The 119,734-nt window shown below is 38.6% G+C and overlaps 2 protein-coding genes and 2 pseudogenes across 3 annotated transcripts in view; 2 read left to right on the plus strand and 2 right to left on the minus strand.

Moving 5' to 3' along the window:
• The window catches only part of STON1 (stonin 1), a 64,169-nt gene extending 35,490 nt beyond the window's left edge, over nt 1-28,679 (plus strand). Inside the window, exons 3-5 of the mRNA XM_025354274.1 lie at nt 10,633-12,609; nt 21,788-21,990; nt 25,411-28,679. Of these exons, the coding sequence (XP_025210059.1) occupies nt 10,680-12,609; nt 21,788-21,990; nt 25,411-25,485 (2,208 nt within the window). The 5' untranslated portion in view covers nt 10,633-10,679 and the 3' untranslated portion in view covers nt 25,486-28,679. The remainder of the gene's footprint in view (nt 1-10,632; nt 12,610-21,787; nt 21,991-25,410) is intronic.
• A 17,622-nt stretch (nt 28,680-46,301) lies between these two features.
• On the plus strand, nt 46,302-119,064 carry GTF2A1L (general transcription factor IIA subunit 1 like). Of its 2 annotated transcripts, XM_025354276.1 has the most exons (9): nt 46,302-46,417; nt 49,364-49,465; nt 49,690-49,813; nt 75,113-75,168; nt 77,744-77,828; nt 79,163-79,752; nt 102,954-103,214; nt 104,846-104,935; nt 118,789-119,064. In XM_025354276.1, the coding sequence occupies exons 1-9, from the start codon at nt 46,397-46,399 to the stop codon at nt 118,894-118,896; spliced, it is 1,437 nt and encodes a 478-aa protein (XP_025210061.1). In that variant the 5' UTR covers nt 46,302-46,396; the 3' UTR covers nt 118,897-119,064. The 2 variants fall into 2 exon arrangements, with proteins under 2 accessions (XP_025210061.1, XP_025210062.1); XM_025354277.1 differs by lacking the exon at nt 49,364-49,465.
• Nucleotides 65,348-75,002, minus strand: LOC112605275 (annotated as a pseudogene).
• On the minus strand, nt 89,629-90,194 carry LOC112604821 (annotated as a pseudogene).
• Nucleotides 119,065-119,734: the final 670 nt, after the last annotated feature.

The following is a 119,734-nucleotide window of genomic DNA, read 5'->3' on the forward strand; positions in this document are numbered from 1 at the left end:
GTGGTTTATGAAGAAGAGTAGAGGAAAACTGCAAAGAATGGCAGAAGTAGACCCTTGAGGATGGAGGAGAGTAGGGGATGATGGTGTGGGAGGGATGGACTTTGCAGGGAGTTACACAAAGTTTGGAAAATTACACAGAATACCAGAATCGCCACTAAAAGAGAGGCGGGGCACCTAAATATATTTATTAGACAACAATTCTGAGAAATTGGTCATCACTAAGGGTAGGACAGCCAATTGATGCAGTCAAGAAGGGGCAGGAAATAGGGCGAGCTGAGTTATGAAAGCCATTCTCAGAAATGACCCAAATTTATACTGAGCTGTTGTTCTTGAGCAACCTTGGGGAAAATTATCACAGAGTCTGCTTTTCCCACAGCCTGATGTCCAAGGGGCAGATACGTGTGGTGGGCTTGCTGGAGAAATAGGCTCTTCTCAGGTGAGAACAGCATCCTTCCAATCTAGAGCTCCTGGCTCCAGGAAGTGGTGGTGGCTCTGCCCTGGTGCTGTTTCATTAGTAAAGGGTGGGGTGGTGGAAAGTGCAGAAAAGCCAGGACCCCTGACACCAGCAAGGCATTGGATCTCTCTGGATCTCCAGGGTGATGGACTTTGGGATTGGACAGACCTGGTCACAGTCTAGGTTCTACGTCTTACTGGTCGGGCAACTTTAGGCAAGTAACTTAACTTCTTTGAACTTATTTTCCTCTTCTACAAAATAATGATAATATTGCTTCATGAGATTGTGAGTATTAAATGAGATCATGCATATATAGCCTACAGCCCTGAGCACACCATGAACACATAGTTATTTGATAAATGTTTGTTAGTGTGGTTAATTGAACAGAATGCCTTCAATGTCTTCCTAACCCTAAAATCCAGTGATTCTTTGAACTGGGGAGAGCAGTAGAGAGATTTAATTTGTGGAAAAACGAAAAAACCATTTAAAATTATTCAATCAGAAATGTATTAAGCTTTGTGTATTTGTGTCAGGCATTTGTAGACAGTGTGGAAAATGTCTTATCCAGTGATTCTTTGAACTGGGTAGGGAAGTAGACAGATTTAATTTGTGGGAAAGTGCAAACACCATTTAAACTTATTCAATCAGAAATGTATTAAGCTTTTTGTATTTGTGTCAGACATTTGTAGACAGTGCGGAAAATGTCTTAATAAATGAGACATGCTCTTTCCTTGAAAAAGCTTCAGTCTGATTCTCAAAGAATATATTAATTTTTTCCTATGATAGCTTGAAAGATTTTATCTTTAAATTCCTTTTTGTGAGATTGTTTTTCCATACCAGTGCTTCTTATTTGTAGGGCTTGTTGCAAGTAATTTGCAATATTATTACAGGTTGAGTACAAATGCTTAGACCAGAAGTGTTTTAAATTTTTTTGGATTTTGGAATATTTGCATCCCCAAATCTAAAATGCTGCAGTCAGCTTTTCCTTTGAGTGTCATGTTGGCATTCAAAACATTTTGAATTTTGGAGCATTTCAGATTTTGGGTTTTTGAATTAGGGATAATCAATTTGTAATAATATTTAAGGTATTGCTGTTTCTGAAAGATGTGTTTTTAAACGATTTACAGTCAATTCATGATAATCTCCATAATACTCTTACAAGAATTCCAGGCTGGGCATGGTGGCTCATGCCTGTAATCCCAGCACTTTGAGAGGCAGAGGCAGGCAGATCACTTGAGGTCAGGAGTTTGAGGCCAGCCTGGCCAATGTGGCTAAACCCCGTCTCTACTAAAAATACAAAAATTAGCAGGGCGTGGTGGTGTGCATCTGTAATCTCAGCTACTTGGGAGGCTGAGGCAGGAGAATCACTTGAACCCGGGAGGTAGAAGTTGCAGTGAACTGAGATTGCACCACTGCACTCCAGCCTGGGTGACAGAGTGAGGCTCAGTCTCAAATTAAAAAAAAATAATAATAATAATTCCAATATGATTTCTTAAGTGGGAGAAAGGGGTGGAGTGTACGAACTATATGCGAATGCAGCCTTTGTTCATGCTTCGTGTGAACCCTCCTATCACCACTTAAAATGGTAGGGACAATGAATTAGTTCAGGGCTTCCCTAAATATGGGGAATGCTAAATTCCAGGTACATCCAAGAGCACGTGCTAGGCTTTTGAATGACATTTGTCTCACATGTTGAGGTCTAAGGTTGCAAACCATTGTTTCCTAGATCCTTGGTATTCCTGGTGTGAATAGGCATGTGTGTCTTCTTTTAATTTCTTCTTGAGTTCAGTACTTTGAAAACAGGCAGCTGAAGAAAATGTCTAATAGTCTAAAGAGGAAGCAAACACTTCCCTAGAAACCTTTGAACCTCCAAAATGGTTTTCTAGAAATTCTCGCCATAATACATTCTCCTTTTCTTTCTTGGCTTCATTCAGAGTCTTGATGTCTTGGGCTGTCTCTAAGTTTTTTTTTTTTCCTTTACCCAGACAGAGTATTGCTCTGTCCCCTAGGCTGGAGTGCAGTGGAGCGATCTTGGCTCACTGCAACCTCCACCTCATGGGCTTGAGCGATTCTCCTGCCTCAGCCTCCTGAGTAGCTGCGAGGAGCAACACCACACCCAGCTCATTTTTGTATTTTTGGTAGAGACAGGGTTTTGCCATGTTGGCCAGGCTGGTCTTGAACTCCTGGCCTCAAGTGATCTGCCTGCCTCGGCCTTCCAAAGTGCTGGGATTACAGGCATGAGCCACCGTGACTGGCCTTGTCTCTGAATTTTGTGTGCAATTGTCCTCTAGGAATTTGCAGGGTATTCCAGATTGAAAACAGACCTTTGAAAAGTATGGGGCATGCAGGCTGGGATGGAGTCCACAGCTGAGGGAAAAGCCAGGGACTCAGAAGAGAGGAATCTTTGCTTCAGAGGAAGGCAGCTGGGGACTTGGTGCCAGGAATCCTTGGTTCCCAGCTCTGCACTAACTGGATTTGAGAGTTTGGGGAAAGTGCCCAGATGCTGTGGTCTGCTCTGGATTGTCATGCAGTTTAAATGAGATGTTGCCTGTGAAGGGCTTTCTGGGAGGAACAGTTACATATCTAGACCAACCCTACTTGTAATGCAGGAACAGAACAAAACAAAACAAAACTGAAGTTACATAGATGCTGCCACTTGAATACTCTTGGATTACAATGTCTCAAAGTGCATAGGCTAAAGTAGCAGATGACTGAGGAAAATGCATCTAAACTTCTCTGAGCCTTCTTATCTCTCAGAGACCCAATAGGCTTCTAACAGACCAAGGCCCTGGACAGGGTGTGGCCCCCTTTCCTACGAGAGGATTAGGAGGGAAGGAAAGGGAAGGAAGGTGATGCATGGAATTGATCTTAGTTGTTGACTTTGTGCCAACTGGCTGGTGAGTTTTGAGACCAGAAGAGAAAGATGAAGTCATAGAGAAGGAGGAGGTGAAAGAGGTGAGAGAAATGGAAGCAAGTGTAAAAAGGATTGATAGGCTAGGTGCAATGGCTCATGCCTGTAATCCCAGTACTTGGGAGACTGAGGTGGGTGGATCACTTGAGGTCAGGAGTTTGAGACCAGCCTGGCCAACATGGCGAAACCCTGTCTCTACTAAAAGTACAAAAATTAGCCTGGCGCGGTGGCAGGTACCTGTAATCCCAGCTACTTAGGGGGCTGAGACAGGAGAATCACTTGAACCCGGGAGGTGGATGTTGCGGTGAGCCAAGATCGTGCTACTACACTCCAGTCTGGGTGACAGAGGAAGATTCTGTCTTGGGGAAAAACAAAAAGGATTGATAAAGGAAGATAGCAAGAGATTGAAGAGGGGAGGAAGAGGAGCACAGTGGGAAATAGGCCTCCCCTCCACAATGGGGAATCAGAGCTGCTGACTCCAGAGTAGTATCAAACTTCTAGGATAAAGGTTTGGGTTCCTATTGGGCGTCATATGAAGTTTCATTTGGTTGAATAAAACTCACATCACATTTGCTCACTGCTTCCTTTGGAAGAATCCTGGACAGGGGTGAAATGTGGACAGTGAGGGGGTAGGAGTGCACTTTGCATAGATCTGGGGTTCAAGTTAGGAGATTTTTGTGTAAGGTTTGCTTTAAAAAAATTCAGGACTGCTTACAAAGTAATGGGCTTGATTTCTTTTGTCTTGCTTATGGAAATCAGTTTATTTGTCTCATAATAAGCAAAAACTGAAGAAACCAACACCACTGTTGCTAATTTTGAAGCTACAAGGAAAACTGATGAGGTGAAATTTTTGGCATACATCAGAATCTTATTTGGTCTGAAATGGAATTATTTCCTCTTTTTCTTTTCTTTTTAATAAACCCAACTAAAGTAAATATTTTCCTGAACTGTCATCCCATAGGAGGAGTTATTTTGGCTGGATGCCTTCTGAAGAGGGTGAGAAATAGTGCTGCTGATTTCCCACCTCTGAGCCTCCTGGTGCGTCCCAACGAAACCCTGCTCTCCCTGCTCTGAGGGAAGGTGCTTCACAGCAACTTCAGCCTGAGGGCAGTGACAGTGAAATGGCCTCCAGAGAGCCAGCAGCCTGGGCTGCCCTCCGCTGTGTGTTTTTGTGCCCTCAGGAATGTGTGGATGCAGCAAATGGCAACAGTGAGTGCTCTGTCCCTAGTGGAGCCCCAGGCCCTCTCACTCTTTATGTTGGCTGTTTTCCAAGGTTGAATGATTGCTTTGGTGGAAGCTTCATTATCCACAAGGGGAGGCAAGACAGTGGGCTGGAGAGAGAAAAATAGGCCTTTCCCAAGGGCATGATTCCAGCAGGGTTTGCATTTTTACATCAGTAGATCTCAGGGAGTTTCATTTTCTGTCAGTTTGGACGTTAGCGCTATCCTAGCTACTTGGGAGGCTGAGGCAGGAGAATCACTTGAGCCCAGGTATTTGAGACCAGCCTGGGAAACATAGCAAGGTCCCACCTCTGAAAAATAAATAAATAAATATCCCAGCACTAAAGCCCATGTATTTAGTGGTAATACAATTTCTGCTTTTGACAAAATTTTCCACTGGATGTCAACTACCATAGCATCACTTTGCAGTTGGAAAGGACCACAGAGCTCATTCTAGTGTAATCACTGAATGTGTGGAGAGGCTGTGCACACAGCTAGTGAGTGACAGAGCAATGCCTAGAATTTGGGTTATCCAAGCCCCACATCAGTGTTGTGGTCCTTACACTTCATTCCCTCTGGTGTCATTAGATTAATTTCAGTAATTTGTTGTATCAGGTTGAGCTGAAGTGACCTGTATTCAAATCCTGTTTTTTCACACCTAGGTGCATACTCAAGAGAAATGATCACACGAAACTTATACACAAATATTCAGAGCAGCATTATTCAAAATAGCTAAAAAGTGGAAACAAACCAAATGTCTATCAACTGATAAATGGATAAACAAAGTGTGATATTTCCATGCAATGAACTACTATTCAGCCTTAAAAAGGAAGGAAGCAGTGACATATGCTACAACATGGATGACCTTGGAAACATGCTAGGTTAAAGAAGCCAGACACAAAAGCCATGTGCTGTATGATTCAATTTATATGAAATGTCTTGAATAGGCAAATTCACAGAGACAGAAAGTAGTTTAGTGGTTTCCAGGGCCTGTGGGAAGGGGAGTATGTGGAGTGACTACTAATAAGTATACAAGGTTTATTATTGGGATGAAAAGAAGGTTGTGGAATTTGGCCAGGCATAGTGGCGCACGCCTGTAATCCCAGCACTTTGGGAGGCTGAGGCAGGTGGATCAATTGAGGTCAGGAGTTCAAGATCAGCCTGGCAAACATGGCGAAACCCCATTTCTACTAAAAATACAAAAATTAGCCAGGTGTGGTGCTGTGTGCTTGTAATCCCAGCTACTTGGGAGACTGAGGCAGGAGAATCAATTGAACTCGGGAGGCAGAGGTTGCAGTGAGTTGAGATCGTGCCACTGCACTCCAGCCTGAGCGACAGAGCGAGACTCCATCTCAAAAAAAAAAAAAAAAGAATGTTGTGGAATTTGATAGTTGTGATGGTTGCACAATTCTGTTAACATACTAAAAGCCACTGAATTGACACTTTTTTTTAAAAGGGTGAATTCATGGTATAGGAATTATATCTCAATAAAACTGTTATTTAAAAAATTCTGGCTCTACCTCTTACTGGCTGGGCGACTTTAGGCAATGAACCTGAAGCCAAGGCATCTCAGCTATGAAACAGGAATAATAATACACTTTACAGGGTGTTTTTGATAAATGGGATTGTGAATTTGGAAATGCTTCTAAACTGTAAACCTCACATATTTTTGTACTGCCAGTGGGTTATAAGTTCATTATAAATTGGATTTTTAATCTTCTCCTCCTGTGTTTTTCACAATACTAACAAGGTCTGGGTACATAGTGATCACTCAGATAAAGATTTATTGAGTTGATTCAAATGTATTCCAGTTTTATTCAATTGTGGCAAATGAAACTACGTAACAGGAGATCTACTCTCTTAAAAGTTTTTAAGTGTACAAAACAGTATTATGAACGATATGCACATTGTTGTACAGCAAATCTCTAGAACTTTTTAATCTTACATAACTGAAACTATATCCACTGAACAACAACTTCCTATTTTTACTTTCTCCCAGTTCCTGGCAACTACCATTTTACTTTCTGCTGTATGAGTTTGACTACTTTACATACTTTGTATAAGAGGAGTCATGTAGGATTTGTCCTTCTGTGATGGGCTTACTGCACTTAGCATAATGTGCTGAAGGTTCATCTATGTTGCAGCCTGCGTCAGACTTTTCTTCCTTTTAATACTGAATCATATTCTCTTGTATGAATATACTGCATTTTCTTTATGCATCCTTCCATCGATGAACATTTAGGTGGTTTCTATCTGTTGACTATTGTAAATAATGATGCAGTGAATATGAGAGTGCAAATATTTTTTCAAGACCTTGTTTTCAATTTTTTGAATAAATACCCAGAAGTGGGATTGCTGGATCATACGGTAGTTCTATTTTTAATTTTTTTTTTTTTTTTCCGAGATGGAGTTTTGCTCTTGTTGCCCAGGCTGGAGTACAATGGCATGATATTCCATTCACTGCAACCTCTGCCTCCTAGGTTCAAGTGATTCTCATGCCTCAGCCTCCCAAGTAGCTGAGATTACAGGTGCCTGCCACCATGCCTGGCTAATTTTGTATTTTTAGTAGAGACAGGATTTCACCATGTTGGCCAGGCTGGTCTCGAACTCCTAGTCTTAGGTGATCAACCTGTCTTAGCCTCCCAAAGTGCTGGGATTAGAGGTGTGAGCCTCCAAAGCTGGCCCTATTTTTAATTTTTTGAGGGCCTTCCATATTATTCCTCATAGTGGCTGCACCACTTTACATTCGCAGCAACAATGAACAAGGGTTCCAATTTCTTACATCCTTGCCAAGATTCGTTGTTTTCCTTTTTTTTTTTTTTTTGAGACAGAGTCACACTGTGTCTCCTAGGCTGGAGTGCAGTGGGATCTCGGCTCACTGCAACCTCTGCCTCCTGGGTTCAAGTGATTCTAATGCCTCAGCCTCCTGAGTAGCTGGGATTTCGGGCACCCACCACCACACCCAGCTAATTTTTGTATTTTTAGTGGAGATGAGTTTTCACCATGTTGACCAACTGGTCTTGAACTCCTGACCTCAAGTGATCCTCCTGCCTCAGCTTCCCAAAGTGCTGGGATTACAGGCGTGAGCCACTGTGGTTGGCCATGTTATCATTTAAAAAAAAAAAGAAAAAAGAAAATAATGGCCTTTCTAGAAGGTATGAGGTGATACCTCATTGTAGTTTTGATCTGCATTTTCCTGATGATTAGTAATGTTGAGCATCTTTTCATATACTTTCTGGCCATTTGTATGTCTTTTTTGGGGACATGTCTATTCAAGTACTTTTGCCAATTACTAAATTGCATTATTTATTTTCTTGCTGTTGAGTTTATTGAGTTCCTTATATGTTTTGGATATTAATTCCTTATAAGAAATGCCGTTTGCAAATATTTTCTCCATTCTTTATGTTACCTTTTTTACTCTGTTGATTGTTTCCTTTGCTGTGCAGAAAGTTTTAAGTTTAATGGTGTCTCACTTCTCTGTTTTTGCTTTTGTTGCCTGTGCTTTGCTGTCATATCCAAGGAATCATTGCCAAGACCAATGTTATGAAGATTTTCCTCTGCGTTTTGTTCTAAGAGTTTTATAGTTTTCACTGGACGCGGTGGCTCATCCCTGTAATCCCAGCACTTTGGGAGGCCAAGGCGGGCAGATCACGAGGTCAGGAGTTTGAGACCAGCCTGACCAACATGAGGAAACCCCGTCTCTACTAAAAATACAAAAATTAGCTGGGCGTGGTGGTGCATGCCTGTAATCCCAGCTACTCAGGAGGCTGAGGCAGGAGAATCAATTGAACCAGGGAAGCGGAGGTTGCAGTGAGTTGAGATCCAACCACTGCATTCCAGCCTGAGTGACAGAGCAAGACTCCCGTCTCAAAACAAAAACAACAACAACAACAACAACAAACAAGAAACAAACAAAAAAACCCCAGAGTTTTATAGTTTCAAGTCTTATGTTTAAATCTTTTATCTTTTTTTTTGAAACGGAGTTTCATTGTGTTGCCCAGGCTGAAGTGCAGTGACACAATCTTGGCTCACTGCAACCTCTGCCTCCCAGGTTCAAGCAATTCCCCTGCCTTAGCCTCCTGAGTAGCTGGGATTACAGTTGCATGCCACCAGGCCTGGCTAATTTTTTTGTATTTTTAGTAGAGAGGGGGTTTCACCATGTTGGCCAGGCTGGTCTTGGACTCCTGACCTCAGGTGATCCACCCACCGTGGTCTCCCAAAGTGCTGGGATTATAGTCGTGAACCACTGTGCCTGGCCTTAATTCTTCTTCTTCCAATGTGGCTGAGGGAAGCCAAAAGATTGGACATCTCTGGTGTAAGATTACAGTTTAGTTTCACTCTTTTGCATGTGGATATCAAGTTTTTTCAACACCACTTTTTTTTTGTTTTGAGAGAAAGTTTCTCTCTTGTTGCCCAGACTGGAGAGGAATGATGCAGTCTCTGTTCACGGAAATCTCTGCCTCCCAGGCTCAAGCAATTCTCCTGCCTCAGCCTCCTGAGTAGCTGGGATTACAAGCATGTGCCACCATGCCCAGCTAATTTTTTGTATTTTCGGTAGAGACAGGGTTTCTCCATGTTGGCCAGGCTGGTCTCGATCTCCTGACCTCAGGTGATCTGCTCTCTTCAGCCTCCCAAAGTGCTGGGATTATAGATGTGAGCCACTGTACCCAGCTCTCTTTCTTCTTCTTCTTTTTTTTTTTTTCTCTGAGATGGAGTCTCGCTCTGTTGCCCAGGCTGGAGTGCAGTGGCACATTTTGGCTATAAAATTCCCTCTGAGTACTGCTTTTGCTGCATCCCACAAATTTTGGTGTGCCATGTTTTCATTTTAATTTGTCTCAAGATATTTTCTAATTTCCTTTTTTATTTCTTCTTTGATCCATTGGTTGTTCAAGAGTATGTTAATTTTCAAATATTTGTGAATTTTTTAGTTTTCCTTCTATTATTAACTTCTGGTTTTATTCCATTGTGGTTAGAAAAAATGTTTGTGTGATTTCAGTCTTCTCACATTTGTTAAGATTTGTTTTGTAACCAAACATGTGATCTGCTTTGGAGAATATTCTGTGTGTGCTTGAGAAGAATATGTATTCTGCCGCTGTTAGGTGGAATGTTCTGTATTGGTCTGCCAGTTTAGTTTAGTTTATAGTGTTCAAGTCTATTGTTTCTTTAGTGGTCTTCTGTCTGGATGTTCTGTGTATTGTTTAAAGTATGATGTTGAAATCTCCAATTATTAATGAGTGGCTATCTGTTTCTCCCTTCAATTCTGTTAATGCTTGCTTCATATATTTGGATGCTCTGATGTTGGATATATAAATATACATATATTTTGAGATGGAGTTTCACTCCGTCACCCAGGCTGGAGTGCAGTGGCACTTTCTCAGCTCACTGCGACGTCTGCCTCCCAGGTTCAAGTGATTCTCCTGCCTCAGCCTCCCGAGTAGCTGGGAATACAGGTGACCACCACCATGCTTGGCTAATTTTTGTATTTTTTTATAGAGACAGGGTTTTGCTATATTGGCCAGACTCGTCTCGAACTGCTGACCTCAGGTGACCCGCTTGCTTCGGCCTCCCGAAGTGCTGGAATTACAGTTATGAGCCATTATTCCCAGCTGGGTTAATATATATTTATAATTGTTATGTCTTCCTAGTGAATTGACTCTTTTATCATTATATAATGTCCTTCTTTGTCTCCTATGATAGTTTTTGACTTAAAGTTTATTTTGCTTAAGTATGGCTACTCCTGCTCTCTCTTAGATAACATTTGCGTGGAATATCTTTTTTTATCCTTTCGCTTTCAGCATATGTGTGTCCTTAAATCTAAAGTGAGTCCCTTATAGACAGCATATAGTTGGATCATGGTTTTTTTTTTTTTTTTTAAATCCACTTAGCCACCAACAGAATTATAATTTTTAAGCATTTCTTTGAACTTGGTTAATCTGTAAATCTGGATGCTTTTACATCCAAATATTTATCAGAACTAAAGACCTTTAGTAATGATTCCCCCCTTCATTTTGTATGCCTATTTTCTCTTTATTTTATTTTTTTAACAGAGACAACCCATTTGATTTCTTGACAAGACCACAATCTGATCCCAAAGATGTGCTCCACAAACCCAGGCAACTGGGTCACCTTTGATGATGATCCTGCTTTCCAATCTTCTCAAAAGTCAAAGAATTTTCCTCTGGAGAATCAAGGTGTCTGTAGACCAAATGGACTGAAGCTGAACCTTCCTGGCCTCAAGGAATTTCCCAGTGGACCTTCCTCCACCAGCAGCACCCCTCTCTCCTCCCCCATTGTAGACTTTTATTTCAGTCCAGGACCTCCAAGTAACTCTCCTCTTTCTACACCTACCAAAGACTTCCCAGGTTTTCCTGGCATCCCCAAAGCAGGGACTCATGTGCTTTATCCTATTCCAGAATCATCTTCAGACAGCCCACTCACAATATCAGGAGGAGAATCTTCCTTACTGACTACCGGACCAACATGTTCATCCCATGCCTTGTTGCCCAGTGACCACTCATGTACACATCCAGCTCCCAAAGTAGGTCTTCCAGATGAAGTTAACCCTCACCAGGCTGAAAGCCTAGGATTCCAAAGTGATGATCTCCCCCAGTTTCAGTATTTTCGAGAGGACTGTGCTTTTTCAAGTCCATTTTGGAAAGATGAAGGCAGTGATTCCCAGTTCACCCTTGACCCACCAGGAAGCAAAAAGATGTTCTCATCAAGAGACAAGGAGATGCCTAATGATCAAAAAAGCCTAAATAAGTGTTCACTCAACTATATCTGTGAGAAGCTTGAGCATCTCCAGTCAGCTGAGAACCAAGACTCACTTAGAAGTTTGTCTATGCACTGTCTATGTGCTGAAGAAAATGCCTCTTCCTTTGTCCCTCATGCACTCTTCAGGAGTCAGCCAAAAGCTGGATGGTCTTTCATGCTGAGAATTCCTGAGAAGAAGAATATGATGTCTTCCCGGCAATGGGGACCAATTTTTCTGAACGTTTTGCCTGGAGGAATTTTGCAGATGTATTATGAACAGGGATTAGAAAAACCTTTTAAAGAGATACAGCTTGATCCATATTGTAGGCTTTCTGAACCCAAGGTTGAGAACTTCAGTGTAGCAGGAAAAATCCATACTGTGAAGATTGAACATGTGTCTTACACAGAAAAAAGGAAATACCATTCTAAGACAGAAGTAGTTCATGAACCAGACATAGAGCAGATGCTGAAGTTGGGGTCCACATCGTACCATGACTTCCTTGACTTTCTGACTACTGTGGAGGAGGAGCTGATGAAGTTGCCAGCTATTTCAAAACCAAAAAAGAACTATGAGGAGCAAGAAATTTCCTTAGAAATTGTGGACAACTTTTGGGGTAAAGTCACAAAAGAAGGGAAATTAGTTGAAAGTGCTGTGATAACTCAAATTTATTGCCTCTGCTTTGTAAATGGGAACCTGGAATGCTTTTTAACCTTGAATGACCTTGAGCTGCCGAAGCGAGATGAATCCTATTTTGAGAAGGACTCAGAAAAAAAAGGGATTAATATTCTTGACTACCATTTTCATAAGTGTGTGAAAGTACAAGAATTTGAGCAATCAAGAATCATTAAGTTTGTGCCTCTGGATGCCTGCCGGTGTGAGCTGATGCGTTTCAAGACTTTGTATAATGGGGATGATCTTCCGTTTTCCTTGAAGTCTGTAGTGGTTGTCCAGGGAGCATATGTGGAACTTCAGGCTTTTGTCAACATGGCCCCATTGGCGCAGAGGTCATCCCATGCTGGTTCCTTAAGGTCCTGTGACAATATAATGATACACTTTCCTGTCCCATCGCAGTGGATCAAGGCCCTTTGGACCATGAATCTCCAGAGGCAGAAGTCTCTGAAAGCCAAAATGAACCGCCGGGCCTGTCTGGGGAGTTTACATGAACTTGAATCTGAACCTGTCATTCAAGTCACTGTGGGGTCAGCAAAATATGAGAGTGCCTACCAGGCAGTGGTATGGAAGATAGATCGGCTTCCAGACAAAAATTCAAGTAAATATTCAATACCCCAAGTTTATTTTCATGGGAAATAGCTTAAATATTCTCACCTTCCTCTTTGGGTTGAAACCAGATAGAGACAGATGGCAATTTGTCAGCTGAGGCCACGCTTTGGGGTGGGAGATGGAACATTTAGCTCAAGAGCTGGTTTATTTGTTTCCTTTTGCACCTATTCCTACCAGATAAGTTTAACTGTTTAACATTTTTTTAATGTCATATGAAATACCATGCTAGGCTAGGAATTTGTTGTGGATGGTGGCACTAAGAGAAAATTCGTTAATATCCATGGTTGAGATTAACTCATCAACTTCAAATGTTAAAAATGTTTCTAATATAGCTGAGATTCCCTAATTAATCTTTAAAGATCTATCATCCATGAATATACCTGAACTTTTTTGCATTCTCAGCCAATACCACTTCTTCCTTAGGTTTGCTCCCTGCTCTTTGAAATAAGACTGCTTTCCTTTTTACCCAAATTGATTTTTGTTGACTGAATTCACCCATTTGGCCATCTCAACTGGTATGGTTTTTGTTTTTGACATGGGATCTCACTCTGTTATCCAGGCTGGAGTGTAGTGGCACGATCATGGCTCACTGCAGCCTCCACTCCCCAGGCTCGAGTGATCTTCCTGCCTCAGCCTCCTCAGTACCTGGGACTACAGATGCATACCATCATGCCTGGCTAATATTTTGTTTTTTAGTAGAGGCAGGGTCTCCCAATGTTGCCCAGGCTGGTCTTGAATTCCTGGGCTCAAGGGATCCTCCCACGTTCGCCTCCCAAAATGCTAGGATTACAGGTGTGAGCCACCTCATCTGGCCTCAACTGGTTGTTTTAAAAGAATGAGGTGGACATATTTGAGTGTTAAAAATTCAGTTAATTTTTAAAATTTTGTAAAGAAAAAATTATCTAGAAGTCAGAACTTGAAAAGACAGTTATAGTACCACATTTATTTTGGAGTAGTAAGTTAGTAGTGGGCATAATATAATAAAGTCAAAAACCAAATTTTAAAACTAGAGCTCTTCCCTATTTAGTTGAGGTTTTTTTGTTTGTTTGTTTTGTTTTTTCTTTTCCCCTAGCAGAGTACTGGTTACTGGTCTCTAGAGTTAAACTGGGGGCAGAGTTGGGGGACCTGAGTTGTTGCATTCATCCATCCATTCATTCATCCATCCATCCATCCATTGATCCAAATCATTTTTTCTTTTTCTTTTCTTTTCTTTTTTCTTTTTTTTTTTTTTTGAGACGGAGTCTCACTTTCTCACCCAGGCAGAGTACAGTGTCACAATCTCGGCTCACTGCAACCTCCACCTGTTGGGTTCAAGCGATTCTCCTGCCTCAGCCTCCCGAGTAGCTGGGACTACAGGCAGCCACCACCATGCCTGGATAATTTTTGTATTTTAGTAGAGACAGGGTTTCACCATATTGGCCAGGGTCGTCTCAAACTGACCTTGTGTTCCTCCCGCCTTGACCTCCCAAAGTGCTGGGATTATAGGCGTGAGCCACTGCACCTGGCCCATCCATCCAAATCTTTACTGAGCACTTACTGTGTACCAAGTGCCACATCAAGTGCTGGGGGTAAAGATAAATAAAAATCTGATCCCTGTTTCCAGATGGCTCATAGCTGCTGTAGTCCTTCAGAGAAATTTAAGCTCATCTAGCTCATCTAGGACCCTCCAGGCTGTGGACTTCAGAGGAAGCATTTTTCTTTGGGGTGGCCTTATGGCAGTATTTCTCAAACCTGGCTATATTATTATTATTATTATTGTTATTATTATTATTATTTTGAGATGGAGTACTCTGTTGCCCAGGCTGGAGTGCAGTGTGATCTCAGCTCACTGCAACCTCCGCCTCCCAGGTTCAAGTGATTCTTTCGGCTTCAGCCTCCTGAGTAGCTGGGACGACAGGCATGAGCCACCATGCCTGGCTAATTTTTGTATTTTTAGTAGAGACATGGTTTTCCCATGTTGGCCAGACTGGTCTTGAACTCCTGACCTCAAGTGATCCACCCGCCTTGGCCTCCCAAAATGTTGAGATTACAGGTGTGAGCCACCATGCCTGGCCAAACCTGACTATATTAGAATAACTTGAAAGCTTTTAAATAATCTCAATGTTCAGGCTTCACTGCATGCTAATTAAACCAGAATCTCTGGCAGGGGTTGGGGGAGGGAGCCAGGTATTTGTTTGAAGATCTCTCCAGATATAAGGTGTAGCCAGAGGGAAGAACACTGCTCTCCAGGTGTTGTAAAGTTGTAGAACCAGAAGAGCAAGCCCCAGACTACAATTGACTTGAGGGGCAGCACTGCCCGCACCCTGGAGGCCATGGGACCTTGTCCATGACTCTCTGTTTGTTGGTTTAACATCTGTTGACTGATGAGAGCTTGAGCTATGGGCAGGATCCTTCAGGTGAGAGACACAGGCGTGGTGAGCTGAGGAGCTCCAAGACCCTGTGCGGAAGGGAAGTTCCTACATTGTCTTTCTTCCTGACACCCCACACCCTTCTTCATTAATGCCAAATTTCACCCCACAGCATTCTCAAGAATCACGTTAATTATGTTCAGTTCCCCCAAACTAGCAAGGATAGCTCAGCCTTAGGGCAGAGTGAGGTGGTGATGGTGCAGCGTGGTCACAGTGAATGGCTTCAAACAGCACATTCTGATCAACTCTGCTGTGATGGGAGGGAAGGTCGGTATCTTCCATGATACCATGATATAATCCACTGAGATAATGTTTCCTGCTTTCTGTTTTTTTTTTTTGAAATGGAGTGTTGCTCTGTTGCCCAGGCTGGAGTGCAGTGGTGCTCACTGCAACCGCTGCCTTCTGGGTTCAAGCAATTCTAGTGGTTCAGTCTCCCAAGTAGCTAGGATTACAGGCCCACACCACCACACCTGGCTAATTTCTTATATTTTTCATAGAGATGGGGTTTCACCATGTTGGCCAGGCTGGTCTCGAACTCCCGACCTCAGGTGATCCACCCGCCTCGGCCTCCCAGAATGCTGTGATTACGGGTGTGAGCCACCGTGCCTGGCCCCTGCTTTCTTTTATAACTTAGCTAGAGAGGCAAATTGAACCATTTGCATCTTCATGCCAGAGAAACCAGTTTGGAGGTCTTCATACAAGGTTCCAAATGGTCTATTCTAAAAGTTATTTGTGCTAGTTTTAGGTTAGAGGGTTTAAACGAAATCAGAGTATTAGCTTTTGTTTTGCTAAACAAAAAGGGAAAGAGAGGCAGGCAGAAAGTCAGGCAGGCTGGAATGCCTGTTGGAACCTCCTGGATCTGCAGGTTTCCCCTGAAATCTGGGTGATAAACTAACTCCTGTTGTTTTCTGTTGATCCTATAGAGATGGTCACAGGGACTGGAACAAAAGGTCCAAAGCAGTTTTTGCATAGACTTGAAGTGGTAATTATGCTTTTGAGAGAGAAGCACAATAGGCTCAGGCTGTGGGCTTGTGCACGTGGTGTCAGAGGGACAAGAGCACAAGCCCCCTTTGTAGTCCATTCCTATTGCTCTACTTAGAGCAGGTGCTCCGGGAGGCCCTGAAGGAACTAAGCACTTGGCTAAAGCCTGGCCAGGGTAACCACATTTAATTTTCAAACTGAGAAACCATACCAATCACCTTTTCTAACTTTGGGAGTGTAGACATGTATGAAGCTTTTTGTGAAAATGATCCTGTTTATAATACTGCATTTTTTTTCAGAGTTAATGGGGTAGTTAACTGATTCAATCAACAAGAATTTATTGAGAAGGAGGCTCACTCATTTACTCCACAAACATCTGCGAAATTTCTTCTAGGTATAGGCTCTGTGCTGAGTGTTTAGGAGATACAGACACAGACATGATTCCTACTCTATCAGAAGCTTAACAGTCTAGAAGGTGAGACAGATGCTGAAGCAGCCACCCAAATGCACTGTGGAAAAGTGCACAGCTCCAGGCTTAGACAAACAGACGCACTTAGGGATCCCAGAGGAAAGGGTGATAAACTGCCTGGGGACTAGGGAGGGCTTCGCTTAAGAGCTGATGGCTAGGAGAGTCAATAGAGTTTCCATCAAAGAAAGAAACAGCAGAACCACAGGTGTGTAGGTGGGGGCTCTTACCTAAGTTTTGGGGCTGAGGGAGTGGTGAGTGAGGAGACCAGTGTATGAAAACCTTGTGGGCCGTGCTGTGGGGTGTGAAGTTTATCTGTCAACAGGGCCTCAGGGTTGTTTTCAGGCGTGACTGCTACAGAATCATATCTTGTTTCAGAAATGCCGGCGTGCAGTGCAGAGGAAAGATTTAGGAGTAGATTATAGACACAGGGAAGTTGGGAGGAGGTGAGGGATGCTGAGCAAAGGCAGTGGCAGTGAGAGAGGCAAGAGATGGGTGAGCGAATTCAGAGGAGGTGCCCCTCAGTGATGATAGATTCTCTATGGGCATGAGGGAAAGCGAGGGGATGGGACAAGGTCAGGGGCTCTGGCTTTGGTGGATAGGTGGGAAATGGTGCCATTAGCTGAGATCACCTGGGATCTTCTCATCACCTATCCTTTTACAATCTGTTTCCCAGCCCTGGCCACATGTTAGCATCATTAAAGCTTCAAACACATACCCATATTTGGGCCCCATCCCCTACTAATCAGGCTCTGTGAAGATGAGGCCCAGGTATTGATATTTCTAAAGGCTCATGCAGCCAGGGTTGAGAACTACTGACCTGATCCCCTCGGCAGGGATCATTCCTCCCTGCTCTGCATATACCTGTGTCTTCTAGAGCTCTATTATTGCTCTCCTATGAGCATTTATTTATTTATTTATTTGTTTATTTATTTATAAGACAGAGTCTCGCTCTGCCACCCAGCCTGGAGTACAGTGGCATGATCTTGGCTCACTGCAACCTCCATCTCCTGGGTTCAAGAGATTCTTCTGCCTCAGCCTCCCGAGTAGCTGGGACTACAGGTGTGCACCACCATGCCCGGCTAATTTTTATATTTTTAGTAGAGACGGGGTTTCACCATATTGGCCAGGCTGGTCTCAAACTCTTGACCTCGTGACCTGCCCGGTTTGGCCTCCCAAAATGCTGGGATTATAGACATGAGCCACTGCGCCCGGCCTCCCATGAGTATTTATTAGCAGTGGAGCTCACCAAGAACAATGACAAGAATGGGCATTTCCAGGGAAACTGACTGAACCTGATCTTGGCCTTCAGGAATTCTTTTGTAAAACTGTCATATCACCAGGCCCACACAGGACAACATTTTACAGGCATTTCAGTCAATTACACAGTGATAATTCACTGAACAAATCCTTTGGGATCACAGCTGCTTTATTGAGATCAGGTCTGTGCACAAAGAGGAGGCCCAGGGAAAACACAATGGGGCTGTGTCAGGTGGCGTCCAGAGGGCATGGTGCAGCTGTGGGCCTGGCTTGGGGCAGGACATAACTGGGATTACAGGGCCCTGCACCAAGCTTCTCCACTGAGGGGATGGGGAGGGCAATGCAGAGAGTAAGAGGGTGCCAGGGCAGGCTATAACCTAATTTGCCTCTTGAGAAGTATGGTAATAATAAGATTGGAGCAGAAAGGAAATCTGTCCTGAGGCAGTGCTTCTCAAACTTGTGTGTGCCGAGGTATCACCTTGTTCAAATGTGGATTCTGACTGAGCAGGTGGGATCTGAAATACTGTGTTTCTAACAAGTGCTGATGTGATGCCAATGCATCTGGCCCAAGGAACACACTTAGAACAGCAGGATCCCAGAGTGCATCTCTATTTTTCTATATGACTTTTAGATCAGTTGTGTATTTAGAGAACAAAAAGTTTTTAAAAAGTTCTTTAAAATTTTACCATTTTCAAGATAGTTTCTGAAAAACATGCATTATTTGAAAAGATACTTCGAAAATGGAAACAGAATGAATAGCACTGGAGTGCAGTGGGGAGATCTCAGCTCACTGCAACCTCTATCTCCCAGGCTCAAGCCATCCTCCTACCTCAGCCTCCCAAGTAGCTGGGACCACAGCATGTGCCACCATGCCTGGCTAATTTTTTGTATTTTTGGTAGAGATGGGGTTTTGCCATGTTGCTCAGGCTGGTCTCAAGTTCCTCAGCTCAGGCAATCCACCCACCTTGGCTTTCCGAGTGCTGGGATTACAGGTGTAAACTACTGCACCTGGCAAGAACATATAAACTAGTCTACTATGCTCTAATTATAAAACTGTTTTTTTTTTTTTTTTTTTTTTTTTTTTGCCTTCCTGAGAATTCGAGGGATTAGGATTGACATTTTTTATTGAGGAAATCACCTGTGATTTCTGGAAAAGTGGGAAGGGGTACTGGTCCCTTAATGTCCCTTCTAACCAGCTTGTCAATGTTTAGTATTCCTTCAACAGTGGGCAGGTCTCTCATTTTACAACAAAGGTTTGCCTGAGGCACTAGCTCACAGGCTTCATTCATACTAAGGTGTGAATGACAGCAGAGGAGCTTAGGCTTTGTTGGGGTGGTAGAGAGAGAGACAGAAAGAGAAAGGAAGAAAAAGAAATACAGCTGAAGACAAATGAGGATGCTGGTTAGCCAGAGGAGGTGTATATGGTGGCACAGAATTATTAAGAGGAATGAGAGTGGTGGAGGATCAATTAAATATATCTACCTCTAATTTCCAAATTTTTCTACTTTTCTCTTTTTTTCTCTGCCCTGTCATCAGCATATTGGTTGCTCTCTCCTCCTCCACTTCTGTTATCCTCTTGCTATTCATTCCCTTCGGCCCTCTAACAGTTCAGTTTCAGATGTAAAATATTTTGGTTCAAGAGGGACTGGATAGCAACTAGACCTAAGATTTTGTGATTTACTGATCCCCAGTCCTAAGAAAAGGAATGATGTTAAGAGAACAATGACCAAAGCTGGACAGTTCCCCCTGGTGGTCAGCACTGAGATAACATGATTTTCCTTTATCTTTTATTCATTAATTGGTGAATTTGACAAATAATCCGTGAAGCCCCAAACATGACAGACATTGTGCTAAGGACAGACATGACACCTGTCCCTATGGAGCACAAAGTCTGAAGAGGGAGTGTGTTACTAAACATTGTAGAGCATTTAGCATTTTCAAAAGCCATAAAAAATAAGCTGGAAAATTTGAAAGGAAAAAGGCTTTCTTTTACCATTTTTAAAGAAAAGCAGGTAGAAAGGTTTTGTTTCTGACACTTGTAGCACTGAGTCTTCAACTTGGGTTAGTTCTTTTCTTCAGTTTTCGTCGTAAAATTTCCCCAAATAAGTTTTTCTTATAAAGTGTGAGTATCAAATCAGATCATGTCTAGTATAATTTTTGACTCTGAATGTGTAGCATTCACAGTCCCTTTATTAGCAAAATTATAGTAATTAAATAATTCTGGCTTTATAATTGAATAGCACTTCACAAAATAATATATCTAGCTCATCTATATTGCTATAGAATACTACTGCCCCAGTGCTGTATGTGTATGAACTGGTTAATCCTCACAACAGCCCTTATAAGGTTCAGGTTATCCTCATTATCCACATTTTCAGATGGAGAAACTGAGGCTCAGAGAGATTAAGCAATTTGTAACCCTAGCCTTAATCACTTTGCCATAACAAGACTGAGGAGTGCCTGCAGTAAGTGTAAATGAACTTACTGTATCCTCACTGCAGGCAGAGGACTAGAAAGAGTAATGGAGTGGAATCTCTCTGGGTGTGTGTGTATGAGAATGAAGTTATCACTTGCCTGCAGTGATCCGGGTTGTTAAGAGCACCTCAGAGGCCACTGTTGTCCTACCCTTTCTGTAAGTGGTAGAGATGGCTAATGAGCATCTGTTAGTTAATTGATTGATGACTTCTCAAGGCTTTTTACAGCCTTAGAATTCTATTAGTCACTCTACAAGAAACAGGTTGTATGGAAGGAAAGGTAATTTATCTTTTAAGAATTAAGTGAAATCCTTTAAACTCTTGTTTTTGTGCCTAAAGCTATATTCTGATGGGAATGCTGTTTCTCCAACTATGTCAGTGGTACAGTAATTTAATTTGGTTCTTGAAATTACTCTTATGTCATACATTTATTTAAGTAAAGATAGCCACATTGGATATGGAGATGCCATGAACAATGCAACAGGATCACAGAATGTTTGTAAAGCTGCTACAGTGATTACAATGAAAATATTTTTCATTTCTTTATAACACACACACACACACACACACACACACATACTCTATGACCCCCATCTAAAATCTTTGAATATATCCAATATCTCTGGGTCTGGCACTGAACCTGGCCTGGCATAGCATAGATGCTCAATAAGTGACAAATTGAGTGAAAACCAATATTAGATTAAAATATTCAAGGCCAATATGTCCATTTCCACTCTCTATAGCTGTTTCAGTCAAAGTATTTTGGAAAGATGAGTGAGAATTAGAGTAGGGAAAAATAATTTGTTCCACTGAAAAAAGAATTCTTGGCCTGGAACATTTTCTGAAAAGTTAAATTTAGCTTTTAAAAATCAGAATTTAAAAATATGACTTAATTTGGGATGTTTATTTTTGAGTTATCTATAAATAGATTGTAAGAAAATGAATAAATTAATAATTATAAGATGTGAGTCTAAGAGAAAGAGGCTTGTACAGGTCTTGAGCACATTGTGGCCAAATGATTATGTTTAATATAAATATTACTCATATCTTTTAATTAAGGAAAACAATTAAGTTTAGCAATATTACTATATTGTTTAATATAAATTAAACATTAATATTAAACAATATTGCTTAATATAAATGTTTAGCAGATTATATTAGTATTATAATATAGTAATAATATGATTATATTATATATTATATACTAATATAATCTGCTAAATATAGTAATATTTCTAATTAATATTAGTAATATTTCTAATTGAAAACGTTTTTAGGAGTTCATCTGTGCCTGCGTATAGTAATACATTTTTTATTTTTTCTATTTTTAAATTTTTACCACTCATTCAAAACAGTAATAAAGTCATACTTTTAAAGCTAGCACTTAAAAATCGCAGACAGCTTTCCCCTAGTTAGTGCAAAATCATAGATTTTCATGGTATGTTGTTTAAATGGAATTTGCACTGCTGCAGTGCTAATGAAATTCCTTAGTAAGAGAGATGAATGCCTTTTATGTTGAAGAGAAATGTTCAATGGCCATTAAAATACTTTGACTATTTGATTTTTTCTTTCCTCAAGGTCTTGATCATCCTCATTGTCTGTCATACAAATTAGAGCTTGGATCAGACCAAGAAATTCCCTCTGATTGGTATCCATTTGCTACTGTTGAGTTTTCCGTGCCTGACACCTGTGCCTCAAAGACAGAGGTCAGGTCTCTGGGGGTGGAGAGTGATGTCCAGCCACAGAAACATGTTCAGCAGCGAGCTTGCTACAACATCCAGGTACATCCCACAGCTTCCAGAACTGTGACCTGATTTGGCTTTAAATATTTGTTTTGCTGTCTTTTGTGATCATGTGTGTGTTGTGTGTGTGTATATGTGTGGTGGGATTTGCCCTAGAGAGGATCTCAGCTTTGGAAACTTGATCGCCACCATTGAGCTTAGCACTTCCTCTCCCTTCTGGAGAATGTTGGGAACACTTAATAATTTAGCTCTCAATGAAAAACAGTATGTTAAAAATGAATCTACATTTTAGAAGTATATTTATAAGAAAAATTATGATGTTAGGGCACAATTTCTCAAAATATGTGCTGCAGAACACATGTCCCAAATAATTATCCAAGAAAAAAATAAGTTAGGGAATGCCATATACTAAATTAATGTTAAATAAAGGCCCCCAAGAAGTCCTGCAGTAAGGAAACTTGTTAAACTTAGTTAACCCAGTTTTTCCAATTCATTGGCTATTGTGTCTTGTCTATGTGGGTGTGTGTATATAAAACACTTATCCCTATCTTGTGGAATAGTATTCTGTGCAGCATGCTTTAGGAAATGCTGAGTTTCTCTATTATGGTAGTTTTCAGTTTTTTTTTTTTTTAAGATGGCATCTCACTGTGTCACCCAGGCTGGAGTGCAGTGGCATGATCTTGGCTCACTGCAACCTCTGCCTCCTGGGTCCAAGCGATTCTCCTGCCTCAGCCTCTCAAGTAACTGGGATTACAGGCGCCACCATGCCCAGCTATTATTATTATTATTATTTATTATTATTATTATTATTATTATTATTGTATTTTTAGTAGAGATGGAGTTTCGCCACTTTGGCCAGGCTGGTCTCAAACTCCTGACCTTAGGTGATCTGACCATCTCGGCCTCCCAAAGTACTGGATTACAGGCATGAGCCACCATGCCTAGCCTATTGGTAGCTTAAAGTTTTATTTAAAATTTTTAAATAGAGATGGGATCTCACTATGTTGGTCAGGCTGGTCTCAAATTCCTGGTCTCAAGTGATCCTCCTGCCTCAGCCTCCCAAAGTGCTGGGATTACAAGTGTGAGCCACCATGTCCAGCCTGGTATTATGGTGGTTTTAAATGTTTGCCATCAGTTCTTCTGATGAACTTAGGACAGACATTCTTAGGCAGATGAACTAAAGGAGGACATACACTTACATCTGTTTCTAAACTTGTTTTCCCTCCTTATCCTCAAGTTTCGTACATATATGGATGTCCTCTGCCACATATTTCCCACAGTATCTTGAAATGGTGATGTATCTTGCTGGTCTTGTTTAAAAGTTTTTTTTTGTTTGTTTTTGTTTTTTTTTTTTGAGACGGAGTCTTGCTCTGTTGCCCAGGTTGGAGTGCAGTGGCACGATTTCGGCTCACTGCAACCTCCCCCTCCTGGGTTCAAACAATTCTCCTGCCTCAGCTTCCCGAGTGGTTAGGATTACAGGCTCCTGCCACCACGCCTGGCTAATTTTTTGTGTTTTTAGTAGAGATGGGGTTTCACCATGCTGGCCAGGCTGGTCTCAAACTCCTGACCTCATGATCTGCCTGCCTCGGCTTCCCAAAGTGCTGGGATTATAGGTGTGAGCCACCACACGTGACCTAAACGTATTTTTTAACTAGAAAATATTTCAAAAATCACAAAAATTAGACATTGCATTACAGACAGGTGGTTCAGTTTAGAATTTATGTTTCCCTTCTGACTTTCACATGAGCAACATTTTATAATTTCTAGTATCATTTATTTTATTTTTTTAAAATTTAAATTTTGCCTGTGACACAGCCCTCAGGAGGTCCTGAGAACATGTGCCCCTCGAATAGCATTTTAAAATCTATGTGTTGCTTGACTTGCAGCAATGATTAATGCCATTCTGATTTCCTGCTCATTTATTTCTATTAAAAATAGTGGTATTATAGATGACATCGTTAATATCAACTGGGTTTCCTATACTATAGTAATGTGAGTCAGGATTTTTCTTTATTTTTGGACTATCTGTTTAGAAGTCTATGTTTGGGTCCAGTTACCTTTTTCTGCTGATAAAGGTAGTGATAGGTAGTGCTGTGACCTGAAGGATGTATTTCCCCAGCGGGTGGGAATTGCCTCGGCTGAAGATAGCTGCCTTCCCCGAGGTCATGTCTCCTTCCTGGAATCTAGGCAGGGGTGGACAGACACCTTTGCATCAACTTGGGCTAACTCTGTAGGTCAGCCCAGCTTCAGCTCTCCAGGGCATGGGCAGAAGCCTTCATTCTGACTACATGGCAGCCCAGCTTCTCTCTCTGCCCATTTAGCTTCATTTCCTGCAATGTTTCCGTGAATGTTGAACTCAACAGCACTCTCCAGTAAACTTTCTGCACACGGATCTCCATCTCAGAGTCTATTTCTTGGGGAACCTGACCTGTAACACTAGGTATATAACTATTATGTGTGACTGAAATGTAGGTTAAGTTCGCATGGAGACTACATTTATACTTATTTTCCTATTCACAGGACGTGCCAGCTTCATGCAGTTTTAGTGGACAATTAAAAATTACAAAGTATCTCTAGCTTTAATGGCATTTACTAGTTGATCTGCACCTGGCGGCAGTTTCAAAATGTTTTCTTCCATTCAGTAATTCTCTGTTACAGTTTCAAAGTGCCAGATACCGCTCCACATGCAGGGACACAGCGGTGTGAACAGAGAGACAAAGTCCCTGTCCTCATGGAGCATAGTTTCTAGTGGGGGGAAATGAAAAACAGTTAGTAGGTAAATAAATAAATAATATGATTTCAACTAATGACAAATTATAAGAAGATAATAAAATAGGGTAACAGGTTAGAGAACGACTGGAGGACTTTATCTGGGGTAGTCCTGGAGGACCTCCGGGAGGATGTGACGTTTGAGCTGAGACAAAAATGATGAAGAGCAGATGGTTTGGCCCAGCTGGCTTACTATTAGTTTGCTGCAAAAGTAATCACGGTTTTTGCCATTAGTTTTGCACCAACCTAACAGTTTGTAAGCTGGTTTGTTTCAGTTAGATAATTTGGGTGCATTATAAATCTCAGGGGAGCCAATGGCTAGATATAAGATACAGCCATATATTCAGGGGGAGGGATAATTGGTCATATGTCTAGTCAGATCTGTAAATGTTTTTCTCAATATATGTATTCTGTACACATTTTATAAAAACTACGTTTGACTTAGAAGACAGTTTTGGTGCTCTTGAAGATTTGACCCTGGTGGGGAGGATTTGTGGGGGGGGGCTCTGTTGTTCAAAAGGAGAGCAGAGTGCCTCACTTGGAAGCTGCTGTAGGAGGGTAGAGGGCTGCGTCTGTGTCCAAAGGGTGAGGTTTGTGCAGTCTGTGCCGCATGTATAAAATAGGACTGAAGAGGTGTGAGTGCTGCGTTGCATCTGTTAATGCTGCCTGTGTTTTGCTTTTGCATAACAGGTTGAAATAGAAAAGAAGTGGATTAAAATCGATGGAGAAGACCCAGATAAAATTGGTGACTGCATAACTCAGTAGGAGTAGCGAGAGTTTATGATGACAGCCCACTTGTCAAATACGTAATTCACCGACACCACACCAAGTCCTGCTACTGTAGAGTGGAAATGACTTCTGAACAGTGGTTTTAAGACAGGTCTGATGACTGTGTTTAGAGAAGTTTAGACCTAAAACTGAACAATCTGTGTTTTATGCTTTTCATATGTTTTTGTCCTAGGGGTTCGATCTAAAATGTTTCTATAATTTGTGTGATGTTTTGCTTCCTATTGAAACTCAAAGGCACAGTTACTCATTGTGTGACCCTGCAGCCAGTTTGATTTTTGATTACTCAGTGGCTGATTGTTTTGCTCCCTGGATTACTGAGGTGCCGTCTTTATTTTTTCCCATCTCTTCTTGCTGGTTAGTGCCTGTACTAGAGGGTGAGGGAATCAAAGGAGACATACACCAAAATACTTAATTTTCCCTCTTGCTTGCCTCTGAAATGTGGCTAGGTATAGAATGATGTTGAAACTACAGGCTAAAATGTAGATTTGGAAGTATCTGTGCTTTTGAATTACTTATTTTCCTGTCCTCTTACCACATTGGTAAGTAATAATTGGCTATATTTGGTACCTGTCTCTCTCCTACTGTATTGTCATTTTCAAAATGTATTTGTATTCTAGTGTGTGCTGCAAAGAAGCTATTTCTGTTGTCCTACATATTTTAGTATAAATCACTAAGACGTATTTCCTTTCACTTGGCAGGATTCCTTTCAAAATGGAATCTGAGTATTAGACACTAGTTAAAATATTTATAGATATTAAAGATGAATTTTTAAAATTTATAAATACTATTTTCCAAAAGTACAGACTCTAAGGATATATTTTGATAAAGTATTATTTGTAATGAACACAAGCCTCTCTTGAGTAGAAGTCTAAATCACATGATGATTATTTTATACTAGTTCTGCTATCATGCTATTTTATGCTAATTCTGCTTATTTTGGAGTATTTTTCATTAAGGTGAGCAAAGTGAAAGATACTTGGTACTTTACCCAGATTTCTAAGAGGCAACATTTTTATTCTTCAGAGTCAGGTAAATGACTATAAAGGTTTGGTTTTTAATGAAAAGTCAATAGCATTAGTAGCTATAATTCCATTTATAATTTCCTTTTAGCATTTACAGTGAAAAGTGAGAATTTTAAAATGTATGGAATCTATTTTCCAGATTTATTTTTAGTCTGAAAAACAAACTCCCCCATGTGGTATTAATATGCCTTCAATTTATGTTGAATCTTAAACATAATTAGGAGATTTTTTTTCTATTTGCTAGATTTGTTTTGAGTCAAAACTGATTTAATGTTCTTCCAAACAACATTTATGTGTTGGCCTACAGAGTTTATTTCATGTGTTTTATTTAATATTATGTTACATCCATTGCAATCTATTCAAAAACAGATTAAGACAAACATTTATGATGGTCTGTATCAATCAGCAGATTTTATTGCTTTTCATTATTTTACTCTAAAGGCAAAGGATGCAAAAGGTGATGGTTGGTTGAAAGGAATTGCTATTACTGTTTTTATTTTTTACTTTTTTTGAAACAGAGTCTCATTCTGTTGCCCAGGCTGGAGTGCAGTGGCATGATCTTGGCTCACTGCAACCTCCATCTCCTGGGTTCAAGCGATTCTCCTGCCTCAGCCTCCCAAGTAGCTGGGATTACAGGTGCAAGCCACCATGCCCAGCTAAAATTATTTTGTATTTTTAGTAGAGATGGAGTTTCCCCATGTTGGCCAGGCTGGTCTCGATCTCCTGACCTCAGGTAATCCGCCAGCCTTGACCTCCCAAAGTTCTGGGATTACATGCATGAGCAACCATGCCTGGCTGCTATTTCTCTTTTAAACTACATTTGATGCCTTGCTTATAATATCATATGCTTGAGGCTCACTGTTGATATAGAGTAGGGCAAATCTGTGTATTTCATTTAAAAAAATTCCACCATCTTTTCTTATCATCTGATGTGGGCGCACTCTAGAGTGACTTCAGTCTGCTCAGAACAAATACGGAGGCAGGCCGAAACTGATGCTACCCACGGTCCCAGTGAAGTTAGCTGGGTTAATTACTGCCATTCTTTTCTGAGTGTGTTTTATGGCATCCTGCGACAAAGAACTCACAGTCTGATTAGGATGAACTTAATGACTATTTACACCTCAAAATATATTCAGCAGAGGGTTCACTTAATTGCCCCCCATGCTTCACAGGTCGACTAGTATCCCTCCCTGCCAGGGTTATTCACTCACAAGCCACCGGGCCTACAGGACATCTCAAGATTCAGTGTTGACAATATAAAAAAGCTGGACGAAAGCCCAAATGGAGTGTCTGTGGCAATGCAGAGGCTGAAAGCATTAACAGTGGGGTGTTACGGCATAATTGTTAATTCGCACATCTATTAGGATCCTTAAATATTCATTACTTAGTGTTAAATTAACATTCTGTATAGAGAGGGGAGGCTTATTCAATTCTTCTGACCTCAGAACTGGCAAGAGGTCAGATGTGACTACAGAACTGTAGGTGAAAAATCAGGTAGGATTCAAATTAAGTAGAACTGCCCTTGCCGGGATAGTGATCTTCAAAAAACCCTTGCTTTTAAGGAAGGGAAGCAGGGAAGGAAAGGAATGAGGGAGGAAAGATTCCTTTCTAGCATTCATTTTGCTTTAGATCATTCCATTGTGAGTTTGGCCATTTTGGAGTCAAATGAGCAGACTTCCAAGGAGCTGACCAGTTTGTGACTCGTCTGCTCACTTTTCCAGTTACAGGATCACATTAACAGTGTAAACGAATTCATGGGTAGATCATTTGTGCAGATCTAAATTTAAGGACATTTCCTTTTTCTGTGGGAATCACAAGAGTTCATCCATTAAAAAAAGATATGTAAAAAAGATACTTTCCAGCACATAAATAAAGGCTGGAATTTTACAACCTGATGTATATATTAGACAGTTCTAGGATGTTAATTCCCTTCATTCCAGAGCTATGCTTGTGATACAGCCCCTTTTCTTATAAATTCAGTTAGAAGGCCTTTCTTAACAATGACTGTTATAATGTTTTACTTAAAGTATGGTTTTATATTCTGTCAATGCAAATACAAAACAGGTTGAGCCTTAATAATCATGTAACAAAATATTTTGTAGATTAAATATTGATTTTTCAAAAATTAAAAATGTATTTCAAATGATTCTTACTGTGCTGCGAATGTATATCTTCTTCTGCAAGACCTGGGGTTCTTTTTTTTTCTTAAGGTATGAAATCAATTTCAATAACCTTAAACAATTGACTCTCTGTCAGGCATATGTCAGACTCCAATCTTAAGGAGTCAGTGACCATGGCCTCTTGGCATGTCCTGGAAAAATGACATCATCAAAGTATAGTTGATAATGTTATAAAAGATGATTTTAAAAATAGGGTATAATCATGACTCATAAAGATAAGAGGCCGGGCACGGTGGCTCACGCCTGTAATCCCAGCACTTTGGGAGGCTGAGGTGGGCGAATCACGAGGTCAGGAGATCGAGACCATCCTAGCTAACATGGTGAAACCCTGTCTCTACTAAAAATACAAACAAAAAAAAAATTAGCCAGACATGGTGGCCGGCACCTGTGGTCCCAGCTACTCAGGAGGCTGAGGCAGGAGAACAGTGTGAAGCCGGGAGGCAGAGCTTGCAGTGAGCTGAGATTGCACCACTGCACTCAAACCTGGGCGACAGAGCGAGACTCTGTCTCAAAAATAAAATAAAATTAAATTAAAAAAAATGAAATGAATACATGCATAAGATTACTACTACTCAAAGCCTTTCACAAATTTTCCTTGAAAATAGGAAAAACTTTGTCCACAGTATTCCATGGAATTTTCAAACTTTGGCAACTTGTAGAGTAGTCCTGTAGAATTAATGTGCACCTAAAAGCCATGTTTTTAAAGTTTAGAAAACCAGTTTTACATAATCGTACAGAATATATTTCAGGTAAGGTATACGTGTGGGTGGTAGGGAGTTGCGGGGATGGAGGGAAGTTGTGGGGGAGTGGAGGGAGACCATAGGAGATATGAAGGTAAATCAGTGCTTATAAAGGACCGACCTAACAACCTCTCCACCCTCCTTTTTACAAGAAATCTGCCTTGTGTTGAAATTAAATTTTTATTTAGCTACTAAAGTTAATATTTCAAAATGGCATCAGTACTTCATAGAAGACAGAAATGAAGCACCATTTTAGCCACTGCTAGGACTCACAAGGCTTGGTCCTAGTTCTTCAGGAACGACAAAAGGATTGAGTGGCAAAAACTGACTGTATTTGTAACAACAGTCCTCAAAATCCCATCCATCAATTCTTTCCTGTTTTGTCTCAACTCTGGCTAGACTGTCCCACCACCTTTGTGCAGACACAGGGTAGATTTTGATGTTGTCTCTCCTAGACCCTACCCATCCTCTGCAGCTACTGTATTCCAAGGAACTTATACCCTTAGCCAGGGCCCTAAAACATAGGGCTATATGTATTCTGTTGAATCATATGTAATCGCCAATATTTACCTTTCTTGATGGGAATTTCACGGGCTCAATCTAATTATCCCTATATTTCCCTGGGTCATATGATACAAGCATTTTTCGTTATCCTGCTTAGAAATGGTATTGAAATATGAATTTGACTCTAATTTTTAAAGGAAGACAGAGTTGCTAGTCAAGAAGCAAATAGTTGAATTACAAAAAACCATAGATACAAGCTACAAGTAATATTGTGCCTTTAAAATCATGTTTCATCTGTAAGGAAAAGGAAAACTGATTAGATTAATTGCCCCATGTTTTAAAATATTTCAGTTCATTTCCATGAGACTTCCTGGGGAAGAAAGGCACAGCATCATTAGACTCTGGGTTTTGCTGCTTCCCCTTCATGTATCTGCACTCGCACAGCCTTCCAAACTTCAGAGGGAAGAGTGGCTTCTTTAAATAATATGACTGCGTGTGTTGCCATTTTGCTGAGAAGCCCCTTTTGTAGAGCCCAGCATTGTGAACTCCATGAAATGTAATTTGCGGTACATTCTTGAAACAGAAGAGGGTGCTCTCAGGCAAGCTGATGCTACCCGGTGCTAGAAATTTAAATTTGGCGTGGCTTGTATTATGATTAGTACAAGATCTTGGGGGCATTCAATAAAGCATTTCAAAGCATGTGAGTCCAGTGGAGTATAATTAAAATTAATGCAATAGACAAACACATTAAAGTATTCTTAATGCCTAGTCTAAAAATGCTGTCAAATACAATTTTACATATCCCAAAGATTTAAATACTATGCTCATCTCTAAACATTTCTAACTATTATAAAGAAAGAAAAACAGCGTCTTCCTTCTCCGCAGGTTTCAAACAAAATTTTTCTAATGAGAGTTAATAAACTCAAAATCTTCTTTCTTTAAAATATTTGTAAGATATTATAATTAATTCATCCTGTTTTGGCATGTGTCAAGGTCAATGTGGTCTCTAAAAATCTCCAGTCCAGGATTGTACTTTCACCTTCTTAGGTAAGAACAAGCAAAGATAATATGCTTTCAGGAGAATATTTCGTGCTGCCTTGACTCAGGGACAAGCCTTGGTACTCTTTCAGTCCTCAGAAAGCGGTAATGAACAATGTCCTTTTCAAGATGGGCTCTGTGTTTCTCTCCAAAATCTTCCTGGGTGGATGTTGTCATTCTTTCATAAAGCCAGTTAGGACACTCTCTTTCCAAAAGCCTTATATCATGAGTAAGTCTATGAGTGTAGCTGAACGCATGCAGCATTCCCAAAGCATTCTGAACTACAGAAGGCTTCCTTAACACATTGGCTGCCAGTTTGCCTCTCTGAATCACCTCAAAATGCAGTGTGACCTTTGTTCCAAATAATCATCTTGCTGGTCATTCTAATTTTTTTAAGTGCTTACTATACGTCTGCAGTTTTCTAGGTACTGGGGATCAGCAACTCCAAAGACAGTTAATTCCTGCTCTTATAGGGAGTATATAATAGTGGGGGAAGTCAGATGATAAATATCAAGTTGTGATTATTGCTATGCAGAAAAATAAAGCAGGGTAAAACAATAAAGAGGTGTAGAAGAGTGCCATTTTAGATAGGTTGGTAAGGAATGTTCTCTTTGATGAGATGACATTCTAGCAGCGAGACCTGAAAGAAATGAGGTAGAGTGCCTCCCAGATCTCCAGGGAAGAGTGTGTCCAGCAGAGGGCTCTGCTAGTGCACAGGTGGGGGACTCGGGGTGCTAACCCATCAGAGGAACATCACAGAGGACAGATGGCCGCTGGGTGGCTATATCGGAGTGAGCAAGGGGGTGGGATAGAGGTGGAAAGAGATCAGAGAGATCGTGGGGAGGTGGGGGAGGCAGACCACCTAGGGTTTTGTGGGCCATGGATTTTATTCTGAGTGAGATGGGAGCCCCTGGAAGGCTTTGTGCAGAGGAGGGATAGAACTTTGTTACATGTTAAGATGATTCTGTGGACATAAAAAGGAGGTAAAGGCAGCAGCAGAGAAAGTAGTTAAGAGTCTATTGCAGTATCTCAGGTGTCTTAGTCCTTTCTTGCTGCTATACCTGAGACTGAGGGATAGCAAAAATTTCTCACAGCAGAAATTTCTCACAATCTGGAGGCTGGGAAGTCCAAGATCAAGTGCCAATAGATTCAGTGTCTGGTGAGTGCCTGTCTGTTCCTCATAGTAGGCACGTTCTTGCTGTGTCCTCACATGGCAGGAGGGGCAACAGGGCTCTCTGAACCCTCTTTTATGAGGGCACTAATCCCATTCATAAGGACAGAGCCTTCACACCTAATTACCTCCCAAAGGCCCCACCTTTCACTACCATCATCTTGGGGGTTAGGTTTCAACATATGAATTTTGCGTGGGACACAAACATTCAGATAGCATCAGGTGAGAGGTGATAGAGATTGAGAGTGGTGACAGGAGATGAAAAATGGTTGAATTCGGAACATATGTGAAACATGGAGCCAATAGTATATGCCGATGGATTAGATGTGGGGCGTGAGGGAAAGAAGGGAACCAAGACCACTGCCAGATTTTTGGCCTGAGCAGCGAAAGAATGGAGTTGATTTTATGGATGAGGGGAAGAGTGTTGTAGGAGCAGGTTTTGGGGAGAAAGATCAGGAATTCATGTTTGGATATGCTAACTTTGAGATGCCTATTAGATATACAATGGAGAGAGCAAGTAGCAATTGAATGTACAAGGCGGGAAAGAGGGCTGTGATAGAGATGTCCCTCTTGGAGATATCAGCACTTTCAGCCATGGGACTAACTGGGATCACCTGGGGTGAATATAGACTAGAAGTGGGCTGAGAATTGAGCCCTTGGGCTCCCTGGAGTTTAGAGGTCAGGAAAATGAAGGCAATGCCATAAAGGACACTGAGGAAGAGTAGCTGGAGTAGAAGAAAAAAGAGAATGGTATTTATTTCAGGGGTCAAGTGAAAAAGGATGTAATGAGTTTCCTCAAATGCTGCTGCTAGAGTAAGATGAGAACTGAGAGTTGACTACTGGATCTAGCAACATGGAAATCGGTGACCTTGACAGAAACAGTGTCATCGAAGTGACAGCAATGGAAGCAAACTCAAGCAGGTTTGGACCCAGTGAGTAAATGGCTTTGTAGGGGAAGCAAAATTTTCTCCTACCCTCTTCAGTTCTGTGGTTGGTCCAAGAGTTAAACTGACATAAGACAGATTAACAGGAGAAAAGCATATCGATTTTATTAATATTTTTACATGTACATGGCAATCTTCAAAAGGGAAGTAAAGACGCTAGGATGTCATTAGGCCATGAAGCTTATATACCTTTTCACGCAAAGAACAATTAATTATGGGGATGTGACAAGACAAAGGCGCTTGGGCTCGGGGCATTAAATTGTAGGACAGTGCCTAGAAAATACATGGGGGAAACTAATGAAAGAGGGTCGTTTTAGGAGTTTGATGTGGAGGTCCATTTCGGCATCAACTCCTAGTATTTGGTGATAAGAATGTTCTTCTCTTCCTAGTACAGGAAAGTCACCTTTTTTATGGAGAATTTTATGATATGTTTTTAGGTAGAAATGAGGAGGTCAGAGAGCCTGCGCTAGTTTGTTTTGCATCGCTACAAAGGAATACCTGAGACTCAGTAATTTATAAAGAAAAGAGGTTTAATTGGCTCACAGTTTGGCAAGCTGCTCAGGCATGGAACCAGCATTTGCTTGGCTTCTGGTGAGGCCTCAGGATGTTTTTGCTCATGGCAGAAGGCGAAGCGGGAGCACGCGTGTCACATCGTGAGAAAGAAGCAGGAGCGAGAGGAGGCGCTTCCAGGCTCAACTCTGCATGAACGAACGGAGTGAGAACTCACTCATTATCGCAGGGGCAGCATGAAGACATTCACGAGGCATCTGCCCCCATGACCCAAATTCCTCCAACTAGGCTCATCTGTAACATTGGAGGTCACATAACAACATAAAATTTGGAGGGGAAACACATCCAAACCATATCAGAGCCCTTCTGCGTGTTCTGTTTCTCAAGCACCTTCAGCTTAAAATAATCAATATAGCAAAACAGCATATTTTGGGATGGCATGAATCCCTTCAGACCCCTTTTTTCTGGAGATAGAGTTTTGCTCTTGTCCAGGCTGGAGTGCAGTGGTACCATCTCAGTTCTCTGCAACCTCTACCTCCCAGGTTCAAGTGATTCTTGTGCCTCAGCTTCTCAAGTAGCTGGGATTACAGGCATGCGCCACCACTCCTGGCTAATTTTTGTATTTTTGGTAGAGATAGGAGTTTACCATGTTGGCCAGGCTGGTCTCAAACTCCTGACCTCAGGTGATCCACCCACCTCTGCCTCCCAAAGTGCTGGGATTACAGGTGTGAGCCACCATGCCTGGCCACCTTCAGCTGTTTTGAGGAGTTTTGCTGTCAATATGAACACTGGGACAGTAGCTGGGGAGGATGAGATCTTAATACTTCCCTGACATCCCTTAAGACCCAAGTCTTGATACTTTGTCTGCTCTTTGGCTCCTTCTTCGTCATTACTATTATTTTTATCTTCTTGATGTTGACTCTTGCTAAAAGTTTTTCTCTTCCTTATTGTTAATGCGTATGGAAAATGATTCCTTGTTACCTTTTAGCCCATGTCATCTGAATCATTTGCTGTTTCCAGCATAGGTGCTTTGACTATGCCAGCTTGTATTTCTTCAGAATTTTCATTAACTGTATGTGTGGTGTTGTAGGCATTACATATTTTAAAATAAATTTAGCCATTGCTTTAATCACATCCTGCTTTGTTTTAAAATTTTTCTTGGTTGAATTTCACCAGGTCAATGTCATTTCATATTAGGATGGTAATCCCATTTTGAATTTTGTTATCAAATTCAGAATAATTATAAACCAGTTGCTGGTTTCACAATCTTAAGAATGCCTACAAAGTTCCTGCAGGATGAAAAAGCACACCTATTTATTCATAGCTTTTGTATCTACCTAATAATTTGAACTTTCATTCTTTATTATAGTTGATATAGTAATATTCTATGTAAATAATTGTCCAGTAATTAAGTGAATCTTAATAAAATTAAAGTATCTGTGAAAGGTACAATTTAGGCAACTGTGAAATCATACTATTAGTGGAATATTTTATTGTTTTATTATTTTAAAACTGTTTTGTATGGTTAAAATAAGGAGGTGATCAAAATATGATTTCATGACTCACATGGCTTATTGTCATACAAAAGAATTTTTTTCCCACAATGCTTAAAGAGGGAGAATCACAAGAACAAATCTCACAGGGAATACACTCGATAGATGAAGTATATTAACCATGTAATGAGTGAGTTCCAAAATTACTAAAGTCTAGTTCACCAATTAGGATGAATGCAGGCTCTGTGGAAAGTAAAAGCTAGTGCAAGTGTGAGGTATGAGTGTAAGAGAGGATTTTGGGAGACATGGCTTGACCAACACAACAGAGATCCATGCAGACACAGGAGGTCCCTCCACGCAAGAGTGCGGGTGTTGCTGCTGAGGCTTCGGAGATGACCCCAAAGGCTAACAGAATGTAGCCCTGCCACACCTGGTGCTCACGATCTTTGGAGAAGCAACTCAACAGAGTGCAGTCATGCCATGACCTAAGCTCTCAAAGTGTCTGTCAAACTATTAGGTTTGTAGGTAAGTCATGCATTACTTACCAATGGGAAAATGTACAAAATGAGAAACGTGTTGTTAGGAGACTTCATTGTGCAAGCATCATAGAATTTACTGACACAAACCTAGATAGTATAGCCCACTACACACCTAGGCTATACGGTATGGTCTATTGCTCCTAGGCTACAAACCTGTTTTCAGTAACAGCATGTTACTATACTGAATACTGTGGGCAGTAATAATACAATGGTTTTGTGTGTTTAAACATATCTAAACAAATAAAAGATACAGTAAAACTACGGTATTATAATTTCATGGGACTACTGTTTTCTAAGGGGTCCCTCATTGACAGAAACATGGTTATGCAGCACACCACTATATTTTGGAGTCCAGTAGTTGAAGTCAATAGCTCAAATATGGGGTCTGATAAGGTGTGATGTAACATTCTCGAAGGAAGTGGGAGTACATTGCAAGTTCTTATCACAGTAAAACATATGTCACTCATAGCAAACTATATATGTGTTTGGAATCATTTCAAAGCTATGTAACAAAACAGTTCACAATTAAAATAGAAGAATAAACTTCAATTAAAAAATATTATTACTCAAAAATGGTAAATATTTAATATATAAAGTAACGAAACAAAACTTACTAAACAAAAATATTACATCTTACAATTCACACTCCATTTTAGTCTTTTAAATTTAAAGATACAGATAAAAACTCCAAATGGTCACACAGAATGACAGAATTGAAGTAACCTAAGTTTGGCTGGGCATGGTGGCTCATGCCTGTAATCCCAACACTTTGGGAGGCTGAGGCAGACGGATCACCTGAGGTTGGGAGTTCAAGACCAGCTTGGACAAGATGGTGAAACCCTGTCTGTACTAAAAATACAAAAATTAGCCATGCATGGTGGTGGGCATCTGTAATCCCAGCTACTTGGGAAGTTGAGGCAGGAGAATCCCTGAACCCAGGAGGCAGAGGTTGCAGTAAGCAGAGATTGTGCCACTGCACTCCAGCCTGGGAAACAGAGTGAGACTCTGTCTCAGACAAACCAACAAACAAAAAAATTGGCCAGGCGTGGTGGCTCACGCCTGTAATCCCAGCACTTTGGGAAGCCAAGGCAGGCGGATCACTTGAGGCCAGGAGTTTGAGACCAGCCTGGTCAACGTGGTGAAACCCCATCTCTAATAGGAAAAAAACAAAAAACAAAACAAAAAACTAGCCAGACATGGTGGCAGGGTCCTGTAATCCCAGCTACTCAGGAGGCTGAGGCAGGAGAACTGCTTGAACCAGGGAGGTGGAGGTTGCGGTGAGCCAAGATCGCACCACTGCATTCCAGCCTGGGCGACAGAGCAAAACTCCGTCTAAAACAAAACCAAAACAAAACAAAAAGAAGAAGTAACCTAAATTATATTTCTTCATCTTTACTGTTACAGTTTATTTTAAATCTATCATTTAAATCCAAGAATACATGATACCAAAGGAATGGAGAGACACATTGCACCTAGACCATTATGAATCCCCAGATGACTGTGGGTATCAGTCCACCTGTGTCAGAGGTCCAAGTGTATAACTGGGAGGCCTCCAAATTAACCTCTATGTGGGATACAATGCTTATTATATGCTAAGAATCTAAAAAAAAAAGCTGATTTGAATCTTTCATTTGCAATATTAAAACTCAACAATAATTGCATTGATTTGTTTAGAATGTATGCCAATATTTAATAAAAAATTGGTGGGGAGGGGAGATAGAGTATATAACTGTGGACATTCCTTTGCCAGAATTGCCAGAACATGGTGATAATCAAAAGCAAAATGATTTTCCGTTGTTTTATCATTGTGTTTAAATTATCAAAAAACAATGCTTCTCATTATTGCCTATGCCCAGGACTGGCCACTTCCCCATACTTGGTACACCACTGGATGATGAATACTTCCACAAATTGGCAGTGATCCAGTGGTGAAAGAAAAATTAATGATACAGCAGGTCACGGTGGCTGACGCCTGTAGCCCCAGCACTTTGGAAGGCTGAGGCAGGTGGATTATCTGAGGTCAAGAGTTCGAGACTAGCCTGGCCAACATGTCAAACCCGGTCTATACTAAAAGTACAAAAATTAGCCAGGTGTGGCGATGCACACCTGTAGTCTCAGATACTCTGGAGGCTGAGGCAGGAGAATCGCTTGAACCCGGGAGGCGGAGGTTGCAGTGAGCTGGAATCGAGCCACTGTATCTCAGCCTGAGTGACAGAGTGGCGGGGTGGGGGGGCGGGGAAGAAAAAGAAAATTAATGATGCAAAGAAGAGAGGGAGACAATTGCTAGTGCCATATCTCTGAGCAGATGAGAGGAGAAGGGACCCAAAGCACCAGCAGAGGGACTGACAGACAAAAGCACAAACAGTTCATACACGGCAATGAGGCAAGACAGAGTCTATGGGTACAGATGAATGCAGGCCTATTATCTAAGGTGCTCTTTCTTAGTTTTCTTCCCAGAAGTGGAATGGGGGATTCAGAGACTTTTCACCGTCCCAGAGATGGAGAATCCTGTTTAAGGATACTTTATTACCAACTTTAATTTTCTTTTCTTTCCCTTGGGATTTTTTTGTTTGTTTGTTTTTCTTTTTGTCTTTTTTGAGAGGGAGTCTCACTCTGCCACCTAGGCTGGAGTGCAGTGGTGCGATTTCAGCTCACTGCAACCTCTGCCTCCTGGGTTCAAGTGATTCTCCTGCCTCAGCCTCCCAATTAGCTGGGACTACAGGTGCCTGCCACTATGTCTGACCTATTTTTATCTTTTCAGTAGAGACAGGGTTTCACCATGTTGGCCAGGCTGGTCTCAAACTCTTGACCTCAAGCGATCTGCCCACCTCGGTCTCCCAAAGTGCTGGGATTACAGGTGTGAGCCACTGCACCCAGCCTAATTTTATTTTCTTGAAAAGTTTGATCACTTCTTTTAATATGTGTTCTTTGCTGGCGGTTTTTTTTTTCTTTTTTCATGACAGAGGTTGCTGTGGATGTCACTGGTATTAATGCTTCAATATTAACTATACTGACTCAAAAAGGACATTATTGTGATTTTGGAATTGAGATGATCAATTCCCTCTAACAGGGAATAAATGGTTAAGGCAGCTCTGATTTGGGAAATCCATTTGTGAGCACTCTAGAATTCAGTTTCTTTTTCTGCTTTTCATCTCTGAGAGAGACACTATAGAGCTGTGAGTGGCCGGGCGGGGGTGGGAGATGCCACCTCAGAGCAGTGCTTGTCCTTTTCCATAGAGTTTTATTTTGATATTTTCACACTGCTCAGAGAGAATTCCACCCAAAGGTCCTCAAGTGCCATGAAAAGGACAAGGAAAGAGCATCTTTGAACAGTGGCATTGTTAAATGCCAAGAGCCTGCCTCTCTAGTGGATAATTTTGAGATATTCTGAAACACTTTTCAAAGGCTTTGCTAAGTACTCATCGTGGAAAAGGACACATTCTATATTAAACTCACACTGGGATCAGAGATGGCCTTGGGTAAGATTGTGAACTAGACGATGTTTGTAGCCCTCTTTTTATTGCCTCTTCCTCCGTCAGTGATGCTCCAGCCCCTTCCCCCATACCTCCTCAAGGCTTTTAGGGTCTCTCCCCCTCCCTCGTTTTGCCTTATGTGATTGAGTGCCATGGAAGGGTAGATATCAGTAACTTAGATCTTGGTGTTCTTCTGCTGCAGGCTTTTCCAATGGAGCTACTTATTCCTCCAAACCCCACAGACCTTTAACTGCTTCTCTGCCTTCAGTGTGGCTGTCCTCCATCCTCCAGTCCACCCTTTGTGCTGCAGTCAGGAAAGGACACATTATCTTGCATTTGCTTACCAGTGAGCCTCAGCTTTCACCACAGCTTGCCTTATTCTTTCTCCTTTAGCCAAACCAAACAAACTGCTCTCATTTCCTCAAACCTATCATGTTCTCAAACCCGCCGTGTTCTCAAGCCCCAAGCTTTGGCTGATACAGTTCCCTCTCCCTGGAATATTCTTTCTTGCCCCCTTCCTCTGTCCCCTACTCATTCCACAGACCTCAGTTTAGGGGGCCAATTCTAAGAAGCCTTCCCTGGCCCTCCCCATTCAGGTTAGCTGAACCTCACAGGTATACACACACACACACACACACACACACACACACACTGTATTGTACCTCACAGGTGTAAACACACACACACACACACATATTGTAATTACTTGCATTTTTTTCTTTTTGCCCACCCTCTTTGGGGTTTTGACTGGGGTGGCTCTGCCCACAGTTATTTCTCTTTTTCTGGGAAGAGAACCTTCTGCAAGGGTAGTGGTGGGTGATGGTAGGAGCAATGCCAGTGGTATGGGGCTAATCCCCTGGCCAGAGATTATGACCTATGTGTTCAATAAGAAACACTACATGAATGAATGATCAGATAAATTTAGATAAATGCACTACTTTTCTCCCTATGATAGTTGCATTTTAATCCCTAATTTTCCCCCACCTATAGGCTAGAAATTCCATTTTATAACAGCTTAAGAATAAATTTATATCAATAACTTTTAACGAATGTTTTTCATATTTGAGGTACTATGCTAGGAGCTCAAGGGGCATATAAGAATGAATAATACACAGCCTAAGTCCTCAAGAAATTTAAAATCTATTACACTTATGGTTGCCAATGCCCTTTAAAAAGTAAACACACACACACATATCTGAGGGGTTGGAAAATATTAAAATGTTTGTTTTAAAATTTGATTTAATCTTGGTTTTGAAAGCTGATAAAAGTGAAGAGGATGCACCCTTAGCTTTTTGGCACCTATTGCTTGTCTGGGACTGTGTTTTCTCATTGAACACCCAGCAACTTATCAAGGAATTGTTATTTCTCTCTCTCTCTCTTTTTTACTTTTTCTTTTTTTGAGACAGAGTCTTGCTGTGTCTCCCAGGCTGGAGTGCAGTGGCCTGATCTTGGCTTTCCGAAATCTCCCCCTCCCGGGTTCAAGTGATTCTTGTGTCTCAGCCTCCCAAGTAGCTGGGATTACAGGTATGCACCACCATGGCTGGCTAATTTTTTGTATTTTTAGTAGAGAAAGAGTTTGACTCTACTGGTCAGGCTCGAACTCCCGGACTCAAGCAATTCACCCGCCTCGGCCTCCCAAAGTGCTGGGATTACAGGCGTGAGCCACCGTGCATGGCCAAGGAGTGTTATTTCTCATCGTGAAATGAAAACATCTGTCTCTTGTTCAAGGTATCTTGGAAACCTTGTGTGGCTGTAGATGGCTTTTTTTCTTGTACTTGAAACAATATCCCATGCTTAATTTCCTTGACCTGTCCACATAACAATAACATGTAACTTCAAATGGAAAACATTCACATAAAGAATCGTTCACTAGCTCATCCCATGTAAACACATATAAGCAAACACAAGTATTCGTTAGGAATCTTTTATGTGGCCAGTACAATCCTAGGTACTATAATTTAGGGAATAAATGGAACTCTACAAATTACAGTGTACTTAAATTTATGGGACCATGACATTGCCACTTTCAAAGCCGAAAGAAAATGCAATCACAAGTAGGGATGACAGTGGTAGGAAAGGGGCCACAGTGGTTTTCTGTGGTGTTTGGACAGAACAGAGTGGTTATTGCCTAAAAGTTTTCTGCCTTGATGACCCTTTCTTGGTCCTTTGGCTAGAAAAAGCAAGCTTTTTTATGTTTCCTTTCTGTGACCATTGGTATTTCTGGGTTGCCAGCTTCCCCAGCACCCAATCTAGGATACGGGAGGCAAAAAGAAAATCGGAGAACTCACTGCTATGTGGCTCTTGGGATTGCGAGGTCCATAATTGATCCGCCATATTCTCCCCACTTTTCAGAGTCTTCTTATGTTTACATATATAATATTTCAGCTGTTCGTAGCAGGATGAATAGGAAGAAGTGTGTTTATTTTATGTTGCCCCTGCCTCTCCCAATATTTGAGGCATCTAAGACAATAGAATAGAACAGTCAAGATGCTGCCACTTACCTCTTATAAAATGAGATAAATTAGGAAAGAAGAAAAGCACAGTTCTTGAGGGAAGAAAGCTGGTTGGTTTTCTGCAGGTTATAGCCTTAGGTTCAGATTATTTGTCTTTATCTCCACCTTGTCTAGGTTGGAGAATTAACTGGAGACAATAAACATTATTCTTGCTAATACTTTATGTTCATGTATGATTATACGCATTATGATTAAAGAAATGAAAGTATAACCATTTGTTAGCTAGGAAATTACTGAATCCTTATCAAGACCTTGATGAGACTGTTGAAAAAGTAGTGATGAGGAAAATTGTGTTTGAAGACATCCTACATAGTTTTTACGGGTTAATTATAATTAGTAATACATGCACAATATATATGTCTCTCGAATATTAAAATATTTTGAAGTAGGCAGTCACATACTCATTAACAGTGTTCCATTGCATTGTGTCATACAGGTCACTTTAACTGAAATCTTGTTGGAGTGGGAGGAGGAATTCATCATGGTGGAATAGAATCTGATGTTCAAATAAAGCAAGTTGATTTTGGAGCTGTATTAGAAAATGGAAAATGTTACAAAAGTTCAGAGTATAAAATAAATCAGAACTGCCAACACTGTAACCATTTCAAAGTTACAGGGTGAGGCAGAGATTATCTGGATTTTCATTTCCTGTAAGATGTAAAGGATGAAACAGAGTCAGAGAAACACAATACTGCTGGGTTTAGTGCACTGGTTGCAAAGTGTTCAGAAGTTAATTATGAATATTTGCTGCCTTAAGTCATACGCTCAAATACTAACTTGCATTTTAATCACTAATAAATAATTATTTAGAGTCTATACAATTATTGAAATACTTTGTAATTGACTGTAAAGTTTAATATGTAAAAAATAATGGGCTGTCTCTAAAATATTTTTCTTTACTGTTTTTCGTTTATGAGACCGAGTCTCACTTTGTCACCCAGACTACAGTGCAGTGGTATGATCTTGGCTCATTGCACCTCTGCCTCCCAGGTTCACGCCATTCTCCTACCTCAGCCTCCTGAGTAGCTGGGATTACAGGTGTGCACCACCACCCCAGCTAATTTTTGTATTTTTAGTAGAGGCGGTTTCACTATATTGGCAGGTGATCTGGCCACCTCGGCCTCCCAAAGTGCTGGGATTACAGGGGTGAGCCACCACTCCTGACCTTTCTTTACATTTTTATCCAACAAAAGGACTTCATAAATATGGCTTTTGCTCACAATAAGCAAAGCGAAATTATTTCTTTACTTTCAGAAGAATATCACTAACACCTCCAGGCAAAAGTAATAAGAACATATGGGGAGGAAAATTAATCTGATTATTAAGATTTGCTTAAATGTTGCAAAAACTGGTATTACCAGTAATAAATATATATTATATATTATGGTCTCTAAACAAAGTAGGAGAAAAATGAAAATCTGATGCTCCAAATTGTGTTGGCCAGTTAAGGAGGAGCTTTATGCTTTGGCAGAGGTGTAATTTCAAAGGAATAAGTACTTAAAAAAGAACTAAGTTTCGGGATTTCTTTTTTATTCTTTATTTACTAACAAAAAATAGTCACTGTAAAATTGCCTCATTGAGGCTGTAGGATCTTGAAATTTCAATTTTAGTGTCAAAAGTACCTTGTGGGCTGGATGCAGCAACTCATGCCCAGCACTTTGGGAGGCTGAGGTGTGAGGATTGCTTGAGGCCAGGAGTTCGAGGCTGCAGTGAGCTATGACCATACCACTGCACTCCAGCCTGGGTGACAGACCTAGACCCTGTCTCTCTCTCTAAATAAAGTGGTTTGTGTATGCAACGTACTTCCTCTCTGAGTTTAAAAAATTGACAAAAGAAATGTAACCATTATGACTATAATATTCTGCATGTTTCATGATAATCTGATAAGCTATCAAACATAAGTGTTAAAAGATTCTTTTACATACTTTTCAAATGCTCTTGTGACTGGTGAGGGCATGCAAGACACTTGAGATTACAATGAGGGACAGTCCGATCAGAGAATGGGCACTGGTTTAGTTATTTCACACTGTGTAACAAATTACCCAAAATGTAACTGCAAATAAAATTACAAATATTCATGATCTCATACAGTTTCTGAGGATTAGGAATCTAGGAGATGCTTAGAGGGTAGATTTTGTTCAAGATAACTCAAAGATATGTAGTCAAGCTTATCAGGGCTTCAATCATCTGATAGCTCAACTGGAGAAGGATTTATTTCCAAGCTTACTTATATGACTGTTTGCAGGTTTCTCATACTTGCTGACTGTGGGTTGGAGTCTCAGTTCCTTGCCACACAGACCCTTCCATAAGCTATCTGAGTATCCTCATGACATGACAGCTGACTTCCTCCAAAATGAGAGAGTGAGCCCAAGAAAGAATCCACAGCTATGAATAACCTTATCTCAAAAGTGATATGGTACTACTACTTCTTTATTTTGCTGGTAAACCAGACAAACCATGGTACAAGGTAGGAGGGGACAACATCAAGTGGTCAATACCAGGAGGCAGGGATCACTGGGGGCCATCTTGAAAACTGACTACCACAGGTCCATGTGGCAGATTTGCAACTTGGATTCACCTAGAACTTGTGTTAAAGCATACCTCCTCTAGTAGTCATTGCCTGTTACTGGGAAGAAATGACTAGTGACCATTCAGACAGACCGCAAGGGGCAAATGGAAATTTGCTGACATTTCTCAGCTAACATTACATAGCCTTTCCATAACTTGAGTATACTGAGTGCACTAAGAAATAACAATTCAACTTTTAGTTACACTTTTTATGGGTACCAAGATCCAAGAATAATTTAAAAAATATACATGATCTACAGTATAGTTCTGAGAAGGGTAGAATGCATAATAAAGTAAAACAGTATGCTGTCACAGAAAGTTAGGTGATTACCAATCCTAAGCATATAGAAATAAAGCTTTAAAACCTTGCTATGAAAAAGATGGAAAACAAGAGACCCTTTTAGCTTTCTTATTTCCCAGCTTGAATAATTTAATTGGATTTTATAATATCAGTAGGAATCAATGACTGCTTTTAGGTTTCCTACTTTGGGTGAAAGATAAGTCACTTTGAACACTCCTGGTAGTAAACTGCCAGGTAGAGAGATATAACCATTAAAAATTACCATATATACTTCTTGGCTTTTTGTAAAAGATATTTCTAATAGTTTTCAATGTAGGAAACTTTTCTAAAGATTGTCATATAAATCAGCTACTTGAAACTCACAAACCATAAGGTACCTGACCCAGGCAAATCACATACAGAGTGGTAAGGGATAAGCAGCTCTACTGCACTTACTTGCACAAATAAATACATACACAGCCAATTTTAAATCTAATAGGGTTTTTAATCATCAAATAACTTATCCATCTGGTTAGGTCAAGACCTATTTGCAAGCTAGAAGGGTTCTTTAGAAGAGTTGTGGCCAAGTGCGGTGAGTCATGCCTATAATTCCAGCACTTTGGGAGGCTGGGGCTGGTGGATCACTTGAGACCAAGAGTCTGAGACCAGCCTGGGCAACATGGTGAAACCCTGTCTCTACAAAATACACACACACACACACACACACACACACACACAAAATAGCTGGGCGTGGTGGCACACACACCTGTAGCCCCAGCTCCTTGGGAGGCTGAAGTGGGTGGGTTGCTTGAGCCCAGGAGGTAGAGGCTGCGGCGAGCTGTGGGCATGCCTCGGGCAACAGCGTGAGACCCTGCCAAAAAAAAAAAAAAAAAAAAAAAGGCAGAGTTGTGGCAACAGATGGTGACTTCTTCCCTTTTTGAATCCTCCAGGTTATCTGTGCTTACATCTTCCCTCAGCTTAGCTAGGTAAGGTACTCCCCAAGATGCTCTGCCCTTCAGGAGAGAGAATCATTGTAGGTAGACAGCTGGTGATTTCTGCCTAAGGAGGAAAAGGAGATAGGAAGGTATTAGCTGATGACTTTATTTTAGCAGTGGTTTTCCACCTTGGCTGCATATTAGAATCAGATTCTGCCGAGTGGGATTCAGGCACTAAGCTTTTTTTTTTTTTTTCCCAGCTCTCCGGGTGATTTTAATGTGCACCCAAAATTGAGACCCTTTGTCTTACGTCAGTGGGTCTCATTTCAGCGCCCATCAGAATCACCTGGAGAGCATGTTAAATTTACAGAATGCTAGGCTCCATCCTCCAGTCTGATTCAGGAGGGCTGGGGTGGGACCCGTCATTTGCATATTTAACAAGTTCCCAGATGCTGCTGATGCCGCTGTACCACGCCGACAAGTCTTAGAAAAATTTGGCTCTTGTTATATTTTTATACAACAAAAAATGGAGTTCAGCTGTGAGTGGGGTGTAGGGGCAAGAATGAAAATTGGGAAATGCAGAGGACAGATACCACTAGTCTCCCCTCTTTGCTTTCCCCATCTTCTTCAAAGTTGAAGTTAGACTGAGATCTACCCCTGCATTGCCCCTCCTCGATTTCCTTCATCTTTCGCAGATTGAGGAAACAACCTGTGAACGGCCCAAAACCGGCTAGACCCAACCTAACCATCCGTTTTAGCGGGTCTCTTTTCCCACACAGGCCGACCGCCTCTCCGCCCTGGCCCCGCCTCCAGTTAAGCCGGCTCTATCTATTAACGTTCTCTTCTGCCCAGCCACACCCCCGGCGTTCTCCGCGGTTGCGCACCTGGCGTACATCGTTCAAAACGTGCCCAGTGTTTCCCTCCGCGTGCACTGAGTGCCGCGCAGGCGCAAAGGGCCAGGTGCTGGAGGTGCTGTCATGGCCTGCTTCAACCCGGTGGTAAGGAGGACCTCAAGCTCTGTGTAGAGGGAGCGCCCTGGGACTCCTGGTTCACAGCAGCCGAACCCTGCACACCCTTTTGTTTCCCCCTGACACTTTACAGATTGTCATAAACCCTCTTCTTTAGCGGCTGGGGCTCTTTCTCACCTCTGTGTTGGAGGAAGCTGATGAGGGCCAGTAGTTCAGCAGGAAGTTGGGCCAGCTCCGCCGAAACAACAAGTGTCCTTTTTCTCTTTTCACCAAAACTGAGGCTATCTAGTTGGGGTGTTTAGAGGTGGAACTCCCCCTCAACCCTCCTGGTTTCCTAGATGTTACAAAACCCCCAAGTTCGGTTGTGTTAATTTTACCGTGGACATTGTTAATTCCAAGCTGTATTATTTACTGCTTGAAATAACAATGTTCTCATGTTACCTCCCCACATGTTTTTAGTATCTTTCCCTACCCGCCCATTTCTTTGTCCTTTAACAACTTAATGCTTAAGTGTACAACCTACATTACCCTCCTACCCCTAACGGACACTTAATTTGCACAGTGAGAATTTCTAGTCTCAGTGGCACTTAGGAAACCATCAATCTTAAAAACCTGAATCCAAGAACAAAAATGAAGGATTCATCTTTATTACCAATTCATCTCAACAGACTTCACATTTCGTGAAAGGCAATATGCTTGTCCAGATCTGTGTAATTTTATGGGTTCCAGTTATCATATATGCAGTATAAAAGCTCTGTTTAATTTAGAGACATGCTACTGTAATTATATCTGTTTTATGATAGTGTGTTTTAAGATACCTAAAATACCTATACTCTGCCTGAATATAAGCTTACTAGGTTTGCCAATTTACCTGATGGTGAATTCTATGAAGTAGTATCTGTTCTAAAGAGAGGAGTTGAGATGGACTAGACATAGTTTTAATAAAGATAACAGGGAAAGCAATACAAAATCTGTGGTCCTAGAAGAGAAAATAAGTTCAATACGTGTTTTGATTTTTGAAAAATTGTGTTCTAATGGTACTTTTTGACTACTGCTGTGTTAAGATGTTTTTAGCCCTAAGAGTTTTTTCCTTCAGTGTTAAGCTTGATCACACTAGCTGGGACTACCACTGAAGTATCAATTTAGTATGCCTTTATCAGGATAAACTGTTTTAGAAGACGCAACGAATTTAGGGGCATTTAGTCTTAATGCATGTGCTTGTGAATAACATTATTTAAATGTTACTGATTGGCCTATTCATATAGGCTTACCCTGGGTCTTTAGAAGGATTAGTTTAAAGCATAGCTTTAAATACTAAATACTCTTGGGGGCTGGGCATGGTGGCTTAGACCTGTAATCCCAGCACTTTGGAAGGTCGAGGTGGGCAGATCACTTGAGCCTAGGAGTTTGAGACCAGCCTGGCCAACATGGTGACACCCCATCTCTACTAAAAATACAAAAAATTAGCCAGGTGAGGTAGTGCACGCCTCTAGTCCCAGCTACTCTGGATGCTGAGACAGGAGAATCACTTGAACCCAGGAGGCAGATGTTGCAGGGAGCCCAGATTGTGCCACTGCACTCCAGCCTGGGTGACAAAGCAAGACTCTGTCTCAAAACAAACAAACAAACAAAAAAACAACAAAAAAACCGTATAGCTACTCTTGGCATGAACAGGAGTATTTAAGAGTATTTATTTAGTGGGTAGTATGAAAAGGCAATCCTAGAGTGCCACAATTTTCATTTTCATTTTGGCCTCATTAAGCAATTTGAAATAAGAGCAACTCAACTAAATTCCTGCTTGCTGTTTCTTGCCCGTGGACCTTCCACTAGGTCAGTATTGTCAGCACATAGCATTGCCGTTTTGGCCTGGGGGCATAGTTTATGTAGATTTGAAGGGCTGAGTTTTTTCACATACCCTCTTTTGTTTTGCTATAACTAGTGTTTAATCTCGGAAGAAATCTGCTTAACTTTGTTGTCATGGCACGTTTGACTAGGAGGTATTTTAGAATGTTATTTGGTCTCTTCAGTATGCACACTGGACGGGTAAGGTCGTTCGTGCCCTTCTTTGGTTCTAGTAGGAAATCCATTTTGGAGCAGTTGTATTTGACAATGGTGCAGAATATATATTTTTTGGACTTTGTGTATTTTGGAAGTGAGATGGGCTTTGATTGCTCTATTTTAAGTGCTTACCCCAGTCTTCTGGCTTGGAGTTTATTTATATTTGTGGAAATAATATAGTGAACCCTAAAAAATTCTCCGTTGGCCACTTTGATAAAAAGGTAAATTGAAAACAGAAGATCTATTTCCAGCTGACTTACATTAATTTCCCTTTTAAAAGGAGTTGGGGAGGTTAAATATTGACACAAAAGGCAAGTAACATGACAATAACCATACATCTTTGAGATTATTAGCTCATATGTTATTGTAGTCCTGTAATTCAGTCTTGTAGATAGGCTGAAACTACGGGTTTGAAGCTAATACAGTTTATGGAAAGCTAAGACTATATTGGGAATACGAATGTACTTAGTAAAAGTTTTTATGGTAACTTTACAAGACTAGAAGGTATACACTGCATATCTTTTAAGGCTAAATATGTTCAAACTTGAGAAGTCAAAACTTGTAACAGGCTGGGTGCGGTGGCTCATGCCTGTAATCCCAGCACTTTGGGAGGCTGAGGCGGGTGGATCATGAGGTCAGTAGTTCGAGACCAGCCTGACCAACATGGTGAAACCCCGTCTCTCTAAAAATACAAAAATTAGCCGGGAGTGGTGGCGTGCACCTGTAATCGCACCTACTCAGGAGGCTGAGGCAGGAGAATTGCTTGAACCCAGGAGGTGGAAGTTGCAGTGAACTGAGATCGTGCCACTGCACCCCAGCCTGGGCTACAGAGCATGACTCCGTCTCAATAAATAAATTAAATAAATAAATAAATAAATAATAAAATAAAATAAAACTTTGACAATTGCTTTTATATAGCCTAAACTCTACAGATCTGTAATTGAAGATGTAATTGAAGGAGTTCGGAATCTATTTGCTGAAGAAGGTATAGAGGAACAAGTTTTAAAAGACTTGAAGCAGGTTTGTAGCCGATACAACTTTTTCTTCCTGTCTTTTGTTGTTTTTTTGGCATACAAAACTGATGCAGTTCTGATCTCTCAAATTATAGTTTAGTACTTACCCATTCATTGTGCCATCAGGATGACAAGTTAGTTTTTAAGAAACTGAAAAAAAAAGAAGTATCATTATATATGTATATATTATTTTACAGCAAACTTTTTTTTTTTTTTTTTTTTCCTCTGCAGCTCTGGGAAACCAAGGTTTTGCAGTCTAAAGCAACAGAAGACTTCTTCAGAAATAGCATCCAATCACCTCTGTTTACTCTTCAGTTGCCACACAGCTTGCACCAAACATTGCAATCGGCAACAGGTTGGATACCGTTAGTAAATGAGTACTGTTAGTATCTTCAGAACAAATTCTCATTTGGGGTTGTTTTTCAGTTAGACAGAGTAATGTTCTTAGGGTGAGAAGGCTTGGACACCTAAATCATTTCTATTAAATGAACACAGTATAAATCATTGCCGCATGTAATTATTGGTTAAAAACTCGGATTATTCAAACTAGTTCTTATTTTAAATATTAAATTTTACAAAGATGATAAAGCCTTTCTTTAAAGGAAAGTCACACAGTTTGTTGGCTGTTGGAAACACCCATTGGTAATTTCAGATAATTTGATTGGGTCTAGTCAAGGATTACAAGTGGCAGAGGGAAAGATGAGAGCTCACAAGTTTGTGTGTTCTCGTTCTCTTATTATTATTATTATTTTTTGTGTTATAGATCTGATGGGAGCAGAATGTAGAGTTCAGAATATGGAGATTATTCAGGCTACCTCACTGTTTTGGATATATAAAATGGTGGCTAGAAATTGATCATGTGCATTTATCTTTATTCTTGGACTTAGCAATCTAGACTTCTGCTTTTAAGGGAAATATTTGGCCACGTTACGCTTATCAATTTAAACTGGAAGGGGCTAGCTAATAAAAGATAAAACTTAGAGTTTTCTATCTTTGTATGCTTGATTCCTTTCTTTCTCCTCTGATTCTTATAATCTTTATGTTACTCGTGTGTATACATAAATGTATACTCACATACAAACAAGTTTTATTGGGTTTAGCTGAAATTCAACAGAGTAGTCTGCAAGAAGTGAGGGTAGATTTTGGGTTAGATTATCAATAATAAGTAGATAGTTCTTTGCATGCTTGGAAAAATTCACATGAACATTACATGGGCCAAGGTGAAGAGAACATTGTAAGGATGCTTGTACTTCTTCTATTACAAAGTGGGAGAATTTACATGTGGCAGCAGTTCTAACATATAAAACTGAATAAATTAACAATGAATGTTGAATTACCAAATACAAGTTTTATTGAATACTGCGTTTATAAAGTATAATTTTGCTCTGTAAGAATTAGTCTTGGCAGTTTTAATTGTTGACACATTGAAACATTTTTCATCAATTGGGTTTTTGGCTATGCTTTAATTTTTAACTGCTATTTCATTGGGACATCCCCTTCTCTGTTTAAATAACAGTCCTTTGGACTTTTGTTGTCTTAATCACTGTTTTACTTATTACAGAATGCTAAATGTTTTTTTTAACTTATGGTTGGCATGAGGGTGTGGTAGATATGGAAGAGGAAAATACTTGACTGTCTTTTATCAAAAGAGGCCGAGGTGGATGGATCACCTGAGGTCAGGAGTTCTAGACCAGCCTGGCCAACATGGCGAAATCCTGTCTCTACTAAAAAAGAAAAACACAAAAATTAGCCAGGCGTGGTGGCTCATGCCTGTGATCCCACGTACTTGGGAGGCTGAGGCAGGAGAATCACTTGAACCCGGGAGGCAGAGGTTGCAGTGAGCTGAGATCACGCCACTGCACTCCAGCCTGGGCGACAGAGTGAGACTCCATCTTAAAAAAAAAGGTATGGTGAACACTTCTAAGATTCTGTCATTCAAAATTGCAATACTAGATTTTGCCGCAAGATGGTAATATTACCAGTGATTTAAATAACAAAATAGTCTTGCAACTAATGTATCTAGTTTGTTTTTACTCAGCACCTTATTCTTTATCTTAGCAGTTAGAATAATAGAAATAATTACATTTTAAACAGTTTTTCTCCTTATTCTCTTCCACATCATTCATAATGAAGAGGTTTAAGAGGAAGTACATGTATCCCTTAAAAGTGCTTTATAGTCTTGTTCCTGTCTCTCTTCATCTTTAGGTACCCAACAATAAGATTCTTGAAATAAATAGTCTCATAAAATTGAAGTACTTCTTAATTATATCTTCTCATGGTTTGCTTTTAAAAGCCTGATTAAAATAACTTAAACTTCTAGAACCTTTTTATCTCTTTTGATAACAAGTTCAAATTAAATCTATAATTCAAGAAGTCATTTGCCTTTGTCTGTTCCATCTTAAAACTTGTTTCCTCTATCAAAATCACAATAAGATACCATCTCACACTAGTCAGAATGGCTATTATTAAAAAACTGAAAAACAGCTGTTGGTGAAGCTGCAGAAAAAAGGAACCACTTATGCACTATTGGTGGGAATGTAACTTTGTTCAGCTTCTGCGGAAAGCAGTTTGCAGATTTCTCAGAGAACTTAGAGCTACCATTCAACTCAGCAGTCCTATTACTAGGCATTTACCCAAAAGAAAATAAATTGTTCTAACAAAAAGACATCCACACTTGTATGCTTATTGCAGTACTATTCACCTTAGCAAAGATGTAGAATCAACTCAACCCATACATGGTGGATTGGATAAAGAAAATGTGGTACATGTATACGATGGAATACTATGCAACCATGAAAAAGAGAGAGATGTCCTTTGCAGCAATATGGGTGTTGCTGGGGCCATTATCATAAGTGAATTAACATAGGAACAGAAAACCACATACTGCATGTTCTCACTTATAAATGGGAGCTAAACATTGGGTACATATAGACAGAAAGGTGAGAACACTGGGGACTCCAAAAGGAGAGAGGGAGAGAAGGGGGCAAGTGTTGAAAAACTACCCGTCGGGTACTATGTTCACTATTTGGGTGATGGGATTAATAGAAGCTTAAACCTCAGCATCATGATATACCCCTGTAACAAACCTGTACACATACCTGCTGAACCTAAAAAAAAAAACACCCCAATCATATGTTCTTCGTTTTTTATTTGTTTAGTAATTTCCTGTATCTTCAGTTCTCAACTTTGTTTGGTCTCAGGACCCCTTTAAGCTCATAAAAATTAAGGACCCTAAATAGCTTTTACAGTGTGGGTTGTAAGTATCTATTTACTATATTAGAAATTAAAACACAAATTTAAAAAATATTGGGTTATTAAAAAATTTAATTACATTTTAACATAATAGCATATATTTATGAGTAATAATTATTCTAGAACAAAAAAAATTTAGAAAGAAGAGTAGCATTGTTTTACTTTTCTGCAGGTCTTGTTAATGTCAGCTTAATGAGGTCTGCAGAAATGAGCTGGGTTCTTATCTATTTCTTTTTACTTAAATTTTATTGTCTGTATTTAAGGTGTTCAGCATGGTGCCTTGAGATAGATAGATAGATAGGTAGATAGTGAAGAGGTTGGTATAGTCTAGCAAATTAACCTGTCTGTCATCTCACACAGGTGCTCATTTTAGGTACTTTTAGTATGCCTGAAGTCTTCTCTTTTAGCAAAAATCCCAAATGCAGCACAACAATATTAAGTATAGCCCTCATGTAATCAATTAGCTATTTAAACTTATTGATCCTATGTATCTGTGACTTTGTATCCTTTAACCTACATCTTCTTATTTTCTCCCTTCCTGCCCCTCATAGCTGCTATTTTATGCTCTATCTCTGTGTATTTGACTGTTTTTTTTTTTTAAACATATAAATGAGATCATGCAATACTTTTCTTTTTGTGTCTGGCATATTTCACTTAGTATAATGTCCTTCAGATTCATCTATGTTGTGACAAATGGCAGACTCTCCCTCTTTTAAAAAGCTGAATAATATTTCTCTGCGTGAGTGTGTGTGTGTGTGTGTACACAGACACACCACATTTTCTTTATCCATTTGTCCATTTGTAGACACTTTGGTTGTTTACAAATCTTGGCTATCGTGAGTAATGTTGCAATGAACATGGGAGTGTAGATATTTTTATGAGGTAGTAGTTTAATTTCCTTTGGATATATATCCATAAGAAGGATTGCTGTCATATGGTAGTTCTATTTTTAATTTATTTAGGAATCTCTGCACAGTTTCATACAATGGCTGACCATTCTGCATTCCCACCAACAGAGTAGAGGGGTTTCCTTTCCTCTGTACTCTCACCAACGCTTGTCATCTCTTTTCTTTTTGGTAATACCCATCCTAACAGGTGTGAGTTGATAACTTAATATAGTTTTGACTTATATTCCTCTGATGAATAGTGATGTTGAACACCTTTTCATATACCTGTTAGCTGTTTTTATGTTGTCTTTGGAAAAAGATCTATTCAAGTCCTTTGCCAATTTTTGAATAGGGTTATTTGTTTTTCTGTTATTGAGTTGTGTAAATCTTTTAATATATTTTGGATATTAAGCCCTTTATCAGATATATGGTTTGCAAATATTTTCTCTCAGTCTGTTGGCTGCTATTTTATTTTGTTATTTGTTTTCTTTGCTGTGCAGGAGCTTTTTAGTTTGATGTCTCTATTTTATTTTATTTTATTTTTTATTATACTTTATGTTCTAGGGTACATGTGCACAACGTGCAGTTTTGTTACATATACTTACATGTGCCATGTTGGTTTGCTGCACCCATTAACTCGTCATTTACATTAGGTGTATCTCCTAATGCTATCCCTCCCCGCTTCCCCCACCCCAGAACAGGCCCTGGTGTGTGATGTTCCCCTTCCTGTGTCCCAGCGTTCTCATTGTTCAGTTCCCACCTATAAGTGAGACCATGTGGTGTTTGGTTTTCTGTTCTTGTGATAGTTTGCTGAGAATGATGGTTTCCAGCTGCATCCATGTCCCTGCAAAGGACATGAACTCATCCTTTTTTATGGCTGCATAGTATTCCATGTGCCACATTTTCTTAATCCAGTCTGTCATTGATGGACATTTGGGTTGGTTCCAAGTCTTTGCTATTGTGAATAGTGCCACAATAAACATACATGTGCATGTGTCTTTATAGCAGCATGATTTATAGTCCTTTGGGTATTTATCCAGTAATGGGATGGCTGGGTCAAATGGTATTTCTAGTTCTAGATCCTTGAGAAATCGCCACACTGTCTTCCACAATGGGTTGAACTAGTTTACAGTCCCACCAACAGTGTAAAAGTGTTCCTATTTCTCCACATCCTCTCCAGCACCTGTTGTTTCCTGACTTTTTAATGATCGCCATTCTAACTGGTGTGAGATGGTATCTCATTGTGGTTTTGATTTGCATTTCTCTGATGGCCAGTGATGATGAGCATTTTTTCATGTGTCTGTTGGCTGCATAAATGTCTTCTTTTGAGAAGTGTCTGTTCATATTCTTTGCCCACTTTTTGATGGAGTTGTTTGTTTTTCTCTTGTAAATTTGTTTGAGTTCTTTGTAGGTTCTGGATATTAGCCCTTTCTCAGATGAGTAGATTGCAAAAATTTTCTCTCATTCTGTAGGTTGCCTGTTCACTCTGATGGTAGTTTCTTTTGCTGCTCTTTAGTTTAATTAGATCTCATTTGTCCATTTTGGCTTTTGTTGCCATTGCTTTTGGTGTTTTAGACATGAAATCCTTGCCCATGCCTATGTCCTGAATGGTATTGCCTAGGTTTTCTTCTAGGGTTTTTATGGTTTTAGGTCTAACATTTAAGTCTTTAATCCATATTCAGTTAATTTTTGTATAAGGTGTAAGGAAGGGATCCAGTTTCAGCTTTCTACATATGACTGGCCAGTTTTCCCAGCACCGTTTATTAAATAGGGAATCCTTTCCCCATTTCTTGTATTTGTCAGGTTTGTCAAAGATCAGATGGCTGTAGATGTGTGGTATTATTTCTGAGGGCTCTGTCCTGTTCCATTGGTCTATATCTCTGTTTTGGTACCAGTACCATGCTGTTTTGGTTACTGTAACCTTGTGGTATAGTTTGAAGTCAGGTAGCGTGATGCTTCCAGCTTTGTTCTTTTGGCTTAGGATTGTTTTGGCAATGCGGGCTTTTTTTTGGTTCCATATGAACTTTAAAGTTGTTTTGTCCAATTCTGTGAGGAAAGTCATTGGTAGCTTGATGGGGATGGCAATGAATCTATAAATTATCTTGGGCAGTATGGCCATTTTCATGATATTGATTCTTCCTGTCCATGAGCATGGAATGTTCTTCGATTTGTTTGTGTCCTCTTTTATTTCATCGAGCAGTGGTTCGTAGTTCTCCTTGAAGAGGTCCTTCACATCTCTTGTAAGTTGGATTCCTAGGTATTTTATTCTATTTGAAGCAATTGTGAATGGGAGTTCACTCATGATTTGGCTCTCTGTCTGTTATTAGTGTGTAAGTAGTGTGTAAGAATGCTTGTGATTTTTGCACATTGATTTTGTATCCTGAGATTTTGCTGAAGTTGCTTATCAACTTAAGGAGATTTTGGGCTGAGACAATGGGGTTTTCTAAATATACAATTATGCCATCTGCAGACAGGGACAATCTGACTTCCTCTTTTCCTAATTGAATACCCTTTATTTCTTTCTCCTGCCTGATTGCCCTGGCCAGAACTTCCAACACTATGTTGAATAGGAGTGGTGAGAGAGGGCATCCCTGTCTTGTGCCAGTTTTCAAAGGGAATGCTTCCAGTTTTTGCCCATTCAGTATGATATTGTCTGTAGGTTTGTCATAAATAGCTCTTATTATTTTGAGATACGTTCCATCAATACCGAATATATTGAGTGTTTTTAGCATGAAGGGCTGTTGAAGTTTGTCAGAGGCCTTTCTGCATCTGTTGAGATAATCATGTGGTTTTTGTCTTTGGTTCTATTTATATGCTGGATTATGTTCATTGATTTGCATGTATTGAACCAGTCTTGCATCCCAGGGATGAAGCCCACTTGATCATGGTGGATAAGCTTTTTGATGTGCTGCTGGATTTGGTTTGCCAGTATTTTATTGAGGATTTTTGCATCGATGTGCATCAGGGATATTGGTCTAAAATTCTCTTTTTTCGTTGTGTCTCTACTAGGCTTTGGTATCAGGATGATGTTGGTCATAAAACGAGTTAGGGAGAATTTCCTCCTTTTCTGTTGATTGGAATAGTTTCAGAAGGAATGGTACCAGCTCCTCCTTGTACTTCTGGTAGAATTCGACTGTGAATCTGTCTGGTCCTGGACTTTTTTTGGTTGGTAGGCTGTTAATTATTGCCTCAGTTTCAGAGCTTGCTATTGGTCCATTTAGGGATTCAACTTCTTCCTGGTTTAGTCTTGGGAGAGTGTATGTCTCCAGGAATTTATCAATTTCTTCTAGGTTTTCTAGTTTATTTGCCTAGAGGTGTTTATCGTATACTCTCATGGTACTTTGTATTTCTGTGGGGTCAGTGGTAATATCCCCTTTATCATTTTTTATTGCGTCTGTTTGATTCTTCTCCCTTTTGTTCTTCATTAGTCTTGCTAGCGGTCTATCAATTTTGTTGATCTTTTCAAAAAACCAGCTTCTGGATTCATTGACTTTATGAAGGTTTTTTGTGTCTCTATCTCTTTCAGTTCTGCTCTGATCTTAGTTATTTCTTGCCTTCTGCTAGCTTTTGAATGTGTTTGCTCTTGCTTCTCTAGTTCTTTTAATTGTGATGTTAGGGTATCAATTTTAGATCTTTCCTGCTTTCTCTTGTGGGCATTTGGTGCTATAAATTTCCCTCTACATACTGCTTTAAATGCATCCCAAAGATTCTAGTATGTTGTGTCTTTCTTCTCATTGGTTTCAAAGAACATTTTTATTTCGGGCTTCATTTCGTTATGTACCCAGTAGTCATTCAGGAGCAGGTTGTTCAGTTTCCATGTAGTTGAGTGGTTTTGAGTGAGTTTCTTAATCCTGAGTTCTAGTTTGATTGCACTGTAGTCTGAGAGACAGTTTGTTATAATTTCTGTTCTTTTACATTTGCTGAGGAGTGCTTTACTTCCAACTATGTGGTCAATTTTGTAATAAGTGAGATGTGGTGCTGAGAAGAATGTATATTCTGTTGATTTGGGTTGGAGAGTTCTGTAGATGTCTATTAGGTCCGCTTGGTGCAGAGCTGAGTTCAATTCCTGGATATCCTTGTTAACTTTCTGTCTCGTTGATCTGTCTAATGTTGATAGTGGGGTGTTAAAGTCTCCCATTATTATTGTGTGGGAGTCTAAGTCCCTTTGTAAGTCTCTGAGGACTTGCTTTATGAATCTGGGTGCTCCTGTACTGGATGCATATATATTTAGGATCGTTAGCTCTTCTTGTTGAATTGATCCCTGTACCATTATATAATGGCTTTCTTTGTCTCTTTTGATCTTTGTTGGTTTAAAGTCTGTTTTATCAGAGACTAGGATTGCAACCCCTGCCTTTTTTTGTTTTCCATTTGCTTGGTAGATCTTCCTCCATCCCTTTATTTTGAGCCTATGTGTGTCTCGGCATGTGAGATGGGTATCCTGAATACAGCACACTGATGGTCTTTTATTTTATTTTATTTGAGACAGGGTCTTGCTCTGTCATCCAGGCTGGGGTGCACTGGAGCAATCACAGGTCACTGTAGCCTTGACCTTCGAGGGTCAATTGATCCTCTCACCTTAACTTCATGAGTAACTGGGACTACAGGCACAGCCTATCATGCCTGGCTAATTTTCAATTTTTTTGTAGAGTCGGGTTTTCCTGTGTCATCCAGGGTGGTCTTGAACTCTTGGAATGAAGCAGTCCTCCTGCCTCGGCCTCCCAAAGTTCTGGGATTACAGGTGTGAGCCAGTATGCCTGGCTTATTTATTTTTACTTTTGTAGCCCAAGCTTTTGGTGTGATATCCAAAAAATCATCGCCAAGGCCATTGTCAAAGAGGTTTTCCTCTGTGTTTTTGTCTTGGAGTTTTATGGTTTAAGGTCTTGTGTTTAGGTCTTTTATCTATTTTGAATTGATTTTTATGTAAGGTGTAAAAATAAAAGTCCATTTCAATCTTTTGTGTGTGGAAATTCACTTCTCCCAGCAGCAACCATTTATTGAAGAAACTATCCTTTCCCCATTGTGTCCTCTTAGCACCCTTGTTGAAAATTAGTTGACCATATGTGTTTGGGTTTATTTCTGGGCTCTCTGTTCTGTTCTGCTGGTCTGTGTGTCTGTTTTTATGTCAGTACCATACTGTTTTGATTACTACAGCTTTGTAATATAGTTTTAAATGAGAAAATGTGATATTTCCAACTCTGTTTTTTCTCCCCCTCTGAATTGCTTTGGCTATTTGATGTGTTCTGTTGTTCCACATGAATTTTAGAATTTTTTAAATTTCTATAAAGAAAGTCATTGGAATTTTGATAGAGATGTTGTTGAATCCATATTTTGCTTTGGGTAGTGTGGTCATTTTTAATGACATCAGTTATTCCAGTCCATTAACATGGGTATTTTCCCATTTATTTTTGTCCTTCAGTTTCTTATATCAATGTTTTATAGTTTTCAGTATATGTATCTTTTTTTTTTTTTTTTTGAGACAGGGTCTGACTCTGTCATCCAGGCTGGAGTGCAGTGACACAATCTTGGCTCACTGCAGCCTCTACCTCCTGGGCACAAGCCATTCTCCCACTTCAGTCTCCCAAGTAGTTGGGACTACAGGCATGTGCCAGCACATCTGACTAATTTTTGTATTTTTTGTAGAGGTAGGGTTTGTCCATACTGCCCAGGCTGGTCTCAAACTCCTGAGTTCAAGCAATCCACCCACTTTGGCCTCCCAGAGTGTGCATATCTTTCACCTTCTTGATTAAATATATTCTTAAGAATTTTATTTTTTAAGATGCTATTGTAAATGAGATTTTTTAATGATTTTTTTTGGATAGGTAGTTATTTGTGTACAGAAATGCCACTGATTTTTTATGTTGATTTTGTATCCTGCAACTTTACTGAGTTCATCCTCTTTGAATATTTGGTAGAATTCAGCCTTGAAGCCATCTGGTTCTGGGCTTTTCTATGTTGGGAGGTTTTTAATTACTACCTCGGTGTCTTTATTTCTTATATCTGTTCCTAAATTCAATCTGTTGTGATATGTTGTTTTTGTGAAAGTATATGAAGAAAATCTAGCCTTCCACAGATATATAGTTGGAAAAAAGGGAAGCATTTTAATAGTATTTTCAGATAATTGATACTACACTAAAACTCATCAAATGGTACTTTCTGAGAGGTTAGCAGCCTGATGGAATCTGGAACCACAAGGAACTTTTTGGAATATTTCATTACGGTTTATTGGTATACTTCGCACTTTGAATGGCTCTTTAACACATGTGTGATGTTACAGCATACATTGGTTATTTGGAAAATATTGGTTTGCTGTTATACAGATGAAACATTGTTCATTATAGAAGATAAAAAATCATATTCGTTGATATAACTAAGCATCTCATCCATTGTGGTTGATATGAATTTTCCAAAATTAAATTTTTGCTTGAAAACTTAAGTTTTACCATTGGCAAATACATGCTGTTAGTTTTTCTTGAAGTGATGGACATGGTTAGCTTATGTTTAAAAAAAAGTCTGCCAGATACCCAGTTTGAATAACTATAGTTGCTGTCAGTTATTCTTTCAAGTAAAAATGGTGTTTCTTGAAGAAAAAGGCCATTTTTTTTTTTTTTTATTCTTTTCAACTTTTATTCTAGATTCAGGGGTACACAGACAGGTTTGTTACATGGGTATATTGCATGATTCTGAGGTTTGGGGTACAAATGCATAGTACCCCCAGGTACTGAGCATTGTATCCAATAGGTAGTTTTTCAGCCTTTACCTTCCTCTCACCCTCATCCCTCTTGTAGTGCCCATTTTCTCTTGTTGGCATCTTTATGTCCATGGGTACTCAATGTTTAGCTTCTATTTGAAAGTAAGAATATGTGGTATTTGTTTTTCTGTTCCTGCATTAATTCACTCAGGCTACCAGCCTACAGCAGCATTTGTGTTGCTGCAAAGGACGTGATTTCTTTGTTTTTATGGGTGCATAGTGTTCCATGGTGTATATATACCACATTTTCTTTATCCAGTCCACTGTGGATGGGCACCTGGGTTGGTTGCATGTCATTGCTATTGTGAATAGTACTGTGATGAACATGGGAGTGCGTGTGTCATTTTGGTAGAAAGATTTCTTTCTTTTGGATATATAGCCAGCAATGGGATTGCTGGGTCAAACGGTAGTTCTATTTTAGTTCTTAGAGAAATCTCCAAACTGCTCTCCACAGTGGCTGAAGTAATTTACATTCTCACCAACAGTGTACAAGGGTTCTTTTTTCTCTGCAGCCTTGCCAGCATTGGTTGTTTTTTGACTTTTTAATAATGGCCATTGTGACTGGTGTGAGGTGGTATCTTCTTGTGTTTTGATTTGTATTTCTCTGGTGATTAGTGATGTGTAGCATTTTTTCATATATTGGCCACTTCTATATAGTCTTTTGAGAAGCATCTGTTCACGGCTTTTGCCCACTTTTTAATGGGATTACTTGATTTTTTGTTGAATTAAGTTCCTTATAGATTCTGGACATTACAACTTTGTCAGATGAATAGTTTGCGAATATTTTCTACCATCCTGTAGGTTGTCTGTTCACTCTGTTGGTAGCTTCTTTTGCTGCACAGAAGCTCTATAGTTTAATTAGGTCTCACTTGTCAATTTTGTTTTTGTTGCAATTGCCTTTGAGAATTTAGTCATAAATAATTTCCCAAGGCCGATTTCTAGAATGGTGTTTCCTAGGTTTTCTTCCAGAATTCTTATAGTTTGAGGTCTTACATTTAAATCTTTAACCTATCTTTGTAACTGAATGCAAGTTCATTCACTCACTACTTGCAGAGTCTTGTTAACAAGAGGGAGGTGTGGTAGAAAGAAAGTGACTTTGCAGCTGGGCGCGGTGGCTCATGCCTGTAATCGCAGCACTTTGGGAGGCCGAGTGGGCGGATCATGAGGTCAGGAGTTTGAGACCAGCCTGATCAACATGGTGAAACCCTGTCTTTACTAAAAATACAAAAATTAGCCAGGCGTGGTCGCGCGTGCCTATAATCCCAGCTGCTCAGGGGGCTGAGGCAGGATAATTGCTTGAACCCAGGAGGTGGAGGTTGCAGTGAGCCAAGATCATGTCATTGCACTCCAGCCTGGGTAACAGAGTGAGAATCCATCTCAAAAAAAAAAAAAAAAAAAAAAAAAAAGTGACTGGCAGGGAGGAAGTGGCTTGATTCCTGTCCAAAGCAATCACTTTGAATTTTGATGGGGGAAGTCAAGGGTTTAAAAAGGTAAAACTTGGCATGGAAGGCATGCAAGAATTCTGCTGAGTACAACGTCTGTGTGTCTTGTTCTGTTGGCTTTCTTGGGTTGCAGTCCACCTGGATTGGGGACTGGAGTCATCTCAACAATGGCGAGGTGTTGGACAAGCTGCCTTGAGTTTATCACTGCAGTTTTGCAGCTGGGTCTCCAGGCTTGGTCTGTTTGTCTCAAGATTAGCCCCTAGAACTTCTAACTAGGCACATAATTAGATATTGGCATACAGTTAGATAAATGTGAAGGGACTATATGCAGTGAGAAGGGGAAGGACATGAAGTCTGTTTTCAGGCTAAGGGAAAAGGCTTCTGTAGTTTGCTTCAAGGTTAAGTCTTGAATCCAAAGGGAAAGGAAAAAGAAAAGTTTTAAAATATATTTTGAAGTTAAGCTGCCCAGTTACATCTTGAGTTAATTTTTGTATATGATAAAAGGTAGGAGTCTAGTTCATTCTTCTGCATGTGGCTACCAGTTACCCCAGCACCATTTATTGTATAGGGAGTCCTTTCCCTATTGCTTATTTTTGTTGACTTTGTCAAAGATGAGATGGCTGTAGGTGTGTGGCTTTATATCAGAGTTCTCTATTCTGTTTCATTGATCTATATGTATGTTTTTGTACTGTTGCTATGCCATTTGGTTACTATAGCCTTATAGTATGTGTTGAAGTTCTGTAATATGAAGCTTCCAGCTGTATTCTTTTTTGCTTATGATTGTTTTGGCTGTTCAGGCTCCTTGTTGGTTGCATATGAATTTTAGAATAGTTTTTATCTAGTTCTGTGAAAAATGACATTGGTAGTTTGATAGGAATAGCATTGAATCTGTAGATTGCTTTAGGATGTATGGCCATTTTAATGATATTGATTCTTGTATTCCATGAGCTTGAGTGTTTCTCCATTTGTTTGTGTCATCTTTGATTTCTTTCAGCAGTGTTTTGTAGTTCTCCTTGTAGAGATCGTTCTCTTCCTTGATTAGATGTGTTCCTAGGTATTTTATTTTTGCGTGTGGCTATTGTAAATGGGATTGTGTTCTTGATTTGGCGTTCAGCTTGAACGTTGTTGGTGTAAAGAAATGCTACTAATTTTATACATTGGTTTTGTGTCCTGAAACTTAACTGAAGTCATGTATTAGTTCTAGGAGTCTTTTGGTGAAGTCCTTAGGGTTTTCTAGGTATAAGACCATATTATCAGCAAAGAGAGATAGTTTGACTTCTTTTCCTATTTGGATGCCTTTTACTTTTTCTCTTGAGTGATTGCTCTATACTTCCAGTATTATATTGAATAGGAGTGGTGAGATTGGGCATCCTTGTCTTGTTCTGGTTCTCAGGGAGAATGCTTCCAATTTTTGCCCATTTAGCATGATGTTGGCTGTAAGTTTGTCATAGATTGCTCCTATTATTTTGAGGTATGTTCCTTCAGTGCCTAGTTTCTTGAGGGTTTTTCTTTTATCCTGAAGTCATGTTGGATTTTGCCAAAAGCTTTTTCCATGTATTTTGAGATGATCATAGGTTTTTGCTTTTAATTCTGTTTGTATGTTTTAATTCTGTTTATTGTATTTGTCAATAAATCATATTTATTGATTTGTGTGTGTTAAACCAACTTTACAACCCAGGAATGAAGCTTATTTAGTTGTGGTGAGTTAACTTTTGATGTGCTGCTGAATTCAGTTTCCTAGTATTTTGTTGAGGATTTTTGCTCTATGTTCATCAGGGATATTGGCCTATACTTTTCTTTTCTTTTCTTTTTTTCATCATGTCTTTTCCAGGTTTTGGTATAAGGGTGATGCTGGTTTCACAGAATGAGTTAGAGAGGAGTCCCTTCTCAACATTTTGGAATAGTTTTCAGCATATTTGGAGTAGTATCAGCACTGCTTTGAACATCTGGTAGAATTCAGCTGTGAGTCCGTCTGGTCTGGGGCTTCTTTTGGGTGGTAGGTTTTTTATTACTAATTCAATTTTGGAACTCAATATTGGTCTGTTCAGAGTTTTAATTTCTTCCTGATTCAATCTTGGGAGATTTTGTTTCTAGGAATTTATCAATTTCCTCTAGATTTTCTAGTTTTGTATGTAGAGGTGTTCTAATAGTCTCTGAGGATCTTTTGTATTTCTGTGGGATTGGTTGTAATGTCATCTTTGTCATTTCTGACTGTGCTTATTGGAATCTTCCCTTTTTTTCCTTTGTTAATCTAGTTAGTGTTCTATCAATTTTGTTTATCCTTTCAGAGAACCAGGTTTTGGTTTCATTGATTCTTTTTCTCCCCCTTAATGATCACTGTCAGAAAATCATTGATTCTTTATATGGATTTTTGGATCTCAATTTTGTTGTATCTCACTCCTATTGTAGTTACTTCTTTTCATCTGGCTCCAGGGTTAGTTCTTGTTTTCCTAGTTCCTTTAGGTGTGATGTTAAATTGTTAATTTGAGATCTTTCCAACTTTTGGTAGTAGGCATTTAGTACTATACAGTTTCCTCCTAACACTGCTTTTGCTTCATCTCAGAGATTTTTGGTGTGTTGTGTCTGTTTTCATTTATTTCAAAGAATTTTTTGATTTCTGCCTTAACTTTGTTGTTTACCCGAAAGTCATTCAGGAGCAAGTTTTAAAATTTCCGTGTAATTGTGTGATTTGGAGAAATCTTGGTATAGTTTTGTTTTAGTTGTTTTTTTGCTTCCAACTGTATTAGTCTGTTTTTATTCTTTTGGTAATGTCTTCCAGAGTTAACTACTTCTGTTGTAGGTGATAAAATGTAAAAGGCCCTACTTCAGATGTTGATACTGCTATGAGCGTGGTCTCTTCCTTTACTCAACTGAGAATTAAAACTTTTGATTCTTTTTTATATCCCAGTCCCAGAAGTAATTCCTTCTATAGAAGTTATCTACTGATAGTCTTATTCATCCTATTAGTGGCTTAAAACCAGGCTCTAACCTCTACAGGAACACTGTAGGATGCATTTAGCATAAACATATATTAAATTAAAAAGGATTCTTTAAGTGCGTTTTATTTTTAGACAACCTACATGACAAGTTTTTTTTTTTTTTTTTTTTTTGGAGACGGTGTCTTACTCTGTCACCAGGCTAAAGTGCAGTGGCATGATCTTGGCTCGCTGCAAACTCCGACTCCCTGGTTCAAGCGATTCTCCTGCCTCAGCCTGCCAAGTAGCTGGGATTATAGGCATGTTCCACCAGGCCCAGCTAATTTTTGTATTTTTAGTAGAGACAGGGTTTCACCATGTTGGCCAGGATGGTCTCCAACTCCTGACCTTGTGATCCGCCCACCTCAGACTCCCAAAGTGTTGTGATTACAGGTGTGAGCCACCATGCCGGCTGACATGTTTTTCTTAAAAGCAATGCTTCCACTCCAAATATATAATGGTCAAAATAAATGAAGAGCTTGAGATGACATCAGTCTAATTTATCTTAAGTCATTGTGTCCTGTGGGTGATAGGCGGCAGGCAGTTATGAAGACAGGTGATAGAACTAAAGAAATTGCCAATTGGTTAACATTTTTCCATTTCTAAACCATCTTTAAATAAAATCATATACAGGGTCACACCATCCTCATGGCAGAGCAACCATGCCATCTGGATTCACATTTTTACCAGTAAAAAACTGGTAGTTGTTGAAATTAATAAGATGTGCTTGGTTTGTTCTACAGCCTCTGTCATAAAAGGTTTTACTGTTTAGGTCTCTGTTCTTCAAGTTGGTCTTTGATTGATTTTATGTAATCTTTGATGTATTTCTTGTAGGCTTCTTTTGTGAAGTTTGTTTCCTGCAAGTGATGGTTCATGACAGTATCAACATAAGTGATTAATGTGCTTTCGGTACCTTCACCCTCAGGGCCTTCTGCGGAGGCATTTCTGTCAGTGTCACCCTCTGTCCTACTGACCGTCTTCCTCCCCACCCCCCATCCCACTTACATGCACAGACCGCTTGCAATCTCCCAGATATTGTACATGTTGGAGAACAGCTCATCATGGCTAATAAGGTCCGGGTAGATAACATGATGGCGGCTGAAGGGAGACGCAGTGATGCTGGCTTAGCAGGATTCCAGAGATCAGAGTGAACATGATGCAGCTGGAGCAGTGCTTGGTGGGAAGCAGGAGTGGGTGGAAAAGGGGATTTCTATTTTTATTCCTCTGTGGTCCATAAGTATGGTTGGTATGATGTTCATTTTTTGGAATTTATTGAGATTTGCTTTATGGCTGAGCCTATGGTCGGTTGTGGAGTATGTTCCATGTGCAGATGATGGGAGTATTATTCTGTGGTCAATGGGTGGAGTATTCTATAGATGTCCATGAGGTCCAGTTGGTCAAGTTTAAATTCAGAATTCCTTTGTTAGTTTTCTGCCTCAATGATCTAATGTTTTTAGTAGGGTGTTGAAATCCCCCACTATTATCGTGTGTGTGGCTGTATAAGAGTTTTGTAGGTCTAGAAGTACTTGTTTGTGATTCTGGGTGCTCCAATTTTGGATGAGTGTATATTTAGGATAGTTAAGCCTTCTTGTTGAATTGAAGGCTTTATCATTATATAATGGCCTTCTTTGTATTTTTTTTTTATTGTTGTTGGTTTAAAGTCTGTTTTGTCTGATATAATAATAGTGACCTGTGCTCTTTTTTGTTTTCTATTTGCTTGGTGGATCACTCTTCAGCCCTTTATTTTGAGCCTATGGGTGTTATTACGTGCCTCTTGTTTTTTATACAACTTACCACTTTGTGTCTTTTTAGTGGAGTGTTTAGACCATTTACATTCAAGGTTAATATTGATATGTGAGGGTTTTTTTATTCAGATGGAGTCTTGCTCTATCACTCAGGCTGGAGTGCGGTGGCACAATCTCAGCTCACTATAACTTTTGTCTCCGGGTTCAAGACATTCTCCTGCCTCAGCTTCCTGAGTAGCTGGGACTGCAGGCAAGCATCACCACACCTGGCTAATTTTTGTATTTTTAGTAGAGACAGGGTTTCACCATGTTGCCAGGCTGATCATGAACTCCTTACCTCAAGTGATCTGCCTGCCTCGGCCTCCCATAGTGTTGGGATTACAGGCATGAGTCACTGTCTCTGACTGATACGTAAGGTTTTGATCCTATCGTGAAATTGTTAGCTGGTTGCTTTGTAGTTTCTTTTGTGTGGTTACTTTATAGGGTCTGTGTGCTTAAGTGTGTTTTCATGGTAGCTGGCATTGGTCTTTTGTTTCCATGTTTAGAGCTCCCTTAAGGAGCTCTTGTAATGGTGGTCTAGTCGTAGCTAATTCCTTTAATGCTTGCATGTCTGGAAAAGCTTTTATTTCTGCTGTGCTTATGAAACTTAACTTGGCAGGGTATGAAATTCTTGATTGGAATTTCTTTTCATTAAGAATACTGAAAATAGGCCCCTTGTCTGTCCTGGCTTGTAAGATTTCTGCTGAGACGTCTGCTTTTAGCCTAAAGGGTTTCCTTTTGTACATGATCTCACCTTTTTCTCTAGCTGCCTTTAAGATTTTTTCTTTAGAATTGACCTCGGACATTCTGGGAGGGCAGGGGCCATGAAGAGTGGGGCCAGACTGGGCACATCCATCTACAGGTCCCTCAGTGGCAGGTACAAGAACTGATGCTGAGGGAGAATCCACTGGGCAGCCACCAGGTGCCCAGAGGTGTATCTAGGCATGGAACTGGAGAACCTCCTTGCCCCAGGTTCTCTGCACAATGATGGGGGGCAGCCTAAAATTCTAATCCAGGGAAGTGAGTGCTCCAGATACCTGGAGATCTGTCTGGGCATGGAGTGGAGAGGGCCTCCCTGCATCAAGATCTCTGCATAGGAGAGGTGGGATGACTCAGGCTACTGGACCAGGCAAGCAGGTGCTATGAATACCTGGAGATCTGCCTAGGTGTGTAGCAGACAGAGCCCCCTTGCACCAGGATCTCTGCACAGGAAGGGTGGAGTGGGTCAGGCTGTTAATCAAGGTGAGTGGCTGCTCCAAAGGTCTGGACATCTGCCTGGGCATGGAGTGGAGATGACCCTGCTGCACCATGATCTCTGTCCATGAAAGATGAGTGATTCAGGCTGCTGGTTCAGGCAAGTGAGTGCCCTGAATGCCTGGATTTCTGCCTGAGGGTGGAGCAGAGGGGACCCCACTTCACCTCAATCCCAGGGGAACAGGCAGGGGTACCAAGTGATGGCACACACAGTTCAGTTTCAGATTGCCAAGCTGGCCATGGTTGCAAGTCTCATTGCCCAGGAGAAACTGCAGTGGTAGCAGCTCTCCTCCCACTCCAAGCTTGCAATAGGGAAGAGTATAATTCCAGTACCTACTTCTGAGGTGCTTTCCACCTCAGAAGTGGTGGAGGCTGTGGAGACTACTATCCTGCTCCCGAGCAGGTGCTCTAGTCTCTGGCCCAAGAGTAAAATGCTTGTATGGCCATGCAGCTGGGTTGCTTAGAACGGCTGACTTTGTACGCACCCAGATTAAAAATGGCATCCTGTGCTTGGTCCTATGTCTGGGAAAGTGTCTGCAGCTTCTTCTAGTGTTTTTCCCTCACAGTGTCTCCAGCCCTCTCCCCAGGTTAGCTTCAGGGCTTGGGAGAAAAAAAAAATTCTCCCTCAGCCTGAGTTGCTCTGATCTCCAGTGGAAAGGTGAGTCACTGAGGGAGGCTGTCTCTCTCTCTCATGTACTGGGGCTTCACTTACTTTCATCAGCCAAATGCCATCACAGTGACTGTTTGGTGGGATTCTCATCTCTGGGATTTGGAGTATCCTGCATGATTCCAGTGGATTCCCATTTTCCTTCTTGAATTAAAGCTCACACCATTGATCTTTATTTACTATTTTGTTATATCGAAATGGAGGAGGCCTGCTAACAGGCGTTAATCTGCCTTAGAAAAAAAGGCTATATTAACTCTCAACTTAAACAATGGCACAAATGCTTTTCCTTGTACTTTTTGTACTTCTGTATGCTACAGAAATGCTTTATCTTTCTATTTCACCTCATAAAATATTAAAAGGAAGTATACTTGCTAGTTGAAATTTAGTATAATTAATAATTCTTAGATTATGCAAAGGACTTTCTTATCTTAAGTGAAATATCTTTGTGGTTGTTCATGCTGTTTTTGTCTGTTGTGTTATTTTAACGGCGAGTAGCAATGGAGAATAAAGAGACCACTTGCAAGGTTTGGTGCTACTACCTTAATTCATGCTAAGATGTCTACAGTTTTACTTGTTATTCCTTTTGCATCATCAGTTCAAATGTCAACAAAACCAAATACAAATACTAAATGAGAAAAAGGCATACTTTGTCTTGGTATTATGAAAATAGTTTTGACCTTATGAACACACTGAAAATGGTCTTAGGTACCCTCAGTGGTTTGTATATTACACTCCGAGAACTGTTGTTCTGCACTTAGGGTGACTATATGTAATTTATAATCTAGTTTTGAGAGAGAGAGAAATGGGATTCTATTAATAATTACCTCAGAATAACTAACAGGTGTAAACTGGGACTGTCCTGGGCGAACTGGGACGTGTAGTCACCCTATGATTACCTTATTTCTAGGGGACTTCAAGTCAGCTTCTGTGTTTGGTCTTCATGTCACATGATCTTTTTGAAATGATACTATCAGTCATGATGGAAGGAAGGGAAGGGAAGAACAGGGACACTGAGACTTTTGTGGTGGCTTTCATATTTGAGCATTAAAACTCTTAAAATATAGGTGTTAAACTATATGTCCAATTGTTCTTCAACTTAGATGTGTTGAAAATTTCAGCAATGTGGTTGGTTCTTTAGGTGATTTGAGAGTTAGAATATTGTTTGGTCATCAGGAGACATCTTTTATGCTAATGAGTATTCACAAAGAAGAAATTCACCTGTTTCTGTATTTCATGAATCATGTAATTTTATTTGGATTGGTTCAAAGATGATCCAAGAATCACAAAACTATAACTGCCACAATGTATCAAAGGATTTTTGATGGTGAATAAGAAACAATACACTTATGAATGTGGATATTGTTATGCCATGTTAGTGTATTACAACATTCTTTAAATTATGTTTGTGGAATTGAATTCTTGCTATGTTAAAATTTATTGTTAAATTTACTATTTCTAGTGAGAACAAAGGTACAATGCACCAGAATCTCTGGGACACAGCTAAGGCAGTGTTAAGAGGGAAATTCATAGCACTAAATGCCCACATCAAAAAGTTAGAGAGATTTCAAATTAAGAATGTAACATCACAATTGAAAGAATCAGAGAAGCAAGAACAAATCAGCCCTAAAGCTAGCAGAAGACCAAAATTAGAGCGGAACTGAAGGAAATCAAGGCACAAAAAACCATTCAGAAGATTAATGAATCCAGGAGTTGGTTTTTGAAAAAATTAATAAGATAGATAGACTGCTGGCTAGACTAATAAAGAGAGAAGATCCAAATAAACACAATTAGAAATGAAGGGATGTTACCACTGACCCCACAGAAATGAAAATAACCATCAGAAACTATTGTGAAAAACACCTCTATGCACACAAACTAGAAAGCCTAGAAGAGATGAATAAATTCCTGAACACATACATCCTCCCAAGACTTAACCAGGAAGAAATTGATTCCCTGAATAGTTCCTTATTGGAACTCCAAAATTGAATCAGTAATAAATAGCCTACCAACCAAAAAAAGCCCAAGATATGATGGATAAACAGCTGAGTTCTACCTGATGTACAAAAAGAACTGCTACTATTCTTACTGAAACTATTCCAAAAAATTGAGGAGAAAGGACTCCTCCCCAACCGATTCTGTGAGGCCAGCATCATCCTGATACCAAAGCCTGGGAGAGACACAACAAAAAAGAAACCTTCAGGCCAATATTCCTGATGAACATCGCTGCAAAAATCCTTAACAAAATACTTGATACTTGTAAACCAATTTTAGCAGCACATGAAAAAGCGAATCCACCATTATCAAGTAGGCTTTATCCCTGGAATGCAAAGTTGGTTCAACACACTGAAATCAATAAATGTGATTCATTACATAAACAAAACTAAAGACAGAAACCAAGTGTTTATCTCAATATATGCAGAAAAGGCTTTAGATAAAATTCAACAGCCTTTCATGTTAAAAACTCAAGAAATTAGGTATTGAAGGAACATAACTCAAAATAATACAAGCCATCTATGACAAACCTACAGCCAACATTATACTGAATGGGGAAAAGCTGAATGCATTCCCCTTGAAAACAGCACAAGACAAGTATGCCCTCTCTCACCAGTCCTATTCAACATAGTATTGGAAGTCCTAGCTAGAGCCGTCAGGCAAGACAAAGAAATAAAGGACATCCAAATAGGAAGAGACGAAGTCAAACTGTCGCTATTTGCAGATGACATGACTCTATATGTAGAAAACTCTATAGTCTTGGCCAAAAGCTCCTTCAGGTAATAAACAACTTCAGCAAAGTTTTAGGATACAAAAATCAATGTGCAAAAGTCACTAGCATTCCTATATATCAACAATAGCCGAGCTGAGAGGCAAACCAGGAGGGCAATTCCATTGCCACAAAAAGAATAAAACACCTAGCAATACAGCTAACCAGGGAGGTGAAAGATCTTTTTTTTTTTGAGATGGAGTCTCGCTCTGTTGCCCAGGCTGGAGTGCAGTGGCCGGATTTCAGCTCACTGCAAGCTCTGCCTCCCGGGTTTACGCCATTCTCCTGCCTCAGCCTCCCAAGTAGCTGGGACTACAGGCGCCTGCCACCTCGCCCGGCTAGTTTTTTGTATTTTTTAGTAGAGACGAGGTTTCACCGTGGAAAGCTCTTTACAATGAGAATTACAAAACACTGCTCAAAGAAATCAGAGAAGACACAAAAAAATGGGAAAACATCACATGCTCATGGATAGGAAGAATCAATATTATTAAAATGGCCATACTACCCAAAACAATGTACAGATTCAATGCTATTCCTATCAAATTCCAATGAAATTATTCACAGAACTGGAAAACACTATTTTAAAATTCATATGGAACTAACAAAGAGCGTGAATAGCCGAGGCAATCCTAAACAAAAAGGACAAAGCTGGAGGCATCACATTACCTGACTTAACACTATACTACAGGGCCATGGTAACCAAAACAGCATGGTACAGGCACAAAAACAGATCCATAGACTAATGGAACAGAATAGAGAGTCAGGAAGTAAGGCTGCACATCTATAGCCATCTGACCTTTGACAAAGTCAACAAAAGTAAGCAATGGGGAAAGGACTCTCAATTCAATAAATGGTGCTGGGATAACTGGCTAGCCATATGCAGAAGACTGAAGCTGGACCCCTTTCTTATATCACATACAAAAATAAACTCAAGATGGATTAAAGACTTAAATGTAAAACCCCAAATTGTAAAAACCCTAGAAAACAACCTAGGCAATACCATCTTGGACATAGGAACGGGCAAAGATTTCATGACAAAGACACCAAAAGCAATCACAAGAAAAGCAAAAATTTACAAGTGAGATCTAATTAAACTTAAGAGTTTCTGCACAGTGAAACAAACTATCAACAGAGGAAGCAGCCTACAGAATGGGAGAAAATATTTGCAAACTATGCATCTGATAAAGGTCTAATATTCAGCATCTATAAGGAACTTAAATTTACAAGAGAAAAACAAACAGTCCCATTAAAAAGTGGGTAAAGGACACGAACAGATACTTTTCAAAAGAAGACATGCATGCAGCCAACAAGCATATGGAAAAAAGCTCAATATTACTGATCATTAGAGAAATGCAAATCAAAAATACAAGGAGATACCATCTCACACCAGTCCGAATGGCTATTGTTAAAAAGTAAAAAACTAGTAGATACTGGTGAGGTTGCAGAGAAAAGGAAATACTTATATACTGTTGGTGGGAGTGTAAATTAGTTCAGCCATTGTGGAAAACAGTATGGCAGTTCCTCAAAGAGCTAAAAGCGGAACTGCTATTTGACCCAGCAATCCCATTACTGGGTATATACTCAGAGGAATATAAAGCATTCTACCATAAAGATGCATGCGAATGTTCATTGCAGCATTTTTTCACAATAGCAAAGACAGGGAATAACCTAAATGCTCATCAGTGACAGATTGGATAAAGGGAATGTGGTACGTGTATACCATGGATACTGTGCAGCCATAAAAAAGAATGAGATCATGTCTTTTGTGGGAACACAGATGAAGCTGGAGGCTATTATCTTCAACAAACTAAAGCAGGAAAGACAACCAAATACTGCATGTTTTCACTTACAAGTGGGAGCTAGATGATGAGAACTCATGAACCCAAGGAAACAACAGACACTGGGTCTGGTTAAGGGTGGAGGGTGATAACTACTGGGTACTGGACTTAATTCCTTGGTAATGAAATAATCTGTACAACAAACCCCTGTGACATGAATTTACCTGTGCAACAAACCTTCACATGTACCCCTGAACTTAAAAGTTAAAAAAATGTAGTATTTCTAGATCATATATGTGAAGATGAAAGTTATGACACTTTTAGTTTGAGTAAAAATACATACTCATTTAAAACTTACTTTGTTATTAAAACCATCTTGAATATTAAAATTTGTTTCACATACATTTAAAGGTATATTATGAACATGTAAAAATAATTTGTTATTTTTATATGATTTATATAAGAGAGTCAGTGCTACCTTGACTTACTAAGGACAATCTAGGTGTTTTGTTATGGATTTCCAAAGTACAGTGTGGTTGATCAGAAGTTATTTTTATACGTTCAATTATATAACTTGTTAGTTTAGTATCAAAATTAAGTAGGAGCTGCATGAAACTTCATTATAAAACTGTTCAATGCTTTTATTCCAATGTCTATAAAGAAACTTTAAAAACTCTCTTATAGTCCTGTTTGATTTATTTAAATATAGAGAATTATCTTACAGGATTTATTGCAAGTATTTAAAAGAGGATGATTGTTGCTATTTTTTCTCAAGGAATTCGTTTAATTGCTTTAGACAATGTGTTAACAGATTTTTGTTTCCTCTCAGGCTATTACTTAAGCTGTAGCAGCTTAAGCTTTGCTCACTTCAGCTAATGAAGACTAATACCATTGTGTTCCTGCCAGTTCAATTCTTTCTAATTTAGCTTTTCTAAGATAATGCCTGTTAATAAGCAAAGTCATAGATGAACAGAGGATAAAAACAATTCTGTGCTTCATTAACCATCAATCTGTAGCCTTTCTTCTGTTGTCTTAACGTGGAAGGAATGGTTAGTTTAAAAAAATGTTAGCTTTTATGAGTTGTTTGTTTATGAGTTGTTTTATGTGATGGAGTGATTCTAATGTCAGGAACAGATCTTTGGGGCAATTTTCCTTAATGCAGTATGTGAAAAACAAGCCATAATAAATATTACATTAACACATAAACATGCTAAAGTTTGTGTTTTTATTAAAGATGAGGGAAAATGACATTCTAACCACCATATTTAGTCACGTTTAGGTAAAATGAACCTTGAGTATCTAAGGTATATGATTACATTGATCAACTAAGATCCCTCTACTGTAGTTACTATTTTTTCTTTACACTTATTTTTAAATGATAGTTTACATTTACAACTAGCTGGTCAGTCTTTGAGATGTATTATAAATGAAAGGCTGGTTAGCACAGAAAAACTGGTAGATAATAAAGGAAAGATATATGGGATTGTAGCTCTAATGTAGGTCGAGTTGTCAATCTGGGGATTTGTTTTTAGCAGTTGTACCTGTTTTACTGCAGAGACTTGAGGAGACATGTTCTTATTCTTTTGTTCCTAAAACTATTCAGGTGTGCTTGCTTACTTGCCCAAAGTACTGTAAATAACTTTTCATAAAATAATGAATTGGAATTTATTTTGAACCTATACAATTTAGAATGGGTTTATGTTGGGTTACAAATTTATGCTCAATATGATAGTCTCTTGGAAATGTGCCTCTTTAATAAATACTACTTTTTCTCTCCAGTGAAGGGTTGTAAGAGAGATTTAGTGCTACCTTGACTTACTTAGGATAATCTAGGTGTTTTGTTATGGATTTCCAAAGTACAGTATGGTTGATTACAATGAGATATTTTCTTTTGGCACTTAAAGGAGTTTATTTGTAAAGTCTTTATCTGAAGTTGTTGCAAAAAATATAATTACTTTTTACCTCACTTGGAATCAGGAAGTTTAGAATTCACCATGGTTTAACCTGTTAGTGATAGAAAATATTTTTTAAAAATAAGCTATATTTAGTGATTTTATTAAATTGGTAAATTCTAATGAACGCATATTTATTTTGTTTTCTATGCAGCATCATTAGTTATTCCTGCTGGTAGAACTCTTCCAAGTTTTACTACAGCAGAACTGGTATGTAGCTTACTTAAAATATATTTTAAAAGATATGCCCCACTGTTAGTGAGTGGTGGCAAAATGCTGAACGTAGATGTAATTTCTTACCCTCCAGCTGAAAGTGAAAAAATGTGGCTGGGCGCGGTGGCTCATGCTTGTAATCCCAACACTTTGGGAGGCTGAGGCAGGTGGATCACATGAGATCAGGAGTTTGAGACCAGCTTGGCCAACTGGCGAAACCCTGTCTCTACTAAAAAGTACAAAAATTAGCCGGGCCTAGTGGCGGGCACCTATAATCCCAGCTACTCAGGAGGCTGAGGCATGAGAATCGCTTGAACCTGGGAGGTGGAGGTTGCAGTGAGCCGAGATCATGCCATTGCACTCCAGCCTGGGTGACAAGAGCGAAATTCTGTCTCAAAGGAAAAAAAAAAAAAAAAAAAAAAAGAAAAGATGTGGTAAAGAGTGGGGCGACAGAATAACATCTATAGCATAGATGAAATAAAACTCAGAAGTTTCAGAATTGACATTTTCTTGCCAAGTTTTCCTGTGTTTCAGAGAGGTCATTAGCATCTTCCAAGACTATACCTACAAGGTTAGGAAATGTCTGAAGTTATGTTGTATGAGGTTTTAATACACTGTATAATGTTATATCCTTGTTACATCCTAAATAGATAATTTTGAGTTTTTTTTTTTTCTGATTTTTTTTCCCTTCCAGAATGGAGCAACATCATAGTTTTTACTTTAATTAAACTGGAATATTTTTGTCATTTTGTACCTTTGTGAAGTACAGCTTGTTAATATTTTTCCCCTTAGTACTTGGAGGCAGAGGATAAATGTACATGTTAACATAGAAAACCAAGTAGTTTTTCAGGTGGAGAAGAATAGCAGCTTTTCACTTTTATCTTTCTTCCGTAGTACTGAGAGTATATACTAACTGTTTTTAATTTTCTTTCTGCCCATAGGTTGCCTTTCTAGGGCAAATGCTTAGTGGGCTAGTTATTTCCATTTCTTCACTAAGAACAGCCAAAACCACACACCTTAATAGGATTTTTGGAAAGAATGGTGCTGCTTTTGATAGGAGACCAATGAAGAAATACCTTTGCCTTTGGAATTCAAGGAAATATTTTTTCCTGTTTAAATAAATAATAAGCTTATATTAATAAAAAGTAAAAATAGGCTGAGCACAGTGGCTCACACCTGTAATCTCAGTGTTTTGGGAGACTGAGGTACTGGGCACCATAGCAAGACCATATCGCTACAGTTTTTTTTTTTTTTGAGACAGAGTCTCACTCTGTCATCCAAGGCTAGAGTGCGGTGGCATGATCTTGGCTCACTGCAACCTCTGCCTCCCAGGTTCAGGTGATTCTTCTGCTTCAGCCTCCTGAGTAGCTGAGATTACAGATGCCTACCACCACGCCCAACTAATTTTTTGTATTTTAGTTGAGACGGGGTTTCACCATGTTGGCCAGGGTGGTCACAAACTCCTGACCTCAAGTGATCCACCCGCCTTGACCTCCCAAAGTGCTGGGATTACAGGTGTGAGCCACCATGCCCGGCCTGTACAAAATTTTTTTAAAAAAATTAGCTGAGCGTGCTGGTGTGTGCTTGTAGTCCTGGCTACTTGAGAGGCTGAGGCAGGAGGATCACTTGAGCCTAGGAATTGGAGGTTACAGTGAGTTATGACTGCACCACTGCTCTTCAGCCTGGGCCACAGAATGAAACCCTGTCTCTTAAAAGTAAAAAAGCAAAACATTTATAAATAAAAGAAAGAGCTCTGTAGTCTTATACTCCAAGAATAAACGTTTTAACTGTTTGATGTTTATCCATCCAGACTTCTTTCATGAAAGCTATATTAGTTTTCAGGGTAAAAAGTATGAATACTCTTTTTACTGTTTCTGTAATTTCTGTTTTCTAATTTAGTAATACAGACGTACTGCTTTCAATTTCAGTTAGTACACATTGGCCTTAGTGGATGTAACACAGTTTAATTAACAAACTTTTGTTGGTGAACATTTAAATTATTTCCAGCATTTTTCTAATATAGTATTCCATTGGTTATGCTTGTATATATTTCTGCGTGTTTGTGTGATAATCAGGACACATTTCTAAAAGTAGAATTCCTGGGTCAAAGGTCATATGTATTTTCAATTTTGGTAAATATATTGCAAAAATTACCCTCCAAAAGGATTGTACCAATATACATTCATACAAACAGTGGTTTGAGAAAACCAATTTTTATCACATTCTCAACAACACTGGATGTTATCAATCTTTCAAATTTTTGCAGATCTGAGAATCAATGGCCTTGCAAAGCTATGTCTTGGGCAAGTTTTTTGAGTCAATGTTTATACTGTTCATTAGGACTTACTGACTTCTTTGCTAGTAACTGTAGAATAGGATTCCTCTTGATCCTTAATGGGATGATCAATATCGAAAAACTGTTTTATTCAAAGAACTCAGCCCTAATGTTAAATGTTAAGTATTGTCAAACTATTGTCCACAATCAGATTTTTTGACTCCCTATGAGATCAGGGAAAAAAAGATACAAGTAAAGTCCTTTTCTAACTTTCTGATATAAATTTCTTATATCTAGGGTACTTCAAACTCCAGTGCAAACTTTACTTTTCCTGGTTATCCCATTCATGTACCAGCAGGTGTGACACTACAGACTGTATCTGGTGAGAGTATATTCTAAGAATATTTTTGTTTTTAGCATTGGTACTATTTTTTGGATGTTAAGCTTCATGATTTTTTAATAGATTATATACCAGAAGTTATAAGAACTTTTAATAAAATAGATTTTAGAAGTAATGATAAATGGTGGTTTTTATTGTTATGGAGACAGTCTACCATAAAAGACATTGTACTAGGCCTGTCCTGTATTTCCTTCCCAGTTCTCTTTCCCAACGTTGTATAGGGGTTCTTTGTATGTATTTTTTCTAATTCAAGTCAGTTATCTAAATTTTAACAAATACAAAATATTTTACCTGCATTCCTGCTAGCTCTAATTACGGACTAAAGATTAGGTTGATCCACCTTTGTCCCCTTTCTTAGTAGAGATTGCATGGTTTGATAGAACAAACAACAGTTTTGAGGTTAACCAGTCTCTGCTTTTCAGAGCACCATCTCTTGATTTTGAAGAGGATCATACCTCTTCTTTGGGTTGTTGTAAAGTTTAAGTAAAGCACCTAACTCAGTGCTCAAAAATAAGTTCTTTATTTTTTTTCTTTTTTTTGAGATGGAGTCTCGCTCTGTCGCCCAGGCTGGAGTGCAGTGACTTGATCTCGGCTCACTGCAAGCTCCGCCTCCCGGGTTCACGCCATTCTCCTGCCTCAGCCTCCTAAGTAGCTGGGACTACAGGTGCCCGCCACCATGCCCGTCTAATTTTTTGTATTTTTAGTACAGACGGGGTTTTGCCATGTTAGCCAGGAGGTTCTCGATCTCCAGACCTTGTGATCCAGCCGCCTAGGCCTCCCAAAGTGCTGTGATTACAGGCATGAGCCACTGCGCCCAGCCTTTTTTTTTCTTTTGTAGTGTTATTGTAAAGGAAGAAAGGAGAAGAAATTTGATTACTTTTGAAATCATTAAACTCTCTTTTGGATAGCATTTTCTTGTTATATGGCATTTTAAATACATGAAGTTATATTTTACATGATTATGTTTGTTAAAATCCAGTTTTTGGTTGATAACATTAATTTATCGAACAATGGAAGAGGTTCATGGATTAAATATTGGTGGCCTTTTTGTATCTCAGAGTGTGACATATAAACAGTTGTGGGAGAAGTCTGGAATTAAAGCTAAACATACATAATTAAAAAAATAAGAATTTATATATTGATTGTAGAAAATCCAAAAATGTCTGAAGAATAAAAGAAAAACCCCTAGAGATAACCACCATTAACATATCAGTATATTTTTTTCCAGCCTGTTGTGGATGAGATTTTTTTTGTGATTGTTGTCAAAGGAAATTTTAATTCTATTATACTTACAAGATTGTTTCCTCCTTTTTAAGGTCACCTTTATAAAGTCAATGTACCAATTATGGTGACACAGACTTCTGGAAGAGCAGGTATTCTTCAGCATCCAATTCAGCAAGTATTTCAACAGCTTGGCCAGCCTTCAGTAATACAAACTAGTGTTCCACAATTAAATCCATGCTCTCTTCAAGCAACTACTGAGAAATCACAGAGAATTGAAACTGTGCTACAGCAACCCACAGTTCTACCTTCTGGGCCAGTAGATAGGAAACACTTAGAAAATGCCACCAGTGATATACTTGTATCTCCTGGAAATGAGCATAAAATCGTGCCTGAAGCTTTGTTACATCATCAGGAAAGTTCTCAGTATGTCAATCTTCCAGGTGTTGTATTTTCTCCACAGGTCTCTCAAACAAATCCTAATGTGGAGTCAGTGCTCAGTGGTTCAGCTAGCATGACTCAAAATCTGCATGATGAGTCCCTCTCCACAAGCCCTCCTGGGGCTCTCCACCAGCACGTGACTGATATTCAGCTTCATATTCTTAAAAATGGGATGTATGGATGTGAATCTGTAAAGCAACCAAGAAATACAGAGGAACCCAGCAACATACCTGTATCAGAGAAGGTATAGTTCTGTGTCCAACTTCTTGGTATCAGGACAGACAGTGGCCAGTGATTGGATATCCTGAGTATTTTCAAGCTATAATGTTAATCAGAATTATATATATTTTGTTTTGTTTTTTCCTTTAGAAGATTATTTCTTTTTTCTATTGATTAAAAAAATTTTTAATTGTGATAAATACACATAACATAAAATTTACCAACTTAACCATTTCTAAATGTACAGATCAGTAGTGTTATATGCATCCACATGTGGTACAACCAAGAAGATTGTATCTTTATTGTTGTTTTTAATATAACCATCAGTTCTTAAAATATTCATGCTTAGCATTTCTAAAGTTTTCGTTTCAATAGATGAATTAGAATACTTCTTTAGAGAAAATGCATTTGTTTTAAAAGGTAATCTATTTACCAGTCTCTTACATTGGGAAACTTGTTTTTTGTCTGCAGATAAAAATTAAAAGACCCAGAAATCCATACCAGTAGTTTATGGAATGTTTTGAGATAATTAATTATCAAATGTAATATACAAAAGAAGCCACAAAGTATTTTTTTTTCCTGCTCTACCTAATTTTTCTGAATTCTTATATGGAAACTTTTCCCTACATGAGGGATTATGTTGCTAGTAATTTTGTTTCTCCCTGCCTACTAAAGGACTAGTTTTACTTAATTTCTTTTGGTATTGAAACTACAAAAAATTAGCTTATAGTTAACTTTTGATACCAAAAATAGGTCTGAATTATTAATTTTCAAGGAATTAATAGTAATGGCAGAAAGATTCTTGGATAATTTTGGATTATAAAAATTAAAAAAATTACATTCTTTTTACAAAGATGAAATACATCTTGTGGCTAATTCTAATTATACAATTTAGGACATGTGAAAAATACTTAAAGGTTTTTGCTCCAGCTAATGGTTTAGCCATCATCCAGAGCCACTGTACAAGTCTGTAGCAATGGATAGTTAAGCACCACCTTAATATTTTATCTTCAAGATATTTAAATTTTGCTACTTAGGAAAAGATATAGGGCATAGTGAAAGCCCATAAACAAAGAAAATGATGATCAGAAACTATTTGACCTGTTTTATAATGTTTCAGATATTTAATGAAACCTGTTCAAGATCTCTGAGCAAATCTGTTGTTAGTTTTGCTGTAAGTGTTCATATTAAAATGTTTTATTGACTTTTTAAATTTTTTTTTACATAATATATAACATTTAGTAAATAAATGTAGGCTAAACTAATAATTATGAAACATTTGGTTTTGAGGTAAAACTAACTACAAATGTAAAATGTTTGTTTTCATCACTACTACTTTTGGAGGCACTTTTTGCCTGGATTCTGTGTGAACTTTGCAGACGTTTGGTGTGATGAGTCAAGGACTTATTCTACTGTTATGTGTTGTATGTCATCATGCCCTTTTTCTGATATGGGGAAATAGATTAGTTAAGGGATATTAATCAAGGATTGATTAGGGGTAGTGGTTGAGAACATAAGCTTTGAAACCACAGTAGGTTCAAATTCTAGGTTCACTACTTGCAAGCAAACTGTGTAACATTGCTCACTGAAATTCAGTTTTAGTCTTTAAATTGGCCCTAATACCAACCTTGTAACTTTGAGAATTATCAGAGATAATATATATTGAGTATTTAAAGCTTCTGGCACCATAGTAAGCTTTAGATTAGTGCTATTATGCTCTATGAGCTTGTAATATATTGGGTAACTTTTCATGTAACTTGTTAGTTTTAAAAAAGGTCTATATCTAAAACACAAAAATATAAACATATGAGAGTATATATAAAATGCTGATTGATTTATTGTAAGTTACCTTTGAGACAGTAAGCAGTTTGGTAAGTTTATGCTGAACTAATTTTCAAAGACTTTACAAGTAGTTTTTCTTTTTATAAGTAGCTTAAAGCAAGTTGTAATCAACTCTACTCATTTACTTTTCCTATGTTGTAAACTACTGGAGAGCTTTTGGATCTATAGGTTTAAGAAGTAAGGATCTATGTGGGTTTAACATTCTGTTTCACAAAATATATTCTTGATAACTTTTGATTCTGCCCCTTGTAACTTCTGTTCTATTTCCTTTGTCTGAATTTGACTCTTCTGGGTACTTTAAAGATGGAATCATACAATGTTTGCCCTTTCGTGACTATCTTATTTCACTTAGCATAATGTTTTCAAGGTTAGTCCATATTGTAACATGCGTCAGAATTTCATTCCTTTTTAAGGCTGAATTATGTGAGTTTGATAATTTTTAAATTTTGTAAATATTCCTGGAATCTGTTTCTTCTTCTCCACTCCTAGTGCCATTGCCCTAATTGTTTCTCATGTGGGATAATTTTATCTGACTAATTTATCAGTGTGTAGTCTCTTCTACCTCTTACTCTGCTCCTGCCAATCCATCCGTCCTAGAGGTCAAAGGCCTAGGCTTCAGGGATCAGAATTGTTTTGAATCCCTTCTCTATTCCTTAATAATTATATGACTTAGAGAAGTTACTCATTTGTAAAATAAAGATAATAGTATCTACCATATAATTGTGGTAGGATTAGTTAAGACAATCAATGAAAAGTGCTCAGCAGCACACTGGCACCGTGGTAAATGCTCAGTGCATGTTAGCACTCTTTTCCTGGTGGCTTCCAGAGATCTGTCCCAAATGCAGCCTGATTGTGTCTTTCTCCACTTAACACATCACTGACTGCCCTTCACCTATAATAAATAAACTTCAGGCACCTTAATATACATACACAAAGCATATTACACGTTCTTTCTCTGCCAAAGTTTCCTATTTATTCTTCCTTCCTCACATGAATATTCTTGATTGGGAACTGGTAACCGTGAGTGATTCTTGGTTTTTAACCTTGTTGTTTCCTACTTTTCTTTTTGCTTTTGTCATCCCCCCTATTTGATGCCTAGAGTTTCTTCCCACCATCCTTTCCTCTGGTTAATTCCTGCTTATTCATTACTTCCTTCAGAAATCTTCAGTACTTCTCCACCTAATTTTTCCTTCATTATTAAATTGAATGTAGCTCTTCTGTTTTGTCGCCTGAAGCATGTCTGTCATAATGTAGTTCAAAGATATATTGATATGTTTTCTTTGCATTGACAGGTACATTTATCTTTGTATATGCAGTAATCTAAGAATATATACACACTTGTGTGTACTAGAGTGTAAGCTTTTAAGGATGGGATCTAGAATTAGTTTATTTGGCTCAGTAGTTCTCAATCCTGGCTGAATGATAAAATCACTGGGCCATTAAAAGAAAGTGCACATCTACCCCAAGAGATTTAAATCTAATTGATCTGGAATGGGGTTCAGTCATCAATATTTAAGAGCTTCTGAAGTGATTGTAATATATAGTCAAGGCTAAGAACCACTGATGTAGCTCAAAATCTCAAAATCAATGTATGAGTGAAAAATGGAGTGAGAGGATAAGAGAATATATAACTCCTAAGTGAGAGTTTTCATTTTTCTTCTAAGTCCGCACGTATTCCTCTAAAAGATAAAATGTCCTATCAATAATTATTTGACTTTATAATTCATTTAAATTGAGTAAATACTTTTTGAGTCTCTGTATGCCATTATGAAATTAATATATCAAAGTCAGAGATATTTAAACCAGATATGTGACTTTTCTTCATTATAAGAAGAAAGCCAATTTAACAAAATAATTTTTTATATCTGTCAAAATATATTAAGATATATTTCATTCCAAATAAGAGTGAAGTAGCATGGGATGCTACTGTACATGGTCAGGTAATATATAATTATCATTGTTACTATATTGTAATAGATTAAATTCCTGTTAAGAATAAAAGAAAATATGCGCTGCCATTACAATTATAGGCCACTGAATTTGACATAATTTAGGCTGAAAATGTGAAAAGAATGTGTATTGTAGCTTAGGCTTATCTTGTTTTATATTTATCCCCACATATGGGTATAAAGTTCTGCAAATTTTTGCTAGCCATTGGAAAAATATGGTTCTTTCATTGGAGGGAAGCTTAAATGGCAAAGACTGGAAGCTGGATTTGGCAAACAAAGCTTTATCATGAAGCATCCTATTTACTTGCTTATTATACTACCCAGTCATGGAAGCCACATACAATCAAAGACACCATGGTTAAGCTGAGAATATTGGACATTATTGAGCTGGTTTGTTTTAGAGCAGAGAAAAAAAACGGAAGCATTTCCTCTGTCAGATGACATCATCTGCATTAGAATTGTTGACATTTCTTTCAGGTTTGGCTGGAATTCATAGAAGTATCAGCAGCGACTTTCCTTTAACATTCAACAGGCTAAAAATACCGATGTTTCTTAGGGCTGCCAACATCTGATTTTAATCATTATTTGTACATTGATACCATCAAAGAATTTTTATGTTGTGAGCTCTTTTTTTTTAAATTGGAAACTGACATCTTTCTAATAATGAAAAGTTTGGCTAGTAAAATTTGGTACTCTGCACCATTGGAGCTCCCGAGATGCTTGGCAAACATGGTTTTGCTGCTTTAGTAAAGAAAGCGTTGCTGTCTATTTCAGCACATGGCATGCATTAGTGCTAAGACACGCCAATAATTCTAAAAGAAGTCTCATCTGCTGACATAAAACTCAAATATATTAGAGCCATGGTTTTGAATTATTGTGTTTCCCAAGACATTTATCAAACAATGTAGGCAGAATATTAAATTCTTCATGCAGAATTTTTCTGGCTGTTGAAAGGACAATGCTTGAAAGGACCCTTGCTTGATCCTTGGGGAGACATTTACTATTTTTGAGAGGGAGCAAAAGCCCCCTCATAACAATTTGACCTAGAGGAGTTCACTGATGATCTATGTGGTGGATGTTTGGCTATATGAAAGACTTAAATCTTTTCATGGTCCTGCGGTATCAATTATGGATGTTGCTGCACAACTCCTGGCTATTTTGGTCAAATTACCACTTCAGAAGAGATTGGAGTCAGATAATCGTGAATTTTTCAATACCTGGTGGAAGTGCTTCTGAAGAAAAAAGTTGAGAATGATAACTCTTTTGCTGTTATTGAAATTAAATTTAGATTTGTAATTTTAATCCTCTCCCAGAGTAAAGAGGGCCTCACTGATTGAAGGAAGATGGTATGAGGCTACATAAATTCAACTAGAAGAGTCCTAAAATCTTCAGTATTCCTTTATAAGCTTATGCTCATCTGGCAAAGTAACACAGAAGCTCTGCTTCATTTTTCAACAAAAGATCTTATGGTTTAAGGTTTTCAGTACTTGTTGCTATTAAAATGAAAAGCCAGGCTGGGCATGGTGGCTCCTGCCTGTAATCCCAGCACTTTGGGAGGCCAAGGTGGGCGGATCACTTGAGGTTAGGAGTTCGAGACCAGCCTGGTCAATGTGGCGAAACCTCGTTTCTACTAAAAATACAAAAATTAGCAGAGTGTGGTGGCAGGCACCTGTAATCCCAGCTGCTCGGGAGCTGGGGCAAGAGAATCACTTGAACCTGGGAGGCGGAGGTTGTGGTGAGCTAAGATCGTGCCACTGCGCTCCAGCCTGGGCAACAGAGCGAGACTCCATCTCAAACAAACAAACAAAAAAACCAATTTCAATGTGTGGTTTAGGCCTAGGAAAAATCTTATACTAATTGACTTTTTTATTATTATTTTTTATATATTTTTGAGATGGAGTCTCACTTCGTCACCCAGGCTGGAGTGCAGTAGTGCGATCTTGGCTCACTGCGACCCTCGCCTCCCAGGTTCAAGAGATTCTCCTGCCTCAGCCTCTCAAGTAGCTGGGAGTACAGGCCTACACCACCATGTCCAGCTAATTTTTGTTTTTTTGGTAGACACGGGGGTTTCACCATGTTGACCAGGCTGGTCTCAAACTAACTGGCTTTAAAATAACTCAAATTTAAAGAGGCATGATATATATACAATAAAATTCATCTTTTAAAAGGTAGTTTTTAGATGTACCATATGAATTTTGACAAACTGAAATTATACAACCCTACCTGAGATAGAGAACATTTTCATTACCTCAGAGTTTCCTCACATGCCTTTGTAGTCAATACCTTCCTTTAGCCCCCAGTTCCTGGCGGTCACTCACTGATCTGTTTTCTTTTGGGATAGGTTTACGGTTTCCAGAACGTTAGACACAATCATGCAGCTTGTATTTTCAGCACAATACATTGGAGATTCATCCATGTTGTTGCGTGTATGAGTACATTCCATTGTATGGTTATACCACATTTACTTACCAGTTTGACATTTGGGTTGTTTCCAGTTTTTGGTGTTTGTGAATAAAGCCCCTGAAAGGGCCAGGCGCTGGGTAATCCCAGCACTTTAGGCAACTGAGATGGTTGAATTACTTGACGTCAGGAATTGGAGATCAGCCTGGCCAATATGGCGGAACCCCATCTCTACTAAAAATACGAAAATTAGCTGGGCATGGTGGTACACGCCTGTAATCCCAGCTACTTGGGAGGCTGAGGCAGGAGAGATAATTGCTTGAACCCAGTGAGCTGATATCATGCCACTGCACTCTAGCCTGGGAGACAGAGTGAGACTCTGTCTCAAAAAATAAACAAACAAACAAAAAACAAACAAACAAAAAAAAACCTAAAAACATTTATGTGTAGGTTTTGTATGTGTAAATACCTAGGAGTGGGGTTGTTAGATAAGATGATAAATGTATGCTTATGAGAAACAGTCAAACTCATTTCCAAGGTGGCTGTATTTCCACCAGCAATGTATGGTGGAATTTTGCATTTCTACCAGCAATGTATAAGATTTGTTGTTGGTACACCACATCCTCGGTAGTTAATGCTATCTTTTGGTAAGGAGAAGTTTTTAATTTTGATGAAGTCCAGTTTATTATTTTTATCTTTTGTTTTCTTTTTCATGTGTCTTATCAAAGGCTGCAGAGATTTTCTTATACTTCTAAATATTGTATAGTTACAGATTTTACATTTAGGCCTGTTGCCCAGGCTGGAGTGCAGTGGCATGATCTCAGCTCATTGGGTTCAAGCGATTCTCCTGTCTCAGTCTCCCGAGAAGCTGGGATTACAGATGCCCACTGCCATGCCTGGCTAATTTTTTGTATTTTTAGTAGAGGCAGGGTTTCACCATATTGGTTGGGCTGGCCTTGAACTCCTGACCTTAGGTGATCCACCTGCCTCAGCCTCCCAAAGTGCTGGGGAAACAGGCATGAGCCACCGTGCCTGGCTGGCTCATTTTTTTTTACATATGGATATTCAATTGTTTCACCATCGTTTGTTAAAAAGACTGCCCTGTCTCACTGAATTAGCTCTCTGTGCACATTAAGTATCTAAAGCACTTCACCTTTAGTGAAAAGTATTACATCTGTGTTGGTTTATTACTGAAGGTTCATTCTGTTTTATTAATTCACGTGACTATCTTTTTGCTAGTACCACACTGTCTTGATTATGGCAACTTTATAGTAAATCAGAGAGTGTGAATTTCTCAAATTTGTTCTTTTTTCCAAATTGTTTGGGCTATTCTAATTCCTTTGTATTTCCATATAAATGTTAGGATGTGCTTGTCAGTTTCTAAAAAGAAAAGTTGCTAAGACTGCTTTGGGTTGTGTTGAATCGGTAGATCAGTAAGGGGAAGTGATGTCTTCACAATATTGAGTCTTCCAATTCAGGGGCATAAGTTTTTTTTTTTTTTTTTTTTTTTTTTTTAATTTAGGTTTTTGACTTCTCTTACTAATGTTTTCTAGTTTTTAGCATATGTATATTTTATATATTCTGTTATATTTTTATCTAAATATTTCATGGTTTTTGGTGCTATTATAAATAGTACCTAAAAATGCCATCAAGAACTTTTTTTTTTCCTTCATTTTGTTTTTATTATAGCATGTTTGCTTAATTTACAGCAAGCAGAAAATAAGCTGGGTCTTGTTTTGATCCAAACATTGATGTTTTAAAGGTTATATACAATATTTGTTAAAAAGAACATAAAAATACCTTTTTAGAAGCCTCTATAAGAAAGAAAATATAAAGTTTAATCCCACAACTTTCCTCTTTGCTAGAACTGCAAACTACTGCTACAGTTTTAAATAGACTTTTTGTTGTTTAAACTATACATCCAGGAAAATCTAAAAAAATTAAAGAAATATGCATATAAATGATTGCATAGCAGAACATGAACATTAACTGCAAACAGTAAAGAAATGAAAGTTAGAAATACTATCAAATATGCGAACGTTCTAGAATCAATCCTTTAAACACATTCCACAAACAGTATTTAAAATCCATCATTGTATTTTTTACAGGCAAAGCCTAGATTACTAAAACCAAAATTGAAAAAAGTAATCCTATAAAAGGAATTGTTTCTCCGTAATTCTTACTTATATCTGTAAGCAAGCAATCTGAGATTTTTAAAGATGCTAGCTTTTTATTCTGAAATGAAATTGGACATGTCAAGTCACTTTTGTCCCCAAAACGATCTTTCAGAGAAATACTAGAAATTATAAATGGTTAAGGGTATTACTTCATTTTTAGTCAGGTACTACACTGATAATCGAAAGCTCAGAAGACGTGACTTTTGCTTACAACTGGCTAATCCTTTTTCCCAAATTATTTTAAATTTTATGGCACCACAGAATCACCTAGAATGAGTGTTATCTTTCATCTTGCCTCGTATTAAATAAACTGAGGTGTGAAAAGCAGGCCTCCCTCATAAAGAGGCAGACAAATTTTGATACAAATCCATGAGCCAAGTGCTGTAAGCATCAAACTTTCAGTTCTTTTACACTATGCACACACACACGAAACCTACTTGGAAACAATTGCCTCTAACAGCAGTAAGAAAACTAAGCAATATTATGGTCAACAACGTTCCTTAAACTTTAGAATAACTACATAAGAATATTTCTTTCTCCTTAAAATTATTTTTGCCATCATCGACGTGCTCAAATTTTAAGGTGAGTTTTTGTGTTTTCTGTGTTCCAAATCTTCATAGGAATGAGAAGAAAAGCAGTCAAGCCTCCATGTTTCAGTCAAGAACTCAATTACCCAGCTGGTATCATTCCCCAAGACAGTGGGGTTAACAAAAGAACTAATCCACACTGCATCAAAAATAATTATCATTGGCCTAGACATCTTTTTTTTTTGAGATGGAGTCTCACTCTGTTGCCCAGGCTGGAGTGCAGTGGCATGATTTTGGCTCACTGCAACATCCACCTCCTGGGTTCAAGCGATTCTCTTGCCTCAGCCTCCCGAGTAGCTGAGATTACAGGTAGGCGCCACCATGCCTGGCTAATTTTTGTATTTTTAGTAGAGACGGGGTTTCACCATGTTGGTTAGGCTGGTCTCGAACTCCTGACTTCATGATCCACCCACCTTGGCTTCCCAAAGTGCTGGGATTACAGGTGTGAGCCACTGCGCCTGACTGGGCCTAGACATCTTGACAAGACATAAAGGTCCACCCTGAACCTAAATGTGTCTGAGCAGTCAGTGTTGTATTGTGGCTACTACTTCACTTTTGTATCACTCTATCTTATTAGCAAGCTACATTTCTAGGTTAACAGTTCTACCAAATATGAATATGAAAGTTTATTTTTAATGAGACAATATTGCAAATTGTGGTCAACCAACATCTTTTCACCAAATACTTCAAGCATAAAAAATGAGAATCTTTACAAAAATATATAGAGACACCACAAATTGGTAGCTGCCCATAACATTAGACAAACTGGACTCTTAAGAGTGGCTTCTCAACAGCATATCATTTAATTATAACTGTTGCCTGGTACAGGGAAAACTAACAAGTGTTTTTAAAGCATCATTGCAACATTGTATTCCTGATAATTTAAGTAAACCAAACTATGAGTAAATGAATGATACATGCCTAAAATTGAGCATGGTCTATACTGTCAGTGGCCACTGGACTTAGGACTAGTCCAAGACCTTGATCTAGATTTTGACCTAGACCTAGACTGTGATCTTGACTGAGATTTGGATCTAGGTGATTCTTTTTTCCTTGATTCCTTTTCATATCTTGAGCCAGACTTATAATGTGTTTTGGAATCTGTTTTAGAGGTGCCTCTAGTTTTAGTGTGAGATGCAGACCTAGAACATGATTTAGCCTTCATTTCTTTCTTGGGCTGGGACTTGGACCGTGATCTTGAATTGGATTTTGATCTGGAAAAAGATTGATTTCGGTGTTTGAATCTGTCATTGTCGGAATGGCTTCTGCTACGCTGTGGTCTTCCAGTCCGTCTACTGTTTCTAGGATGGTATGATCTTCTATAGTTGTAATCAAAAGACCAACTTCTTGATCTCCTCTTTTCATAACTTTGGCTTCTAGAATGCCTGTATCTGTCATAATCATCATAGCCTGAAGAACTGTACACATTCCTCTCTTCCTTGGCTTTCATCTGATTTGGTGTCTTTCGATCCCCCTGGGCAAACTATTTCAATCTGCTGTCCACAAATCCACTTTCTGTCCAAATTATGTAAATCGTCTTTAGCATCACGAACATCCCAGAGACGTGTTGAAGGGATGCAGGCAGTGGGACATGGCTGCGGCATGTCTCAGCCAGACACACTAACGGGCTCAGCAAACCGTGCATGCCAAGACCATTTTTATTCTTATTTTAAGCTTCATTTGCATTGCATTTTTAAAAATATATTTTTAATTAATTCATTAGTTTGTGGAGACAGACAGAGTTTCATTGTGTTATCCAGGTTGGTCTCTAATGTCCGGCCTCAAGCACTTGTCTCACTTTGGCTTCCCAAAGTGCTGGGATTACAGATATATGAGCCACTGTGCCCAGCCTAAAATACATTTTTTTAAAAGGTAGAAAAAACTAAAAATTTCTAAGGCATTTGCAGTACATTGCCACAGTATTTTAAAAAGAGGTTGTGCCGATTTTTCCTGCCACCAGTACTTTGATCAGTTTTGCCATATAGTTGACACTATATCACTACTGACTTTTACAAATTTGATTTTTCTTTCATGCTAAAATACACGTACAATTAGCCATTTAACTTTTATTTTTAAATTATTTTTACAATTTTTAACTGTATAGCTTAGTGACAGTAAGTATATTCACATTGTTGTACAGCTATCACCACCACCTGTCTCTAGAAATTTTTCATCTTGTCAAACTCCATGCGCATTAAACATTAACTCCCCATTTCTCACTCTCCCAGTCCCTGACAAACAACCATTCTACTTTCCGTCTCTATGAATTTGACTACTTTAGTTACCTCATCTAAGTGGAATCAGACAGTATTTGCCCTTTTCATTTAGCATAATGTCTCAGGGTTCTTCCATGTTGTAGCATGTGTCAGAATTTACTTCCTTTTTAAGGCTGAATAATATCCCATTGTATGCATATATTGCATTTTGTGTATTCATTCAGGTGTCTGTGGATACTTGGGTTGCTTCCAGCTTTTGACTGTTGTGAATAATGCTGCTATAAACATGGTGTACAAATATCTCTTCAAATCCCTGTCTTTATTTTTTTTGGATATATATGGAGAAATGGAGCTGCAAAATCATATGACAGTTCTACTTTTAATCTTGTTAGGAACTGCCATACAGTTTCCATAGAGGCTGCACCATTTTACATTCTCAACAGTAGTGTACAAGCGTCTGATTTCTCCACATCCCCACCAACACTTACTTTCTGTTTTTGTTTTTGTTTTGTTTTTTTAAATAATTGCTACCCTAAGGGATTTGAAGTGGTATCTTGTAGTTTTGATACGTATTTCCTTAATGATTAGTGATGTTGAACATTGTTTTATGTACTTCTGGCCATTTGTATATGTTCTTTGGAGAGAAGTCTATTCAAGTCCTTTGCCCATTTTTTTTAATTGGACTGTTTGTTTTGTTGTTGTTGAGTTGTAGTTCTTTATATATCCTGGATATTCACCTCTTATCAGATGTATGATTTGCAGATATTTTCTCCCATTTCATGGGTCACCTTTACTCTGTGTTAATAGTGTCTTTTGAGCACAAAAGTTTTTGATTTTGGTGAAGTCCATTTTATCTATTTTTTTCTTTTGTTACCTATGCTTTTGGTGTCATATCCAGTAAATTATTTTCAAATCTAATGTCATGAAATTTTCACCATGTGTTTTCCTCTAAGAGATTTATAGTTTCAGTTCTTATGTTTAGCTCTTTGATCCATTTTGAGTTAATTTTTGTAGATGGTGTAAATTTAGGGTTCAACTCCATTATTTTCAATGTGTCCTAGTTTTCCCAAAATGATTTGTTGAAAAGACTGTCCATTCCACATTGAATGGTCTTGTTACCCTTCTGGAAAATTGACCTTTTATGTAAGGGTTTGTTGCTGGGATCTTTATCCCATTGGTATATACACCTGTCTTTACATTAATAACACACTGGTTTGATTTTTAAATTTTTATTATTTATCACTTCAACTTTTATTTAAGATTCAGGGAGTACATGTGCAAGGTTTGTGACATAGGTATATTGCATCATGCCGCGGTTTGGGGTGTGATTGATCCTGTCATCCAGTTACTATGCAGAGTACCCAAAATAGTTCTTCAGCCCTTGCTCCCACTTCTTCTCCCTTTTTGGAGTCCCCAATGTCTATTATTTCCACCACTGTGTCTGTATGTGCTGAATATTTAGCTCCTAATTTATAAGTGACAACATCTCGTATATGGTTTTCTGTTCCTGTGTTAATTCACTTAAGATAATAGCACTCAACAGTATGCATGTTGCTGCAAAGAACATGATTCCCCCCCCCCCTTTTTTTTTTTTTTGGCTGCATAGCATTCCATGGTATATATGTAACACATTTTCTTTATTCAGTCTACCATGTATGGGCACCTGGACTGATTCCGTGTCTTTGCTATTGTGAATAGTACATCTGTAAACAGAGATGATTTTAGTTTAGTTTTTCCTTTCTAATTTTGATGTCTTTTATTTATTTTACTTGCCTAATTGTCCTGGCTAGTACTTTTTTTTTTATTACTGTGTTGATTAGAAGTGGTGAAAGTATTTGTCCTTTCCTTCTTTCTAATCTTAGAGAAGAGATTTCAGGGATTTACCATTCAGCATGATTCTTTTTTTTATGTTGAACTATCCTTGCATCCCAGGAATAAATCTCATTTGGCCATGGTGTAGGATTCTTATAATGTGCTATTATATCTATTTGCCAGTATTTTGTTGAGGATTTTTACACGAATATTCATCAGAAGTATTGGTCTGTCATTTTTATGTTTTGTCTTTGTCTGGCTTTGGTATCAGGGTAATGCTGGCCTCGTGAAATAAGTTTGGAGATATTTTGTTCTTCCATTTTTTGGAAGAGTTTGAGGGTGATTGGTATTCATCTTTAAATGTTTGGTATAATTTTCTAGTGAAGCCATTTGGTTCTGGATTTTTCTTTGTAGGTAGGGTTTTGATTACTTATTCAGTCTACTTTCCAATCAATATACTTACTAAGATTTTCTATTCTGATTCAGTCTAGATTGTGTATTTCTAGGAGTTTGTTAATTTTTAAAATAGATTATCTGATTTGTTGTGGTGTAAGTGTTCATAGTTTTCTCTTAAAGTTCTTTATATTTCTGTAAAATTGGTAATGATGTCCCCTCTTTTATTTATAATTTTGTTTTATTATTATTATTATTATTATTATTATTATTATTGAAACATTCTCTGTTGCCCAGGCTGAAGTGCAGTGGTGTGATCCCGGCTCACTGCAACCTCTGCCTCCTGAGTTCAAATGATTCTTGTGCCTCAGCCTCCTGAGTAGCTGGGATTGCAGGTGTGCTCTACTATGCCCAGCTAATTTTTGTATTTTTGGTAGAGTTGGGGTTTTGCCATGCTGGCCAGGCTGGTCTACAACTCCTGGCCTCAAGTGATCCACCTGCCTCAGCCTCTCAGAGCGCTGTGATTACAGGCGTGAGCCACCGTGGCCGATCCTCGTTGATAATTTTAGTTGAGTCTTCTCTTCTTCTTATCAGTCTAGTTATAAAGGTTTATCAATTTTATTGATCTTTTTGAAGAAGCAACTCTTGGTTTTGTCGATTTTTCTCTGTTGTTTCTCATTTCTGTGTTTTCTTTTTCTCTAATGTTATTATTTATTTCATTCTGCTAGCTTTAGGTTTGATTTGTTCTTTATAGTTTTTTAGATGTAAAGTTAAACTGTTAGAGATTGATCTTTTAAAATGTAGGCATTTATAGGTATACATTTCCCTCCCCATTGTTTTTACTTCATCCCCAGACTTTTTTTTTTTTTTTTTGAGACAGAGTTTCACTCTGTTGCCTGGGATGTAGGCAGTGGCACAATCTTGGCTCAGTGCAACCTTTGCCTTTGGGTTTAGGTGATTCTCCTGCCTCAGCCTCCTGAGTAGCTGGGATTACAGGCACCCACCACCACTCCTGGCTAATATTTGTAGTTCTAGTAGAGACAGGGTTTCACCATATTGGCCAGTCTGATCTCGAACTCCTGACTTCAAGTAATCCGCCTGCCTCAGCCTCCCAAAGTGCTGGGATTACAAGCGTGGGCCACTGCACCCGGCCTGTTGCATATATTTAGGAGATCTAATGTTTGGTGCACATGTATTTATAGCTGTTATATCTTCTTGGTAAATTGATTCTTTTTTCATTATGTAACTTAAATTTTTTTTTTCCTTTTTAAATAACAGTTTTTGACCTAAAATCCATTTTTTCTAGTGGTAACATAACCATTGCAGCTCTATTGGTTATCATTTGCATGGACTTTATTTTTCCGTCTTTTCACTTTCAGCCTATTCATGTCCTAGATATTTAATCTCTTATAGAGAGCATATAATTGGATCTTATATTTTATCCATTCTCCTAAACTATGTCTTTTGATTGGGGAATTTAATTCATTTGCATTTACAGTAATTACTAATTGGGAAGAACTAACTCTTGCCGTTTTGCTGTTTTCTATATGTATTTAGGTTTTCTGTGATTTCCTCCTTTGTTACCTTCCTTTGTGTATAATTGATTTTTGGTTTCCCTTCTCATTTCCTTTGTGAACATTCTATAGATATTTTCTTTGTGGTTACCATGGGTATTACATATAATATTTTAGGCTTGTAATAATCTCTTTTAATCAGATACCCACTTAAATTCAATCACATACAAAAAGTTTACTCCTTTACAACTTCGCCCTCCCCCACTTTGTCTTATTGTTGTTACAGATTACTTCTTTATATATTATTTACCCATTAACATAGATTTTTTTATGCTTTTGTCTTTTAAATGATGTAGAAGAATAAAATCAATTATAAACTAAAATTATGTTAACATTGATTTTTGTATTTGTCCATCTATTTACCTTTACCAGATAATTTTACATTTTGTGTAGCTTCAAGTTACTATCTAGCATCTATTTATTTTAATTTAAAGGACTCCTTTTAATATTTCTTGTAGGGAAAATCTAATGATAATGAATTCCCTTGGTTTTTATCTAGGAATGTCTTAATTTATCTTTCATTTTTTAAAGGATGGTAAGGCAGAATTTATTCAAGGAGATCCATGGCAATAGGAACTACTCTAGCTGGGTTTTGCAGTGGGAGAGAGAGATTGGAAGCAACCCCCTCCCTTATTTTTGAAAAATAATTTTGCCAGATACAGAAATCTTGGTTGATTTTTTTTTTTTTTTAAAACACTTTAAATATGTCATCCCACTGCCTTGTGGTCTTCAAACTTCTGCTGAGGAATCTGCCAGAACACTTATTGGGGATTCCTTATACGTAGGTGAGTTGCTTTTCTCTTGATGCTTTAAAGGTATATAATTTTTTAAATTTATTTTCAACTACCACATGTTCTCATTTATAAGTGGGAGCTAAACAACAAGAACACATGGATACTAGGAGGGGAACAATGAACACGGGAATAATTGAGGGTGGAGTGTGGGAGGAGGGAGAGGATCAGAAAAAATAACTGTTGAGTACTGTGCTTATTACCTGGGTGATGAAATTATCTGTAAACTAAACCCCCATGACACATAGTTTACCTACATAACAAACCTGTACATATACCCCTGAACCTAAAGTACAAGTTAAAAAAAAAAAAAAAGAGAAGTTCCATTTAGAAAGAGGTTTCCCTTGTAGATGTATTAAAATATTACACATTCTAAACTGAAACTTGGCTGGGCATAGTGGCTCATGGCTGTAATCCCAGCACATTGGGAGGCTGAGGAAGGAGGATTGCTTGAGTCCACTAGTTCAAGACCAGCCTGGACAACATGGCAAAACCCCATCAATATAAACAATACAAAAAAATGAGCTGGGCATGGCGCTCCCCTCCTGTAGTTCCAGCTACTCGGGAGACTGAGGTGGGAGAATCGCTTGAGTCCAGGAGGTCAAGGCTGCAGTGAACTGAGATTGGGCCACTGCATTTAAGCCTGGGCAATAGACTGAGATCCTATCTCAATCAATCAATCAAAACTGAAACTTAATCCTTCAAATATGTTTATTTTACTTTTCCTAAAACAATCTGCCTACAAGTATTAAAGTGTAAAACATTGTTATTTTCCCATTTTGAGATCTCTAATGTAAAAATGGATTTTATAAAAATAATTTTTTAAAACATAAAATGCTGTATAATAAACATTTTAAAAATTATTTTTATTTTTATATTTTGAGACAATGTCTTGCTGTGTTGCCCAGGCTGGAGAGCAGTGGCAGGTCATAGCTCACATAGCTCACTGCAGCCCTAATCTCCCAGGCTCAAGTAATTTTCCTGCCTCAGCCTCCTGAGTAGCTGGGACTGTAGGTACACAACACTATACCTGGGTAATTTTTAAACATTTTTATTTTTAGTAGAGATAAGTTTGGTCTTGAACTCCTGAACTCAAGTGATCCTTTTGTCTTGTCCTCCCAAAGTGCTGGGATTACAGGCATAAGCCCCCACACCTGGTCTAAAGGTAGTGTTTTAAAATTTCAATTTCTAATTGTTTATTGCCACTATATAGACATGCAGTTGAATTTTGTAAATTGACCTAATATCCTGTGACCTTGTTAAACCCACTTAATAATTTTAGTAGTTGTTTTGTAGACCCTTTGGGGTTGCGTTATGTAGACTGTAATCTATTTTGATGAATAAAAAAATATGTCTTCTGGGGTCGGGAGCAGTGGCTCACGCCTATAATCCCAGCACTTTGGGAGGCCGAGGCGGGTGGATCACGAGGTCAGGAGATAGAGACCATCCTGGCTAACATGGTGAAACCCTGTCTCTACTAAAAATCCAAAAAATTAGCTGGGCGTGGTGGTGAGCGCTTGTAGTCCCAGCCACTCGGGAGGCTGAGGCAGGAGAATGGCGTGAACCTGGGAGGCAGAGCTTGCAGTGAGTGGAGACCGCATCACTGCACTCCAGCCTGGGTGACAGAGCCAGACTCCGTCTCAAAAAAAAAAAAAAAAAAAAAAAAAAAATACACACACACACACACATTATAGCATAAATTTAATGCTATAAATTTCCCTCCAGGCACTGCTTTGGGTACATCTCAAAAGTTTGGACATTATGTTTTTTATATATATGTTTATAAAGTATATATATAAATATGGGTGTATATATATATTTCTTCCCATAGCTTTTTTTTTCTTGGCTTATTGCACTGATTTAGGACTTCCGGTACAAAATTAAATAAGAGTGCTGAGAGCAGAAATCTCGTTCCTGATTTTAAGGGGAAAGCATTCTGTCTTTCATCAAGTACTATGTTAACTGTATGGTTTTAATTTTTTTTTTTTTTGTAGATATCCTTTATCAGATGGAAAAAGTTTTCTTTAATGTAGTTTATTTTTTTAAATCATGAGTTGACGTTAGGTTTAAACAATTTTCCCCTATATCTATTGAAACAAATGGGTTTCCTTCTTTCATGTTTTGATATGGTGAGATACACTGATTGACTTTTGAATGTTCAACTTTCAAATGCATTCTCAGGATAAACTTCCTTTTGTAATGTTGTGTTATTCATTTTATGCATTGCTGGATTCAATTTGCTAAAATTTCGTTGTGGATTTTTGCTTCTGTGTTCATGAGGAGTACTGGTCTGTAGTTTTCTTATTTTGTGCTGGGTATTAGGATAATGTTAGTTTCATAAAATGAATTGCTATATATCTGTATCTCTCCTGTTTTCTGATAGAGTTTTTAGCTTTCTGAATTTAGAATTTTTCTTTGTGGGAAGGTTTTTAATGGAATTAAATTTCTTTAACTGATATGTCTCTTTAGGTTATCTGTTTCTTCTTGAGTAAATTTTGGTAATTTCTTTCAATGAATTTATCCATTTTACTTAAGTTGTAAAATTTATTGAAAGTTGATAATATATTATTTTAATGCCTTTAGGATCTATGTAACATCCCTTCTTTAATTATTAATACTGTTTGCTTGTGTCTTCTGTCTGTCTCTCTCTCACTCTTTCTCTCTCTGTCATGCTAGAGGTTTTTCAATTTTTTTTTTTTTTTTTTTTTTTTTTGAGACAGTCTGGCTCTGTTGCTCAGGCTGGAGTTCAGGTGGTGTGATCTTGGCTCACTGCAATCTGTACCTCCTGGGTTCAAGTGATTCTCATGCCTCAGCCTGCCGACTAGCTGGGATTACAGGTGTATGCCACCACACCTGACTGATTTTTGTATTTTTAGTAGAGACTGGATTTCACCATGTTGGCCAGGCTGGTCTCCAACTCTTGGCCTCAAGTGATCCGCCTGCCTTGGCCTGCTAAAGTGCTGGGATTACAGGTGTGAGCCACCCTGCCTGGCCAGGTTTTTCACTTTTATTGATAATTTCAAAGAATGAACTTTTGGCCTTAATGATTTCTCTCTCTCTCTCTCTTTTTTTTCTCGGTTTGTAATTTCACTGTTTTTCCCTTTTAAAATTTTTATTATTTCCTTCCTTCTGTTTACTTTGGACTTATTTTAGCCTTCTTTTTCTAGTTTCTTAAGGTGGAATATTAGGCCATTGATTTGAGACATACTTATTTTCTGATATAATAATTTAATGATATAAATTTCCCCCTAGGCACTGCTTTGGGTATATCTCAAAAGTTTGGACATTATGTTTTCATTTGCATTCAATTACAATTATTTTCTAATTTCTTCTATGATTTAGTCTTTGACCATTGGGTATTTAGAATTGTGTTGTTTACTTTTTAAATATTTGGGAAATTTTTCAGATATCTTTCTGTTATTGGTTTCTAGTGTAATTCTTTTGTGGTCAGAGAATATACTTTATATATTTTAAATTTGCCAGGTTTTGTTTTGTGTTTCAGAATATGGTTTATCTTGGCAAACATGATGTGTGCTCTTGAAGCTATTTGGCTATTTTTGGGTGGGGTATTCTCTAGATATTAATTAGGTTAAGTTGATTGATTGCATTGTCTAGGGTTTCCGTATCTTCACTGAATTTCAGTCCACTTTTTCTATTGACTACTGAGAGAGGAATTTTAAGCCTTTACCTGTAATAGTAGATTTGTCTATTTCTTCTTTTACTTTTATTACTTTTTAGTTTATTTTTGAAGCTATGTCTGTAGGTATATAAGTATTTAGGATAGTCATCTTCTTCAATTGATCCCTTTATTATTATTTAATGTTTTTTATTTATCTCTGATAATATTTCTGGTTCTGAAGTTTACATTTTCTGATATTAATAGAGCAGTTTTAGGTTTATTTTGATTAGTGTTCGCATGGTATGTGTTTTTTCTGTTCATTTACTTTTAACCTACCTGTGTCACTGTATTTAAAGTGAGTTTCTTTCTTTCTTTCCCTTTTTCTTTTTTTTTTTGATAGTGTCTTGCTCTGTCGCCCAGACTGGAGTGCAGTGGCGCGATCTTGGCTCACTGCAAGCTCCGCCTCCTGGATTCAAGCAATTTTCCTGCCTCAGCCTCCTGAATAGCTGGGATTATAGGCATGTGCCACCATGCCCAGCTAATTTTTAAAAAATATTTTTAATAGAGATGGGGGTTTCACCATATTGACCAGGCTGCTCTTGAACTCCTGACCTTGTGATCTGCCCACCTTAGCCTCCCAGATAGACAGCATATGGTTGGGTCTTGCTAATTTAATCCAGTCTGATAATCTGTATCTTTTAAATGAGATGTTTAGGCCATTTATATTTAATATAGTTGTTAATCAACTTGTCAGGGTGTGTGTGTGTGTGTGTGTGTGTCTGTGTTCTTCCCTTTTTTTGTTTTCCTGAATGTTTTTGATTCTTTTTTGCTCTGTCACATCTACTGATGACCCCTTCAGATGAAGTTTTTACTCTGATATTGTGGTTTTTATTTTTAGAATTTTTTGTTAAAATTCTTGTTTTTCTTTTTTCTTTCTTTTCCTAACTCCCCAAACTTGTTATCTGTGCTGAAATTATTTATTTGTTCATGGATTTTTTCCCACTTTTTTCACTAAATTATTTGGTGTATCAGTCATAGTCTGACATTTCTAACTATCTCTGAGTTTGGTTCTCTTGATTGCTTTGCAGTGTGATGGTTGGTTTTTGTTGCTTTTTCTTTGTATTATTATTTTTGAGAAGGGTCTCACTCTGTCACTTAGGCTGGAGTGCAGTGGTGCAATCACAGCTCACTGTAGCCTCAACCTCCCTGGGCTCAGGTGATCTTCCTGCCTCCACCTCCTCAGCATGCACCACCACTCCCAGCTAATTTTTTTTTGTGTGTGTATTTTTTGTAGAGCTAGGATCTTGCTATGTTTCCCAGACTAGTCCTGAACTTCTGGGCTCAAGCGATCTGCCAACTTTGGTGTCCCAAAGTGCTGGGATTACAGGCATGAGTGTCTGTGCCCGGGCTCATTTTTGACTGAATGTCAGACATCTTATATAAATAAAGGAGAGATTGAGGTAAATAGTATTTATAGTTGGAAATAGGCATTACTCTTCTTATAGAGAGATATGTTTGTATGTCCCATCTGTAAGGGGTGTCCCTCCTTGGATTTCAGGCTGCTTCAAGAAAAGTTGTGATTTTGTAAATTTATCCAGCTTTTGTTCATTGTTAGTGTGATAGTAGCATTCTTTTCAGCTTTTACATTATGGGCAGTGGGCCCTCTAAGATTTCTCTAATTTATTCATAGCAGAGTACAAATTTATCTTACTTATGTAATTTGGACTTATTTTCATTTTTGAGCACATAGTCACTAATTTTTGTATACATGTGATATTCCTTATATTTCATCTGTGAAGGAAATCTGTTTCCAATATAGTAAAATTAATTACATGTAAACTTACATAATTTTGGTCTATTAATTTGAATTTTTCTACACAGCATTATTTGTTGGGTATACTTTTTTGAGAGTTCATTATTGGTAATATTCATATGGGTTTGAACCCTAGAAGGGCAGTTGTCCACTCAAAAACTAAGTTGAGTATATGCATATTATTAAAGTTGTATCTTAAGTTATTGAGATTATTAAAGTTGTATCTTAAGTATTATTGTATTAAACATCACCTATGACTTGCAAACTCAGAAGAAATATAAATAGAGGGCATCTGTTCAAATCTTAGTAAAACTTCTTGGCTTCTGTTAGTAGCCTTCTTGACTCTTAAAATTCCCAAGACTTTCCAGGCTGATTTGATGAAGGCTCTTTGGGTGCTATATCACTCTTCATTCCCCTCTTCATAGCACCTGTTAACCTTGATTTTACTTTCTGTTTTTATGAATTTGCCTGTTCTAGGTACTTCATATAAGTGGAATCATATAAGATTTGTCCTTCTGTGTTTGCCTTATTTCACTTAGTATGACCTTTGTATTTCTGATTGTAAAGGATGGAAAGTCATCTTTTCCATGTACTTGGGCTACACTTCTATACTTCAGTCTTAAAGTTAATGTAACCTGTTGTTTATGCAATATGTGTGTCAACATATGTATGGATTTCCAAAACAACCAGCATTATAGCATCTGGAGCTTTCATCAAGTTTTCAAGGGGCCTCTGACTTTTCCAAAGTGGTTAAGAACTACTGCTATAGATTCTGGAGCATATATAATCATAAAACAGCCCCTGATCTTAAGGAGCTTGACATTTTATTGATCTTTGTCCTATCTATGACAAATTAATTGGGGGGTGGGTAGTATGGTATGACCAACATAGAACCCTACATTGAAGAGTGAAGAGTGCAGGCCAGGTGCTGTGGCTCATGCCTGTAATCCCAGCACTTTGGGAGGCCGAGGTGGGCAGATCATGAGGTCAGGAGATTGAGACCATCCTGGCTAACACGGTGAAACCTCACCTCCACTAAAAATACAAAAACTTAGCCGGATGTGGTGGCAGACGCCTGTAGTTCCAGCTACTCAGGAGGCTGAGGCAGGAGTGTTTCCTGAACCAGGGAGGCGGAGCTTGCAGTGAGCCGAGATTGTGCCATTGCACTCCAGCCTGGGCGACAGAGCGAGAGTCTGTCTCAAAAAATAAATAAATAAATAAATAAATGCCTATAAAATACTTAGCAGAGGGGTTTATTTGTTAACTGTGCTGGATGAAGGTAATGATAAAATAATAGCCATCTACGTGACCAGAGGTGATTACTAAATTTCCTTTATATATTTTTTACTTTTGTTGCAGTGAATTATCTATAACATAAAAATTTGCCATTATACCCATTTTTAGGTGTACATTTCAGTGGTACTAAATACATTCACAGTGTTGTACAACTCTCTCACCACTCTCTATTTCCAGTACTTTTTCGTCTTCTCAAACAGAAACTCTGTACTCATTAAACAATAACTTTTCATTCCCCTCTTCATAGCCCCTAGTAACCTCGATTTTACTTTCTGTTTCTGTGAATTTGCCTATTCCAGGTGCCTCATATAAGTGGAATCATCTAAGGTTTGTCCTTCTGTGTTTGGCTTATTTCACTTAGTATAATCCTTTACATTTTTATTTATCCATTAAGCACAATGACATTTGTCTTTTCTATTTCATTGAATTATTGTTTAAAGTCAAATGAAATAGTTAAATCCTAATAGGTACTATATAAATTTAGATGGTATGTATAAAAACTGGTAAATATTATCTGAAAGTAATGAACTGATTTGCTGTCTCCCTATGATTGTAAGTGGGTCGTTACTTTATTTATAATTTAAAAAATTATTCCTACATTACATAGAAATGCTAGGCTTATTCAGATTTTAATGTCATAAGGCAGAAATTTGCTTGAAGTGACCATTTGTGGAATGTCTGTTAATTTTAAATTTGGATTCAATATTTTATATGCCTTATTTGACTTGAACTTTAGTGTATTTCTTTCTCTATTTAGGATTCTAATTCACGGGTAGATTTAAGCATTCGGGTTACTGATGATGATACTGGTGAAATAATTCAAGTCGATGGAACCGGTGATACATCTTCCAATGAAGAAATAGGAAGTGCAAGAGATGTAGATGAGAATGAATTTCTAGGGGTTATTGATGCAGGAGATCTGAAGGTACTTGAAGAAGAAGCTGACAGTATTTCAAATGAGGATTCAGCCACAAACAGTAGCGATAATGAAGATCCTCAAGTAGACATTGTAGAAGAGGTAAGGATGGCTTTTCAGCTGAGACTTTCTTTATTAATTTATAACATTTCTACTTTATTATGCTTTGGAACCAAAAGGAATAGCAAGATTAATCTTTTCTTTACTGTTTTGAAATAAGACTTATTTGGGGCTGGGCATGGTGGCTCAAGCCTGTAATCCCAGCACTTTGGGAGGCTGAGGCTGGTGGATCATTTGAGGTTTGGAGTTCGAGGCCAGCTTGGGCCAACATGTTGAAACCCTGTCTTTACTAATAAAACAAAAATTAGCTGGGCATGGTGGCACATGCCTGTAAACCTAACTACTCAGGAGACTGACGCAAAAGAATCACAGGACGCAGAGGTTTTAGTGAACCAAGAAGCGCCGCTGTATTCCAGCCTGGGCGACAGAGCACGACTCTGTCTAAAAAAAAAAAAAAAAGACTTAATATATCCTTAGATTTAAACTTTTAATCTTCAACTGTAATTTAAAACCAATAATAAATATTTGGGAATGGGCTTTTGTATTGGTCTTAAGTAGAGGTGGTAGGTGATCTAGGGAATGGGAATGGCTGTTAAAGAAGGCAGCCTGGTAGAAACATATAGTATCTGCTCTAATTCTAATAAATGTCATAAACTCCAAGTAGAGTGTGATTATTAAAAAGTATATAAGTAGTATTAGCTATCATTTATGGTAGCCTTACATATGTGCCAGGCATCATATTAAGTCTTACCTGCCTTATCTTAATAGTCCCAAAGTCCTATGGTTCTTATTCCTATCCTGATTTTAGATATGAGGAAACTGAGATATGGAGAGAATTAGTAACTTGCCTAAGGTCAGTCTTGTAATTATTAAATGGCCAAACAGGGATTTATTTTTTATTTTTTATTTCTTGTTTTGAGACAGAGTCTTGCTTTGTTGCCGAGGCTGGAGTATAGTGGTGTGATCTTGGCTCACTGCAACCTCTGCTTCCTGGGTTCAAATGATTCTCACACCTCAGTCTCCTGAGTAGCTGGGATTACAAGCATACCACTATGCCCAGCTAATATTTATATTTTTAGTAGAGACAGAGTTTCACCATGTTGGCCAGGCTGGTCTTGAACTCCTGGCCTCAAGTGATCCGTCTGCCTCGGCCTTTCAAAGTGCTGGGATTATAAGTGTGAGCCACTGCACCCAGCTCAAACAGGGTAAATTTAAATCCAGGCTGTTTGACTTTTAGTACAAACAAAAACTTTTAGCTGCTCTAGGTTCCTTTATTTCTTTGTTTTGTTTTGGTTTGGTTTTCGAGATGGAGTCTCAGTCTGTTGCTCAGGCTTGAGTGAAGTGGTGCGATCATGGCTCACTGCAGCCTCAAGTTACTGGGCTCAGATGATTCTCCTACCTTAGTCTCCCGAGTAGCTGGGATTACAGGTGTGTGCCACCATGCCAAGTTAATTTTTTGTATGTTTGGTAGAGATGGGATTTCACCATGTTGCCCAAGTAAGTCTCGAACTCCTGGCCTCAAGCAATCTGCCTGCCTAGGCCTCCCATAGTGCTGGGATTATAGGCATGAGCCACTACTCCCGGCCAAGTTCCTTTATTTCTATATGTCTCTTTATCTTTAAAAAATTTAAAGCATCATAATATTCCTTAATGTGATCATCTTTCATCTTTAGGACCCTTTAAATTCTGGAGATGATGTTAGTGAACAGGATGTGCCAGACCTGTTTGACACAGATAATGTAATTGTCTGTCAGTATGATAAGGTACTGTATTTACCTTTTGGACTTTGGGTTTATTAATTGCATTTATAGTAGAAAGGTATGTAAAATGATGGGAAATAAGATGGTGAGTTACACTTCACAATTAATCAAAACAGCAGTGTAATTCTAGAAATTCTGAGTGTGTATTTTGGGTCTAGCACTGTACTATATGATCTCAGTGATACCAGAAAAGGTGATAGTCCTTAAGGAAGTAATGATCTTATTGAAACAAGATGTTTCTTTTGGAAAACTAGAAAGACATGCAATGAGATGGTAGGTAAACCAACAGCTAAAATATGTGACAGGTAAATCAAATGCTAAAATATGTGGAATGTAAATCAAATGCTAAGATGAGTAGCACGTAAATCAAATGCTAAGATATGCAGCACAGATCGTAAGTGCTAGAGGTGGCTAGGAAATGTAACAAATCATTGGTAGTTGGAGTTCCCCACAAATCCTTCATGGGTGATGTGGGGTTTTGAAATGAGCCTTGAATGATTTGTAGGATACAGGTAAATATGGAGAATAAGCATCAGAATAGAAAAGCCCAATAAAAAGCAGAGAAATGAATGGATGTAGTATGTACAAGGGACACTGAAGAGATAGCTCTGGCTTGAACAAAGTGTTCTCTTATTAGATGTATAGTACTAGGAAATGAAGCTGGGTTGGGAGACAGAGTAGAAAGCAGATTAGAATATCCTGAATGCTAGTAGGAAAAATCTAAACTTGGTCTGAGGGACATTAGCCTTCTGAGAAGGTTATTGAGAAAACCGTAATTGGGTTTAAAAGCTAGATGTGTTTGATTTGGAAAAAGCAAATGGTAAAAGTGGGCAGGGCAGATGTGAAGTCCCCAGAGCCCAGAGCCCAGAGCCCAGACTGAGGATGGCAGTGTAAGAACATGGAAAAGTCAGAGGTTATGATGGAAGAATCAGTGGGACTTGGTCATTAGCTGAAGGTGTCTCTCAGGTTTCCAGCCTAGAGATTATAGCAACTCTAGCAACTAAAAGTAATACTGCTTTTTAAAAAACACTACAGCTGTGATTATATAGTCAAATGGGGAGTTTTTGTCCTTCATTCATGAATATTTATATTCTTAAAGTGGCTTCGAGATATAATTAACACAGTATACGATTCACCTATTTAAAGTATACAATTCAATGGTTTGTTTAGTATATTCATGGATATGTATAACAATTATCACAGTCAATTTTAGAACCATTTTGTCACCTCAAAAAGAAACCCCATACTTTTTAATTCTCAGGGCAGTATTCTCCCCATTTCCACTACTCCAAGCCCCTAGGCGTAAGAAACCACTGATATACTCTCTCTTTCTGTGGATTTTCCTATTCTGGAATTTCATATGAAAGGAATTATATGTGGTGTTTTGTTACTGGCTTCTTTCACTTAGCATAGTGTTTTCAAGAGTCATCCATGTTGTAACATATATCAGGTCTTCGTTTTTTTAAAAAATTGCTGAATAGTAGTCTATTGAATGGATATACCACATTTTCTTTTTCCGTTTGTCTGTTGATGGATATTTGGGTTGTTTCCACTGTAGGGGAGAAAAAATCAATACCTTTTCCTCACCCATTGCTATTTCTGGTTGAGGCACCTAGAAAAAGACAGATTAACGAGAAAATCATTCAAATTTATTTTAATGTACATTTTACTGAAACAGGAAATTTTTTTTTTTTTTTTTTTTTTGAGACGTAGTCTTGCTCTGTTGCCCAGGATGGAGTGCAGTGGTGTGATCTCAGCTCACTGTAAGCTCCACCTCCCGGGTTCATGCCGTTCTCCTGCCTCAGCCTCCTGAGTAGCTGGGACCACAGGCGCCTGCCACCATGCCCAGCTAATTTTTTTGTATTTTTAGTAGAGACAGGGTTTCACCGTGTTAGCCAGGAGAGTCTTGATCTCCTGACCTCGTGATCTGCCTGCCTCGGCCTCTCAAAGTGCTGGGATTACAGGCCTGAGCCACTGCGCCTGGCCGACACAGGAATCTTTAGAAATGAAGACCCAAAGAAACAGGGAAAAGTATTTTCCTGGACAGTCATATGGAAGTATGATCAGAGGAAAAAAGTATATGATATAATGGCAATAAACTGGAGGGAACTTAGTAAGACTTGTTTGTTCAGATTTTTGTGTCTCTGTGTCTTCAGAAATAAGGACACTTATTTTCCTTTGTGTACAGGGTAGGGACCTCTGTAATAAAGGTTTTATGACTTACTTTAGAGGAAGGTCAGATAATTCTTTCATGGCTTGGTTCAGGGGAGAAGGGTGAGGGCAAGGTCAGAAAGACTTTCCTGCTTCTGCCATTTTTTCAAATGTCAGGATGCCAGAATACATATGGGATAATGTGTTCTGAACCCCACAGATACCTTTTTGCTACTATGAATAATGCCTCTATAAGCATTTGTGTACAAGTTTTTGCATGGACATATGTTTTCATCTGTCTTGGCATATACTTAGGAGTTGAATTCCTGGGTCATGTGGTGACAGTTTAAGGAGCTACTAGACTATTTTCCAAAGTGGCTATAATATTTTACATTCTTATTAGCAGTGTTTGAGGGTTTCAATTTCTCCACATCCTGGCCAGCACTGGCCATGATCCGACTTTCTAATTCTAACCATTCTAATGGGTGTGAAATAGTATATTATTGCAGTTTTGATTTGTGTTTCCTTGATAACTAATGGGCCTTTTATTCCAGTCACAATTTGAATATATTTAGGGGAAACAAAGGATAATGTTTTGAATTGCTATAAAAAGAAATCTTTTTCTCTGAAAATAAGGCCACTTTCTCCCCTATAACATTTTATACAAATAGAAAATGGCAATTTAGATGCTGAATAAAAATATAAACATAAGAAGGAATAGGGGATAGAAACTAAAACTAAAACTTGTTTTAGTTTCTTATAAACAATATATTGCCTTCTATGAAAAAAACATTATAAGGCACTTAATTATATATACATTCCATAAAGTCTCATGAAGAATTTTCTAGACCATTATGGATATGGTATCCTTTGTTTGCTGCAATGTGGGAGATAGCTTGTAATTAATTACATAGTACTTTGTATTTTTTCAGTGTGTTTTCTCATACATTATCTTTTGTTTCTTATAATAATCTTATGGAATAGATAGAGGTGATATTAAATATACACTGCTAACAAATCTAGTATCTTAGAACACTTCTACTTACTGAATATTTTAAGAACAGTGGTAACAAAGTTAATGGAAAGCAGGGCATTGGGGAACCACTGAAACATTTTTAAAAAGGGAGTGATGTAGTCAGAAGATAGCCAAAAGAATGTATCTATAAGGTCAAAGTGGGGTGAGGAACACTGTTATAGTGAATCTTTATGAAAGGAAAACTTTCCAGTGCTGGTCACTGGTTGATTTTTTCAAATAGTATTGAATGTAACCCAACTCAAGTCAATTGAAAGAACTTTCAGTAGTCTTTTTTCAGAGCTTTACTAATTCAGTGTGTTTTATGATCTCCGCACGCTTTTGCTGTGCCACTCTGCTGACTTACTCAGCTTGTTTTAAAGGCAGGTAGTACCAGTTCCTCTGGGAAAGTATTACAAACGCAGAATCCTGAGTCCCACCCCAGAGTACTGGATAAGAATGTACATTTTAACAAGATGCCAAAATGATTTGCATGTCCATTAAATTTTGAGAAGCACTGTTTGGCTTCTTTAGTATATTTTATTTGGATTTGATTAACAGATGGAATTTATCTTTAAAATTTAACAATTGGGGGAAAACTTTGAAAATATAAACAGGTACAGTGGAAAAGAGCTAAATGAAAGTCACTGGTTTACATACTGGATGAGAATTAGTTAAATGGTGTAGATATTTTGTTTCAGAGGCCTAGAGAATGTCTAAAATTAATATAAAGATTTAAATAATAAAGACATTATAGGGAAAATTAATGGTGAAATGAAACCTTTTACTACAGATGGAAATGTTCTGTGCTACAAATAGGACCCTATTTATAGTGGAATGTGAAACCATTTGAATATCCTATATCTTCATCTGACAGTTTAGCAGACTTGCTTATAGCTGACTTTATCCCTTAGATGCTATACAATGATTAATTTCTAGGGGTATAGCATGGTTTCTTTATATATACAGAGAGATATGTATATATGTGTGTATATATATGGTCTCTTTATATATATCTATGTGTCTAATAGTCTATATATATGTACATTTCCTTCTTTGAATATACAGTGCACACACATGATTGAAAAATCAAAATACTGTAAAAAGGTATACAGTGAAAAGTCTGGTTCACATTCCTTCACCATTTGTGCTTTCTGTTAGTAGCTCCTTTTCCTGTCTCGAATGCAAATAAGTAGTTATATTAGTTTTCATAGAATTTCTTTATTCAAATACAAATACAAAAGATAACATAAATAACACTATATTCTTCTGTACCTTGCTTTTTTTCTTTAAACAACATTTCTGTCAGATCTTCCCATATAAGGAGGCTTTCTTTGTGATGATATTTTAATAGCTGTATAATATCCTATTGTAGGATTACTAAAATTTAACCAATCCTCTACTGATGGATATTTGTGATTTTTCAGTTTTTTGATTTGAATTACTATGTACATAAGACATTTTCATAATGTGTGCAGATATATCTATTAAATACCCAGAAAGGGGATAGCATAGGTCCATAGGCCAGTGCTACTGTGATCTAATTATTAAGATTTTTAATATCTGGTAAGGTTAGTAATTTTTTTTTATTTATTTATTATTATTATACTTTAAGTTGTAGGGTACATGTGCATAACGTGCAGGTTTGTTACATATGTATACTTGTGCCATGTTGGTCTGCTGCACCCATCAACTCGTCATTTACATCAGGTATAACTCCCAATGCAATCCCTCCCCCCTCCCCCCTCCCCATGATAGGCCCTGGTGTGTGATGTTCCCCTTCCTGAGTCCAAGTGATCTCATTGTTCAGTTCCCACCTATGAGTGAGAACATGCGGTGTTTGGTTTTCTGTTCTTGTGATAGTTTGCTAAGAATGATGGTTTCCAGCTGCATCCATGTCCCTACAAAGGATGCAAACTCATCCTTTTTTATGGCTGCATAGTATTCCATGGTGTATATGTGCCACATTTTCTTAATCCAATCTGTCACTGATGGACATTTGGGTTGATTCCAAGTCTTTGCTATTGTGAATAGTGCTGCAATAAACATACGTGTGCATGTGTCTTTATAGCAGCATAATTTATAATCCTTTGGGTATATCCCCAGTAATGGGATGGCTGGGTCATATGGTACATCTAGTTCTAGATCCTTGAGGAATCGCCATACTGTTTTCCATAATGGTTGAACTAGTTTACAATCCCACCAACAGTGTAAAAGTGTTCCTATTTCTCCACATCCTCTCCAGCACCTGTTGTTTCCTGACTTTTTAATGATCGCCATTCTAACTGGTGTGAGATGGTATCTCATTGTGGTTTTGATTTGCATTTCTCTGATGGCCAGTGATGATGAGCATTTTTTCATATGTCTGTTGGCTGTATGAATGTCTTCTTTTGAGAAATGTCTGTTCATATCCTTTGCCCACTTTTTGATGGGGTTGTTTGTTTTTTTCTTGTAAATTTGTTTGAGTTCTTTGTAGGTTCTGGATATTAGCCCTTTGTCAGATGAGTAGATTGCAAAAATTTTCTCCCATTCTGTAGGTTGCCTGTTCACTCTGATGGTAGTTTCTTTTGCCGTGCAGAAGCTCTTTAGTTTTATTAGATCCCATTTGTCAATTTTAGCTTTTGCTGCCATTGCTTTTGGTGTTTTAGACATGAAGTCTTTGCCCATGCCTATGTCCTGAATGGTACTACCTAGGTTTTCCTCTAGGATTTTTATGGTATTAGGTCTAACATTTAAGTCTCTAATCCATCTTGAATTAATTTTCGTATAAGGAGTAAGGAAAGGATCCAGTTTCAGCTTTCTACTTATGGCTAGCCAATTTTCCCAGCACCATTTATTAAATAGGGAATCCTTTCCCCATTTCTTGTTTTTGTCAGGTTTGTCAAAGATCAGATGGCTGTAGATGTGTGGTATTATTTCTGAGGACTCTGTTCTGTTCCATTGGTCTATATCTCTGTTTTGGTACCAGTACCATGCTGTTTTGGTTACTGTAGCCTTGTAGTATAGTTTGAAGTCAGGTAGCGTGATGCCTCCAGCTTTGTTCTTTTGACTTAGGATTGTCTTGGAGATGCGGGCTCTTTTTTGGTTCCATATGAACTTTAAAGCAGTTTTTTCCAATTCTGTGAAGAAACTCATTGGTAGCTTGATGGGGATGGCATTGAATCTATAAATTACCTTGGGCAGTATGGCCATTTTCACGATATTGATTCTTCCTATCCATGAGCATGGTATGTTCTTCCATTTGTTTGTGTCCTCTTTGATTTCACTGAGCAGTGGTTTGTAGTTCTCCTTGAAGAGGTCCTTTACATCCCTTGTAAGTTGGATTCCTAGGTATTTTATTCTCTTTGAAGCAATTGTGAATGGAAGTTCATTCATGATTTGGCTCTGTGTTTGTCTGTTATTGGTGTATAAGAATGCTTGTGATTTTTGCACATTAATTTTGTATCCTGAGACTTTGCTGAAGTTGCTTATCAGCTTAAGGAGATTTTGGGCTGAGACAATGGGGTTTTCTAAATATACAATCATGTCATCTGCAAACAGGGACAATTTGACTTCTTCTTTTCCTAACTGAATACCCCTGATTTCTTTCTCTTGCCTAATTGCCCTAGCCAGAACTTCCAACACTATGTTGAATAGGAGTGGTGAGAGAGGGCATCCCTGTCTTGTGCCAGTTTTCAAAGGGAATTTTTCCAGTTTTTGCCCATTCAGTATGGTATTGGCTGTGGGTTTGTCATAAATAGCTCTTATTATTTTGAGGTACGTTCCATCAATACCGAATTTATTGAGCGTTTTTAGCATGAAGGGCTGTTGAATTTTGTCAAAAGCCTTTTCTGCATCTATTGAGATAATCATGTGGTTCTTGTCTTTGGTTCTGTTTATATGCTGGATTATGTTTATTGATTTGCGAATGTTGAACCAGCCTTGCATCCCAGGGATGAAGCCCACTTGATCATGGTGGATAAGCTTTTTGATGTGTTGTTGAATCCGGTTTGCCAGTATTTTATTGAGGATTTTTGCATCGATGTTCATCAGGGATATTGGTCTAAAATTCTCTTTTTTTGTTGTATCTCTGCCAGGCTTTGGTATCAGGATGATGTTGGCCTCATAAAATGAGTTAGGGAGGATTCCCTCTTTTTCTATTGATTGGAATAGTTTCAGAAGGAATGGTACCAACTCCTCCTTGTACCTCTGGTAGAATTCAGCTGTGAATCCATCTGGTCCTGGACTTTTTTTGGTTGGTAGGCTATTAATTGTTGCCTCAATTTCAGAGCCTGCTATTGGTCTATTCAGGGATTCAACTTCTTCCTGGTTTAGTCTTGGAAGAGTGTAAGTGTCCAGGAAATTATCCATTTCTTCTAGATTTTCCAGTTTATTTGCGTAGAGGTGTTTATAGTATTCTCTGATGGTAGTTTGTATTTCTGTGGGGTCGGTGGTGATATCCCCTTTATCATTTTTAATTGCGTCGATTTGATTCTTCTCTCTTTTCTTCTTTATTAGTCTTGCTAGTGGTCTGTCAATTTTGTTGATCTTTTCAAAAAACCAACTCCTGGATTCATTGATTTTTTGGAGGGTTTTTTGTGTCTCTATCTCCTTCAGTTCTGCTCTGATCTTAGTTATTTCTTGCCTTCTGCTAGCTTTGGAATGTGTTTGCTCTTGCTTCTCTAGTTCTTTTAATTGCGATGTTAGAGTGTCAATTTTTGATCTTTCCTGCTTTCTCTTGTGGGCATTTAGTGCTATAAATTTCCCTCTACACACTGCTTTAAATGTGTCCCAGAGATTCTGGTATGTTGTATCTTTGTTCTCATTGGTTTCAAAGAACATCTTTATTTCTGCCTTCATTTCGTTATGTACCCAGTAGTCATTCAGGAGCAGGTTGTTCAGTTTCCATGTAGTTGAGCGGTTTTGATTGAGTTTCTTAGTCCTGAGTTCTAGTTTGATTGCACTGTGGTCTGAGAGACAGTTTGTTATAATTTCTGTTCTTGTACATTTGCTGAGGAGTGCTTTACTTGCAATTATATGGTCAATTTTGGAATAAGTACGATGTGGTGCTGAGAAGAATGTATATTCTGTTGATTTGGGGTGGAGAGTTCTGTAGATGTCTATTAGGTCTGCTTGCTGCAGAGATGAGTTCAATTCCTGGATATCCTTGTTAACTTTCTGTCTTGTTGATCTGTCTAATGTTGACAGTGGAGTGTTGAAGTCTCCCATTATTATTGTATGGGAGTCTAAGTCTCTTTGTAAGTCTCTAAGGACTTGCTTTATGAATCTGGGTGCTCCTGTATTGGGTGCATATATATTTAGGATAGTTAGCTCTTCCTGTTGAATTGATCCCTTTACCATTATGTAATGGCCTTCTTTGTCTCTTTTGATCTTTGATGGTTTAAAGTCTGTTTTATCAGAGACTAGGATTGCAACCCCTGCTTTTTTTTGTTCTCCATTTGCTTGGTAAATCTTCCTCCATCCCTTTATTTTGAGCCTATGTATGTCTCTGCGTGTGAGATGGGTCTCCTGAATACAGCAGACTGATGGGTCTTGACTCTTTATCCAGTTTGCCAGTCTGTGTCTTTTAATTGGAGCATTTAGTCCATTTACATTTAAGGTTAAGATTGTTATGTGTGAACTTGATCCTGCCATTATGATATTAACTGGTTATTTTGTTCGTTAGTTGATGCAGTTTCTTCCTAGCCTCGATGGTCTTTACATTTTGGCATGTTTTTGCAATGGCTGGTACCGGTTGTTCCTTTCCATGTTGAGTGCTTCCTTCAGGGTCTCTTGTAAGGCAGGCCTAGTGGTGACAAAAATCTCTAAGCATTTGCTTATCTGTAAAGGATTTTATTTCTCCTTCACTTATGAAACTTAGTTTGGCTGGATATGAAATTCTGGGTTTAAAATTCTTTTCTTTAAGAATGTTGAATATTGGCCCCCACTCTCTTCTGGCTTGGAGAGTTTCTGCCGAGAGATCTGCTGTGAGTCTGATGGGCTTCCCTTTGTGGGTAACCCGACCTTTCTCTCTGGCTGCCCTTAAGATTTTTTCCTTCATTTCAACTTTGGTGAATCTGGCAATTATGTGTCTTGGAGTTGCTCTTCTCGAGGAGTATCTTTGTGGCGTTCTCTGTATTTCCTGGATTTGAATGTTGGCCTGCCCTACTAGGTTGGGGAAGTTCTCCTGGATGATATCCTGAAGAGTGTTTTCCAACTTGGTTCCATTTTCCCCCTCACTTTCAGGCACCCCAATCAGACGTAGATTTGGTCTTTTTACATAATCCCATACTTCTTGCAGGCTTTGTTCATTTCTTTTTCTTCTTTTTTCTTTTGGTTTCTCTTCTCGCTTCATTTCATTCATTTGATCCTCAATCGCTGATACTCTTTCTTCCAGTTGATCGAGTCGGTTACTGAAGCTTGTGCATTTGTCACGTATTTCTCGTGTCATGGTTTTCATCTCTTTCATTTCGTTTATGACCTTCTCTGCATTAATTACTCCAGCCGTCAATTCTTCCACTTTTTTTCAAGATTTTTAGTTTCTTTGCGCTGGGTACGTAATTCCTCCTTTAGCTCTGAGAAATTTGATGGACTGAAGCCTTCTTCTCTCATCTCGTCAAAGTCATTCTCCGTCCAGCTTTGATCCGTTGCTGGCGATGAGCTGCGCTCCTTTGCCGGGGGAGATGTGCTCTTATTTTTTGAATTTCCAGCTTTTCTGCCCTGCTTTTTCCCCATCTTTGTGGTTTTATCTGCCTCTGGTCTTTGATGATGGTGATGTACTGATGGGGTTTTGGTGTAGGTGTCCTTCCTGTTTGATAGTTTTCCTTCTAACAGTCAGGACCCTCAGCTGTAGGTCTGTTGGAGATTGCTTGAGGTCCACTCCAGACCCTGTTTGCCTGGGTATCAGCAGCAGAGGCTGCAGAAGATAGAATATTTCTGAACAGTGAGTGTACCTGTCTGATTCTTGCTTTGGAAGCTTCCTCTCAGGGGTGTACTCCACCCTGTGAGGTGTGGGGTGTCAGACTGCCCCTAGTGGGGGATGTCTCCCAGTTAGGCTACTCAGGGGTCAGGGACCCACTAGAGCAGGCAGTCTGTCCGTTCTCAGATCTCAACCTCCGTGTTGGGAGATCCACTGCTCTCTTCAAAGCTGTCAGACAGAGTCGTTTGCGTCTGCAGAGGTTTCTGCTGCTTTTTTGTTGTTGTTGTTGTTGTTGTGTAGCTGTGCCCTGTCCCCAGAGGTGGAGTCTACAGAGACAGGCAGGTTTCCTTGAGCTGCTGTGAGCTCCACCCAGTTCGAGCTTCCCAGCAGCTTTGTTTACCTACTTAAGCCTCAGCAATGGCGGGCGCCCCTCCCCCAGCCTCGCTGCTGCCTTGCTGGTAGATCACAGACTGCTGTGCTAGCAATGAGGGAGGCTCCGTGGGCGTGGGACCCTCCCGGCCAGGTGTGGGATATGATCTCCTGGTGTGCCTGTTTGCTTAAAGCGCAATATTGGGGTGGGAGTTACCCGATTTTCCAGGTGTTGTGTGTCTCAGTTCCCCTGGCTAGGAAAAGGGATTCCCTTCCCCCTTGCACTTCCCAGGTGAGGCGATGCCTCGCCCTGCTTCAGCTCTCGCTGGTCGGGCTGCAGCAGCTGACCAGCACCGATCGTCCGGCACTCCCCAGTGAGATGAACCCAGTACCTCAGTTGAAAATGCAGAAATCACCGGTCTTCTGTGTCGCTGGCGCTGGGAGTTGGAGACTGGAGCTGTTCCTATTCGGCCATCTTGCTCCGCCCCCAACAATTTTTTCAGTAATTCTTTACTATTTTTTTTTTTTTTGCAGAATTTTCCTGGATATTCTTGTTTATTTTTCATATTAACTCCAGAATCAACATGTCTGGTTCAAAATAAAACCCTGTTGGTATTTTCATTGAGATCATATTAATAAAATTTGTTATTTTAATGATGTTGGGGAGGAATAGGTTGCAATTTTAGATGGAGTGTCTGGGGGGCCCTTATTGAGAATGTAATAGGGTAAAGATCAGAAGGAAGTAAGGGAATGAACTGTGAGGATATTAGGGTTTAAGCATTTTAGACACAAGGAACAAGAAATACAAAAGTCCTGAGGTAGGAGTTTGCCCATGTGTTCAGGGAACAGTGCAGAGGCCAGAGCAGTAAGTTAGGAAAAATGAAGAATCTTGTAGTCCATTGTAAGGGCTTTAGTTTTTGGATGGGAGGTCATTGGAGAGTTTTGAGAAGAGAAATGACATCTGATTTATGTTTTTAGCAGACACTCTAGGTATGCTGTTTATAGTAGACTGAAAGTGGGTGTTGTCAGGGAGCACGGGTAAAAACAGGAACTAGTTATGAGGCTATTGTATTAATCTGGGCAAGAGAAGATGATGGCTGAGATAAGAGTAACAGTAGTGGTAGTGGTAGAAGTTTTTGGAATATGAATATGTTTTGTAGGTAGAACTAACATGTACTGATGGATCTGGATATGGGACATAAGTAGCAAGCATAAAGAATACCTCTGAGATTTTTGACTTGAGCTCTTAGAAGAATGAGTGATCATTTCCCAGTGAGGTGGGGAAGATTGTGAGGTTTGGGGAAGAGAGTATAAGTGTCATAGCTTTAAACTTGCTTCAGATATCTACTTGACATTCAGGAGAGGATGCTGAAGCAGTTGAATGAGAATCTGGGATTTAAGGGAGAGGTGTGAGCTAGACATAAATTCTTGGAGTCAACAGCATATAAATGGTGTTTAAAGTCATGAGACTAGGATCACCAAAAGTGAATATAAGCAAAAACAAGAATCCTGGTGTACCTTAAAATTGAGAGGTAAGAGATATAAGGAGGATTCAGTAAAGGAAACTAAGGAGTGGTCAGAGAGTGGAAAACCGGTGGATTTTAGAAGCCAAGTGAGAAGAATATTTCAAAGAGGAGAGAGTGTTGAATGCTACCAGTAGGTCAAGTATTTCTTCAGTGTATTCCGATTTATGTCTTTGGTTGTGGTGCTAATTGGCTTATTCCTCTGGAATGTCTTCTAACTGTTGATTCTATGCATGAAGGCTATGAATTATTTCTGTATATTAATTTTATATCAGCATTCTTAGTAATTTGTCATTGATTATTTTGGATTTTTGAGACATGCAATCACTGTATTTATAAATCTATTCCTTCTCAATTTTTATATCTCTACTTATTTTTTCTTGTCTAATTGCATTGGCTAGTACCTCTAGAGTGTTTAGGAAGTTGGGTAATAGTGGATATCCTTGTCTGTGTCCTGACTTTAGTGAGAATGCTTTCAGGGTTTTTCCCACTAAGTGTGTCACTGGCTTTTGGGCTGAGATGGGTGATATGTGTGTGTGTGTGTGTGTGTGTGTGTGTGTGTGTATAATACAGTCTTTTAATCTTTTTTTTTCTTGAGTTTTAAAAAATCTAAAATGCAATAGCTTTATTAAATACTTTTTCAACACAATTAGAGGTGATTATACGATTTATCAGTAGCTCAAGTAATATGATGTTTATATTAATAAATTCCTAACACTGAACTATTGTTGTATATCTAGAAAAAATATAGTCACTAGATAAAGGTACCACAATGAATTGTTGCTTCTGTTGCTGTTCTCCTGCTAATTCTGGTTATATTTTATTACCTGTGCTGAGTTTGGGATTTTTGTTGTCACTATTGCATTCCCAAGGGATTTTTAAGACATGTGCAAGTGCCTGTGCAAGACAATTTGGGAATAAAACTCAGAAAAAATTTACTAGGACTTAAACCACCCCCCCCCACACACACACAAAAATAGGGGTTTATCTTGTGTGTTTTCTTATGCTTCACAAAATGTATCTGAATACCAGTCACAGCTTTTCCTGGACTTGACTATTTGTAGTCAACAACTAGGTTTAAATTTTACTCTTGATCTCAGATCATATATTCCTAGGGCTTTTAAATAGTCACTTGCAGTTTACTTAGAGGTAGCAATGATTTTATGGCTTGTTACCTCTTGAAGTAGTAAAATTTCTTATTTTTTATTTTGTCTGTGTCTAGGCTGATTTATGGAATCTAGAAAACAGCCAGCAGAATCTAACAGATTATAAACTGTATCTTCTGACCTTGTTCAGTGCTTTATTGTGACTTTCTTCCTCACAATGAAGTATCAGTTTTTCATTTCTGGTAACATTACCTACATCCTTCCTGTTTATTCCTTTGCAGACATACTGGACTCTTTGCTATTCTTGAACAATCCAGGCATGCCCCTCTTCAGGACTGTTCACTTCTGTTCCTTTTATCTGGAATGCTTCTGAGTCAATATCTGCCTGGCTTTATTCCTTACCTTTTCAAGTTTTTGCTCAAGTGTCACCTCAAATGGCAGCTTAATATTCTATACAATTTACTTAAGTATTAGGTGTCTGTCCTTCCCTATTAAAATGTAAACTCTTAAAAGGCAGGGTTTCTTTTTTTTGGTTTTACATATACAGGATGTGTGTTTTTATATATAAAATATACAGTATAGAAATATATGTATCTTAATATATTTCCAGTGCCTAAAACAGTGTCTAACACATAGGAACTCAAATGTTTGTGGAACGAATAAACTATCTTGAGGAGGTTTTAGTTTTAAGGCACTCACATTTAGGGTGAGAATAATCCCATTTACTGTAGCAAAGAGATGCAGGTGATCCTTTAACTTGTAAAATTAATTAATGTAAACTACTTTTCTCCCTCCAGATTCATCGAAGCAAGAACAAATGGAAATTCTATTTGAAAGATGGTGTTATGTGTTTTGGAGGGAGAGACTATGTATTTGCAAAAGCCATTGGTGATGCAGAGTGGTAAACCTTGTGAGCTCAGTACAGCTATTTTGTGAACATCAGTTGGACTATATTGCATATTGTGAAATTCATTTTTATTTTAAATATAGTCCAGCAGAGAGCTGTTCAAATTTGTAGTTCACTGTATGGAATTTAATAAAATTATAATTCAGATGCAGATACAAATACACAATTTTATATGTATTTCGTTTTGTGCCCTAACAGGGTTTTTAAAAACTCTCATTCTATACCATTACAAAGCATAGATGCATCAGGATAATGGAACATGAAAAAGTATCACATTTCTTTTTTCTTGAAGTAAAATTTAAATCACATTTCAGTTCCCCTTCATGGTAAAGTCAGTATCAGTTATTAGATTGGGACCAGCATTCCTCCCACCTCTCACCAAACCATGTTATAGAACGTCCTTGGGAGTCTTTTAAGTAGTGGGATATTCAAAAAGGCTTCTTTGGGTTTTAATTCTGTACTGATTACTGGAAATATGTTGATTGTTTAAGCCCAGATGGTCCCTTGGAGGCAGATGCCTATACTATTATTTGAACATGAAAATTTTTGCCGAGGCTAGGATCCCTATAGCTAAGGATCAGCCTCTCTGAACTTACCATTTGGCTAGGCCATTCTTCTTTATATTTCTGGGGAATTGTGAGGAAGTGGGTTAGGTTCCTATTCTACTTCTTGAAATTTTATACTTCTTTATTTTGCCTAATCATGGTGGGTTTTTCTCTCTCCCTACTTTTTCTGTTTTTTTGTGCAGTGGAAGACCCCTTTGCAAACCCTTTCCCCTTCAAAGGCAGTGCCTCACTCTCTTTTTCTTTTTTTTTTTTTTTTTTTTTTTTTTTTAG

The sequence above is a fragment of the Theropithecus gelada genome, chromosome 13 (assembly GCF_003255815.1).
Source record: "Theropithecus gelada isolate Dixy chromosome 13, Tgel_1.0, whole genome shotgun sequence".
In the NCBI taxonomy this organism is placed as follows: Eukaryota; Metazoa; Chordata; class Mammalia; order Primates; family Cercopithecidae; genus Theropithecus; species Theropithecus gelada.

What these genes read in the sequence shown, in the direction of transcription:
- GTF2A1L (XM_025354276.1), top strand. Translation starts at nt 46,397, where the DNA reads ATGGCCTGCTTCAACCCGGTG. An exon ending in TTTTAAAAGACTTGAAGCAG is followed by an intron (nt 49,466 to 49,689) that starts GTTTGTAGCCGA and finishes TTTCCTCTGCAG; the next exon opens with CTCTGGGAAACCAAGGTTTT. An exon ending in GTTTTACTACAGCAGAACTG is followed by an intron (nt 75,169 to 77,743) that starts GTATGTAGCTTA and finishes TCTTATATCTAG; the next exon opens with GGTACTTCAAACTCCAGTGC.